The sequence below is a fragment of the Prinia subflava genome, chromosome 2 (assembly GCF_021018805.1).
Source record: "Prinia subflava isolate CZ2003 ecotype Zambia chromosome 2, Cam_Psub_1.2, whole genome shotgun sequence".
NCBI lineage: Eukaryota > Metazoa > Chordata > Aves > Passeriformes > Cisticolidae > Prinia > Prinia subflava.
The window spans coordinates 65,802,736-65,924,631 of NC_086248.1; the positions used below are offsets into that span (position 1 = coordinate 65,802,736).

The 121,896-nt window shown below is 40.1% G+C and overlaps 2 protein-coding genes across 6 annotated transcripts; both read right to left on the minus strand.

The window, feature by feature from the left end:
• Positions 1–1,790: 1,790 nt before the first annotated feature.
• FBXO30 (F-box protein 30) lies at positions 1,791–21,849 on the minus strand. 4 transcript variants are annotated; one of them, XM_063390354.1, is made up of 4 exons: positions 21,640–21,849; positions 17,081–17,185; positions 5,541–7,623; positions 1,791–4,702 (listed from the first exon to the last, which is right to left on the minus strand). In XM_063390354.1, the coding sequence occupies exons 3-4, from the start codon at positions 7,605–7,607 to the stop codon at positions 4,499–4,501; spliced, it is 2,271 nt and encodes a 756-aa protein (XP_063246424.1). In that variant the 5' UTR covers positions 7,608–7,623; positions 17,081–17,185; positions 21,640–21,849; the 3' UTR covers positions 1,791–4,498. The 4 variants fall into 4 exon arrangements, with proteins under 4 accessions (XP_063246424.1, XP_063246426.1, XP_063246427.1 ...); XM_063390356.1 differs by lacking the exon at positions 21,640–21,849 and adding an exon at positions 21,176–21,604; XM_063390357.1 differs by lacking the exon at positions 21,640–21,849 and adding an exon at positions 21,017–21,040.
• A 34,451-nt stretch (positions 21,850–56,300) lies between these two features.
• Positions 56,301–106,326, minus strand: SHPRH (SNF2 histone linker PHD RING helicase). 2 transcript variants are annotated; one of them, XM_063390331.1, is made up of 30 exons: positions 106,188–106,326; positions 103,252–103,921; positions 102,728–102,857; positions 96,531–96,749; positions 96,135–96,213; positions 95,198–95,348; positions 93,783–93,888; positions 93,028–93,284; positions 91,205–91,900; positions 88,464–88,715; positions 87,589–87,667; positions 85,470–85,633; positions 85,131–85,387; positions 82,250–82,371; positions 79,694–79,782; positions 77,811–77,900; positions 75,649–75,756; positions 74,999–75,141; positions 71,958–72,131; positions 71,577–71,639; positions 70,310–70,535; positions 69,286–69,429; positions 67,902–68,003; positions 66,988–67,059; positions 65,041–65,229; positions 61,470–61,562; positions 60,851–60,937; positions 60,225–60,403; positions 58,299–58,379; positions 56,301–57,082 (listed from the first exon to the last, which is right to left on the minus strand). In XM_063390331.1, exons 2-30 carry the CDS (start codon positions 103,888–103,890, stop codon positions 56,986–56,988), a joined length of 5,088 nt encoding a protein of 1,695 aa, XP_063246401.1. In that variant the 5' UTR covers positions 103,891–103,921; positions 106,188–106,326; the 3' UTR covers positions 56,301–56,985. The 2 variants fall into 2 exon arrangements, with proteins under 2 accessions (XP_063246401.1, XP_063246400.1); XM_063390330.1 differs by lacking the exon at positions 106,188–106,326 and adding an exon at positions 105,411–106,148.
• Between the last annotated feature and the right edge of the window lie 15,570 nt (positions 106,327–121,896).

A 121,896-nucleotide genomic window follows, 5' to 3' on the forward strand; every position in this document is an offset into this window, starting at 1 on the left:
TTGTACAAATCTAGCCTTATTGAAATTCTAGCTTTCTTTTATTTTGCAGTTAAACTGTGTACTTTTTTTCCTACTACCTGAGGCTGTAAGGAAGCTGTATACCTACTGCTGCATGTCACAGAATCTGATCTGTCAAAACAGCAGAGGTGTGGACTTTTCCCATCATACTGCATCTAATGATGATTAACAATGTTTTCTTGACTACCAGGTTATTAGTGAGCTATACTGAATGCTATTAGTCTTGCTCCTTGCATTCCCTAACACATTTTTGGTCTCTTTTTCTGGCAAATAGCAATAAAAATCAAGCAGATGAATCCTCTGTCTCAGAAGGACCTTACTTTTCTATTACTCTTACCAAATACTGCCTCTAATACCACCAGCATGTACAGTCTACATCAAATACATACCTTGCATTCAGTCGAGAGGACTGTGTTCAACTTAACTAATATTTGATTCAGGAATGCAAGCAGTGTTTGGAGACAGTTTACAACTAAAGCACATTAAAGCACAAGCAGGATAACTCCTACTATTATGGAAAAACTGATAAATCATCACTGAAACCCAGCTGCAACATGTACAAGTCAAACTCCCAGCATTCTCACAGTCTCTCAGAAGAGTCTGTATATGCTGGGACTCGATGCCTGACTTATTCCATCTCTTCATTCAGTTTCCCTCTCCAGTTCGGATTATTGCTTCAGCATTCACCACATGCCAAAAAGTCACAGTATGACATTCCTATTCTTTAAACTCTGCTTTACATGCTGTAACTTTTTATAAATTCTATCTGAATACTACTTTTTTCCTCAGTGTTATAAACAACTGCTAGGTTCTGCTCTGAAGATGATCAAAGCTGCCTGAACAGACATTCCGACTAAAGGAATTTAAATCTGATATTACAGCAGGCATTGAACTGTCCACTGAACTTAAATCTCATTTTAGAAAATTACATGCAGCACAGAAGAAGTCTCAGCAGTAGTAATCTCAGAAAAACAACCTAAAACATACAGGCAAGCCCCCTACAATACTTTGGGCATCAAGAAAGTTAAAGAAAAATATTTCCTTACACAGCGGAATATCTAATGCAGTTATGGATAAAGAAAACCAAAATGAGGTCCGTCTAAAAAGTGAAATATTCACAAGTTTTTGAGGTTGAACTTAGTATAGTATGGGTACCATTTTTATTTGTAAAGACTATTAGTATGCCAGTACTAGCAAATGTCAGGGCAAAACGCCAATTTCTGAGCAGTCTTCTCTTTTCATCATGCTTTATATTTTGCCATTCCACAAGCAGTCTGAAATACAACCATTATCTAAACACCCTAAATTTTTTGTTTCTGTACTATTTTAACCAACAACCTTCTACAGAAAGCTTTACTCATGAAACAACACAATGAAAATGTTCTTTGCAAACCAGCAGCACATAATGTTGATCACATAATCTTTCCAACTTATTATTCAGAAAAATTAATTAGAACAAACCTACAAGCTACCATACGTGTCTTCAGTGTTGTGTAATCAAGTCTTTAATTGTGGAAGGCAATCTATGCTGCATAACAGAGCAAAGCAATAGAAATGGGTAGACACTCCAAAAATGAACAACCAATCTTCATTTTGAAATGTGTATAAATATTAACCACTTCCAAATTATTCAATGTTCGAATGTTTGTAAATAGTTTCCCGCATGTAACTTTATTTTTGGAGTACTTACTGGAATCCTACAGGCAGACTCTGAGCACCATGCTTGAACACCCAAAGGCTGGGGATGAACTTTAAAGAAAATACCATCATACTAAAAGAGGAACTCCAAAAGTTTTATTAGGATTTCAACAGACATTGAAAAAAAATATTGCATAATGATTGAAAACATAGTATTTTAAACAAAGTAGCAATGTGGTATCAAGTAAAAGAAAGACTGGAACAGCTGTCTATATATGCTGTATGGAACATGTACCAGGAAAGGGATATGACATTTTTAAAATTCAAGGGCAAATGTGAACAAGTCACATTTTGATAAACTGACTATACACCATAGATGTTTTACAAACTGCATAGCAGTGTAAAAAAAAAAAGTTTTATCCTAAGTATACTGTATTCCTGCATTTGGAGCAGTTGACAAGGCAGAGATCTTGTTTACAACATTGATATTTTAATAGCTCTGGATTCTCATAAAAAATAAACTAATTTAACAAAAAAGCCTGTATCTACATTTGAAAATAAAAGTGCATGTACTGAGAAATAGTGTTATTTCTTAAGAAGAGTACTTTAAAAGTTCATTTTAATAGATCAACAACTGATGATACTTTCGATGCAGTTCTGCACTGTGCTACAAGCGAGGTTCTAACACCAGTTCCTCTAACTGAACATCCTCTTTTCCATAAGCACCAAGGCATGTGCCTGCCTACCGTACTCATCAGGGTTCTGGTGAGTTAGAAAGAATGCAGAGTACCAAAATCACCACATTGTTCACTAAAAAATACCAGTAACCCAAAACAGATGTTTTAAAGTAGATTTAGCCGTAAATGTGAGCATTATCTCCTCAACTTCCAGGATCCTCCCAGTCACACAACTGGAGAGCAGCAGCAAGGAGCCATTAGAGCCAAAGGACAAGAACTGATGAAAGTCTGTCTCCTGCCTTGTACTGAAGAATTTGTGAGTAATGAGCATTTCAATGTGTTCAAAGAACCAGGCTGGGGGTGTAAGAGTCCTACCTAAAACCCAGTTGCTATAGTCAGATCTGTACTTGAATCTAGAGTCTCCTTTCCAGATAACTGTAGTAACACCTAAGAATTACTGCAAATGTTGCTAACTTCTGTAGAGGGTTTACTCCTTTCTTCTCTTCACACAACAAAGAAGAGAAGTTTTGGAACGAGAACATGCAGTTTGAAGATCCAGGCAAAGCTTCTATTTGAGTTCTTATAATTTCAACTCATGGCACTGAAGAACTAGTTTTGTTTTGTTTTTTTTTCTGGGCACCTGTAGCACTCTGAGTAGAAAAAAGGCAGTGAATGTTTAGCTGGACTGAATCCAGAATGGGAAATGCACAGATACCTAAGCAATGAATTGCAGCCAGACTAGCCATAAACAAGTGTCCGGTACAGAAATTACAAGTAATAAATTTAGCCATCTTTGTAAACATCTCCTCCTTATTAATCTCTTTTTTTTCCTATAATGGAAATACTCACTGTATTTCATTGTTCCAAGATCTGGTCTGTTTCTGTTTTAGCTTTGTGGCACAGTTGCTAAGTGCAACAGGCTAGAAACACCAACAGTTATATAAACAAGTTGGAAAGTCAGTTCAAGTTATTAAAGTTTTGCTATACCAGGCCATTTTTCATAGCACGTATTCTCTGTTCACCAACACTTTGTAAGATCTTTTCTTATGGAAGACTGGAAGCAAATTGGAGTTATTGGTTTCACAAATGTGGTTTAACATAACATTTCTGATATGCCTTATGCAATTAACAAATCATGTCTCATCTTATGAAGATGATACATTTGCTATACATACCAGTAATTTAAAATGCTCCTTAAAAAAGCAGCATTTTTATAGAGAAATTAACAGAAAAGGAGACAATACATCTCACAACACCACAAAACAAGTAAAGCCCTTTCATTAGCTGCACTATAAATTCATAACTGTTCATCACACACTTTGAATTTCTGACTGCTCAAGCAATTTAACCCTCAGCCAACTGCAGGACAAGGAAAAATTTTCTGAACATTTGACATTGATATAATTGTAGGTGTGAGAGTAAAAACTAGTATTCCATGGTTTTAGCTCTAAAAGTTTTGCTCCCAGAAGTAAAACAACTTAAGAGTAAAATAGCAATTGTTGACATGTCAAAACAAAGTTGTACTAAAAATTAAGCTGCTGTAAATCTGAGTTCACTTAGATCATTTCTAAAAAAACCTTTTTTAAAAAAAAAGCTGATCCTAGATCACTTGTTAACTAGGAAGAGCAATAGAACACTGATTTCATGAGAAAAGATGTGCTTAAAATGCTGTGTTTGAGACATCTATTATAAAGTTTTGAATTCTTCCTCATCTTTCAAATATTTGATTTATAATTAAAAAAAAAACAAAGTCCAGATACACAACGTATGGGATTTGGACAGGACTTTCCTCCCACTACAGTTCAGTGTTTCCTATCCAAATGTGGATACCATTTAGAGGCCATTTTTGAAATGTTATGAGTCAACAGCTACATGGGCACCAGAGAATCAGAAAACACACCTTAGGATTTTGTTCTTAAATTATATAAGTTAGATAAAACTACCCTGTCCAGCAAGTTCCGAATTTTTCAAACGTTAAGGCAACTTTCATTACTTTCCAGCTAAACAGTATTATAAAAAATAAATGTCACTTCAAACCTTATATACACAGTGACAGAGTAGATTTAGCTAGAAAGTATCTTTAGTACATTAATAAAGTGTCTCGTAATATTATGGAGGTTATATCAGGTGCTTGAGTGTATGTGCAATCGGAGTGGCTGCAATGCTTAAAGCACTGGTTTCAGGACGGAGCGCAGTGAGCGTCCCTCCTTGGTGAGCTCTCGCGTCACACACATACATGGCAGCGGCACAGCCTCCTCTCTTCTCTCCACGGCGTTGTAGCTGCACTTCTTCAAGTGGTCAGCCATGCTCACAATGTCAGCAAACTTCCACTCATTCACAGTACAAAAGGCTGTACTGAAGCGCCAAACCTAGAAAATAAGCTGCACTTAGGCTCACAATGTTTTAAGATACCTGAACATCGAGCAAGAAATTACATGCTTGTGCTATAAAACTTTCAGGTAATGTTGTCAATAACTCATACTAAAAATCAACATGACAAAAAAAACTATACAGGATGTAGTATTGCTAGTCCCAGGCTGATTCAGACTCCAAGACAACTCTAAACACTGAGAAGAAACAAAAGGCAATATTTTTTGTGTCCACAAAATAGATACGATCAGAAGGTAAATGACAAGGTATTTTAAGACCAGGCACAACAGTTTGTTTCTTATCAAATTCTGCAGCTACCAATGAGTGCTGCGAATACTCTGCCATTTGGAGTGGGGAGAATGGTAAAAACTGTATAACACAAAGGTCAGCCCAAGGTTTTAAACTATTTCAATATCTAAGGCATTTAGGACCAAGGCAATAGATATGATCTCAACAGGTTGGGAAAAAAAATTGCTGTAAACACTACACAGGCAAGGAAAGCAAACTTTGTAGGCAGCTTTCCCACTTCGATAGAATGTTGGTCTTAAAGCAAATAATGGAGCAATCTTTCAATATTTTAAAATATTGCAAAAAACAGAAGTTCATTTACTTACATTCAGCAAAAAATAGACAGACTCTACTTCTACTTCTCCAAGTGTGGAAAAGATTGAGACAATCTGCAGCATTTTCACTTTTTCTATACAACAATCTCTTTCTTGAAATATTATTATACCAAAATCCAGTAGTAACAGACATAATATTAAGAGAAAAAGCAGAAACAAGACCAATGTAATACTTTCCCTTTCACCTTCAAAATAAAAAAAAATAGTAACTTACCTTTTCTTTTACTTGCCAAGAACTTCCTTCTGGGCACTTTCTCTTCTCCCAAAGCAGTATTACCATTCCACGAGCTTGAAGCAAGCTTCCACACACATCTCTCATTAAACGTGACACTCTTGAAAGCTGACATAAACTAAAGCCATCTAGAAAACTAGCAATGTGCTGCAGCACCTCAAAAGGTAGACTACTCAGATGGTCATTGTGTAGTCCAATTAAGCAGCTTTTTGCTGGTTCTACTAATACTGTGGATATACAAGGCTGAACTCCAAATGACCGTAAGTGGCGGTCATGAATAATTTTTGCCCCTTGTGTGGAAGGGCAAAACCTTCGTTGAGAATACGTACACCCATAATATGCCAAAGGACACCTCTGCTCCATCCAGCCATTAAGGCCAGCATGAATGTCTCCATGCACATTCTTAAAATGCGACGAAAACTCATTCCTTCTAAACAACTGTCCACAAACAAATGTAAACATTGAACGCTGTTTTGTTTGGTATCTAGCCACATATTCCAATACCAAATCCAATCCAAGGGTCTGGAATGGACTTGGATTTGAGAGCTGTGGGTTGGCATGATCACATGCAGAAGCTGAAGCTATTTCCCCCACCATTGTATTAGTGGCCAATATAGCAGATGGGAGAGAAAATGTTTGGGTCCCAAAGTCAACGTGATACACATCGACAGCGCGGCTTTCTGATATCCCCCTACCTCCGGGAGAATCTCCTAGGCAAAACAACAGAGCTGCAGTGATTAGATCAATTCCCTGAAGACCCATAGGATCTTCTGTTATCTCCAAATCTGATGTATCAACAGCTTTGTCTTCTTTTGGTGTTGACCAATAGTGGTTAACAAGGAATCTGTACGATCGATGCCGTAAAAGTGAAAATGCATCTAGGTTTCTCAATCTTTCTTGCTCCACTTGTCTCTCTAACATCTCTTCTTCATTAGCATTATGTAGTACATGATTAGCATTGCCATTGACTAAGTGATCAGCTGGTATTACTTCAACTTGTGCTGTTACAGGGCAGGAGCTGCAAGACTGTGATGCTTCATCATCATGAGACGCAGTACATTCACCATTTGCTACACTGGACGGTTTTGAATTAGATACACCAAGATCTTCACTGTGGTCCAACACCTTTGAACATTCGTTTTCTACATGAAAGCCATTACACAAAAGCGAGGAGTTACTGAGGTTTAGATTTAAGTCATGGTTTTGCACTACATCGTAACAAATATCACAAGAACCATTTTGCTCCATGGGTGAATTTTGACTCAGGCTATCAAAGTTCATTCCCCCAACAGCTCCCACATTATCTTCATCTGGATTTTCAGAGTCAGAGTTTTTATCCTGAATAATGCCACTAGAAGCTTGTTCTTTAATCTTGGGATCTTCCTTCATTTCATGTGGTGAAATGCAGAGGTTTGAACTTAACATACCAATGTCCCTTGTAGCAGTGTTCAGGATATCCAGAGCAGCAGCTAAACTCCTCGTTGTTTCTACAGTAGCTTGATAAAGTGCACCATAGGACTCTTCATCTACAGGCATCAAACCATTGGTATGCACTGTATTGGGGGCACTTGATTTGACAGAGGTTTGCTCTCTGGATTCTGGTATTTGATCACCTGCTTTTGACATCATAGTTGCTACTTTAAGTGATTCTAATAACATACGCTGGTCTTGAAGAGCTAAAGCCATATCTAGCTGCTCCACTTCATCAACATCTTTACTCAGGTTTTCATAAGATTTACGGTCAGCATAACTGACTGGCCATCTATTCCACTCCATGGTACAACACACCACACTTGCAGGACAAACTTCTAGATGATCAGCAATTTTATTTCGGGCTACTATGAAGGGACATCCAAAGCCACTATTCAAACAAGGCACTCTTTCAAGTGGACATAACATGCGATGTTCCTCAGCTTTACATGAGTGAAAAACTGCTCCACAAACCAAGGGGCAGCCAATCAAATCACAGGAAATGCCCGGCTCTGGTCTGGTCATACAACGACGGCTGACACAGTTCACACAGTGTAAGTGCTGCTGATGTTCCTCCATGACTGTAAATCCAATTCTGAGTAAAGAGAAAGGAGACAACAGCATAAACCATTAACTCAATATTGTTAATATTTCCTAGCTACTATTTGCAGTTTTGCATGCTTGATCAGTAGACATTTTAAAAAGCAAGTATGTAACATTTCAAAGAAATGGTGCTTAAAAGTTCAGCTGAAAATTAAAACTACACATTTGTATCAGAGACCAGAACATAGTCTATGCATTCATTTATCAGATCTAATACATGCAACTTAAATAAAAATGTTGTATAATCCTTCACTGTGGAATAGCCTTTTTTCCCTGCCCATTGTAAATAGATCATTCCATGAAAAACAAAGCATGACCTTTGCCTATTATAGCCAACTACCTAAAATTATAAATTATACAATTACATGGAGTACAGAGACAAAAATAAAGGAAGCCAGATTCATCCTCATGTCCAATTCTCTAAATTCAACAGAGGCAACCTGTTCCCCAGTGTCATGGGTTGGCACTGGTCAGATGTTAATGCACCCATGAATATATGTTTTCTCTCTAACAACTCCTGTGGGATGTGATCAGGAACAGAGCAGAGCAGGCTTAAATCTTGAAAACAAAAAAAACCCTACCAAAACTTTATTAATTACATAAGAACAGGGACAGAAATACTCTTAAACACACACAGAGACAGAAATAAAAACTTCTTAGAACATTTCTTCTCCCAGTTTCTACCTCCCCACCCATCACTTTTCACAGACCAACCTTTGGGTTTTAGATCAAACAATCACCACTCAAAAAAACTAATCTTCAATTCAGCAAGGGAGAGAGGAGTCTCTCTCGCACCACAAACTGTTCTTCAGAAAACAGGGGTCCACCCCTTATGTGTTTCCATGTCACCCATAGCACTGCCCGGAGAAGTCTGCTAAGGTGACACTCTCTTTTTCCTATGTCCAGCGCTCTCACCGCTGTCTCATAGGCCAAAACTACATACAGGGCTTTTTAAGGATGCTGCATGCCGAGCTCTCCCCCTTTTTACCCAGGGGCCGGGGTTCCAGGAGCAGGTCTGCCCTGAGGGCAGAGGGCACCACCTCACCCTCTCCCTCTTTTCTCTGCTCGCTCCATTCTTCAAGTGCCAGTCACTGTAGCAAAAGCAAGGGCAGCTGCATCCACCCAAAAAATGCAGTTTATGTTCAAAAGAGACTTAAGTTCAGTCCATGGCTGACATTATGCAAGAGAATTCCAGCTCAGAAGGCTACTCCTCTCATTCTTCCATCGGGTTCCTTCCAATCATGCTTTATCACCTCGGTCCCAGGCCGCTTCCTTCTCCTTATTTTCAAAATCACCAGTCATGAGAATCAATGTCTAAGAAAAGTTTCTTTCTGCCAAGCAAGGGTTAACAGTTTCTTCTCGGCAGGGTGCAGACACAGGCACTCCCAGGCTCCTCAACTCCCACGTGGCTCGGCACCTTCTCCCGGAGTTTGGGAGTAGAGGGGGGTGAGCACACACAGAAGGCACTTCCACAGTTTTCCACCCCTCCATCCTGAACGGGGCAGCTCAGTTCCAGTCCTGTCCACTCTCTTCTCCCCCCAGAGCCCCAGCTTACTTTAGTTCCACCGCGTAGTTGTCCTGAGCCTGGCCACGTGGCTTCCCCCTCCCCCACTCAGCCTAGAGCTGAGCAGGGGAGAGGAGATGTTTCTACTGCTGAAACCGGAACCCAAAAGAGGCCGAACCCCCTAGACTCCTGCTTTTAACTCTTTGTGTCCTCAGAGGCATGTCCAAACCTCTGAGTGACCAATCCAGGTGCTAGCAGAAAAGCTGATCACTGATTAGACTGCCCACATCCCCCTGGAAAAAATTCACTTCCCCCCCAACCACGACACCCAGGCTGTCTGCTACCACCTAAGCTGCTGTCGTGGTTGGGGGGGGGGGAGGTGAATGTTTCCAGGGAGATGTGGGCAGTCCAATCAGTGATCAGCTTTTCTGCTAACACCTGGATTGGTCACTCGGAAGTTTGGACACGCCTCTGAGGACACAAAGAGTTAAAAGCAGGAGTCTGAGGGGCTCGGCCTCTTTTTCGGATCCGGGTTTTCAGCAGAGAGACGTCTCAGGCCTCCTTCCCCTGCCCAGCCACGAGGCTGGGTGGGGGAGGGGAAACACGTGGTCGGCTCAGGTAAGCCGGAGGCCCCGGGGGGGAGAAGAGAGAGGACAAGACTGGAACTGAGCTGCCCCGTCCAGGATGGAGGGGTGGAAAACTGTGGAAGTGCCTTCTGTGTGTGCTCACCCCCCTCCTTCCCCCCCCCAAACTCCGGGAGAAGGTGCTCAGCCACGTGGGGGGTTGCCGAGCCTCGGAATGCCTCCGCCTGCAGCACCCTGCCGAGAAGAAACTGTTAACCCTTGCTTGGCAGAAAGAAACTTTTCTTAGACATTGATTCTCATGACTGGTGGTTTTGGGAGAGAGGGAAGCGGCCTGGGACCAAGATGATAAAGCATGATTGGAAGGAACTCGATGGAAGAATGAGAGGAGTAGCCTTGGAGCTGGACTTTTCTTGCATAATGTCAGCCATGGACTGAACTTGAGTCTCTTTTGAACATAAACTGCATTTTTGGGTGGATACAGCTGCCCCTTGCTTTTGCTACAGTGACTGGCACTTGAAGTGAGTAGCGAGCAGAGAAGAGAGGGGGAGGGTGAGGTGGCACCCTCTGCCCTCAGGGCAGACCTGCTCCTGGAACCCCGGCCCCTGGGTGAAAAGGGGGAGAGCTTGGCATGCAGCATCCTTAAAAAGCCCTGTATGCAGTTTTTTCCTATGAGACAGCGGTGAGAGCGCTGGACATAGGAAAAAGAGAGTGTCACCTTAGCAGACTTCTCCGGGCGGTGCTATGGGTGACATGGAAACACATAAGGGGTGGACCCGTGTTTTCTGAGGAACAGTCTGTGGTGCGAGAGAGACTCCTCTCTCCCTTGCTGAATTGAAGATTTGTTTGTTTTTGAGTGGTGATTGTTTGATCTAAAACCCAAAGGTTGGTCTGTGAAGAGTGATGGGTGGGGAGGTAGAAACTGGGAGAAGAAATGTTCTAAGAAGTTTTTATTTCTGTCTTTGTGTGTGTTTAAGAGTATTTCTGTCCCTGTTCTTATGTAATTAATAAAGTTTTGGTGGGTTTTTTTTGTTTTCAAGATTTAAGCCTGCTCTGCTCTGTTCCTGATCACATCCCACAGGAGTTGTTAGAGAAAAAACATATATTCATGGGTGCACTAACATCTGGCCAGTGTTAACCCATGACAGCTGCTGACACCCTCTTCTTGCAGTTCTGTTTAAGGCCATCTGCAGCTTTCAGGGAGCATCTCAATTCCATGCCATGTCCGATTCTCTCCTCACTCCCTGCTTCTGAAAGACTGAAGTCCTTTACAACAGCTCTTCACTGCTTCTCTTCATCTACAGCCAATAGTCCCTCCCTTTATTTTCTGCAGTACTTATACAAGGGTAGCAGTAATACTACATAATTACACTACATATTAAATAAGTCCTTTTATTTCACTGAAAACATTTACATAAAACATTAGTTGCCAACATGGTCCTATCTATATGTCCACTTCAACTCACAAAACGCAATTTTTTAATGCATCCTATGGCCGTCCTGGTCACCATACCAGCAATTCAAAGTGTAAGGATATCAACAACTCTGCATAACAAGGTCAATCAGCAATAAAAACCAGAATACATATACATCATGGTGCAATCTATAACAACAATTGACAACAAAAAATTCAATTCTTTGTTGGGGCATGGAAAAATAAAAACAAAGAAAAGAAAAAAAAAAAAAAGAGTAAACTTTTGTGGTTTTGTATCATACTTTGAGAAAGTCTGGGACTGCTCTCTAGCTGGAGTGCAGGCCCACACAAGTTACCAAGCTCTCCCCTATGCTCTTACAAACACCCTCTCAAAAGTGATACCAGTAGGGATTAAAGTTCAGAGGTATCAGTGAATGACTTGCATAGAGCCAGATCTCAAAAATACTGTTTGAAAAATGCAAAGCTCAGTTCCATCTTTTCTTTACTCTTATCCCTCTAGCAATTTTCTTGAGAAAGAAAACACTGAAAGAATTTAAGATTAATAAAAATGGTTTCTTATTTTGCTAACAAATGCTCTCATGATTGTCTTTAGACTAAACACTTCAGGTTTAATGCATTAAACCTTCTTAAATTAAAATTACTCTAAATTATAAAAAGAAAACGGCTTCTGTTCAAACTGAAGGTAAAAGGAAACAAAAGTGCATTTTAGACACTCCATTTTAAACCATTTAAAGCATTTAAATAGAAATCTATGTAACACTTCACTCACTTGTATTCTTTTATAATGCTTTGAAATGCATGCCAACTTTAAGTGGCAATCAGTCCTCATATCCCCATGTGTCGTAATTTGGATAACTTAAATATTTTAGCCACCCACTCTCCTGAACACTTTTAACAAAAAAGCATATGTGCTACACTTAGCAGGCAAAACACAGCTGAATTTCCCCCACCATACCTTAGCATTTATATACTGAATAACAGTAAGTTTTGAATAAATTGTCAAGTGTATCAGTCACTGGACTCAGTGACTGACTTGTTCAACATTTTTGCAGACTTCTCTGGCATACAACCTGCTTTTGACTTGCAAATTAAGTCAGATAGCATCTACTACAAAGAGACTAAACATGTTCAGGAAAGAATGAAAAAATTATTTGACTTCTCTGATGATACTTTTAGCTCTTCCAGCAAAGCTCTCTCTGAGTAATTCTTGCCAAATACCGTGGCCTGTTGCTACACCAATGAAAATCTCAGAAATTGCCATCAATACTGAAACCAAACTACTTCTCCTCAAGTCAACAGGTGAACAGAGATCAAAAGAAGCTCGCAGGGTACATGCGTATTTTAAAGTGCATAAGACAAAATGGAAATAGAACTGAAAAAGACAATTGCTAGTTTAGAATTCCAGGGCCCTTAGAGAGCCCAGCCCTTGCTTCATCTATCTAAACAAAGTCCTGCTCCCATAAAGCAACAGCCTGCTCACTTCAAACTGGTCAGAAGTGAGCCACTTGGAGAGCAGCATGCAAATGTGTTAAGTGTGTTCAGAGCAGGACGACCTATGGCTCTCTTAAGATGGGACTGTGTGTTGCTACATGTGCTCAGCTGCACAGGTCACACCTGCCCGTGAGATGACCTCTGCCTCACTGTCGGGGTTATGGATGCTCTCACCCTATGCAGCGGCTTCACCTTCCACTTGACAGCACTCCAGGTGAAGAGAAGGCACTCGTGTCACAAGCTGCCGATGCCCTTTCCCACTGGGTGGAAGAGCTGGGTACAGTCTGACAGCAGGCTGTCGGTAGTGCTGTCAAGACTCACAGGACTCCCACAGGAGCAGGCGTGTTCCTCCACAGCAGCGAGGGGCAGGCCTGGGCTGTCCTGGGCACTGCACTGGTCACATAGAGAGGGTGGAGACACTCGTCCATTCCAGACCCTCACGGCTCCCTGTAGCCCATTCCACACTGATTGTGACACTTGGACTTCAGTGGGAATTTCACATCAACACCATCGAGATGTGTCGCATGACAGCAATCTGGGCCAAAGTTTTACTGATTTCGGGCAAGGCGGACAAGCCACCTTCACTTAACCCAGAAAGGGGACATATACCAATTATGTTGGAAAAATAGCAAACACTGCTAAGCCAGCACTATCCTACTGCTTCTAGGCCAAAGCTGGCCCACATGCAGCATCTCAGAACACAGTCAAACTGAGCTCGTGTTTGCCTGCACCGTTTCTGGAGACATACCCTAAATTAGTCAACCATCATTAAATACTGTCTTTAAATAGCCTGAGCTTACACAGAACATTCTATTAAGACAGTAAAACATCCTCCTCCCCAGCACACTATCTTGGTCTTTACAAGTCAGATCGTGAAACCTGAGTTGCACAATGATATTGGCTTTTCTCAGGCTCCTGAACTCCTTTCACTCATAAGCTAATATTCATCAGAACTCAATTGCTACATATAAGCAAATGACCTTTCAAAGTAAGAAGGAAACAAAATCTGGTGCAAACATCAAATATCACTAACAGAAAGTGTGTGAAAGCCAAAGCTGATGCTAAAATCCCAAGTCTTATCAATAGCTAGATACTAATTTGTTCTACTACAGGTGCTTCAGGTTGGTTTTATCAAGAAACAGTTATGCACAAAATCAATTAAATAACTGAAATAACTTATTTTCTCAGTTTCTACAAATAAGAATTTTCCCAGTCACCAAGTAGCTTGATATTAGTTGCCATTTATCTTAAAATTCAAATCCTTTAGCTCATTTTCTAAAGATATAATTTAAAATATCTTCAGACATCAGTAGATCATCAGCAGAACATTCACTAAAATTTGCGTTCTGCTTATAACCCTTATTTCCTCACCACCTGTTGTAAAACTTCAATTTAGTCAGAATGTTACATTTTATTTCTAAGTTACTATGAAGTCTCTTTAAACATATTAATGTCTTTTTATGCATTTTTAATTTTAATACTTGAGCTTCAAACTCAAGTATTTTAGGCAGTCATGAGTTCCTGGACTGCTTGAACTACTTTAGGCTTCTGATATAATTCAATTCTTAAATTGCAAATTAAGTCCAAAGGAAAAAAACCAAATGACCTTATCAAACTGGTAAAATAAATAGATAAGACCTCAAGAATTAGCACACTGATTAATCAGCAAATGGCCATGACTCACTCTGTTTGTAAGCTAACTTTGTAAACCACAGAACTTAGCACCTCTTTAATTCATAGATTAAGAGCATTCACAAATGAATAATTTCCCATTAAAGAACCACAACCAATATATCATTAGTACTATACTGAGAACAAGAACCACCCTCTTCCCAAATACTGCTTTGTAAAGAAAAATCCTGTTTGGTAAAGGGGAGATAAAGAAAATTCTTGCTGGAGGTAACAAGTCCTTTTATTTCCTCTAATACAGCAAATTGAAACGGCTAACAAAGAATGTCATTGCTGACATAAAGAAATATACCTGTCGTTAAAACAAGTACCAATAATATTTAGAGTATTTATATCCCACTGTGTTCCTTGTCACAATATGGTCAGAAGACAGTGTCAGAACAATGACTACAGCAAGAACGAGCAGCTGTCCTTTTCTGATAGTGTAGTGTCAGCAACCAGCTTCAGTTCCTTCAGCTCAGGGTGCCGCAGTACGTACACTTGACTGTTACTAGCAGAGAAACCTAAAAATACATCCCGTTCCAGCGAGGTGACCACTGCTCTCACAATTTGTACCATCGCTTGATGTTATTGTACCTACTATACAGTCAGCTGACTAAATCAGCCAGAACATGCTTTGAAAATCTGTCATAATTAAAAGGATTAAAATTCCAGCTGCTACAGCCACGTGATTTCCAGTTGCTGTTGTAACACAAACATTAAAATAGCATAATAAGGGTTTCAGACACACACGGTGCTTTGGTTGCAAGGGTGAGCTCTCACTTTCTTCTATACCACAAAAACTGTACTTAGCATTATCAAACCCAAAACCTGCTTGCTCACTCTCTCCTATATCAATTCTTTGGGGCCAATAAGACAAAAAAATCACAGCAACCATTACTGCTATTGGAGCCCTCCATTATACAGCCACCTTTTATTCATCAAACCTATAAAGACTCTTCTATTAAATTCAAATTATTAGACCAACAGGTTTGCAAATAACCGCTTCAAGGAAGTAGAAGGTTAGAGACACACAAGCTGTACTACAGGTTTAAACTCCCAGGAGCACCCAAATCCACCCACAAGCAAATCCATGCAAACCATACTAAAAAATTCCCTTTTGTTTTGGACACTGCAGAAGTGATTCCTTAAGTTTTAGCTTTTCTATTTCTCAGATGCTGTACTGGATTATTGTATAACTCTGAACTTCATATAGAGTGTTGGTAAGCTCTCATCACAGTTTGGCCAGACCAAGCAATCCTTCCAGGCCTGAGAACTAAGGTCATCACCACAGCCTCAGGCCCTGAAAAGTATAAGCAAAAGTTAATTTGGAGGGAGCAAACTGGGGGAATGTGAATTACAGCTACCTGAAGCTGTAATTGGACAATTAACCCCTGATGTAGATAGACCAAACTTGTATCTGCCCAAAAAAACTCGTGGCCATCACCCCCATCTTGGGTGTAGCCTCTGCAAGGCTCCTGCACTGCCCAAGGTGTATCTGCTAAAGACCTTCAATAAATACTCTCTTTATTCTCTAACTCCATCTAGCCTCTCTTCTAGGTAGCCAGTCCAAGGCATCAGAAGAGACAGCTGTACTTCTCAATCTTCCATCTTTTACCCAGGTTTCTGACAGTAGCTCCTCTTTCAGATGCCCAACTTAAATTCTCAACCTTACACAATACCAATTACTGCCCCCAATCCTAAGTTCATCAGGACAACCCTGATTTCTGTTACAACCAGGTAGACCAGGGAAGCTAAAACCATATTCAAAACAGTTGGATGGATGAGTGTTCACTGCATTCTCAAACATAAATTCATCCACAACAAAGATGAGAGCATCTTTCCTGACTGGTAGTGACTACACATACCGAACATACTAGAATGAGTCTACATTAATTTATTGTTAATCACTGAAAACATGAAAAGAGTTCCAATTACTAAAGCTTACTATGTAAGCAGGACACTGCTTCAACTATTACCATTATAGTCTACGGCTATTATTATGTATTCCACAAAAGAGGCAGAAAAAGGTTACACTAAAATATGGCTTTCTAATGCAAGAAAAAAACCCTCAGGGGGACACATACTTCTGGAAAGATTCTAGTTTTATCAGTGGTCTAGCATCAAAGGAATATATATCAGCTGCTTTTTTTAAGCATAAATCAAAGTTATCTATCCACCTCACAAACCAGACCAAAAAAAGAGAAATCTCTAACTACAGCAGAAATAATGAGCACTAGAATTATGGAGTTGCAATCTTTTTTATGCCAACCTTATAAAGAAGACTTTTCTATGTCTGCCCCTGCCCGAAATATCCTTTTTTCCTAGTGGCAAACCATCTTCCTACCATTCAGAGAATACAGTGAAATTATTTCCTCCCAAATCATTGCAGCCAAAACAAAGAAAAATTAGCATTCAAGGGGGAAAAGAACCAAAGCAAAACACTGCTTTGACTGAAGTGGTCCCTCTATATGCCCTGTGTGTCTGGCTTTGTTACATTTAAGAATAAAAGCTCTGATGAAATGACAGAACGTTTTCTTCTATCCCTGTTAAACTCATTTAAAAGAGTGCCCAAAATCAAAATCAATACTACTAGGCTTTTCTTTAGAGTACTTTTGTGACAGATGTGCCATGCATTCTTGCTTCCTTGACACATTCCCCAGAGAAGAAACGCAAAGACCTCAATGTGCCTTTGGCCACACACGGATACAGGACAACCACACGAGGAACAGCTCCACTGCTGCATGGCTCAGGCACAAAAGCACTCTACCTGCTGAGACGGTGACAGGGCAGAGTCAGCTAGAGAGCCAGTAGATCTCATGTGTAAAGCACTTCTGAACTTGAACACAGTGTGACTCCTTGACTGCTGCAGATTCTGCAAGAAATGACATCAGAAATAAGGTTTCATTGCAGATGTAGACATTACTTTCTGTATGTTCAATCCCCTGAAAAGGTCATGCACTTACACTGTCTGGGGCTACAAGTACTGAAATTTTTTAGGCTTTATGGGAATATAAACAAGTTTTCTATAAATTTCCCAAGTACAACCTAAGTTCTGTCATTTTAGCTTATTGCTAGCTGTTAGTCACAGTGGATGGTAACCTAATTACATAGAAGGCTGTAAGAGATTATTAAAAGTTATTATTCTGACCTACTGCACTTAATTCACTGCTCTGACCACTTCAGCGAAAAAAAATAAACTCGTATGAAAGATTGCAACAGCTGGAGAACTGAAAGAAATAAACAACGTTTGATTCTTTTACGAACTGCATTTGAGTCTAGTTAGAATTTCTCCATCTTCAGTCTTTATACATGGGAACTTATTAAGCAGTTACTTATTATTAAAAAGCTTTTTACAGTAGCAAAATGCTTCTTCCATTCCTTCATGCCCAAAGATTACCACTAAAACTTAAGAGAGGTGAAACTGAGGTGATATGCCCAAAGGAACAATGATATTCTTATCCCAATACCAACTCACACAGCCTCCAGAAAATCAGGAAAGAAAATAAGCCATTTCTCAGTAAACAGAACTACTGGAAAAAAACAATGCATTCTGTATTACAGTAGGTAGTTTTAACCACCCAAAAGAAACTAAAAATAAATCCTTCTTATGTAATATTTTAATTCATACATGCTGCTGCCGAAGAATTCCTGACCTCTGCATACTTAGAGAAATCAGGCCAAACATCTCATTACTATACTGTTTCAGGTCTTACTACACAAGCTTATCCAGGTCCCATAGCAAAATAAGGAAACGACTTTAAAGTAAATAGACTGTGAAAGCAACTTCTCTTCAACATCCTACACTGAAGTGCAATGTCATGTAGTCTGTCTGTATCACATCTTTTTTCTGTTAAAAAGATACCCTTGGTAGACAATGGCCTGACTAATATGCAGCAAAATAGACAATACACAAAAGAATTTAACAGACATATCCACAAGGATACCCTACCCATTACACTGGAGTAGAAATGATGGGAGTATGTCTCAAAATATTTAGAAAAATATGAAGTAAAACAAAAAACTGGATATTGTAAGACAGTTTAAAAAACTTTATTCTATTTTCAGGTATTTCCCATTCTTATCAAATGAAAGACACTTTTTGCAGCAACTGCCAGGCTTTTCCCCCTTAGAGCTGCTTGGTTTCAAAATCAACAAAACAGTAGAAAAAAGAGGACAGTTTTAAATAAAATTATTGTGTAAACAAAACTTCACCTACCTCAAACCGTTGATGACAGAAAGCTGGGAATAATCTCATAGTGAGCATGTTATACCACCTTTTTCAGTATGTTTCTAACATGAATGAAGAACTGGAACACACGAGCATCTTAACTACAAGTTTGTACAGGGTTTTAGGACATACGATTATTCATCGATTTGTTATCTCTAGTATCATTTAGACTGCCTTTTCCAAATGCCAACAGGCTTGATGTTCTTTCTTTGTGCCCAAGGACTGCAGCTGAACGATCCTATCCAAACACATTCCTTATCTGGTGACAACAGTGACTCAGACAAAACAAGGTTTTGTAAGAGTATTAAAGCTTTGCCAATAAAGCACACTCCTATAAAGATCCTATTTGCAATGAATCTATCACACCAACAAATTTCTCTGTCAAACAGAACTTTTGGAAAACTACAGTGTTCTAGAGCTGTTTCAAAATTGACAAATAAATATCTAAACTTCATCAAAACACCACCTACCTTCCAGCACCTCTGTAGCTAAGTCTGAACCAGGTATCACAATCAGCCTGAACCACTACCTAAAGTTTTACATGAACAGGTGTAACTACACCACTCAAATTTACCTCACCATGCCTCTCGTTCCCAAGGCTTAAATTTAGACCTATTGTTTTTTCATCAGGATTTCACATTAAGAGCTCAGATCAATGTTGGACATTTGGTAAGAAACAGCACAATCTCCTCAACTGGATGTTCTGCTTACTGACTGTAGGGGTTTGCAGGATCCTGGAGCTTCAAACATCATTAACAGATTACGATAAAATTATAAAAAGACACCAAGTGTTGCATCAGAAACTATTCAAAATAGTAGCTTGCAAAGTAAGTCAGAATCTAGAGCTGCCCTGCCTTTTTAACTCTCTAGGCCTGTTTCAGACCAGTCTCTATTACAAGACTTCTCAGTCTTTTCCCTTCATCCAATATTGAGACTAGACAGTGTCCTGACACTTAGGACAGCTTACACAGATTTCTCTGTAACCATCAATAATGAAAATATGCATTTCTTTGTGGTCTGTTCAGGAATACTTCCCACTCCTTACACAATCTAACCATCTCACCAATAAATACATTATCTTTATTCTTTTTATGTAGATAAGGAAACTGAAGGGAAATTGTCACCAGTACAATGATGATTATACATGATTCCCTGCTCCCATCTTTACTCCACTGGATCTCATTGCCAGAGGCAGACAGCACTTGTCTCTTTTTAGATAGAGCCCACCAAAGAAATAGGTCTATCGATATGAGGTAAATTTAGTTCCTTTTAGTTCAACTGGAATGAAGGCAAAACAGGGTTTTCTTACACAGCTGAAATCTACAGCAGCCACAGGAACTCATTTGAAGACTAATAACCATATGCTCTCTCTTATTCACAGCGTTGCAGACTACACCCTCTGTTGTAGACACTCTTTACAACCTTAAAACCTGGCTGTCCAAAAACATGCAGATATCTTGTCCAGAAACTGGACTGAATACTGCTTGTTAAACACAGCCCATTAGACTTCTAACACTGAAGTAGGAGGCAAGGTAAATATAACCCAAATTCAAGAAGTTAATTGACTAAATGCAGAATTTAGTGCAAAAGAATATTCAGGCAGCAGAGTAAAAACACTGCTTTTGCACAGCCTTTGCCCATTTTGCTGGGATTCTCCTGTTCTCTAACACCTTCTAACTTTGGAAGCAAAAGAGAGGAGACTCCACAAAAAGTCTCAGCTTGAGGTACAATCCCAATTCACTCTGATCTATTTCTTCTCTCGACGAAGCTTTATGGAGAAATTCCACACAGATATTTACATGCGTACAGAGTGGCAGACAGAGTAAAGCTGCCAGTGCATCTTCCGGTATTCCAGGTCCTCGACTTGCTTACCAACAAAGTTCTAAAACTTCTTGTACTTCTGGGAGAGGAGTGCAGAGGGGAAGGCCATCGATAACTGACATCCTCCTCACACGGATGCACGAACCTTAACCTCCCAAATCACAGCACAAGTTAAGGTGTATCACTCATCGTGAAGCAGAAGGCAGCAGGTGTCCAGGTGAAGGACTTAACCATCAAGCACTCCACACCAATTCTAGTGAAAGCCGAGGAGATATCTTGCCTTAAGTGCTAGCACAAACAAGGTAAGGCTGCTACTTCAGGGGCACTGGGTTGGGACCAGTATGCTAACAAACACTTATCTGGCATATTAACAACATAATCAGCGAAAGGGAAACAAGGATTATGAAAAGCTCCTCAGCCAAATCTGCGCAGAGCTTTACAAAACAAAAGAAAGCCAGCTCTCCAGCCCGTGGGTTATTTCCCTTAAGAATTCTGAAGACCTGCTGCAAGCAACAGCGGCACTAGAACTTTTGGAAGTGAGGCCACACAACTGTTCCAACAAGCGAGCCGTTCAACAAGCTGCTGTCATCTCCCTGGATGCTTCTGATTGCCGACCCGCGGGGTTACAGGAGTACAACACACCGCCCTCCTTACCTTCATAAAGGAGGGAAACAAAGGCTCCACCGCACGTCAAAAAACTGCCATTAAAAAAGGGACTAAGAGAAAAGAGAAAACACCACCTCTTGCACGGTCTGAGCACATCTACTCGAAATAACACAAACACGGGGGATTAGAGAAGGATTTCAGCAATACCTCTGGATTATTTGCTCTCTTTCCCCTCCTTTCACGCAGAAAGGCGACCCTCCGACTGCGGTCCCCCAGCACCAGGCAGACCCCGGCCCTACGCCCTCCCCACGTGCTATCGCGACAGCCCGACAGCACGGCGGGGTCAGAGGAAGCGGCCGCGGCACAGCTCGGTCCCGTGGGCCCGGCGGCAGCGGCCACCCTACACGGCCCGGCACGGCCGGCGCACAGCCGGCGCTCCGGGCCCCGCGGGGCGGGCGAGGAGGAAGCGGGCCGGCGGAGCGGCACATCGAGCTCTCCTCGGCCTCTTCCAGCCGCGACCTGTCAGGGGCGGCGGGGAGGCGCCCCGTGCGCTCGGGCCCCCGCCGGGCCGCCATTTGTTTACCGCCCGGCTGCCGGGCAGCGGGCGCGGCCCCGGGCGGGACGCAGGGCCCGGCTCTCCCCGCCAGGCGCGGACAGCAGCGGCGGCTCACCCGTCCCCGTCGCTCCGCCGGTAGGCGAGCAGGCGCGGGAGCCTGCGCTACGCCTGGCGCTTCTCCCCCGCCGGGCTCCGGCCGCCGCCGCCGCCGCGCTCGGTCCGCTTCTCTTCGCTTCGCTCCGCCTCTCCCGGCCCGGCCTCGCCGCCCGCGGCGCTCCCGGCGCGGCCCCGCTCCGGCCGCGCCCCCGCCGGCCGCGCGCGCGCGTGCCAGGCCCAGGGCCGGCGAGCGCGCGGGGCGGGGCGGGGCCGTCGGGGGGCGGGGCCGAGGCCCGGGAGCGCGCGCGCGCCGGCGCTGCCCCGTTGGCCCTCGGCGGAGGGGGCGGGGTGCCCGGATGTCGCGCGCGCGCTCCCCCCTGTCCCCCGCGCGCGTGCGCGGAGGCGGCCGCGGGCCGGGCTGGGACGGGCGTGCGGGACGCGGGGGGCGCCGCGGCCTCGGGGCGCCGGCCCTGCTCTGCCGAGCCTGGAGCCCGTCCCTTGGCCGTGGGGTTGGTGCTCCGGCAGCTCCGCCGGGCTCTCTGGTGCAGGCCGTGGAGCGGCGGAGGGCACGGCGAGCGCGGCTGCTGCCTTGGGTCCAGACAGCCCCGCTCCGCTCGCCTGGGGCCCGATCACCAGCCGTGGTTCCAGCGTAGATCCAGCACCACCACCACAATCCATCCCGTAACCAAAGTCACCTTCTCTGGGCCTCTGCCTTGCTAAAGCTGTTACCTCAACAAAACTTTTATTGCAGTCGTCACAGTGCGCCTTTTGGTGTTAGTGGCAATGCTCCTACCACCTTTCTCAGAGTGTTAGATTCATCGTCCAGAACATTATACCCAGAAACTTGGCCATGCACCCACAAATGCTGGTTGCTGAACCTTCCTATGCAGGTTCTACCCTTCGGCCTAGGGAAGCCAGTCCTTTAAAAGGGTGTAACTAGGCAGGAATTAGTGTTACCTCTGTAAGGGTTCTTGTTCCTCATATGCATGCCATGTTTTAAGGGGCTGCAGCGTGTCTTAAGAGTCATGAGGAAAAAAACCAGTTTAACTTGGACCATTCCCTTTCTTCAGAGGGAAAATATTAAATGTACAGCTAAGTATGTCATGGCCACAGAAGATACAGAGTGAGGAAATTAGTTCATTGACAAGAAAAATTATTTTTTTCTTTAAATTTCCAGGAAAACCTGTTTGCTCTGCACCGTGTTTCTGAAGACCTTTTTTCCTTGCCATTTGTGTAGATTTCTGTTGGAGAGAAGTTATACCTGTTTAAGATCTAGCCAAATAGATCCTCTCAATCTCTCAGCACCTAACCCGGGTGTGGGGAGTAAGTAAAATTTGTGACTGTTTCAAGTTTGACATTTATCATCTTAGAAGAGTCTTACTTTTTGTTACTCTAAGATAGCACAAAGGAAAGGCGTAAGTAATCATTTCCATGTTAGCTATGTAAGACAAAATGTAAGATGACCTTAATATTGAGGCATCGTTGCCAGCACTTCCTATAATAAGCACTCTCAGGTTTGCCCTACCCTTATATGACAGCCTTGATCTTCCTTGATCCTGAGGACAGGCCCTTTTTCCCTCATAGGTCTGATTATAGGGTCAGTATATAATAACCTAGCCAAGTGAGCTCCAGAAGATGGTAGGGATTGGCACCATGACTCAGAGAAGCCAAGCAGAATCGTTTCATCTGCTCATCAGGCAATTATATAAATTGCTGGGCAGAATCCATGCAGACAGTCACTGGTTTTCACAACTGCCTCTTCCTGGCAAAGCCTGCTGTGGGACAGGTGAGGTTACTGTGCTGCTTACTCTCAAAACAGTGGAGTGTGCTCACCGGCTGGCTGAGGTATTAATTACACGGGCTGTTGCAGTGCTTTTGTGGCTGCCTGGCTCTGTGCTGGAACTGAGCTTCTATGACAGAAGCAGGGCTTTTTATTTTAATTGCTTCTTTTGAGTGAGGAGAATGAATTTCTGTGGCTTAGACTTCCTTTCTCATACCTCAGCTGAGACTTGTCTGGTCATTCAGTCATTCAGGGAACAATCTTCTTCTTCTCTAATGCTTTGATGCATATACTTGCTCATGGTCCCAGAGCTATCCCATGGTACCCCACCTGGCAATCATCATCATTCTCATGAACTGCTGTTTAAGGTAAACAGGCAAGTTTGAATCATACCATTTGGCTAGTTCCACTGACCTACAAACCAGGAGCTCTTTGAGGGTTCACTGGGTGAACCACTGGAGGGGTTATTTTCTACTGGCTTAAATCCAAAACGACTGAAGCTTCATTCCAGTTACTCATAAATGGAAAATGAATATCTGTGTCTGGTCCGCTATTGTTCTGTACACAACACTGTCGCTGAAGCCAACAGGAGAGTGAAGTGTAAATTAATTCTTGAGGCAGTGTCATTTGTGTCTTTCCCTTCATCTGAAGTAAAGTCTACATCAAATGCCAAAGCAGTTGTGAGGTGTGCAAACGATTTCCTGTAAGCGAGTGGCTGTATGTGAAATAAACCATGTTCATTCCTAAGGTTGTGGGTAGTGCAATTTGTGTGCTGTCACTTTCTACAAAATGTGAATAATTTAAGCACTTTCTAATTTCAGATTCTGACTATCACAGTCACTTTTCACTGATGGGCATTAATGTCTGAAATTCTTTCAACATGGAGATACAGAGCAGGAAAACAAATTTCAAGTGTTTCCGAAATGCATTAGCAACTAGATTTACTAATGTGAGCGTGCGTATTTAGCAGTGTGTAAAAATAAACAGCTGAGATCTGCCCACAAAGCCACATATGCAATTTGCACTGCACAGCTTTGACAGCAGGATGTTTCCAAACAACAGAGACCTCAAAAGAAGTCTTTTGCAGCTTGTGTTTTCAACCTAGGCCCATCAAGAGGTCTGATACTTACTTTAATGCCTTTATGGTTATATCTCTTCAAGCAAAGCCTTTCCTCTTTAATAAGGTGCTTTGTCATTAAAAAAAAAAAAAGGCTACTAAATAGCCTAGAGACGTGAAGTAGCATAGTAATCATAGTAATACCTTTTCTAAAGCTTTTTGAGTTAATATTTTTGAACATCTGGAACATTAATTATAAAAGAAGCTGCTTGATAAGCTAATGAATTTGGGCATTTTGTGTTGTTTCATCCTGTTCTGTCTTTAGCATAAGAAGGGGTTTTTTGGCAGGAAAATTTACCCTGTGGGGTCAGATGTTTCAATGTCAGCATAGTTGCCCACCTACTTAGTTACAACCATTAAAGCTGCAGTGGGTGGTTGCTCCAGTTGTTTTGCGGGAATTCTTGGTCCTCTGACTCAGGTGCTGGGATATAAATAACTTCAGAATCACAGAATGGTTGGGGTTGGAAGGGTCCTCTGGAGGCCATCTAATCCTGCCCCCTGCCAAAGCAGATTCACCCAGAGTAGGTTACACCAGATTGCATCCAAGCAGGTTTTGAGTATTTCCAGAGAAGGAGATTCCACAACCCAAAAAAGTCAATGAAATTTTAATTCTGCCAAATTAGATTCCCTTGGCTGATTGTAGACCTAGGAGGAAGAGTGTGATTGTCAGAGGAGCTAAGCATCACAGTGGTGATGCTTCTAAACAAAAGAAGCTCAGAATGATTCAGTGCCATACACATGGGCAGGATACGATTTTCTGGGATATGATACTGCCTCTTCAACTCAGGAGTTGCTTCCTTGGGGAAGAGCTGTTTTCAGCTGTGTGGGCCTCTCCTGTGGTTTCCCAGGAGCTTCATCCTGTATGATCCATCCTCTGTGAGAGGATGGATCAGTCTCCAGTCTGAAGGGAAAACAGTCCATGATGTGGAGTTGCATCTTCCATTATGGATGGCAGCTAGGCTAGACAGGACTTTAGGACTTGAATTGTTCCTAAAGTTGTCTAAGTACAGCATAGGCATAGGGAACGTGATGGAGCTGTGTCTGATTTGGAGTCGTGGAAAGAGGGAAGAGATGGGGCCTCTGACACCACTTTTGAGAGGAGCTGTGTGAATGGCTGAGTTTTACATAGCAGCATCAGGAGACCTCGCAGAGCTCATGGCAGGTTTGACTTGGAAGCTCAGGAGGTCAGGAGGATCATTGCATCTCCTGGGCATCATAGCCCAAACCTGGGATTTAGCAGAGGTAGAGTGCCCCATTAAACAAAAAAAATAACAGTGACATAACATCTTCACTGGAAGTAATTCTCTTTGGCACTAGTAAGTTCTTCATATAGCTACACTTCAGTATTTTTTATCTGTTAGCATTTTTATTTTTCCCATATGTTTGGGATTGTTCTAGTTCTTGTTCTTACAACCTTGCCATACTGTGTGACCTCTGGTTTTAGTGATTCCAAGCGACATCATTTGTTTAGAAGTAAAAGCAAAAAGCTAGCTAGCATTGACATGGGTGATTAATTAAGAAGACTTAGATTCAGTCACCCACTAGTGCTTTTCATTTCTTTTCATTTTACCCTTACAAAACTGAACTAGTGGTGTGACAAATGTCACTTCAGTGTTTTATCTGAGGCGGAAAGGAGCTGAAGGTCAGGTCACGGAACTACTGAAATGTTTGAACTTGTCATGCGAGGCCGCCAGGGGAAGCAAGGGTGAAAACATCATATACATGCTACTGCCTGCTGCACAACACCATAGCTTGTGTCTGACTTTGGCAGTATCATGATAGGTGAGAAGAACAGTCAGGACTAACAAGAATGCACTTAGAGCTCCTTCGTCAGCCAGTATATATTTACTTAACATATATTTATAGTTGTAAACCATATGTGCCTCGAAATGTGTGGCTTTAGTTTTTACCAAAGCTTACTGACAGGGAGGCATGGTAGCTCCCAGCCCTTCGGACTGATCAGGAAGCAGTGTGTTCATTAGTCACACAGGAACACCTGGTTGGGCTGTGCACACGTGCTAATCCAAAAGAGTACAGTGGCAAGGAAAGCAAGACACCTCATCGTGTCTGCATGAATATATTTAAGGTTTTTTGGATTACAGGAGGCTTCAGTTTTAATCTCAAGACTGTGATAGGAATTCAGCTTCAAACTAGTGTCACATTTTTTACTTTGAAATCATGATGGTGATTTTCAGTAGGCTATATAGAACTTTCTTGTTTCTAGTGAACCACTTAGTTGGAGTTGCTTCCCTGTTGGCTGTTAGCTTCCGCTTAATAGGACCCTAAGAGCCCATGTGAGTGGGAAACGAAGTTGAATTTATTATTTCTGGTCAATCTGGTCAATACTTAGCAGAATTCTGATTTTAAAAATGGCTAATTAGAAGGTGTGTATATGCTTCTCTAAGATGAAGTCAATTAATGCACAAAACTGCTTGCTCAGGAACAAAAGCTGAAGAAGAAGAGGAAGAAACAGCTCTACCAGCTGTATGAGGCTGTGTATAGGAGCTATCTCCTTTCAAGAGAGGGCTCTGACACCTATATATACAAACCAATATATCATGAATTCCAGGGCACAGGACAGCTTGTCCTGCAGCCAAAGCAGGACTATCTGCTGCTTAGAGGACTTGTCTTGTGGAACACTAGTGTTTTTTGCAGACAGGCTCATTTGAAGTCATTTGAGGTCAACAGTGGCCTGAACCTGCACACGAAGACGTGGAGCTACAGATGGCCCAAGGCAGCTTGCACAAGTGTAGTTACACTGGACCTCATTTTCCACCACTGCAAATCAATGCACTTCTCTCAAAAGCTGTGAGGGGTTTTTTGCAGAAGTATTGCTCACAAAGAGGTACTAACAGTCTCTGAGGATTAATTCCTAATCAAATATGATTTTAGTCATACAAGGGATACACCCAGCAACAAGAACAATGAAAGTAAGTTAGTGGGGCTTTATTGACTCTCCCAGTTGTACACATGCTTCAGAACTGTTATCAGCAATGCTGATCACATCCAAACTGGGGAGATTATTTGTACATATTAGTGTGAATTGCTAGGATGGTAAAGGAAATACTAGAACATATGCTAGGATTTGAGCTCTGATTTGAAAGATACATTTTTACTTAGTGAGCTTGAAAGATTTCTGTATGTTTGCCCCTAGTATTTGCACATTTGACAAGAAAAAATGTCCGTATTTCCTTATATTTCTGTCTGTAATACATAGAATAATATATATTTACATAGAACATCTTTAAACATTGTATTTCTATATATTATATAAAAATAAAATTATTTTCTTTCCAGACCTTACTCTTACATGGAACAAACTTCCATATACATCAGAAAGTCTAAGTTTTGGTGACCAGATGCAAAGACAAGTAACCACTGTGGCTGTTTCAAAGAATGTCTTATACACTCTTCATGACAGAAATGACAGATGTATCACAAGAAGAGAAATCAGGGGCAGTTTTGGCATGACAATGTGGCTGTCAATGTGATCCTAAAATAAAGTTTTCCAGTAGGATATAACCAAGAGAGCAATATTACAATGAATGCTCATATTTAGAAGCATATGGGCAAAATGATATACAGTAACAGTTTATTTTAAAGTTATTTGTACAATTTGCCTTTTACAGTAGTGTCCTTGATTCTGTTTTTTTTTTTCTAAGCAGGCTGGTTCAACTGAGGCTCTCTGCACAGAGAAGATAGGTTATTTCTTCATATTAATTGCTTGTACCTGCAATGACAGGTTAAATCTGGCATCCTGCACACTCCCTTTTCCCAAGGACAAAGCCTTCCCTCTCCCCAGGCCCTATATATAGAGATAAAGTTCTAGCGAATGATGCTGGGGAACTCCAGTGAGCAATGCCAGTGAATCTCTCAGCATCCTGGTTGGAATGGGGAAGGGAATTCCCCAAGTGCTCAAGCATCTGGGGAAAGATCTTGTTATGCATGTCATAGTCTTGATTCAGTTCTGCAAAAATAGTGAATTTCAAAAACAAGGCTGCGAATTAAGAAAGAACTTTCAATATCCATAATAAAACAGATGAGGACTCAGAAATTCTACCCCTTTCACACCCTTGCAACATACCCAGAACTGAACATCCAGGTCAGCTGCACAGACGAAAATAAAAAGTTGCTTCACTGATTGGGCTCTCAGCCCATACCTCCCTCCCATCACAGCTGTGCATAGAAGTTACTGGAGCTGTAGCTAGCTCTGCTCCTTCATAAACACACGTGCTGGAGGCTTGGGAATGTCCCAGTTAAAGATACTTTGCAATGCTGAAGAAAGAGGTCTGCAGAAGGATTAATTAGGCAGAACTTCAGTTTCTTGTCTGGAAGCAGGAGACTGAATCTTGTCAGATTTATGGACCTTAGACCTCATAAATGCTAACAACTGCAAAAGGCTGAGGAAGGCCACTTGCTGTATGAAAGGCTAAGAAATCGTTGTCACTTTGTTCCAAAACCCCCAAAAATTGCATGGCAAAAATCTACCCTATTGCACAAAGAGAAGATGAAGTCAGCTACTGCAAATAGATGCTGATGATATAAGGCTGCACATTTTGAAGAAGATAAGAGGTCAGCAATGCATTTTTAAGGGTTTCTTATCCTCCCCCTTCAGTTTTATTCATATTGTTGAGTAAATGTAAAACACTTACAGTTAATAGACACAAAAGGAAATCCAGGTTCCTTCAAGACAACCACTAGTGGATAAAATGAAATCAAGACCCACTCTGCAGATACATCTTGAGGAGTCTGTTTCTCACATGAGTGATAATCAACATGGAATATGCCCTGCCCCTTATGGTACCATGATCTCCTTTTCTTCGTAATTAGATAAGGCCAGATTAGGTCCTCCTAGGAAAAATAAACCAGATGCAGTGGTAAATTACTTATTTATGCCCATGAAAAGTATTTTATGATGACATTGGTTTGCCAAGGTTTTGAATCACAAGGTGAACTAAGCACTGGTTTAACAGGATCACATGTTCCTAAGGTTTTTGGGGTTTTGTCTTTTTAAAAGAAGCCATGCTGTTGTATGGACAACTTACATAATGAGGTCTGAAGCAATAACTGACATTTATATCTGGAAGCAGAAGCAAACCCTAGTACTGTTTTTCTCAGACTTTGCTGAGTGTGTTTACAATCTTGTGACTTTCAGACTTAGCATCTGTTTTGGAATCTGTTTCTAAAATGTCACAGTGTCTTCTGCTTTGATTTCTTCCTTGTTTAATGTCAGTGTGGTGACTTTCAGATATATCTTTAAAGAGATAAACTAGTTCATAAAACCTTGTTGCCGTGAGGCAGCTGCTGTTAAAGACTAAACCTCTACCACCTGAAACCTATCAAGTAGACATTGTATTTTGTGTCCTGGTATCTCATAAGCACTAGGAATATGATATAATAGTTTCTCCTCTGATCTACAAAGTATTCTCCCTCTGGGCTTTGAATAATAAATCTTCTTGCTATTATCAACACTGTAGGATGCCCCAGCATAAAACAATCTGTTCTTCTGGAATATTATATGTTGTGCTCCCATTAGAGAACTCCTGTTTCAAGACCCCATAATTCATTAGCTGAATGCCTGTAAATGTCACCTAGTTATAACTCCTGTAGAAGCAAGTACTATTGCATGCTTTCTGGCACTTCATACCTTGTCTGATCAGACAGAGACAGATTCTTTGCCGTTTGTTTTCCTTCAGGACTACAAGTGTGTCATCTAAGCTGTAAACTACCATTACTACGGAATTTTTCTTTCTCTGTGCACATCACTGGACAGGCTGCTCTAGAAGTAATATAAAGTATCAGTCCAAATCATGTACAAAAAACACACATTGATTGTAATAGGATTTTTGCCTCTTTAGTCATGGTTAAATAGTTTGCTGTCTAGCTGCAATAGTAAAGCTGAAGTAAAAACCTGTGCTGATTGCTCCTTAGTTTCATTTCTGACAAGTCATTACACAGGCTTGCTGCAAGGAGTATTATTCCTGTAAAGGGGATGCTAAAACCCCGAGGTCGAACACTCTGCTCTGGGCTAAGTATCAGCTAAATGATGGCAGCTGGGATTCAGATACTGCCGTGTAAGGAACCTGCTCCCTTGGCCCAGCAGTAATGTAACTTCATCCTCACATCACACATGCAAAGCTTACGGGCTTGCAGGCAGCTGCTGTGACACATCTGAATTCTGCAACACAGAAAAATGTAATTGTAAGAGACACCACCAAATCTGAACACCTGTGTTGTAAACACCCCATTCATCAGTATAGATGGGGTTTGGTCCTTGGCAACTTTTGGGCAACTGTGTAAAATAAAAGCTATGGTGCAGTTAGATCCACTAAGCTTTTAGACTGTGGGACTCGTTGTATCAGACATTGAAGTGATTTAACTGAACAGCAGAATCCAGTGACTAGACTTGATATTCATGCATCCAACAAAATAACCTAACTGGGAACTGAAGGAACCAAAATCAGACAGAAAAGTAGGGAGAATTTGCTAAATTTCAATAATAAAGTGATTATTTGTTCAGAAGACTCTTTAAAAAAAGGTGCTAACTCCATTTCCCTATTCAAAGTCCCAATTTCTGCTTCATCCTCAAATAAAAAAATTAAATTTTCACACTACTTTTTAAACATTTTTAATTTTTTCAGATTTGCCAGAGGATAGAAAAATTAAAGGACTGCAAGGAAAAAAATAATTTATCTTGTTTTTTTGCCTGGGCTTTCTTCTGTGAGAGTTTAATAAAATCAAAAACCAATAGCAAAATATTCCTGGGGAGGAGTCACAAAATCTTTTTCTAGGAACAAGGAGGTGTCTAAAGAACAGTTTTGGCGTGTGTTGGATGTCATACAACCACTTGTGTCAGGTGTGTTTTTACAACATTTCTTGCCTCCCCATGCCCATGCCTGTTGTTTCCCTGGTGCTCAGAGATCCCTTCCAGGCCTTCCCTTTGAGGCTGGGCAGCCAAGGGGGCTGCCTCAGGGGCTGGAGCAGGCTGCCATTCCTGAGATGGATGGGATTTAATCCTAGGAGTGAACAAAGACCTCAAAAGTATTTTAATGCTTGTTCAAAAAGGTGTTACAGTGAAATGCTGAGTTCGTTTCATCTGCAGTCGGTCTTTGTGTGTGACTTCTTGCAAACATTTGACTGTAGAGTAAGGCATGTTTTGCACCATTGCATATGTTTATTGTATTTTAAAGAAGAATCCAATATTATAAGTTCTCAATATCAATGAAAAAGAGTTTTCTTGTTGGGTCAATTTGATGATCACAAAAGAAAATGGATTCCCAGTGCGAGGTGTAGATCCAGCACCTTATAATCTGGATATTCTGGAGACATTACACATTTTATGATGATCTTCCATATTTAAAAAAATAAAATTTAGAAAAATCTTAGCCAGAAAACTTTTCTGGAGAGGAGAATTGGATCATAAAGTAAGTGAACTCTGACTCCAGGGAACATGGTGCCATCCTGAATCAACACTGTTTGGATTTGAGTTTTTAATGAAATATGCAAACAGGTAGTATGCTTGGAGTAGGACAGGGAAGAGTGATTCTGTTATATTAAATAAATTTGCCTCAATGAAGTTTTTCACTGGCTGAAATGTTCAGTGCCACTTGTTTCTTTTTGTTTATTTCAAGCCTTTACACGTTAGTTTTTTGCACACTGTAAAATTTAAAATTGTCCCTTAGAGGGAAAGCTCTGATGATCATTCTATTGAAAGATTTAACTTGAAACTGCAAGAAAGACTACCCTGAAATTACTGGCATGCCGGTTTTTGGAGTCATTCCAGAAGTATTTTAGCTCTCCCACCGAAAATTGCATGAAGAGTTACGTGCAGCCAGCTGCAGGCCCTGAGGGCAAGGGCACACATTGTAAAGAATCCTGCTGGGGGCACTTCCTGCTAACTTGCCCATTTGGCTCACAGTCAGTAACCTGCCTCTGCAGGAGTCCAAATTAAACCTGATGCTACAAGAAATACTTGCTTCCCTTGTAAGCCAGAGCTCTCGGCCGAGCTGGTAAAGCAGCAGAGATGAGGATTTGGAGAGGAGGATGTGATGGGCAGCTGGGAGACAGCAGTTTAGAGATATCTTAACTGGACCAAGAGCAGGTGGTGGTGTGTCAGACCAAAGCCCACGTACCTGTCCCTGCAGTCTGCAGCACCAGCTATTGCTCATCCCTGGCTTGTCATTCCATTTATTGCTGGCAGATAAACACATTAGCTTGGTGTTTCTGCTCAGATTATCATCAGCAAAATGGTGATATATTTCAATTATTGTCAGACTTCATTTTAGTAATGCACAGAGATGAACTGCAAACTCCTCGCAGAAGGATGTGTTTTGTGCAGGTTTACAGAGGTATGACAATGCAAATCTACATTCACTTAACAAGTTTTCTTTCCCACCTGCATTAGGTAGTGACTATTTTATTGCTTTCTTAAATTCTGGAGTAAAATTACATGGGAGCTTATACAAATATGAAAATAGGTATGACTTTATGGTTAGACTGTACATGTTGTTCAGCTAATGACACTGCAATAGAATTGGTCAATATAGAGAATTTATCCTCTGTGGTAGATTTCTGCTTTGACTTTTCCTTTTGACCTGAATTGAAAGGATAACTTAATATTTTTTTGTTCCCCATGAAAGTAAGAATTCAAGAAAGTATTATTTTAAAATTTCAAGCAGCTCTTTTTCAAGTATTTAATCTCATAAAGCAAAGACCTTTGTTTGGAATAGCTTCAACCTCATTCATAACCAATTACATCCAAATGAAGCACACTGATTTTGTTCAAAGCATTGATTCTTTCCATTATTTTCCTAGAAAAGTCAATATAGTCCTGAGGGAAATTATTCCATTACACAGCATATTTTCTCCAATAAAAATATGCAGTTCAGAAAAATTTCAGGCAACTGTAGATTCAGATTAATGTTTAATTATTGTATAGGAATACAAGCTTTTCTTCTATAAAGGAGTACTGGGCAGCATGGGAAGGTTCTTTCATTGGTGTAGCCCAACAATTTTCAATGGAAGTTATTAAATGTCCCAGAACCTGAAGGAGACAGATACAATTTTGTGATGATTGTAAATCCTTAGCTTCAAAGCTGTTGTTTGTGCCTACATCTAATTGGTGCTGGTGACAAACTCAGATGTGAGAAGTTATTGTTGGGTGAAAAATTTTGTAGTATTAACTGATTCAGACTTTCAATTGAGTTTACATCTTTTAAAATATGACAGTTCTTTATAATAAATTCTCTTCAAATTCACTGTGGAAGGAGCCTTAACGTATCACATTTCAGTTAAGCAACTTGTTTTGTCTAAAAGGGAGAAGGGACTTTGCTGAAATAGTTTTTCAACATTTTTGCCAAGACAAAAGGTGCCAACTCTCAAATTTAAAATAAAAGTTTTTTAGAAATCTAGATTTCACTGAAAGTTAGGATGATTTAATAACCTGCAGCTAACTAAATGTTTTCACTTAAAGCAGATTTTGTGGGCGTTTTTTTGTTTTGTTTTGTGTTTTGTGTTTTTTTGGGTTTTTTTCCCAGTCATTTCATCTTTGAGAAAAAGAAATCCACTGAAATGGATCAGCCTTTGGAAGTCGGATGCCCCAGGTATTATGTCTGGAGACAGGCTGCTGGGAGCAGAAAAGCTGTGGGAGCACAGGGGCTGTGCCAGCAGTCTGTGTCCAGGGAGGGTGGATGAGCGGACCAGAGCAAATACACAGTGAGAAAGTGCCAGGTATGGACACAGGAGAGCCAAGCTCAGGTCTTCTGTGCAATCTCCTTCTCAAAAGTAGGAGAGCCAGGCAGAGAGCTCCAGAGACAAGAGAAAAGACAACCCAGGAGAAAATGAACCACAAAAGTACTGCAGATGCTGTTTGGCCTGACTCTGCTACTGACTCGTGGCAGCAAGGATGCCTGTTCCCTTGGTCAGCTGCAGCAGGTGTGTCACATGAGGCTTTGTGTTTCTCAAGGCTCCCATTCTCTGTGATCTCTCTTGGCCAAAAGCTGTGCATTACGTACCAGCTAGGTGAGGGTAAAACCTTTCTGGTGGCATCCTTTATGTGTAATACCCATGAAATGGATTTTTCTTGTGAGCTGTTTACTTTCCATCCCCATCTGACATTCTGTCATTATGGAGAAACAACAAAGGATGCCTTTCCACCCACTCAGGATAGGAAAGTCAAAGGCTCAAAACCTGATGTGAGCCACATCACTGCATCACTCATTATGTTGACCTAAAGCATGATCTAACTAATGTGTAATGGAACTTTCCTATGAAAAGAGAAAACTAAGAATCAGAGTGAAGCATGAATAGAGGAGAATAAACAGGAGGCAAGAGAAGGACTCAGGGCTTATCCGCTGGGGTAGTCATAGTGGTGGCTGTCACTGTGACAGAAATGGCACAGAACCCCATGGCAGAGCTTTGTGAGTCATAATCTTCTCTGCTATCTATTGCTATTTCAGCACTGTGGCCTCAGAGGAAATGTGGTAGTCATTGTCCTTCCAAAGTTTTTTTTTTATTTAATTTACTCTTAATGAGGATATTTATATTAAAACCTCCCGTGCTTAACAACTGAAATTATTCCTTTGTTATATCATCAAGCCTCTTCCGTGGATTGAGTGTTGATGTTTATGAAGTATCAATGAGAGCTCTCTCTTGTTCACAGTTGGACGTGATGATCTTAAAGGTATTTTCTAACTTAAATGATTCTGTGTTTCTGCGATTGTGAAGCACAGTAATGGTAGTAGCTTTTTGGCATCAGTCTGTCTTCCAGCCTTCACCTCAGATGTATTTAGGAAAAAAAAAAATCCCTTTGATGGATTGACCCTGGCTGACATCAGGTGCCCAACAAAACCACTCTATCACTCCCCTACTCAGGTGGACAGGGAGAGAAAATGGAACACAAGGCTCATGGTTGAGGTAAGGGCAGGCAGAGCTCACTCACCCATTACTATCACAAGCAAAGCAGACTCGCCTTGGGTGAAATTAATTGAATTTATTACCAATCAAACTCAGAGAAGAATAGTGATAAATAAACCCAGTTCTTAAAATCACCTTTCCCCCACCCCTTCTTTCTTTCCATTCTCAACTTCACTTCTGATTCCTCTACCTCCTCCCCTGAGTTGCTCAGGGAAAAGTGGAGTGGGGGTTTGCAGTCAGTTCATCACACATTGTCTCTGCCTCTCCTTCCTGCTCAGGGGAAGGACTCCTGCCACTCTTCTCCTGCTTCAGTGTGAGCTCGCTCCCGTGACAGTGAGTTTTCCATGGACTTCTCCAACCTGAGTCCTTCCCATGGGCTGCACTTCTTCAGCAGCTGTTCCAACATAGGTTCCCATCTCTCTGCACATGGCCACAGATCCTGCCAAAATCCTGTTCCAGCATGGGCTTCCCACAGGGTCACAGCCTCCTTTGGGCATCCACCTGCTCTGGCAATGGGGCTGCTCCATGGGCTGCAGGTGGATCTCTGCTCCTCTATGGACCTCCGTGGGCTTCAGGGGCACAGCTGCTTCACCATGGTCTGCACCACAGGCTGCAGGGGAATCTGAGCTCAGGTGCCTGGAGCACCTCCTGCCCCTCCTTCTGCACTGCCTTGGATGCCTGCAGAGCTGCTCCTCTCCATTTTAATGCCTCTCTCCAGGTATTTTTGTTTAGCAGGGTTTTTTCCCCCTTCTTAAATGCATGATCCCAGAGGCACAGGCACTGTGACCGATGGGCTTGGTCTTGGCTGCTGGTGGGTCTGTCCTGGAGCCAGCTGGCATTGGCTCTGTCAGACATAGAGGAAGCTTCTGGCATCTTCTCACAGAGGCCACCTCTGCAGCCCCCCACACAACCAAAACCTTATCACACAACCAAAATATAAGCATATAACTTAGCAAACTGATTTGAACAAAAATGCTCTCCTTCAGAGTTAAAAATGCTGTAACAGTTAATATATCCTCAAATTTGCATCTGTAGAGAAATTGCCATCTTCTGTATTTGGTGTAATTGTTCTGTGAACTACTCAGATCAATCACATAGTTACAGTGAAGCAATCCATGAACAGTTCATAAAAACCATGTCTGAAATGAAAAATCACTCTTTGCATGCTTTACAGCTATCCATATTTTGGTGCTTTTAGTTTTTATTCGTGTTCTTGTGTCTTTGAATAGCCTCTTATTTTAAGAAACAAAATTACAGCTTTTGAAATAACACAAGCCAGTATATTTTCCAAACTTTGGTAGTGCCAGACACACCGTGCTTCTGATGCCACTCTTTGTCAGATGAGAGATGAAACTGAGTTCAGCAAAGCCAGAAATTAAAAGCCAAATCCTACTCAAGTCACTAGGGCACAGTAACTGCAGTGTGAGCTCAGTGCTCTGCTGAATTGGGATCTGTGGTATGAAAGGCTACACTGAACTTTTTCCAGGAAAGCTGAAGTTGGCCCAGAGCTGCCCATACTCTCAGATCAGCCCTTGGTCCGTGCAGGTGCGTGTCCCCTCCACGTTGTTGGTGCAGGGTGGTTCTGATATTAGTCCAGTGTGGGACCCAGAAATTCCCCACTCAAAACCACAGGACACTAGATTCCCACAAAAAGGAGAAGCGGCCAGTCCTATCAATCTTCTCCCTGTGGGGGAGAAGATGTCTGTAGGTGTTGGTCACGTTCCCTGTGGCAAACTGAGGCATTAGCTCAAGAGCTTTCTGACTCTGAGACTTCTGTGTGTAGGATCCCAGTAAGTGCACTGAAAATCTGTAGGGCTTCGTGGCCTGGGGAGAGGCCACAGCTGCAGTTAGTCATTGTATGTGTGTAAGTTAATCATGAGATCTTACAGTTTGAAGCAGATCAGAGCTCAGTATGCCAGTCTAATCCTTTATTACAGAAGCCATGTGAAAAGGCACTCTTTTAAGGTGAGGAACATCCCTAGACTTTAATTTTTCTCTTTCTGTGTCTTTAAACAGAACAATTTATTAGCTCCAGTTAAGGGGAAAAATAGAATTACCCGATGTCAACACCAATTTTATTCCACCTGTCAGGCCACTGTGACATGTAACTAATAGGATGGGTGTTGGAAAGTAAATACAATACTGATAAAAGTTCTTGCAATTATACTGGAGAAGTTGCTCTGTATTCTGTTTGTGAAGACAGTATGTGCACCAGCAGAAGTCTGAAGGTTAATGAAGAAATATTAGGAGACAAGGAGACTTGCCGGCAGCTGCTGTTTGTACAAACCTTCATAAAGGGAACATTTCCATCTTTATGTACACAGGGCTCCATTAGAAGCAATCATTGTTAAAAGCAATTATGTTTATTTTGTTAGCACTGAGGCATCAGACTGCTCTGCTCCAGAGTCTGGCTTTGGAATGGGGTGGTTGGAGGGGAGCCTTAGGCACGTGCTCCAGGCTTGCTTTTGCTCTCACCCTAATACCACCCTAATATCACTGTAATATCACCCTAATATCACCCCAGTGCCTCTGAGGGGCACTTCAGTGCGTTGCAGTGAGGCACCCAGGGACTGGAGCCGCAGGGAGGTCCTGAAGCACCGCACCATCTGTGCCAGCACGGTCCTGGCAGCTTCCGAGCCTACAGCCCCCACTCAGCCACGTTTGATGGAGGGGGAGTTGCCAGGGACAGTAAGGTTCCACATGTGTCACGTGTAAAGGAATGCCCAGAGGAGAAGGGGAACTTTGTCCATGCTGAGGTGAAGGAGGGCCACCTCTCTCCCTTCCCTTTCCCGGGAAGTGAGCTGCTGGCAGCCCTGTGGACACACTGGCACAATGAACATGTTGCTCACTAGCCCCAGGCCGCCTTCCACCCAGCCACAGACCACTATGGGGTGGGTGGTGAGTGCTTGGAGGTGCTGTGAAGGACCAAAAGGAAGGTGAAGGAGAGCTAGAGGCATTACTGTGCAAATTTCTAGGGGAAGGAACATTCCAGCCTTGGGCTGATGAGATCCTGGATGAACACCAGCTTTCAGAAGAAGCTGGGACCACATGGTCGCCGGGGTCCCTTCCAGCCCAAAGGCTCTGGAACAGATTCTCTGAATGCTTGGCAGAAGGTAGATGCTCTAGAAAATCTAGATGTTGACAGGAAACCAAACTTTGTGGTGCAGGGGTTGGCAGAGGCTGGTGCCATGGCAGCGGGGTGGAGGTGGGAGGTGATATGCAAATTCATAAGGAGACAGGCTTTGTTAGCTCTCAAAGCACAGCAGCTTAAGAGGAGAAAATGAACATTCATTAGTGTAATTTCAAACTAACAGCTGGTGCCAGACATGATTAAACTCACACTGTGTAAGAGGCAGTGAAGCCAAAAGTACACATCACCTTTTCTGAAGAGGTGTCAAAACCTAGAATTCAGGCAGTCTCACTTACATGTTCTCTCCTTCCACATGCAGAGTACCCTGGCTTCTGGAAAACTGTTGTTCTTCTCAGTTCTCCAAAGTGCATATCTATTTGTCAAGATTTTTTGCACATTTTTATAATTCACATTAGGAATTACAATTATGGCTATTAATCCAAGGAATCTAAGAGTAGAAAGCTGCCGTGCCTTGCTGGATTTTTTCCTGTCAAATTATACCTATAGGAAATCTTCTGAATTTGACCTTTCTTTATAGTTTGTAAGATTCTTTCTTTAAGGTATGTTCTGAAACTGCACACATAGCAAGTCTTTGTTCTTGTCTATACAAAGATCTATTGCCATGGACTTTGATCAACATCTACTTCTTGCTTAGTGTCTGTCAGTCTTTGAAGGAAGATTTAAAGTTCTGCAGAATAGGCGTACTTGCTCTCATTGCATAATGCTAGCAATATCTTACTACTGATATTAGTTATTCAAATGGTGCATTAAATTTACGCAAATTCTTCACGGTCATAAAATTCTCTGGAAACATCAGGAGGCCTCACAGATGTTCAAATTAATAAAAAGAAACTAGGACAGGTCAACAGTGTGAAGAAAAGACAGAGAAAGCACAGAACTGTGTGCCTAATCCTCAAAGTGTGCTATTCTGCAGTTTAAGCCATCCCATCTGCAGCACCAAAAGAAATAAACACAGCATTTAGGAAAAAATAGGTTTCTTTCTGAGAGCAGGCCATGGCACATATTGCCACTCTTCTTCCTTATTTGGTGAAACTCTTTTTAATGCTGAACACAAACATTTCCCTTTTCAAAACCATGGCATTTGGGGTAACTCAGGTGTAATCTGGATCTAGAATAAAATAATAACTTTTAGCAGCTTGTTAAGTGTTAACATCAGGTTGTTTTGTAGCTAGATTATCTGCACATATTCTAGGCTTTGAAAGAGAAACATTTAATTTCTAAAGAATAAAATAAATGAGCTGTTAATTATAGCTGTGCTCTACAGCAGAAAGACTACAGGTTCAAAATATCAAAATAGGGGCTTGGGTCTTGTCTTAGAATCAAGCTCTCAGCCATAGCATGGGGAACGCTGAACCACACACCCACAGGATGCACAGTAGATATCTAGGAGCTGCACTGATGGAGGATACTGAGTTGCAAGAGATTTATATCCCCATTGACCCAGAACTTCTGTGGTAGCTGAATAGAGCTCCCATTTTGGCCCCACAGACAGCCCTGAAATAATGCAGGCAGAAGCACTGGGTTTTTCCTTGCAGAGTTTTGATGTTGAATTGGAAGGGGGTGTGTGTCTGATCATCTGCCTGGTTCGTCTGAACTGGAAGGCAGTGATAATAAAATCCTCTGAGCCTGATTTAGGGAGCTCCAGTATAAGCCTTGTTCCACTTTTACTGTTTGATTTTTGCTGCAAAACATTTACCGTGCTGGTTTTGGCTTGGATAGAATTAATTTTCTTCACAGTAGCTGGTGCAGGGCTGTGGTTTGGATTTTTGCTGTAAATGGTGTCGATAACTCAGAGATGTTTTTGTTACTGCTGAGCAGGTCTTACACAGAGTGAAGGCCTTTTCTGCCTCTCACCGGTGACGGGGCTGGGAGTGCACACGGAGTTAGGAGGGGACACAGCTGGGAATGCCCACCCCAAGTGACCACAGGGATATTCCAAACCATATGGGATCATGCTCAGCATACAGAGCTGGAGGAAGAAGGAGCAAGGAGGGGACATCTGAAGTGATGCTGTTTATCTTCCAAAGTAATCTACACACGTGATGGAGCCCTGCTTTCCTGGGATGGCTGCACACCTGCCTGCCTATAGGACGCAGTGAAAGAATTCCTGGTTTTGCTCTGCTCATGCACGCAGCTTTTGTTTTCCCCTTCAACCCAAGCCATGAGTTGTGTCACTGTTCTGATTCTCTCCCCATCCCACCGGTGGGGAGGAAGGGAGCGTCTGCGTGGGGCTTCGTCGGCAGCTGGGTTAAACCACACACACAACAGATGGCATTTCCCATTGCTTAAATCTTAGCACACTTAGACAATTAAACACGTTTTTTGGGTCAATCGCCAAACATAAGAAAGAAAACAACAACAAAAAATTGTCTGGATGGAAAATAAATGGAGGTTTATCTCTGACAAAACAAGCAGGCCAACAAACAGGAACACTTTGAACCAATTTAAATGTTCAGCTTTCCCTGTAGGTTAATTGCAAAATGTGAAATGTTATTTTAAAGCCACCTAAATATACCTCTTTCTGGAGGCATTGAAATAATTTATTTACTTTTCCAATATGAAACAATTAATTAAAATATCAAATATTTCAGTATTTTATATTTCTGTCCTCTTTGGTTTAACTGGAACATATTGTCAAATTCAGCTTCAAACTCTATGTTTCTGCCTCCAACCCCGCCTTCTTACCACACAAAAATTAATTTTTCAACTAGGTTTGATTAATGGTCTGCAAGGATAGTAAATTGCTCAGCATTATGTAAGAAGTCAAAGCACAACAGTAAACACACGTAAGTGCTTCCTATCCAGTTCCAGTAGATGCATGCAAAGAATAGCCGGATTTTCTTGCCTTCATGCTATTTTCCACATTATCTGTTCTTGCACCCTGAAATGCAAGTCACTGTGCACTGTTGACTGTTGGCAGGCAACAAATAGGAATGGAAGTCTCTCACAGCTCACCAAAATACATGGCAAAGTGAGAAAACAGGAGATTTTTAACCACCAACACATTTTCATTTGACTCAAATAGACAGGACAAAAAAAGGATTTTCGCATGACAAACTGAGCCAAATGTAATTTTATGTCACTTGTGATACAGGATATAAAGATTGTTATCTGTTCATGTGAAAGTAAGAGAAATGAGACAGATAAAATATTCCAGGGTGGGAATTGCAAACCTTTACTCTTGTAGAAATATTAATAGAACTATGATGAGGCCAAGGTTTCATTGCAAACTCTCTTGTATTTAAAGACTTCTGATTTTTTTTTTAACATGCTATCCATCAAAATTCACAGTGAATGAGGCAAGATTCCCAGCTACTGCTGGAGGGGACAGTGACAGAGGCCTGATGATTCCTTGTCAATGCCTCAGAAACCCATGACTGAGTGACAGAAATAACTTCCCATCAGTTCAGGAAAGAGCCTTTAGGAAAGATCTTCATCTGACTTCTCTGTGCCTCTGCTGATTTATGGCAGAAACAGGTCTTGTGCCAGGTAAAGTCCTTGCAATGATCAGAAGAGATTTGCAGCTGAACTTGCGAAAGGAATGGGATAGACGTTGTTTTGTCATTTTTTTTCTCCAATGTTCTTTCACCACATTGATGGCCTGGAGTTGTCTCCTTGAACTACCACCACTATTTCCATTTTCAAAAAGAAAAATTCTATTTTCTTTACTACTGAAAGAACTATAAAGAAATAAAGAGAAATGGGTTTATCGTTTCTGCTAGACAAGGATGTCTAGTGAGTCCTCTAAATTCAGATTAAAGTCTAGAGAGCCTACTGTACTGCAGGAACCATTTCTCCATGGCATTCACAGTCTAGAATTATCTGTCTGAATTTGGCAAGTTTTACACTATTCAGTGAGTCTGACTACAAGAATATGTAATTGTCACTGATATCAAATGAAATTATGCAGATTACAAGGGGGAAAAGCCCATCAGATGAAGGCATAAAAATACCCTATTTGTTCATGAATACTTCCTAGAATCTGAAGATTCTTTTCTAAAGGAAGGTACTTGGAATCTCCACCTCAGTCAGGTCCTTGGCACAGAAAAGGTTTTTGTTGATTTCTGTATAAACATTAAAATTAAGCATTTGAGTTCATACAGCTGAGGCCAGTTTGATTCTTCATACTATTAATTCTAATTCAGATTTACCATAACCTTCTTACCTAAAGATCTACAAAAGATTGCTGGATTGAAATTTATGTAGAAATTCAGCTCTTCTGAGGCTCAGTCACAAAAAGTACAATGAAATAAGTACAGCAAAAGCAGAAAAGTCAGAATATCTCTTTCTCATAATTTCAGAATACTTTGAGCATTATGTCCATCCTGAATAGAAAATATCTTCTCCATAAAACAGATTTTTGAAAATGCTGACTCAGAAATGTAAAAAACATTTAAACATTTTGACATTTAAGAATGAATAGTTCTTATTTTAAGTCACTAGGAGATAGAATTGTGAAATTCTTGCTCAAACCCTTCATGCTTCCACTCCATCCTGTAGGCAGTTTTCTTCCCTGTGACATGCCTCTTGCCCCTCACTGCAGCTTTCCCACAAATCCCACGGTGCACCTTGGCCCCTAGGGTATGTGAGGCATTCAGACTAGCAGTCTCAAACGAAAATCGCTCTGGGAAAACTTTCACAGAAACTGAATTTTGTATTTGAGGTGTATTTTGCCTGGAGATCCTAGGTCAGAAGAGTAACCCGAGCAGGGTAACAACTTTGCACTCTACCTACTGGTATTGCCTTGTGAGCCCCTAATGACGTGTGATGCTGTCTGTAGTACAGGACTGGTCCAGCTCATGCACAGGTTTAATTTTTAGGAAAATATTTCCTCTCTTTGACTCATGTTCAGGTCATTCTTTTACAGCAAGCATGGACTTTAATGAAGAGCTCTGCCTTGTTCTGCAAAGGTAAAAGGCAAAGCCTGTGTGTGCCTGGCTCTCAGCAATAGTGCAACACGCAACCCTCAAGGAGAGCACTCAGCAGTTCCTAGGGATGTTTCCTTGGCTCTGCTGGGCTGAGTGCTTGGCAGCCCTTTCCGATAGGCAGTTAATGCAGTGGGGATGCACATCTTGGGAGACAAAACTTTGTGTGGAAACTCTCATCCCTGCTTGTTTGAGGGGGTGACTCAGAGCCCCTTCATGAAATCTCACCCTGCTCTAATCTAATTCAGCAGTTCCCTGACTCAGAGATTGCTGGAACAAGATGTCAGAGAAACAGCAATTACTGCCCCACCTTGTCACACAGGGTGGTTAATGATCACTCAAATTAGGAACCAGCCCAGCACCTTTTCCACTGGTAGCAATAGAGACTCAATAAATCTTTTATGTATGATAGCAAACAACCTCCATCATTAAAACGATCCCGTTACCCTATCTTTTTTCTTTTTCATAGGCCAGCTTTTCAGTTGTGAAATAAATTGTAATCTTGAAAAACTTCCTTGGGGAAATAATTTAAGCAACTATTTGGGCCTGACACCATCTTTTATCACACAAGCCAGCCACCCACAATGTTCCTGAATAAAGGACATCACATTAATTCACAGAAATGCAAACCTTTCCTATGCCAATGTCTTCTTAACAAGAGCAACAAAAGTCTTCTGAGTAAAAACTGGACAAGAAACCAAGCCTACCCTATGCTTCAGTATCAGTAATACCACAGGTTCCTCTTTCTGAGCTTTACCAAGGGGCCTTATAGCCACAGCACAGAGTTAAGGTTGAGACCAGCAGTGGATCAAGGCATGGCTCAGTTGTCATCTGGCTCTGGAATTCAAATGAGGGAACCAGCAACCTCCAAAATGGTGAAGGGATTAAGGGGAAAAAAGGAAAAACCCCAATCTGTTAAATGCAATCTAAGGTGTTTAAGTTTCATTAGTGCTGCTAAACATGGATTCTGGAGAACTGCAGATTGGCTGGTGGAGATCCAGAATATTTATATGTTGTGTGAAAGAGCTGAAGCACCTCTTCCCTCACATCTGTGCCTGGCACACAGTGTCTCCAGAAAAAACAGCAGGAATGGAAAAGAACATCCTTTATTTTTCCCGTCAGATGCAGGACCTTTCTGCTCAGACCTCAGCAATCAGTGCAAGGAACAAATCCTAATGTTTGTAATTAGGGCACGTGCAGCTTGTTTTTCAGGTTCTTGTTTGCAATGACCCTCTTGGTGCTGAAGGCAGCATGCGCCGCTTCCGGAGCCGCTTCCAGAGGCTGAATTGGGTACAAGCAAAGATACCGAGAGACTGGGATGTGCTGACACCTTTGGATGGGGTAGGGAAGAGTGGAATGTTTATCACAGACGGTGTACGCAAGAGGCTTTCCTGCCTCTCAGTGTGAAAAGGGAATTTTGATGAACTGCCCAGTAAGGCTGCTGGAACCAGAAGGCTTTGGAGGTGTCTACTCTGACACCAAATGATGGCTTGACAGGACTCCACACCAGTGTGCAACAGCCCTGAAAGTTCTCTTTTCCCAAGCACAGCTCACTCTGACTTACAGCTGCACTCGCGGCTGTAAGAGAGCAACTCACAGCTGAGTACCAGAGAGGCTGATCTGAAAAACCCCTCCTGAAGCAGCAGACCAGTGACCCACAGACACTTCCACAGAAGACTGTAGTGATCTCTTCCTGCTGGCAGTAGAAAGAGCAGCCCTGAAGCTGAAATATGATAAATATGATCTGATAGAGGAAGGTCTCCCCTTCCTTTAGTGTATATGTGAACTCTCCAGGAAAAGTAGCAAGGAAATACTGAGTACTGCATTAGTAATAGGTAATATTTAGCTTCTCTTTGCTGTAACAGCAAATCCAGTTGGTGATGTGGAAGTGATGATCTGCCATGAAATGTTAACTTGAATGTGACATCCTCTGGGGCTCAGTTCCTGACCAAGTGAAGCCCTGCTGGTAGAGCCGATGAAAACAGCACCAACAAGAAGTACCAAACTTCTCCCCATGGTAAACGAGGGCCAGAACTCCAGCAACAGCTCTGGTTCAAGGCTGGGGCTAAGATCCCAAGAAGGCGATCATGCCAGGGAGCATTTTAATGATATTGGCCAGGGTGAAAAAACCCTGATGTTCTCTACCCAACCTTTGCAATTATTTATACAACCTCTGGTATTTTGCAGAATGAAGGGAAGATTATTTCTTGTGTTTGCAGAGTTTTCACAGGGAGAGCTCCAGCTCTCTGTTTACCTCTGAGTCACCAGCTTAACATCAGCTTGGCCAATCCACATTAAGCTGCAGCCAGTTGCTTCCACCTCGGCGGCAGCAGTTCCTTCCACTGCCAGCCAACCTCTGGCACAGAGTTCTGCTAATGCTCTTCCCACACTGCAGACAGAAAGTTCCTGCTGTCTAGGACCAGTTCTTACTGTAACTGAAGCAGCTTATGATGGTTTTTATGTACTAATTGTCATCCAAATTGTCTCGGTGGCTATTCGTTTTAACTTTACATGCTGGAGTGGCTTGTGAGCTGCAGGATGTAGAAAAATAGGTTAAATCATTTTCTGCTTTGAATGAATGATTTATATTTAAGAAGGGTTTCAACTGAGAAACAGAAATGCAACCATACAGTGTATCTAACTCAGAAACTCTCAAAAATTTAGGCCCAGGAACAAGAGAAGTGCATCTGAAATACAGCTTTCCCTTTCTAAATAATCATCTTCACTGTCAATTTTCATAGTAGTTCACTTACTGTTCTCTTGGAACAGAGGCTGACCCTGTAATTATCAAATGATGCATGCCTTGGCTCAGAGTAGACTGAGGCTGGAACTCCCAAGGGATGGGAGACAATTGCTCAGCACCCGTTACAGTTTCACTGACACTTAGAAGAATTAGTGCAATTAGAAATTGCAAGACACAGGAAATTCTCAAACTGACTCCAGGAATCCATGGAGGCGATTTTTAATCCTCCTGAATGTAGGTTTTCCTGTAGAACAGAAATCTGGGGACAGATGCTGCCCTAGAGAGCTCAAATATTTTTCTTGGAAGAAACCCTATGCTCCTGTGAAATAGTTAGCAGGGGTCTGATCCATCTCTCCTTTCTGTAAACATCCTAGTGTTTACAGCAACATCACAATGTTAAGTATTACTGTACCAAATCCAGATGTCCCAACTCATGAAAAACTTCTATGAAGGCAACAGGAATTCTTCTGTGGATAAGGCAGGCTGCAGCTTGCTGTAGATGGATGTAACCAGAGCCTAAGTTTACTCTCAGTTGCACTGGCACGAGCACAAAACTCCATAAAGCTCCAGATTTACACTGGACTGACTGACAGCAAAACATGTCTCTAGATACTGAAACATTCCCAAAGGAACCAACTTGTTTGAACATCTTGTTGGAAATGGCCAGTAGCACATTTTAACTTTTGATCTTTCACTCCAGTTGTGACTTCTGTTTAGCTTTTAACTGTTGGAAGTCCAGATTTTCCCTTTGCCATATGAATGCCTAACAATTTTTATTCTATTAACACACCATCTTCCTTATTCAGGCTACCATGGATAGCTAAGCAAAGGAAAACCAGATGCAGCAAAAATTTCTTATTGTGTGTGCTAGAAGGAAAAAGTTTCTCCCCCTAGGCATTACCTATGCACTCCCATGTCACTTATTGCAGTTCTACTTCACACATCCCCATTCCCATCCTCCCTGCATGAGGATTACAGGTCCCAGTCATGCACTCACAGCTCCTTAAGCCAGGGGCTCGCTGCAGAGGCTTGTGGAACTGACACAGGGACCACCCTGTGCAGTATCAGCCAGGAGGGAGTCAGGAGCCAGATGTAGACTCAGCCTTCAGTCATATGCCATGGGTAACACACCCTCAGCTGCCCAAAGCCAGAGGGACTTTCTGACTCCTTCCCAGTCAAACCTCAATAAGAATGGATATTTTCTGGGTGACTGCATTGAAACCCCGCCTTTCATTTCTGAGGCTGTACCTCACATTACAGTATTTGGAGCAGAAGGGATCTCTCTCTCTCCAGCAATGTGTCAGTGTACATCATCAGTGCAGGTGCTGGTACAGGTGTTTTTGTAAGGGGCTCTCATCATAACATGTAATGAAAGCCTGCATCTCACTCACACCAGCTACTGAATCAATGAGACTCCACTGTGCACCTTCTGTGCAATCATCTTTTAACAACTGCACCCCAAAGAGCCCTGGCGCCTTCCTCTTACATACTTAACACTTCGCTATTTGTTTGTTCCAAAGTGTAACAGATGTGTAAAACCCTTGATCAATGGGCGCAGTGTTTTTGACTGGTGTACTGCCTTTTGGATAGGAAAACTTTATCTCCTGCCTATTTATGCCATAAGTACTTCAGCATATCAGGTCATAACATGCTCTGGTCTGTTAACAGATGTGGTGTTTTTCCCGAGGTCACACTTTTTTCCACATTGTTGCTAGAACTGACACCTCTTGAGGAAGACTGCCTGGCTGCTCAGTGCACGACGGCTGTTGAAAGCTGTCAGCTGATGCAGGGGACATGGAAGACAATCCTGCTCTGCCTGCACACAACGCTCAGTAGCAGGAGCGTTGCAAGAAACCCAGCACGTCACAGGAGCCTTTGTGGAGCTGCATCAATGTACAATAAATACCACAGTAAGCGCAGGAACAGGATCCCGTCGTGTGCCAGCAGGCACCGTGCGCGGCAGCGGGTGCTGAATGGCTCCAACAGCAGCATGCCAGCAGCCCTGGCCATGCAGGCAGCCCAGGACCAGCACCGTGCCAGGGCTGGCTGCCCCTGGCCCAGGTGGGTGAGCCTGCTCCCTCCCCGGGACAGGGGAGGCTGTGGCTCCATCTCCATTCTGCTGCCATCTGGCTTGGGCAAGTCCCTTCACCACCCTCATGCCCTTTGCAGCTTCTGTGCAGTGTGGTGGCAGGTTATCCCTCCCTCTATAACTGCTCCACAGACCATTTAACTCCACAGAAAATATCCTACTTTGCATTTGTACTTTGGATTGTATCCCACTTGTACAGTGCCAGGAAAAATAAGGGCCTGCTGCAGTGCTGCCTTAAAACTCAGTTGAGACACCTTTTCTCAATATAATGTCTCATGCTTTGTCAAGCAGTTTGGTTTTTTGAAATTATCAGCTATTTTCTTTATTCTTTAGGTTCTATCTAGGTATAACTACGTGCACTTTTTAAATATTTTATTAAATTTTGAAAAACTTAGAAGGAATTATAAACAGTAACACATGAACTGCAATACACCAAAGGGCCAAAGAGGTCTCCTAATTATACCACTCTCTTAAAAATAGTTTGTATATATTGGGATTGACCAGGACTGATTTACAGTTCTAGGAAGGAAAATATGATACAACTGATCCAACAGATAACTTTATCGAGGAGATGCCACAGGCCTGGTCTCCATGGAGCAGGAGACTGTAATGAAGAACTGCTGTAGGGAAGAGTGAGCTGTTTCCAGAAGTCAGCAGTTTTGGAGCTGGCTTCAATCAACCACATTGGAAAGAATAATTATGGACCCCTGTGCTTCTACACATACTGTAATTGCAGTTTTGAATAACAATTATGTACACAAGCAGAGCATTCCTATCAATTGATACTATTTAACAGGTAACATCTATCAGACAATTCAGTTACAGACTGAGGAATAGCAACACAAATGATTAAGCGCTGCCTCTCGGAAGGGCACCCGCTATTTTTGCACAAAACAGGAAGATGGAAAGAAAAGGTAATGAATGTTACATCAGTCAGTATTATTGCAGTAGCATGATCATTTAAGACAAAAATTTATGTTCACGAAGGCTTTGAAAGAGCTGCAAAGCTCAAAAGATACTATCATGTAATTTTGAGAGCAAATTCTGAGTGCAGAAGAAAGGCTATTGATGGGAATGTTAAGTTACTGAGAGACCAAGAGAACAAGGTTGTACATTTATCCATACCTGATAATTTCCAAATAAAAAAATTAGCTTTGCTACTTTCTAAATAATTTCATTGAAATTACAATAGCTATATAAAGCAAGGAAACGCAGATGTAATCAAAATACTCTTTTCTTGGTTTATCACCCAGGAATTTCAGTTTTGGAACACAACTGAACACTGCGCTTTTCTCTCCTGTGGGTTGGTTTCTAAACATCACTAACTTGTTGCTGCAAAAGCTGATTAGTTTCAGTGTTCTGTTACTCGAACAATTAAATTACAGGTCATGAAACTGCTTGCAAATTCCTAGCAAAGCATCTTTCATATGGCATTTATATGAAAGAAAACATTTTCTATCAAAATGTGTGAAATTACAGATTTAAGTCCAGGGCTGTGGCTTTGGACTTTAAAATCTCTCCATAGAATCAAGGGCTCCCCAAAATGGCCAAACAGTGTCCTGTGGCCAACAATAGGATTCTTAAAGTGTGGAGTGAGTGGAAACTTTAAGAGTACTCAGAAAACCTTTCCTCTCTATTTTAGAATCAAATCCCCCAGGACAGGGCTGGACACCCCTCTCACATTTGCCTTCTGTGTTACAGCAGCAGCAGCTGTAAATAAGCAGAAGTAAAACCTCCCTCACTTCATTCACTTTTTCTACCTCTTTGGTGTTCCATGTCCTCTAATTCTATTCTAGAGGCTTTTAATGAGAGCTGTAAATGATTCAGTGTCATTCACCTTTGTTAAGAACAAGTAACAGAAAAGAAATACACGCTCCACAGGGAAAAAAGAAAAGTCCTACTGAACAGTGGCAGCTTGTTGATGAAGGAAGCACATGTTAAGAATTCTAGAAACTTTACAGAAAATCTACGCTTACAAGATGTTTGAAGATTATAGTAGACAAAAGGAGAGATTCCCCAGAAATATCCATGGCATGTCCCTCATTTGACTCAGTTGGCTCAAACCTTTGACAGGATTTCTCAGCACTCATTTCCCTGCACAAGAAGACTGGACTGGCCTTACTGCCTTTCATCCCCACTGCAGATGTTCACAAGGTGCAGAATTTCCCAAGTGGCAATTGCAAAGTCCAGTGTCTTGCCCCTTCAGAGACACTTGCTAATTTATAACAGAAGTGATTAACTACCTTGCCTCTATTAAGCAAAACTTGCCTGTTTGGTTCAGGGAGATTAATCTATAAATCTATATTACAAGTCTGAACCATTATCCTTCACAAATCCACAGCATACGTTTCACTAGGGAATCTATGACTTAGGTGCACGTTAAAACGTATCCCAGGGCTAAAACTTTTCAATATTCCCATTTGTTCAACCACTGCAAAGCTCTGTGTGTCCACAGCCCAAGAACTTTCAGTAAGAAGCTGACTATTATCTCAAATCTGGAACACAAAAATGTGCCACTGCATTGAGATGAACATTTAGCTCCAACGAATAGGCTGTACTTGCAATCTTTCACCCTTTGTGTATTCATTGCTCATATCAGTGACTCATTCCTCCCACAGAAAAATCAGCAGAAGGGCACTCAGAGGAACATTTTACAACTACTCCTCATTTTTCCCCCTCAACCTCCTCCAGCTCCATCTAGTACAGATTCCACCTCTACTGCAGCACATACAACAGCAGTAGGTATGAATGGATCACCTAGTCTCAGAGATATCCCCTCCATCTCTTTTCTGGCTGGTAGTGAAGTGCTCTGGGCTCTCCATCTCCGTGACAGGAATTCTAGGATAGAATGTCTTTTAACCAGATCTGCTTACAAGATCTAACAATGGGGGCAGCAGTTATCTGGTGTATCATGTCCACAACTCCTACACTGCTGCACTAAGATTTTGTAGAAGGTTGGAAGAGAAACCACACATTTCACTAATACTTGGTATAATAAATATAAGTGAGGTTAGACTAAAAGTCTGTAGTTTCCTGGATCTTCCCTCATGTCCTCCTTGTAAACTGGAACAACACCAGCTAGCTTCCAGTCAGCAGGGACCTTCCCAGACCTTTGGTGGATGATCAAGAGGGGTTCTTCCACACCATACACCAGCTCCTTCAGAACGCTGTGATGAATCCCATCAGGCCCCAGGACTGGTGAACATTCAGCCAGTACAGTCAGTCCCTTACAATTTCAGCATTCACAAATGGAAAGTCACTCTTCTCACACTTGCGAAACTCCATCTCAGGAGACTCCGAGTGACAAGGCAAAATTCCATCAAGGCAACAAGAAAGGCAATCTAGATTTTCTTCCTTAAACAAATGACATAGTCAAGAGAAAGTCTGACAAATGAAGATTATATGTCAGCATAAAGAAGCAACAATTCATAGTAACATAATATAAATTCCATTCACTCACTTGCACCCACAGGATAGAAGGAAAAGCAGCATAAAACTCCCCGCAACTATCTAAGCCAGCCTACACCAACAATTCTGAGACACCTTATAAGCAGACCTTACACTTGGTAGAATTTGGAAAGGTAGTTTCTATCTGATGTGAAGGTTGCTATCAAACCAAGAGAGGTTATATCATGGAAACAGTGACAGCTGTTCCTCAACTGATAAAATTTGGTTTGTGTCCAGTTCAATGGATGGGGCTGGGCACTTGCTTGTGTAAGCTCTATAAATACACAAAACAAAAGAACTTGGAACTTAGCCCTGGAAGGCTGCTATCTTGTACACAGAAGAAAATCAAAGGAGAGGTTTACAGGTATCTCACAATTCAATTGTCAAAGAATTATTTTAGTTCTTAGAAACCCCGTGTCATCTATACCAGGTGACTTAATTCCTTAACAACATTTGAAAGCTACAATTTCAACTACCTGTCCTCCACACAGTGTATCACTGTAGACTACAGAGTGCCTACTTGGGACTTGAATCCAATACTTCCAAGAATCAGTAGTTACCTATTCCTTCCTCCTTCTTTAAAGAAGAGAAGTCAGTGGATACACTGTGATTTGTGACAGTGGTTCAGGTGCACTTTATGAGTTCCAAAACTACAGACTTGGCAAGTAAAAACTTGTAAGCCTCGCTGCTTAGTCAGTAAGTGGATTACTGGGGTCCTTTTTTTTGTGTCAGGTGTACAATATAAAAGTTAACAGACTGAAATTCAGTATCTGATTCTACAGTGGTGAAGAATAGAAGCAAACAAAAATATTATCAGTACAAAAAGGAATTTATACCAGGCTACAATTCTCTTTACCTCAGATACTTTTTCTGTGATACAATAAGCTGGTTTTACTGTAGCCATTTTATGGATTGTAACTCTTTTACTCTACTTCCACTGACCAAACACAAACATTCTTTGCAACAAACTGAGCAAGCTGGTGGTGGGTGGAGGGTGGGATGAGATGACCAACACAGAAGAAGAGAAAAACACAGGCAGAGGGACAGACAGATGTCTTGCACCTCTTTTTTTTCTCCATTATGAAATCCATTTAATCTACATTTATAGCATATAATCTTGTAAAGATCTCACTTGTTTCGGGCAATCAAAAAAGGAAGAAAAAAAGCACAGGGCCAGTGGCTTTGTACCTCATCTTTCAGTCTAGAGAAAAGCATAGCATGCAGATTTTAAGGAGTAAATCTTTAGATTAAGCTTCAGAAACAGGCTTTATTTACGGCTAGACAAACCCCTAGATTTCTAGGCTTTCCTTAGAAACTCATTTAATTTCTTTCCTTGGGAGAGCAATACATTTCAAGGTAAATTTTTTCTTACATTGGTCAATGCAAGATTGACCAATACAGACCTTTTTCCTTCCAAATTAAATGAAGCACAGTTTTAACTGAACAAGTAATTCTGTGACTCCTGAAAGAGGTAATATAGCCATAAGGACTGCAAAAATGGATGGAAAGAGGACAGCACTGTGTCAGAAGAGACAGTGGTAGAGAGCTGTTAGCTGGTCCCCAGCTACTCATCCAGACAGAACAGGAGGATTTATGTCTAATTATGGGTTTAACCAGACACAACTATTTTTTACCTCTGTAGGATCCCACTCACAGATAACCCTAATACATCTGCACACACTGGCAGACATGGTTTGGAAGACCCAAAAGCAACTCACAAAAAGCATCATCAACTTTGTCCAGTCCTTAATTTGGAACTTCAATGTGCAAGAGAAGACTGAGGTAAATATTCTTCTGTGGTACCTGACCTGCATGAAAACTGTACTATATCCTGGACTTTCATTAGTATGGTAAAAAGTTACTTAATGGGTTAAGACATAAACCTGTTCCTGGCACAGGCTGATTTAGAGAGGAAGGGGGAATCTTAATTTACAAATTCTCTTAAAGATCCACAGTGACATTCACAGAGCTCAATTTAACACCAGGAGTTTAACACCTCAGTTTCCAAGATGATCATATTGTGTGGTTCAAGGAAGTTCACTATTTGCATCAAGCTTGTACAGATACCAGAATGACAGCTCTGTTCTACAAGGCACTGAACTTTATATACAGTGAGAAAACCAAAATCCTCACCAACTACAATCAAAAAAACTCTTAACGTTCTTTGCCATGGAAATGAAAGAGTCAGCACTGAGGTCTTTGGAAACAGCTGAAGCCTCATTTGTCAAGGGACTGACTTCACTGAATAAGTAATACTGTTAACTTGGATCACATTTACATGTTTTAGCAGGAGAACACACATGAGAATCTGGCACATGACTCTGGTATGTCCACACAAATGTTATGCAGACACTGCAGTCAGTATTTTTAGGTTTCTATCTTCTGTGGAAAATCCCATTTCTATGAGTATACTAGAAGTCTTAGGATAGGGCAGACTTTGTTCTCAGCTAAGATACTGTATTTCAAAAGTGTTTGATACAGAGCAAAACCATGACAGCACCATGAAAACAAGCTTATTGTGCTTTGATAAGAGAAAAGCCCTGCAGGTGTACAAGCCATACCCTTAGTAGGGGAAAAAAAAAGAAAAAAGTATTCATGTCATGAGAAGTCTCTTAAGATGTCTGAAAGAAACACCTTTGTTAAAGATACTAAATATTGCAAAGAATGGAAAAAAGCATTAAATTTGATCTCTGTGTTTGGTATTACGTGCAACTTGAAGAATTGATTTTACTACTAACACTGGCTATATACTCCAATGGTTCAATCCTCCAACTTCAAGAAGTGCTTTAGCATGATGTATGCCCACATTTTAATGTAATACCTCCAGAGCTCCAGGTTGTTGTTGCTCCAGGGCAGTCAGGAGAGCACCTAGAATGCAGATTTTCTGGCATTCCATGCTGCTTTGTGAGCATAAAACAAGGTAAGCCAGGACTACAGACTCATCCAGTGCATGATAAGAAACTATGCTTTTGGTTAGGAATTCAAAAGCCACATATAAATAAACAATGAAACCATCATGTTTATATAAGTAAGCCCGATGCCTTAAGATTTTAGCTTTTATATTTTTCAAATCCTGTACTGTATTAGTGCATAACTCTAAACTCCATAAAGTGTTAACCACTGTCTTCACATTTTGGTCAGACAAAACAATTCCTCTGGGCCTAAAATTCAAGGACATCGTACAGCCTCAGGCCCCAAGAAGTATAAAGAAATGTGAACTGGGGGGGGCAAACTGAGGAATTACGACTTCATTACCTGAAGCTGTAATTGGAGGATTAACCCCTGTTTGCAAATAGGCCAAACTTTTATCTGTCTGGAAAACTTGTGACCATTGTCCATTTTCAGTATAGCTCCTTGGGGAGGCTTTATCTGCCCTTAATGTACCTGAAGGCTCTTCATTAAGTATTTCTGCATTTATCCTTTTAACTTTGTCTGGCCTCTATGTAAGCCTGAAAAAGGCATTAAACCAAAAACATGAAGAGGTTGGGAAACGTCTCATAGCTGACATTTTTCAGTTTGCCTTTCTGCGTTCACTTACATTGACAACTATCCTTCCCACGTCTAGCTAATTAAAATGGGAGCTATGAATGGAAACACTATGCTTCCACAGTTTTTAGCACAGATACATCATTTCTCAGAGTGAATAGCAGCTCCTTGTGCAGTCACATTGTGTCATACAATACCAAAATTATCTGAAGCGGATGAGGAAATTGGAATGTTGCTGCCCTCAGAGTTCCTGGAGTGTCTGTACAGCATGATCTCCAGTACACTGTAAAATAATTCAGGCTGGAAAGGATCCACGGAGGTCATCTGGTCCAACACACCACACACACATAGCAGGACCAACTTCGAAGGTGGATCAGGTTGCTTAGGGTTATTTGAGTTCCCAGTATGTTCAAGGATGGAGATGTCACAGTTTCTGTGTAAACTGCTTGATCAATCTTATCTAAAGAAGAGTCTACTATGTATTCCATTTTTCTTGCTGCAAACTGAGGGAAGTAGCCTGTTGCTTATGCATACACATTTGCCCACTCACTAAACACAAAATTGTGTTTAACACCAACTACACACCTGAGCTTGCTTCTGTAATACCTTTGGAAATTAATGTTATACAAATGCACATCCATACCCAATGCCAAAAGGCTCAAAGTTTATCGTGCCTACCTTCAGCAGTCTACAAGTTAGCCTAGATTTCTTTTCTAAACTATCTACTGTCAACAAAGATGGGATACAGTGTTCTTGCACATCTAAAGATGAAGCTTCATGAAAGTTCCATTTCTCTCCACACTTTTCTAACTTAGACCAGACACCTAATAAGTAGCCCGCCTATCATAATTTCATGGCTTTTCTATATTTAGATTACTGCATCTTTAAGAGGAAGAACTAGACAAAAAGATGAGGATGAGACAATGTACAGAAACACCAAATAGTCACCAAGTGATGAGTAGTGTAGTCAATAATTTTTGAAAATTCTGTAGCAAATGCTTTTCTTGTTTTTTCAAACAGAGCACTAACTTAGTCACAGCTTCAAGTGAAAATATGTACAGAAAGTTCAAATCTTTAACTGATCACCAGACCAACACACATACAAAAAGCATAATTTAATTATCATCTTTTTGCCATAAGCATTAACAATGAAATATTTAACTGTTAAAAGTCTTTAAGAATATCTAAAAGCCTAATACAAATATCCAAACTCTTAGTAAACATTTGTAATTTGAAGTGTTAACAATAAGACATTTAATAACTCTGCATTAAATCTAACAAGCCCTTTCTAAAAGAATATTAATTTACAGTCATTCTTTCTAACAACTCTTTGTACAATTAAAAAATTAGATTTTTCTGCTTCCCTTTCCCACCCAACCACCCACATTGTTTTGCTCTCAGACTGAGCTACTAGCCGATCAAGCCTGATGGTAAAAATCCTCTCAACCAAGGGTCCAAGATCTCAGTTCCAGCATCCAGCTCAAATGCTCTTTGGGAAAAAAAATCTGTGTTTTTGTATAATGTGCAAAGTGCAACTTTTATCCAGTGCCATCAGAAGTGTGTGCTGCTATGAACGTCACCAAAGAATAAATCAGTAAAAATTAAGACGTCTCAATTTCTGATTACTCTCTTATGGACAATATTAGATGATGTCTACAGGAATGAAGATCAAGTGGATTTTATCCTGGTGCTTACTGGGTCAGGTACATATTTTTACTCAAGTTCTTCCGTTTCCTCTGTAAAAAGCTCAGCCAAATCTGCCACTGTCAACACTGAGGCTTCTGACTGCTTCATGGAAGAGCTTGTGTGGCTGTGGGAAAAAATGGCACGTGAGCATCAGAGAAGGAATCAGTGTAAATAACAAGCTGTGTGCACTGAAGACAGAGCACACAGTTCAGAGTCAGCACCTGCTCAGCTTTGAAGCTCAGCAGGAAAACACTCCTTCTGTCTGGGAAAACATAAACTCATCAGCTACTGCTCTTGCATATTCTAAGCAAGATAACAAGTCCATCTACTGTCCCCAACTGTGGTCAACACCAAACACTGCAAAGGCAGCAGAACATGGGATAATCCATTTTGACCTCTTAACATTTTAGGGATTTGCTTGAGCTTCCAAGCATGAGGTTTAATATTACTTTCAAAACATTAGCCCTCATGGGATCATTCAATCACTGTACATTTATCCAAATTTTATGTGCAAAAGTAGTGCTACTTCACAAATAAAGGGAATAAATCATTCTTCAAGAGCTAAAATTGAAATATTTCATAACTACAGCCAAAGATATGCATGTAAATTTTAGTTTAATAATCTGTAACAGGCAAAATTTCTAAACTAAGGCCTCCTCCTCCTAGATTTGTCATGGGTATACTATCTAGTTAAAAGGTACAAACCTCTTACACTGTCTGCATAAGGAATGTAAATAGCATTTTTGGTCCTGCTCCAATCCATCATTGCTTATAGATTTTGGAAAGATAAATTGCAGTGAGAACTGCTTTCTGTGTCTGCACACCAGCCTGATGTATGACTTAGCATCTGGGCAATGCTTGCATGGATTGTGAAACCAGGGAATGTGACACAGCACCACTGGACAGGGTTTGTAGGATTAAAAAAAAAACAACAAAAGAAAGAACGCATGTCCCGTGTTAGAGTTTATAACAGATGCTGTTGCTCTAGTTGCAGGCTTAGTCCATCAACTGCAATGTTATTACACCAATGGAAATAGGCAAACTGAAAAGATAAATCATATCATAATACATAATTTATAACTTGGACTTTGCTGAAATAAAATACACAAAACATAACCAAAATATTTTCCAGAGAATTAAGATACCTTAAGCTGCAAGTTACTGGAACAAGGTTAAAACTTTTGAAGTCTTAAAACTGTTTTGCCGATCAAAACACTTTGAACAACAGTTGAACGGTTTATATATAAGATAGACATTCCTAACCATAATAAAAATATGGTGGAGAACTACCTTATCATTTTCAGTGAAATAATGATGCTTTAAAAAAAATCAACACATACCTTCTATCTACAGTTTTCAGCATAGTCTGCATTCTCTCTTCTATTGTTGCTTTTATCAGGAACCTATGAACAATTGTGGATCTGAATGTGTTTAAAAAAGGAAAATGCCACCATTAGTGAGCAGAAGTACTGTTACTGCCAAAGTTTATAATCCTATTTTTGTCTCATACTAATTCTACTGAAAGTGTTGACAATATGCCTCTGGTTTTTAAGAAATGAATGTTACAAGTGATTAGCAAATTCCATTGACATTTCAGAGTGCTTAGTGCTTCCCTGTAAACACACTTTCATTTTACTGATCACACACTAAATGAATGTAAGCTGTATTAGCTAAAATCCTCATGTAGATACAGGGCAAAGTTCTGTTTTCTGTGTCCTTACTAGAAACATTCCTCCCAAGCCTAAAGAAAAAGGAGTTTTGCCTCTGGTTATATATAATGTTCACTGTCACAAATTCATTGTCACAAATTATTTCAAGAGAGAAGAGCTCAATATGATGGATAATTAGACCTAATACCCAGAGTTTTAATAATATCATTTATAAGACAGCAAAATATTACAATTTTTTTTTAAGAAGTCAGTAAACACTGGTAAAATATAAACCCTAAAATGTCAATAAACATAACACAAAATGAAAATTGCATTTATGATGCATTATGAAGCATTTTGAAATAAAATTTCAAAAAAGAAAGCAGTAATTTAGGAAAGTGCCAGGCAGGAGAAAGTGAAACGGAAAAAAGTCAGATCCAAAGATAAAAATGAAAAAGCACCATGCTCCTCAGTATAAACATTTTTCAATTTAAGAACTCTTGAAAATGCTTAGATGCTTTTCAGATCTAAGGTTGAAACTTTGGCAGGTAACATTTCACAGAAGAATGCAGGGGGAATACTTTCAGATTCACAGGCACGGTCTGCCCAGAAAAAAGAGAAGTAAATAAGAATTGCACTGGTAATAGTTGCACCAGTTTAGTACACTAAACAAAGTATTCCCTAACGCTCAGTGTATTTGGAATACAGACCTTTTCAAAAATAAGCCTTGCTGAAATCTTAATTCTTAAGAAGTACAGTGTATTCTTGGTGATTTTATTGCAAGGTTTTTGCCACACCTTTCATGCCAGCATCAGGTAGAATTGCAGTGTGAGCTATTGCAATCAATCTTTCTTATGCCCTCACAGCTAATTCAAAATCTTTACCAACACACACAAATATCCACCTGTTCATAATCATTCTTTCACATACACCCTCCTTGATGTCCTCCTCTCTCTTTGCTTTCATTTCTGGAACACAATCCCCTCTATTATTATACAGTATTGTAATTCCAGAATTGACTGCAGCTATTTTTCTTCTTCATGAACTGAGCTTTAATTTTTTTTTCCCTAAAGTCACAAGACCTTAGGAAAAATGCATACATCTCATATGTTGAGGACAAACTTTTTAAAACCTTTTTTAAGTGTTCAGTGTACCTATGTCAGAGCAACAACACTGAAACAACCAAGAGACATGCAAACCCATGACGTCTTCAAAAAGGGGTGAGGGCAGAACTGTGATTTAAAAACTTATCGGTTCAAACAATAGTGTGCTATAACTTTCTTTCTGAAAAAAAACCCCAACCAAAAAAAGCCCCAAAACAAGAAAAAATGCCAACAATTTATGCAGCTCCTAATCTGGAGCTGAGAATGACCAGCCAGAAAGAGCCTCTCAAGGAAACTCAGAAAGGCCACGCCTGAACTTAGCCATGTATGACATAAATGATGAGTTGCTCAGACCTGCAGAGCTAAGACATTTCTGGATATTTTTGCAAGCAGAACTCCAAAGTTAAAAACTGAAGCATCAATGGCATACATAAAATGAGGCAACAGCTGAACAAGGTTTTTCAGATCTGTTCTGGACCATACCTAAACCATTGAAGACCATTGCAAATCTTACTTTGTCTGGCCAATACGATGTACCCTGCCAATAGCCTGCAGCTCATGTGCCGGATTCAGGATGGGCTCCACGAGCAGAACGTGCGTTGCTTCGATGATGTTCAGTCCATTGGAACCCGTGTGAAGAGGCAGCAGCAAAATATTGATGTTGGGATCGTATTTAAATGCAGACAGGTTTTCCTAAAAGGCAAACATCACAGCAGTGTGACAGAAGTTCCTCAGTGAAGAGTGTGGGGGACAGGACTATATTATATATATTACAATAAATTGTATGAGCTCATAGAGGCTCCAGAGTGACAATCTTGCAGGTCTGTCATCCCAGAACAGATACACCACAGCTGCAGGAAGGCATGAATTTCTTGCAACACCAATCAGTGTGTCTCGTGCTTAACTTCCATGCATCTTTCTCAAAATAAATGTAACGTTTATCTCCAAATGCTTTAAAATAGGACTTTTTGAGATTATAATTTTTAGAATTATTAAGTTAGAGACCAAAGCTTCTGCCATATAAATTTGCTGTTTTTTTAGTTTCTGAAACGAAGCAATGAAGTAAAAAGGATCACATTAACTTCTATGAACTATGATTTCCCCACTGAAAGTAATTTAAGAAAAATATCCTTTATGTACCTGAAATTTACTAATTCCATTGATCTGAGAAAAAACCATGTTGTTGTCATACAAAGCTTTTGAAATTATATCCAACACATCTTGCCACTGTAAAAAAACAAAACAAAACCACACAACACAATAAAAGTAACTCAACATTACAAACAGCAATGACAACTAAAAATAATTAACTTCCCTGACAAAAAGTAGATTTAAAAGCTTTTCAAAATGCTAGCATTTGCAACTCTTTAAAAAATTGCGTGCTAGAAACCAAATCTTTGGTAACACTAAGTAAGACAGGTAATTAGAAAGATCAGCTTGAATAAAAGAGATTGGTAGCCATTGCAAAAAGAGTTTTACAATGTATCAAAAACATCTGGATATTACATTTAAAAATATCTACAATTTCTACTGCTTTCATACAAATCCTTGCCCTTTAAAGAGACAAGCCTTCATCTTCTGACTAAGATCATTATTTTTGTTCCACTTACAGGACTTGCTCTACAAATCCTCAAAACAATCAAGTGGTTGTACAGAGTGATTCAACATTTTGGTAGCTAAACTAGTTCCTGAAAATATTACGAACGCTTTAAACTCAAAACACACATGCAAAGACAAGACAGGAAATGGTGATTAATACCGTTGAGAAAACTAAGGACTTAGCCCCTGGATCTTTAAATTGAATTCTCTTCAGTGTTCGGACCACAGCTTCCACTTTGGTGGAGTGACTTCCCTTTGAAAAGTCAAAGAAGAGCATTAGTAGAGTAGGACAGTAAAAAACTCCTTCCACATTCATACTTTATTCAGTGATGTTATATGAGGTCTCTTACACATGTCACACAAAGTTAAAAATGATCACCCTTGAGGAAGGGCAAGTTAAGTAGCACTGAACTACTTTACCTCTCCCTTATAATACACTGCATTAGGATCAGCAGTGTGTAACAGCACGTGCAGCACATGGAAGAATGAAGTGCCATGCAGACACATCCTCTAGCTCTGCATGAGGCAAAAGAGATGGTTTTGGTGCCAAGCAGTGCAGTGGCACCAAACATGCCCATCAGGCCTCCTGCAGTTTGACTTTGTGGCACAGTCTTTAGAGAATCTTTCAAAAGCACATTAAAGTTTCCCTACCTCTTGAAAATGGACCAGGAAAGAAACCTACCTGACTGCTATTTGTGTTGCTTTTGTTTCTCATTCTGGCAGCATCAAACTTATGTACAGTACTATGAAGCTTGTTAATTATATTTAAAACACTAAGAAAATTGTAAATATAATTAATTTTTGAATGATGGTGAGCTGCGATGAAAACATCTTTCTGTTCTGCATTCAGAAGTATTTCAGTGCTTCACGAATCCAATACTTTATTCTACTTCTTGTCAGTTTTGATTTATGCACTTTTCCCTTTCCCCTTAGGTCAGCAAGAGGATACAATGAGATGCAATTCTCTTTTCATCTCCTTCAATATGTACTTTATATTACACCAATTTTACTTAATGTATTTTTTAAAGAAGCATTTACTTTCTTACTAGTTCCTACACACACAGTAATTTCAAGCTGTGCTAGATTGAGCAGGACAAATACTGTTTTATTTCTGTCTGCACCTGTCTTTTGAACATTGAATTAACTATGCTGGCTCACTACAATGACAGATCAAATTTACTGAAGTCATGCCGTTTGCAGAATTGGCTGGGAAGGATGTCAGCAGTCTCAGCACAATCTGGGAACCACTGCTGGGCTGCTTGTTCACTCACACATTAGGCAGCTAACATGTAAAAGACTTTCTGCAGACTGTTTTACCAAAGGCTGCAGTAAGCAGTGCCATTTTATTGCCCAGGGTCCTCCACTGTGATTCCAACTCTGCAGTGTCACAGACACAGAAATTACCCAGCTGTCTTCCAGGTCATTTCTGTTGCACCTGGTAGACACTGACTGTCCATCTGACTGTTTGCAAAGTCAGACGGACAATTAGAAATGCTTGTGTTGGTTCTGCTCTGAAAGGATGACACATTTGCAGCCCGATGGCTGCTGCCTGCCAATCATAAACACCTACAGCTAGGAGATCCAAGACCAGCTTTTAAGACATGCTACATAATTGCAGGGCCATTTATTTGCTTTTCCAATACCATTCATCTCTGATTCAGTGATGACAATCCTGGCTAATCTGTTCTAATTGTCTTTTCCTCAGAAACTGTTTTTAGACCTTATCATAGGTTCTATTTTTCCCAGCTATAACAGATAGCAGCTTTGGCCACTGTTGTTGATTTTTCCACCCTTCAGATTCCTGTGACTCAGGTGTCACAAAGATGACTTCGTACAACATCAGTAAGGGGAACTATGGTGCAGAAAAGAACAGCACAATGCTCAAAGTGGTCAGAGTCTTTTTGCTGTATTTTTTAAACAAGATAACTGTGTAAAGTTCTTCATTCCTTTGTCTACATTATGTTAAACTATACTAGACTTATTGAACTTACAAGTGACTAAAACTATGCTTCACAGCACACACAGATTTCAATTTTGTTCTCTATGGAGAGATAAAACTGACAGAAGTACCCTTGGTTTTCTGTCGGTCTTAAAAAATGTACCCTACTCCTTACCCCTACAGCATGTGTCTGTCATTTTGTTGAATATTCAGATGACTAGTTATAAAGAAATTGGCTAGTTCAAATGAATAATGGAACAGTTAACATTAGAACCAAAACTATCCCCTAACAAACAACTTCTGTTTCACATGACAGGCTGGCAACACCCACTGTAATACTGACCAGACACAGGAAGTTTTCCAAAACCAAAACATGCAGGGATGCCAGTAACCTCTCTCTCTGTATAAAATGCTCACATTTACAGTAGTCCTTTTGCATCTAAGGCTTTACCTTAAGATGGTTAGTGTTGGTACAATAAAGAGTAGGATAAAAAGAAAGAGAGGTAGTGAATAATTTAAGAGGTTGGAAGGATTGAGAAAGATCAGATTAAAATATAAACACTGAATAAATCACACAATTTTCATATCTATCCTGAAAGATACTGATCGTAACCTCAGTATTCTATAGAAACCATAGTAAGTTCGTTATTCGTTGTTAACTGTCTGTTACAGAAATATGAAGTAGCAATTTTTATTTTTAACAATGTTGCTTATTTAGAGAGTAAATTCAGTGAAGCTACAGTGTAAATTTTTAGATTTGCATGAATGGAGAATGAGCTTTGCTCAAGAAAATTCACACAAAATTCATAATTTTTGCTTTATTTTTACTTTGTTCAAAGTTTTTGATGCAGAAATATTCAAGAAAAGAGTAAGCTCTTTACACAGGACAGAAGATGACATGTTCTTTCACTGTCTTATTTATGAAATCTGGTTATTCTAGATATTTTTAATGTAATTTATGAAACATATTTGAAATTTTCTTAGAAACAGGGTGCTATCTCTAAACTGTATATGGAATTAATATGTAAAAAGCCCTGCATGAATTGATGTTCTAAGAAGTAGCACTTGAAAAACACAGCCTATTTACTCCCCCTGGTGCCACATACTGTCAACTACTTTAATAATTCGACTTAGGAATCGTGTACTCATAAAATGGAATTCCATTTGTCCAGGGAGGTTAACATAACTAGTGTGAATGTGGTAGCATTGTCTTCAATGCAGCAACCCTAAAAACTGTGTAAGGTTCCAGGAGACTTGCACAGATATCATAGAGGTCTGTCAGCACAACTAGTTATTTTTAACTATATTAATCTGATTAAAATTATGCCAAGTTATGTCCAGCTGTATTGTAATCATATTTTAATGAAAGATAACAGTATCATCTAAACCAAAGTATTATCAATGTAATTTACCTTTGTATTTTAGCCCAGAATCCTCTATTTTTTTCCACAACTGCAACAAACTCAGGTCTTTTTCTTTCTACAACATTCTACAAGAGATTCATGCAGAGCAAACATGTAGCTATGCACTACATATATGTCAGTAGTGCTAAAGACTCATGGAGATGCTGTCTCTTCAACCCAATGAAAAGCCTCCATTGGTAAAAAAAGCAGATACAACAGTGCAATCAGGACTGGATTCCTACACATTTGTGTCTAGAGGTTTCGTCATTAGGACAAACTATTTATAAAACTATACAGTACACTTGTCCGCCTAAATGCAGTATGCTACAAAACACAACAAATATGCACTGCTGAAAGTTTGGGCCACAGAGCTCCTGCAAACAACTCACCTTTACAGGAATATCATCCTCCTGATTTGCAGCTTCTGCAGTGAAGACGTAAGATATTTCTTTATGAGAAGTTGTCTGCCTGCAAATGGCACATTTAATGGAGCTCCGGCGGGTGCCAACGCTGTACTGCTGGATGATGATCGCTATGCACTCATTACAGAAACAGTGTCCACACGTCAGCACTGCCCACTGTGCAGGAAACAAACCCAGACACAACACAGTTTCAGTTTTGGACCTGTGCAAAAGGAAAACAGTCTACTAATCTATGACAAATTATGTGTTCCTAGAGAAATTATGTTGTTTTCATGATACTCATCAGAATAAAGAAGAATTTTACAATTGTTGCATTCCAGCTGCTAAAAAGCCTGAATTTCAAAGTTTTCCAGCAGAGAGACATTAATGATCTAAAGGAAGTCTCTGCATTTATTGCTCATTGTTTGCATTATCTCAGTTGTGAACTTCAGGAAAGACATTACAATCTTTCACTTCTATGAAAGATGATTCTTAATGCCTTATATGTAAACACAGGTTAAGTACTTACATAATTTTTTTTAAATTACAAAAATGTTCTTATTTGCCTTCTATAAAATTCTTTACCTGTGCATTCATACTAGATTGGTCTTATTTAATAAGTGATAGGAAAAAAGCTTTAGTTTTTCCTTACTGGTAAGTCCTAGACAACATCTTTGGACTTGAGAAGAAGGATTTTGTACACAGTGTCTTAATCTCTTTTTGACAGAATGTAAGTGAAACAGAAGATTGCATTGCAGAAGCTGTTCTTCCCTTGTGAGCCTAGAGCATCTACACATCAGCCAGAATCTTACATAATAAAGAAGCAATTTGTAGACCAGTAGTTTTGAAATTCAAAATAATATCTTTTGCTGTACTGGTCTGCTCTTAAGACCATTGCAAGAGGAAAAACTGAAAGTTTTCACAAGACCAAGTAGCAAAGGAATTGACTGAACCACTGATTATCAAGCAGAAGGTCTTTTAGGCTTTGTAAGGTTTTTTTAATTGTCCAGAAACAGGATGCAAAGTATTTTAAAAGTTCTTTGCAACGTGAAAGCTGTTATCATCTAAAGCAACAGTCTCGCCGTGAAGAAAAGATAAAGAAAGTGAAGAGATTATTTCTCTTTCAGTGAGCTCCTCCAGCTCTGAGATAAAGAATAATAGCAGTTAACAGGACTAAAAGCCGGTCTCTGTAAAAACCTGTATTACCCTTGGAAGAAGAGAACAGAGGGGATTTTGAACATATGGCAGGACAGCAGTTTATGGTTACATGTCTATAATGCAAGGAGAAGCTAAACCTCCTTCAAATAGCTACCCTTAAGGAAAGAGACAATTTAGTTTGTCCATATAAGAGTCCTTTCATGTTTTTCCCTAATGCATGATAAGTCAAGTTTAAACTATAGCTTTGTACTTTATGATATAGATTAAGTCTCAGTTGAATTTCAACTCCTGCAGTTCAGCAGGGAAGTGGTGGAAAAAGAAATCCACATTGCCAGTGTTTATTCTATTGGATTTTGCTACTGTTTGCATATGTAATATCCATTTCTCTAGAAGTAAAAAATACCACCAACAAGAGAAAATACAGTAAAATACAATAGTAGAAATAGAACTTTACCTACTTGTTCTTTCTGTTACCTTTTAAATGGAAAATAAATCTTTCTGCCAAAAGCGTAACTTCAGAGTTATAAAACAATCATGAACACACATTTTGGAACACTTAAGCACGGATGTCAAAAGCTAAAAGAAGTAGAGGTGCTTGCATCTGAGAAAGATGTTATTTCAGAGGAGAGGCTGGTTGGTACATTACAGGAAACAGCTCATTTTCCCTACTTCATGACAATATTCATTTAAAAAGAGATGTTCACAATTTGACACACAATTGGCTCAGCTCTAGTTAAAGATGTTCTAAAACTAAAACCTGCTGAATAAGTATCTTACCTGTCTTCCCAGCTGACGTGCACAGATTGGACATGGTTCCGGGTTAACTCCTCCAGTAGTTTTATCCTGAGACTACAAATTAGAAAAAAATATAAGCTTTGTGTTTTGTTATTCTATATTTAAAACAAGCTTGTAGAAAAAAATGAAGAATGAAGCCCTTAAAAGAAACCAAATCAAACCAAAACACCATGTGAGCAAAATAAAAACATATTCCTGTACTCAAGTCCACCTTCAGTAGTTAAAAAAATATATAACTTATGGTAAGCAAAAGGAGCACTTTTCATTTTGCAGTCTTTCAGATGGCATCTGCAGCTCTATATCAGCTCTGAAAAATCCTGGTAAAATACAAGCTTCAAACAAGAAACTCCACATATTTTCTATCAGCTTCACATTGTTGCAAAAACACTTAAATTTTGCTTAACTATGCTTACCTGAACATAAATGAACTTTCTCAAACACTATGATTAAAATAACAATTTATGGAGGTTGTCTGTTTTGGTTTGGTTTTGGCTTTTTTTTTTTTGAACATTTAAACTCCAGACGTGATTATCCTTCTGTTTCAGGTAAGTTCTTTGTAAAATATTAAAGGTATGGCAGAAGCATACATAATTTCATAAGGCTTCTACTAAACATGGCCCAGTTTGTTTTAATGAAATCTTTAAGCATTAAAACTAGTTCACAGTTTAATAAGCATGTAATTAAGCAAGTAACTAAAATATATAATGCAATAAATAATTTTATGAGCACACAGTAACACAGAACAGCACATGGAATTTCAAAATGTAATGAATCTTCACAGAAAATACAATTTCTTTAAGATAGAAGCTTTAATTAAAAATAATGGTAGGTTTCTTCCTTTCCACAGGTAAACAAAGTAATCACTTATGTAAAGAACAAGGAACTATTAATCTTACTTTCTCCAGATTAGTGAGGTACAGAAGTTGTCCTAATTTCTTTTGAAGCTGTGATTTAGCAACTGCCTTGTCATTCAGAAGTTTCACTCGATTTTGCTCTACCTATGAAAACAACATTACATATGTGTTAAAAAAAGGGAAAAAAAAGTTAAGTTTTACAATAACACTTAATTTTTTTTTTTTTTTGTGAAATTCAGGTGAGTAATTTACTGGCAACAGATAGAAAACCAGCTTATGCTGGAAATTTAAGATGTGCTTCTCCCCAGGCAAAACTTATTATCTGTTCCTTTCCTGTACCCAGTATGAACATAGCACTATGAATGGGCTGAGACACAGAAGGTACCCCAAATTGCTTTTCATTGTTTTATTTACATTATTGGTTCTTTACAAGAACAAATTGAAATAACCTAAATTTTTAGAAGTTTCTTTTGAACTTCATTCAATTTCTCACCTATTTTCTTATAATTGTGTAAACATATACTAGAATCAAGTTCTGACTCCAAAAACAATGTGTAAGAGACAATTATTTTCTTTATATTTCTTAGAAATTTCCACTTTTGATTTAACCTATACAAAGACAGAAACATCAAGCTGACCTTTTTTTTTAGATTAATTACAGCTGATAGTGGAGAAGTGTAATACTGCAGAAGAGGCAGGCACCTGAAGGATGAAGGCCAAAGTAATGGGTGTTTCTTTTATGGTTGCATATACATGCACAAATCTTAAGACTTTATTAGGCATTCATTAAGCAAAGTGCTCCTCTTTAAGAATTGTTTTAATACAGAGATGAAATTTATTTCCTTACAGAAAGAAGCACTTATATCTAACTCTATCTCACAGAAAAAAAGCACAAAACATGTCTATAGAAAATACACTTCTATTGGTGCAAAAAATAAAATTAAGAGGTTAAATCAACCCAGCCTTTTCTCTACCATCATAAACAGAGCCAAGGGTACCTCAGAAATTTCAAAATACTGAAAAGAAAGATTATTCTTTGAGGTGATCACTTTTGTTTTATATAGGTGTTTGTGGAAAGTATCAATACAGGTAAGGAATCAAGTCAACTTAATTTTCCACCCGCTTGGAAAAGTCAGCAATTGCAGAGAAAGGAAGGAAGCTGCTGCTGCTGAAAGTACAGCATCTTTGGTGAACATGGCACTCTGTCAGAAGGCTAACAAAAATATACTAAAGTAACAGTTGCAAGCTCAAAATGGCCCATGTACTTAATGCAGAAATACGCAAGAATTCTATACTCCCCAAGCCTGTCTGAAATGAAACCAGAGACATGTTATAGACATTATACATAGATCCAGATGCAGATTTTATTTTTGTAGGAGGTAGGTTCCTTCAAAAAGAAACCATTCTTTGCTGCCCAGTAGTCTACCTCATGTGGTTCTATAATGTGGAGCACTGGTGGATTTGGTTTTGGCTCATCAGGGTGACGCACTCTCAGCCGCTCTGTGGCCATTGCCAGCTCATCGATAGCAGACACGTGATCCCGAAGGACCATCCAGTACTCGTGAAGCAACTGTAAGAAAACCCCAAGCAAATGAATGAACAGCCGAACTGAGTGGAGTTACACTTACGTGACTCTGCCATACAATGTAAAATAAAATGTGAGAATATTTTTAGGGGAAGAGATGGTATTTCTCCACAGCATTCAGCCACATCAACTAATTATAAAGGAAAACAAGCAGCATAAGACATCATTTTGCCTGCTCTCTTCTCCAGTCTCTCTGTATAAGCAACTATAAATAGCTGTCTCTCATTTCTCCTACAACTACTAGTATTACAATAATTAATGCAACTAAAAATTCAGAAACAAAATGCCTTGCAAAACAAAAAAACCCCTCTGCTGAATAAAAAACTAGTTTTTTCACAAAGCATCATCTTTGTAACTCAGTGTTTATTAGAGTAGTACAGAACACTGAATCGGTGTTTCCAAGTCACAAGGGACAGAATCGTAACACTGTCTTCATTCTCACTGGCATATTAACCCCATCTTTTGTTTCCTAATACAAATGCACATAAAAAAACTGTGTTCCTTCTTCACCAGACTTAAGGTAAATTGAATTACAGAATGGACTAGTGTTGGATTTGCTGAGTCTTGCTACATTCTGATTCAAGTAAACAGATGAACACATTTCATTATATCTTTATACTGTCTTAATAGATACAATTACATTGCTTAGTAATTTAATTAGTAGCCACTATAGCTTTTATAAACTCTTAAATCATATATAAATAATTTAAAATCAAATCCTGTAATAAGCACTGTGGAAAAGGTTGGTGTAGGCAAAGCCTAATTCCAGGAATTTGACTTAGATGTGCTAATATTCAGCTGCAATTTGCTTATAATAAATTAAATGGGCCACAAAACTGTTTGATCACCTTGTAATTTACTGTACCTTATATTCCTTTTTCCATGCTTCAAAGAGTTCCAGGAATACGCTCCCTTCCTCAGTTAGCCTAGCATCCATTCGGTGAGCTTTGGCAAAGGAGAGGAGAGCTTTCAAAGCACGCTCAGTTTCACTGGTTGCCCAGAGCCCTCTGCTTGTGGTGGGCAAACGGTCGTCGACGAGCCCTTCTTGGTCTTCTATCATCTCCTCAAATATTGCCATTTGGCCTTTAACACTTCAAAACAAACCAAACACAGCACTTAGCACTGATTTGGTACTTCCACATCCATCTGTACTTACACATCATCTATTTCAGCCTTCATATATATGATTAAAGGATAATGCAAACCGAGCAAATACAAACAGCTGTTTTATTACCTAATCAAAACCTTGCTTTGAACACAGTGACTTCAGTACCAATCCTCAGGCCATTTTGTCAGCTCAAAATCACCAATAGCTTTTGGAAAGGCTTACACATCAAAATCATCTTTCAGTAGTTATTAAAAGTCACATTCATAAAAAAAAAATCAATTCTGACTTTTTATAAGCAAGAATTACCATTCAACTCTGATGCAAAATTTGCTGTGTATTGCACTGTGAAAGAACAGTACGGCTTCCCAGTTCTCTCCTTGACAAATAATGCTGATTAAGAAATACATCAATTCTTCCTGATTCCAGCAGTCATGCGGCAACAGAACTCCCAGTGCTAAAGACTTCTCAAAATGTTTTCCCAGTAACACCAAAACTTTTCAATCCAATTTTGACATTGTGAGGGATATGAGAGGGAGAAGTCCAAGAGAAAGCATGCAGACAGCTGTAATCTGTCCCTCAGTACTGCCCACTATGCTTACTTCTCTGACATCCCATGCTGGTGTCACGCTTCTTTCAGCTTCATCCTGAGATCTCTCATCGTAACATTGAATGAGGGTGGTATTATACCACTTGCAGCTGGGCTGCAAGTAAATATTTGCACAAACAGGAACATGTGTTAAATTAGCACATTTGTGTTTACACACACACTTTCTGAACATGCCACCACTTCATTTCAAATGTATGGTCATATTACAGTGGCTTGAGAGAAAGTGGCATGTATTCATTCCTTGGACACCATTTCTTTAAATGAAATTTGCATAGAAAATTAAACCTAATAGAACTGCTATCAAAGTCATCAGCAAGAAGTTGATGTCATTTGGTCATAAACTTATTTCAGAAAACATAAACCAATCCAACTTTCACTTTTTCTAACAGTGAGAAATTTATAAAGCTATGAACTTACCTATGCATAAAGAGCTTTGACTCATATTCTGTGAACAATTCATCTGCCTTACAAAAGACACAGCTGCAATACAGAAAATTGAAAATAGATGCACTCAGAATTTCATCAAAAACCAAATTATCATAAGCCTTTATTCCAACATATAAAACTACACAAAATTCTTAAAAAAGAACAAAATAACAATCACACGTACACTAATATAGCTGACACTAGAACATTTTGTAAAAATAAAACCAAAGATCATGATTCTTATGAATGGATCTGTGATATCTGTGTGCATGCAGCTCCTGAGTACATAATAAACACTTTAGTGTGTTATTTCAAATAAAGGAAAATATAGGAATATACATCTAAGGTGTATTTTCTGTGTTCAAGACTTACTTGTTAAGTGGCAGTCTAACAGGTCGCAAATGGCAGATAGTGGCAGCCTCAATAACCTGCTTGGAAGGAGGCCCCTCTAAGTTTTTCACTGCTTCCCTTACAATCTTCTGGAACTTCTTCACTTCATCCAGCTGGGTTGTGAGTAGGTATTGAAGGCCTCTGCAGTCACGGAATCTGATTTAAAGAAAAAGGGAAATTATTGTACAACAAAGACACCAAATCCAAACTTGATTCAGTATTTTAAAGTAGACGAGAAGTAGCTAAACAGCAATCTAGGACAACATACAAAGTTGGTACCACAAGCAAATGCTTATCACTACTTCATGCAATGCTGTTAGAAATCACTCCAGTGTATCCTCAAAGCTGATGCCTGTAGTTTTGGAACAGACAGACTCTTTCCAAGACTTGACAGGTGTGGCCAAATACTAGTAGTGAACACCAACCTGCAATATTTTGGACCACAACGCAGATCTACTGAAGGTAAACCATTGCTCATGCTTACAGTCTTACTTGTGTCTGCTGGCCAACAAAATGATTTTCAATGCACCCGTGCAATTCCCAGCAGACACATGCATCCCTCACAAAAATACACTTCATTCAGCAAGTTAGCTTTCCAAGTTAAATTTATTAAATGGACATAACAGTGAACTATTTTTCTAAAACCTAGCTGTCTTTTGTGATTGGAGGGGTGTCGTGGTAATGAACACAAACGTGAACACAAGTTAAGCACTTCCCACATTGTGTTTTTCCTGAGAGCAGAAGTCTCTTGCTGAAACCAAGTGCATCATTCCTACAAAGTCTAACATGGATGTACAAGACTGTGGTTCTACACCACACAGAAAGTTTCATCCAAAACATCTGATTTGTACAGCACAGAGACCAAAGCACAGGTTTAACACTACTAAAGCCTGGCATTCAATATGACCTACTTCAGTAATGTGCATTTTAAAATAACATAGACAAAGTTTGCCTAACCAGGTAGTCTGAAAATAAATGTAAATTGCAACCACAAGTCTGCTGTTAATATCATCAGTTGCCAAACAACACCAGCTTTATAAAAATCTCCCTCACTATATCATGGATTAATCATATCCAGTATCATTTAAGAGTACTTGTTGCTTCCACCACTGACCAGTAGCACTTGGTAAGACACTGTTTTTTAAGTTTTATCTCATATGCTGAAATAAATTGAAAAGCAAGTAAGTTTTATCCCTGTGTTATAAAAGAAAGTTTAGTCACAGAAAGTTTTTCCAAAGTTATACAATCTATAAGCAGCAATTTAAGAAGACACTTTCTAAATACCCAATATCAATCAAGGAAAAAAGAAATCAGTGTGACACAAGCTAACATACAGATGGATGTACAGGCATAAAAGTTTTGCATGAACATGCAAACAATCCTTTCCTCATATTCATTTTGACCAGAATGTGATGCTATCATTCTCAAATAACCATGAAATGTTCATATCCAGACTCACAGACTGGCTGAGGTTGGAAGGGGCCTCGGGGTGGGTGTTGTCTTGTTCATATGCTCTCCTCAAACAGGGTCACCTAGAGCTGGTTGCCCAGGACCATGTCCAGACAACTTTTGAGTATCTCAAGGATGGAGACCCCACAACCTCTCTGGGCTACCTGTTCCAGTGCCCAGTCACCCTCACAGAAAAAAAGCATTCCCTGATGTTCAGAGGGAACATCTTGTGTTTGAGTTTGTGCCCATTGCCTCTTGTGCTGAAGAAAAAAGAGGTTAAATTTTGTATCTTTATTTAGATTATTCAATAGAATTATGTTATGTACTGGAAATAAATGACACATTTACTTCCATCAAGAAATTTCAACCTTTCAGAATCATGACGGCAGAGTAGTCAGAGTGAAGGATACATATTTACATATGGAATTAAAATACATGTATCTTAAGTATTTAAATTTATACACACATTTTATAAACTTGTACACGGATGTATATACATTTATATACATATTTTTATATATATTATAAATATAATAAAAATGTATTTGACTAAAAGATTCAGAAAGACTGTATTTAAGAGCATAAGTTCATGGATCTGAGAAAATTGCCTGAGGTTAAACTATGAGAGCACTGTCCTTCCTATGTCTCCCTTTTCTGTGATGAACTTACAGACCTTTATCCAGAATGTACAAGAGGGGATTAGGGGAAAAGGGTCTATTCAATCCTAAAATTTAGGGGAGACCTTATTGCTTTCTATATTTATCTAACTGGAAAGTACAGAGAAGACTGAGTCAAATTTTTGTCAAAGGCACCTGGCAAAAGAACAAGAGACAATGTACACAAGATGCAATACAGGAAATATTAACTAGGTAAAAGAATTTTAATGTCTTTTTTTTTTTCCACCACGTGGGCCAAATACTGGAACAGGCTTCACACAGAGACATTTGAATCTCCTTCCTTGGAGATACTTAACAGGTCAAATCCCTGTGCCACTTTACTGGATCGAACGAGCATGGCCTGGATCTTAAGATGGCAGCTGATTTTAAGTGACCTCTGAATGTCCCTTCTGAATTCATTACTCTGTAACTGAACCCAAAAAGGAAATGGTATACTGCTGTCTTGAACATGAAACTAATCTCAAATTCTTTGCTCAGAAAAACAGTGATGCTATTTTATGGTGGATTTAGATGTCTCCAAGGTTTTTCTGATATTGTCTGACTACTTTCCATTTAAGCAAGCCAATTTCTTTTACAGGTCACTCAATTTTGATGTAATAAACTTTGAATTCTTCTTACTCAGCAGTTTCGTGAGTATAGAAGACTGTAAAACCACAGTAGATAATACAGAAGAACATTTCAAAGAATGTTTATCTATGAGAAAAAAATTTCCTGCTTTTCTTTCCAAATCTTCTGTCTAGTTGCACTTTTTCAGAGACTGATTTTGAAATGTAATTGCAGTCCAGATGCTCTGAAGCAGAAATGTCTGCTAACTAATTGCAACTGCTAGCACAAAGTAGTAAGAAGAGCTGAGTAGATTTAACTGTATTTAAGAGCCCATTTCAGTTTTTCCCTTACTTCTCTGCCATGGAGAGTTTACTCGTCTGCTGTTTGTAGTTGCAGGTTATTTCGTTCTGCACACGTTGAACAAGCTCCTCATCGATGGCATACTGGATTGCTGTCTGGATGACATCCAGCCACCAAGGAGAACCTGAATGTATCTGTATGAAAAACAACAGATTTATCCTTGAATGTTCAACAGAAAACAAATCTACTCATTGCAGCAGAGGCATATACTGCTCTTCAGGCCATGGTCAAACACACACTGGCTAATTCCATGAAAAGCGGAGGATGAGAGTGTGATTAAACAAAATCCCATCTTCTGTTGATGTGTAAACACATGACTAAGAAACTGTTTACATTCTCCACACCTTAATATCCCTTCAGCAGAATCAGATTTACCAAGGCTATCTACACAGAACAGCCACACAGAGATACTGTGATATCAAGGTTTCCGCCTTCTCTCTCACTCTCTCAAAAGGAGATGAAAAGATCATTTAATCAGGGAAGGTAAAGTTCCCTGTGAAATTCCTAGTGTAACACTGAAGTGACCTTGTAATTTTAACAGGTGAAAAAAGACAAACAGCTAGAGTTCTGGGTAAACAGATGAAAATAACATTCTTTAAAAATGCCAAAAGTCAGTGACAAAACATTTAAGAGGTACCTGCCTTTCTTTGAAGTTCCCGAATAGTTTGAAGAACTGGCTGTAAGGCCTGATGGGCTTCTGCAACTTCTGCATTGGATTTACTCATATAATGCTGTCGAAGTTGTTCTGCCTGTATGGAAATAAGAGTTCCAACTACATACAAATTGTATCTGTGAGGAATACTGCAAACGTGAAAACTCCCCAGCCACCATAATATTTTTAAATGGTTAGCTATGTGCTACCCACCTTCATTTGCAAGCAATATTTAGCAATACTTTTTTTCCTGCTAGAATCCAGCATTTATTAGTAAGTAAAAAAAAAAAAAAAAAACCAACCCAAAAACATTTGAGAAGATGAATTACTATAAGGATGTTAACTGTGCAACTTTGCTTTTGGGTAAGCCCAAACACCACACTAGTGCATTACAAAAGGGAACCAGAATATAACTCAGCGTTCTTACTTATCTGTCTTAAATAAGCAAACAATAAAAAGATCCCAGAACAGTCTGAGAACAGGGCGATTGGACTTACCTACATATAAAACTCACTCATAAAATAATAAGTCTTAAATTTCATTAAATGCACCAGGTAAAATTTTTTCAGAGAAAATACTTCTAACAGTGAAACCCCTCTTGGCATGCAAGTGCCACTACAAAAGCAGTGCCAGCTTATTTTACATTTTAAAAGCTGAGGAACCAACAACTTAGAAGTAATGTATCTTGAACCATTACACACTGATTTCACAACATACATTTATTTTGTGCATTTTAGTGTATGTTTCAATCTTTTTTGTTTGCTGCTACTAAGATAGCACATTGCTGTTACAGAGCCCAGTTTACCTGGAGTGGACAGGACTCTCAGGTACTTAGAAGAGCTACTGGCAAAAGGTAGCTATGAAAACTACCTCTGCATCACATTTATAAATAAAACAGAATTTCTAATAGCTTTATTTATAATCATGCCAGGATAATGGAGTATTTAAAAATTGCTAGAATAACAAGCCAATAAAAACCAGGCAGTACTTCTATAGAACTTCTATAACGCAGGTACAAACTTCATATATTTAGGAAAACAAGGCTCATTAAAACAGAAAAAACCTGCTACACTTATATAAAATTTGCATCAAAATGCTAGAATATCAGAAGATAGCCGAATAGTAAGACAGATACTCATCACCAGCAAAAACAGGAGGGGCTGGAAGAACTGGGCCTGTGCAGCTTGAAGGAGAGGCGCTTAGATATTACTAAAGAACAGCTTCCCAGCAGGCAGAAGGAAATCGCCAAGGCTGGCAGCCCAGGCATTCCACTGCAGTACATGGCAAGTGAACAAGGGACAATGGCTATAAATTGAAACAGGAAAAAAAAAATCACACAGAACTTCCCTACTGTGAGATACATGAAGTAATGGAACAGGCTACTCAGTTAAGTTGTGAAATCTCTGTCCTTGGAGGTTTTAAAAGGCCAGTTGGATAAAGCCCTGGGATACCTGGACAGAAATCCATGCTGACCTTGCTCTGAGGGGGAAGTTCAGGTAGAGACATTCTAAGGTCCCTTTCAACCCAAACAGTGACACAATAATGACACTCTCTTTTGCAAATGTCCCTGTGTCCACTGCAAGGAACCACTGGGGAAGAGTAATCCCAGCTATTTTGCCAGATACTTCCCCAGTTACAATTAAGGATATAGTTAAACTTATGCATACACAAAGTGATATACAGTGATTTGCTCATCTGGCCAAAGAAAAATAAACGTCACCTACAGAAAACTCTGACTATCTGAAGTTCAAAATGAGGAAAGCTAAAGAAAATGTGAGGAAATAAACGACTGAAATGAATTCATGATGACACATTCTTTATCAGTAACATCTATGTAAGTTATTCCCACAGGAACATGGGTGTGGGGAAACAGCATTTTAGGGGTAAAAATTACTAATATTTCCGTAAAACACAACATAACAGAGGCCACCAGCATTGAGAACAGCAATATTGTATTGGACATTTCTGCTCTCATCACACAGTAAACAACTCTTGGTTTTACTAAGTTTAAGGGAAATGTATGTAGTTAACTCAAAAGCTGTTTCTTTTGAAATGAAAAGAATTGTTGTTTCTTTAGTTAGAAAAAATGCTGAGTAGACAAAAAATAAAAATGTGCTCTTCAATATTTATGTAAAACCAAAATATGTTTACCTCTTCTGCAAGTCGGCTATCACGTAAAGTTGGAGGAATTCCTGGGTGCTTTGCCAACAATTCCATCAAATTATGCGTAGAATGAAGTCTCTAAATATACACAAAGTCAAGAGGAATCATGAAAAAAATTCATTGCAACATCCGTGACAGGAAAAACCTGAACTGCAACAATAGCTTACAGCAAGAAATTAGCATGCATTTAAAATCAGTTTTGTCTTTCTCTGCTGATCTGGAAGCATCTTAAAATGAAAAGAAAGATTCCTTTCCACATTTTACTGTGATAGGAAATGATAGGAAATGAAATATTAAAAAGACCTTCTTTAACATCTCAAAAGCAAATCAGCAGGCAAGTGTAATACCAGGTCATCAGATCCTATACCACACTCACCCTACTAATTAAAACAGCCCTTGACTATTATGAAAAACAAATTATTTATCTCTGGGTTTTTCTTTGGTAAATGTCTTTTAGAATATTCTGAGGAAACAATTAATTTAGCCAATCTAAAGCAAAATAAAACGTAAGGAAAAGACCAGATACCAAGAGCTATTTGTCTGAAATAAAAGATATTGAAAAACACATGACCTTTTGGTATAATTTCATGGAAAATAAATTTTATTATTAATATAAGAACACTCTGCTCTTATATTTCTGGTTTCACCCTTTGTTTCTCAAAACAGACCAATACTATTATGCTTCTTGCACAGCTCCCAGAAACTCATAATAATCTAATAATTGACTAATCTAATAAATAACTAATAATCTCCACTATCATAAACTTCTGCCCTTCTCACATCCTGGATTCTCTTCACGTCTGCCCTATTTCTATCTCAGCCACTTAAGAGGACTGGCCAGCAGTAATTTGCCTGTATCCCATAAGATCTAATCCTAAAGAATTGACAAGACCTAACAGAAATAAAATTTTATGACACTAAGGCAATATTAGGCAGCGCATGTTTCGAGGCAAAAAAACCCCCACTTTATTGGACTGCATAATTCAGTAGAACAATTTAATTAACAACCTGTGAGCAGTTTAACAAGTTTAAGCTAACACTTCTATGCTAAGCGAAAAAACCACCAGGAAGTCACAAAGGAAAAGGAAAAATCAAAGAAGCACAACAGAGACATCAGGTGACCATATGCAACACAAGCAAACAATAGTTTGCTCAGAGAAGCAAATAAAGAAACAGACAACTGATCACTTCACATCTATGTGTCACTAACATTTTAAATCTCTTACTATGGTGAAGAAAATTTTGGTCAATTTAGAACTGATAGTTCTTGAAGAACTATAAATGTGTTACTTAGAGAACCACGATTTTTTTACCAGGAAAATATATTCATATTTTTAAACAGCATTCAAAAGGCACGAAGTAAATGCCCAAAGAGAAAAGGCACTTCAATTCTTCTCCATGTTTTGATGCCCTTTTATCTTCTGCAGTGCAAACATTTTATTATTCTCTATCATTTGGCATCTTAATATCACTCTCAGTGCAAGCCCTGCATTCTGTAATTGCAGGATGTAATAAAACACTGCTAACGTGAGCAGTCACAGTCACATGCACCAGACTAGGAATTCAGCTTGTTGACTGTACTGCAGAACAGCAGGTGGAGATCATACACTGCTTCAGGGACATCACAAAAACTCATAAGCAGGTGTTTAGAAATACAGTAGCTTCTTCTTTCTTTTTTTTTTTGTCAAAAAAGGAAAAAGAGAAACATGAAGGTCACAGGACAGATTGCTATCTAAAGATTGTGATCATTACAGCAGGCTGAAAGAGTAATTCAGCACACCACTGGCAGGAAGAAAAGACTGACCTGTTAAATTAAATCTAAAGTATTCCAGTTCTTAACTACTTCTTTTTACGTTTCAATGCTCACTCACTTGCAAGGAATCTGTTTTGAGCTTTTCTTTGTGCTCTTCAGATGATCTTAGCACTTCTCTGTACAGCTCCGCAGCCAATTCATATTCTCCTGAATTAAAAAAGAGCAGCAAAACCACAGACATATTGTGTTGGTTTTTAAATATACAAGCAGGCACGACCTCAACAAGTGTTACATTTCTTGTATCATACTAAGATGTTCTCAGAGCCTATATAGTAAGTGCCTGTCTTCAAGCAATCCTTTCCTAGTCATTCCATGCCTCCCCCCAACAAAATTGGTAAAGACAGAATATGATATTCTACAAAGACTAATGCAGTTTCAAAATTAAATCTTTTGTGACTGTAAGATCTGTAAACCTCTTCATCTTAAAATATGTATTCATGGTTGCATAAATCCAAAAAAACTTCATGTTGCACTTAAAAAAATCATCTACAACTCACTGCAGTGATGCATTGCTAAATTTGCACTGCAAATGCATTATTCACTCTCCCAGTGAAAACCATGAAAGTTGTGTCATACCTCATAAATGCAGAAATGATTAGGTACATGCAGGGAGCATAACTACTGATGTAAGCTGCCAGCATCACAATCACTTCTCAGAAAATAGCTTATATCAATTAAAAAGAAATACAAAATTGAAGTTTTATATGGAAAAGCACTGAAAAAATCCATTTTAATTTTCTTTTCTCAACTGACAGAAATTTACTTAGCCAGTAATACTCTTAGAGACTCTAAAAACATGGAGAAGTGCAGGGACAAGAAATGCATCAAGATAGGTAACAGAGTAAAACAAAAAACATCATCCTATCTATATGGAAGTGTAACAATTCTATGTCAACAAGATTTGCTGCTTCTTACATTGAAAGACTTGCATTTGGAAGAATGTAGTCCTGCAATATAGTATTCCAATTACTAGTAACCAGCCAAAAGCTATGTGCTAAATTTGCTAGCTTGAAGCTTGTCAGACATCCCTTGAATTTTTCTTGACCTGCCTGAACCTTTCACTTGGCTTAGCTGTGATAGTAGTTTCTGTAATTCACTAGGTGTCTATGGGTAATTTTTAGTATATTTTTAAACTTTTGTTTATCTTTGTGTGGTACAAACACAGCTTTATATAGACAGCAGTAACAAGCAGTTATTCCATGTAGAATGAGAGATTTACAACTACCACAATGATGTAGTGTAGGGAAATACAGGCCTAGTAACAGCAGCAGAGGCTATTGACAAGTAAAGATATAGGATGCAGTGTAGAGTACAGCCATGGAATGCTGAGACATGGTGCACAGGCTTGGCAGTGAATAAGAAAGCCATGGCTATAAACAACTCACCCACAGTCAAAGAAATGCAGACTTAGAGCTGGACAAAACTGGTTTTAGGGGCAACAAAGAGAACAAAGAAAGAGTATGTAACATTCATAAAAGGCATCACGTACACTAAATTTGGCGTTTTCATGGAGCTGCAGACCAATGAAGAAAGAGAAAGATGCAAATGTGCTAGCAAACATAAAAATGACCCTCACTGGATTCTTGTGTGAGGAAGAAACCATCAATATAAACATGATGAAGGTAGTCACAACTGGCCATTGCACTCTCACCACATCTAAGAAACCATTGACCTCAGGGTCCAGATGGGCCTAAACAGAAAGGTGAGCATAAAAGCAGGACAAGAAGTAGATACAAGTAAGTGTGATTGTTACAGTTTTCTTTGCCTGTAGCAATTAAATTTGGACTAACAATAACTAGACCTATAAGTTTTCAATTATACTGAGACTAAACTCATGGCCTCACTTTTATGTAAGGTGTGCTTCCCCCTTCCAAAGAAGACTGAGTGTAAGGTCAATACTGCGGGAGGACTTAACAGACCAGAACTCTGCCTCTTTTGTCCTGCTTTTGTTTCTCATCAGACGAATTCTTTATCGATCTGGTTTTCAAAACACACCAAAAAATTTTGCTACTTGTGTATTTCATCTGTATGTAACCCCTTTTAAGCACTTAACTCTTATCAGAAACACTTACCTCCATCCTGAAATCATAACAAAGTATTTCAAATCTACTAACTACAGATTAAAGAATCTGAATATAGTCTTTCTGTGGGGCAAGTAAGAGAAAAGGCAGTTTGCCTGTTCTCTTTGAAGGAAGACTTTGGCATGAGCTGGAAAAATTCAAACAGTATGTCAACTTTGGAAGAACATGGAAAGAGGCATTTTTACACATTCATGGAGGAGTAATTTTAATTTATTTTTATTTTGTGGACATTCAAGTTGAATGTAATTATTTTGTTTCTCATTCAAAGCTTTTTTTTCCTTATAATTCAGACAAAATCACAAAATTGACAGAGCTGTCTAGCAGGAGCAGCAAAAGGAATCCACAGTCAGCGTAGCAGTTTGCATGGCTGCAGGCACAAGGGAAGCCCAGAAAGCAGTTCTGATACAACAAAAGCAGGTTAAGTACAGTTACACAAGTGACTTCTTTTAACCTCCCAGTACACAAGGATGGAGCATATTCTTTACTCCTGTACTGAAAGGAGTAAAGAATATGCTACAGCCCTTTGGTCTTACCTTTAATGATATGGATACCAGCTAAGCCATTAAGGGCACACACCAGCTGTCGGTGAGCTTCTTCACACTCCGTCCGACACTTCTTTTGCAGAGATGCCAACAGTTCCTCCATGGTCATGGTGCTGAAAAGGAGACCACATGGCTTGAATTTGAAACCAAATCGAAGTATTAGAAAAGAGGGGCATGCTGAGCAGCATAGCAGAGCATTACATGCATCCAACACATTGCAAATGTGGTTTTTTGAGATTTCTTTATTTATTAATAAACCTCTAGCTGTCAGATTTTCTTTCTGATAGAGCTTTACCCTAACTTGAGGGTATCCAGACGTTGACATGTCCTGGAACACAATAAAATAAGAAGAAGCAAGAAGAAAATTTGAACTTGGTAAAATAATCCCTCATGGGGCAAAATATTTTTCTCCTTCTGTTGGTGGTAAACTGGAAACAAGCAAAATAGAACTCATTTTGTCAAAAGCTGTTCAGATGAACACAGCTATGACAGACTACACTTCTACCCTCTGCTACCAATCTCTAAACACAAAACACATGAAGTGTCAATGAAGAAGAAAATGTGTGAAATGAGAACAGAGAAGACTAGCAAAATATCATTCCAAACTTCCTCTTCTACATTTTTCATATCTGCAGATTATGAGAGGAATTTCACCAGAAGAGAATTAGCTCAACATAAAAATACTAGAAATGGAGAGAAAAGAGAGAAGCAGGAACAGAAATGCGGAGGACTCAAGAAGGAAGCTTGAAGGATACCTTGGAGTAAGGCAACAGGTTAAAGAATCAGAGGACTGACATGAAGAGACAGGAGAGTAAGCAATAGCAACAGCCTACAACAGCTGCTGTTAGACCAGACACCACCCCCCTCCACTGAAACCCTGCTCCTCAGCCTCATTCACCTCCAGGAGCAGCATTCACCATTTGGTGTTCCGTGCTGTGGAACAGAGTAAGAGGTGACATAACTCTTGCACAGAATGGACTCAAATTATGCTGCAAGGATACCCTTGCCGAGGCCTTGCTTTTACCTTCCTTGTAACATTGTTCCAGTTGCAGAAACTGATTCTTGGTTTTATAGTACAGTGTTACACCAGAGTCAGCTTTGAATCATTATAATCACTATTCATAATTACTGAATTCTGCAAAGGCAATGGTAAATACACATAACACTTGCATATACTGATAATTCCACCATTGCTACTTACCTTTTACTTTCAAAACCATCAGCAGTTCCAAGAAAAATTACTACAGCAAAAGGATGTACATATAAAATATGCAATTTGATACACAGCTGGAGACTACCAATTAGGGCAAAAAGAAGGGGATTTTACTCAGTTACACTAGGAGAACCTAGAAAAATCTCTTTTAAGAGCTTTGGTTTTTTTTCTTTCTCTGAGTAGATCTCATTTACTGCCTCCACTACATAGGTGGGGAAAAAAGTCATCTATCATAGAACAGAATATGCTCCAAACTCAGGTTTTTATTCCAGGCCCATGTCTCTTATGTATATGCTCCAGCATCAACTTTCTTGTTTCAGTAAATTAAAGGTCCTAGCAGAGAATGTCTTCATTATTCTCCTACATATAGCCAAAGACAGGAACCAAATATTCTCTCTATTCTGGGAATGTTCACTGCTGCAGTTAAGTTTGGTTCACAAAAAATTATGTAAACAGTGCTGGGAATTGACTTTTCTTTGTACATGAGATTTCAGGAAAGATTTAATTTTCATTGCTGTTTTTTCCATCAGTTATTATGCAGCTGTCTCTGTGCAACCATTCCACCAAAACCAACACAGTACGAAGCTGCTCCCACCATACTCTGCTCAGTTTATGTCTATTATATTTACACTACACTGGTTCATTTTAATGCAAATAATCTTGTGTGATGGGTGGGAATATTGATTTCTCCTATGTTTGAGTCCTTGCTTCCACATTAGCAGACAGCCACAGTAAGGGCTACAGCACAGTGTCTAACTATTGGTCTCTGCTCAAGTACGTGCAAAGTCAGCTTCAGCTGCTTAGGCACTGCAGGTGTCCTGTATAACAAAGAGCAAGGAGGAGGACACAAAACTTTTTACAAGGACTGAAAGAGACCAAATAGAATGGATGAACTAGGAAACAGTAGCAGTAACACCAGCAGTGCTGAAAGTTGAAACTCTTCCCTACCTGTAGCTTAAAAAAGAAACGTAAACAGTGCTCTGAGTCCGCAATGGAAACAGCCTGTTCTTTCACAACCTCCTTCCAACTGACTGGAAAAGTAGCAGCTACATTTCACAATAAGAATGGCAACATAATTTTTTTTTCGGTCTATCAAAAACTGAGACCAAAGTGGTACTCGCAGAGCACTTGTGGGCGAAGATGATATTGAAAGCATGCAAATAAAAGAGCATTTCAACAGCTTTCAAGTCTGGATCTACATTTACAAATTGTGCAACCTCACAAGAACATTTTCTTTGAACTAAAGAATTATTCCATTCTGTTGATTCAGTTCTTTCACTCTTCTCATTCATGAACGTGAATTTTGTACAAGACAAAAGAAAAAAAAGCAGTGGGCTTATTTAAAAAAAAAAAAAAGAATTTGGTTTGTTTCACACTCAATCTGTTACCTGCAACACCCCAGTCGTAGTAAGGTTAGAATGCCACTGGAGAATCAAATGCCTTCAGTATTATGTTCTTTAATACAAGAATTACATTAATGACTCCACTGTGCCGTGTTCAGCTTCTGAGGTCAGATTACCTTGGTGTGCCATAGTCGCACATTTAACTAAAGAAGCTTAAACTAGGCTTAATTGAGGGCTGTACAAGAACTTGCACTGCTGGAGACAATCAGTTTTGCTTTGGATAAAGTAGGCCATTTAAGAAATGACAGAAATTCACCTTTTCTGTAGTGGCAAGAACTCTCCCCGAACAGCTTGTGGGTGACAGCAGGCCTGTCTCAGCCGTAGCAAAGGGTACAGAATAGAAGTCACAGTCCTTCTATCCAGGCTGCTAAGCTTTAGAGTCCAGTCTGAAATCTTCCTGAGTTTTGCCAATGCATCCTGGCAGCACACCTCGTGCTGGCGATGATAGAAGTGTCTCTCCACAGGAGAGAAGTGAAGCCAGTGTATATTTTCTGTCTGAGGGGGGATTTGAATCTGAAATTAAAAAATAAAGTAAGTAATTTGCAAATAAAACTATTGATGTTCAGGAACTCTAAAATTCAAAACTTTTATTTACTTGGTCAATCACGTCCTTCTTTGCTGATCGCCACATTATCTTCGCAATTAGACTGTAGAGAGGCCGGGGATTTTTCCGACAATAAGGTCGATATAGTAGTTGGTCCCACCAATGTTTGACCCAGTAGGGATCAACTCCAAGAAAAAGGACTAATCCATACAAATCTGCCAAGAAAAAGAAGTGTTTCTGTTTTAATACTTTGCAATATGCCTCAAAAAATTAACTGTCATACAAATGCTATCAGGCATAAACCATCTCCATTCTGCCCTTTATCTCTTGCACTTGTTTTCCAGTCACTCCCTCAGCAAAATATTGAATTTGATGCAGGGGACTGGGTGGTGGAAGGTGGGGGTTCTCTCCTTCAGCTCATTTTTGATTTCCACACAATTTGAGAGAACATTTGTGAGACACCTTCCTAATTTCAAGTTTAGCAGGAGTGAGGAATTTAAACCTATTCAGAGCAGAGGCAAGAGGCAGAAATTACATGACTGCATATGGTTAACTGGGTTTGCCAGGTTTTTCTAAACCAATATTGCTCAGCATCATTACTTCAGAGCCTGCTGTGCACCAACTGTCTGCTGCCCACAATCCTAGAAGGGGCTGCAATTCAGGAGGATTTTCACTTCTCTACTAATGCACAAGAAATTAACAAAAGACACTTCAATTGTTTTCTTGCTAATTGAGAGACTACATCTTGCTAATTCTGCCTAATTCAGAAACCTGTCACTTTTTAGAATTAAATTTAAGGACATATTGACTTTAAATTTCTGTCTAAATCCTACTGGAAAAATACAGAAGCACACACTTAAATGCTGCATGTGGGTTCTGCAGAAACAGAGATATGTGATGATATCTTATAGCTCTTGAAAATCTGGTGGCTACATTCCTTATTCTGTTAGCTTTATCGTAATTCAGTACTCAGCTGGAAGCATAAAGACATTCACCAAACATACAGACCAGAGGAATAAAAATCCTTGGAATCATTTCTATGCAAGAAGCAATTGTTTACCCAGAGGTCCTATCCCACTGCATTACAGCAGCAGTGGCACAGATCGAAATGAGTCAGCAGTTTTCATCCTTGACTTGATGGGGGCTGCCTGAGTAGAGCCTGAGAGTCTGTCAACATGTATTATGAACTGTATGACATTTCAGATATGTATTAAATCAACACCATCAGACACAGGGCCTTGAAGGAGTTCATCACGACACCAAAATCAATCACTGCTTTCCACAGCTTTGCTTTATTAACAATGTATTCTTGCAACTATTACATGTACTTATACATTTAATTCACAATTCCACAATGAACTAATCTAAAATATTGATTTTTACAACTTAATATCCAAACAAAAGTCCACAACTGCTTACACTGAATTATCTACTTTCAAACACATTGCCCCAATGCGCCCCATATACTCCAAAAATCCATCAGAGAACACAGGGAGACAAAGCAGTTAGCCAGCTCCCTTTCTTTTGTTCTATCTCTGTCTGGAGCCTGTCTACAGAAACGGAGGAACGCACAAAAAAAAAGACAAGATAAATGTCACCTGCTAACATACAGCTACCTACTCCACAAATCTCACTTCATTAAGTCTTTACATAAAGGACTTGAGACAGTTTGATAATCTTTAGCACCATTTTTAGAATTTATATCCATGGCAGTGGATGCCTGTGGCAGTTCATACAGAGCTATGCAAAAGGATGCCTGTGGCAGTTCATACAGAGCTATGCAAAAAGCAAATACAGCTTTGCTTGCTGTATTGGACAGTTCACAGGATTCTGTAGCCAGAGCAGACTATCTGCAATAACAAAAGGTTAGTACTAATCCACTCCACTAAGTGAAAACTGAGGAACAGACTTGAGTCAGCTACTAGACATACAGCTTCTCTGCTCCCCAAAGTATTTGTCTGACATAGGCAGACAAAAGATTTCAGCTCTTCGATTTTTATATTGATACATGTATTGATGGCTTTATTATCATGCTTAAAGTTTATAGTTTACAGAGTTAGAGTACCTAATGAATTCAGAACAAAACTAGCAGACATTTTAACTGCTTCAAAGCCCCACCTAATTATCAGCATAAGGAAATCCCAGATTACACTGCTCCATAAAATCTCACCTTCTAGTCCTCGCTGCACAGGAGTGCCACTGACACACCAGCGATTGATTCCACTCAAACGGAGGGCCATTTCAGCAGCCTAATGAAAGGACATAAAGCCAATGGTTGGAAAGGAAAAACAGAGTGGGACACAGTCTGACAACACCTTCTTTTTGAGAAGTCTGAACATCTTTTCAGAATATACCCTTAGACCTAGAAGCAGCATTGGTGCAATATATTATAAAAATATATAGAGAATTTTTCATCTTTTTAGAAGGTAACTGAAAGCTGATAAAAGCAACGTCTTCTTCCAAGTAATCAAGTTCAATTAAGGGTTCACAGAAGGCAAACAAATAGCAAAATAAACTGTATGTTAAGAAGAATTTAAACACTAAAGCCTGTAAGGCATTATATAAGTAGCATTTTTGTCTTCCTGTCTTGGGCAAAAAGACTGGACAAACACTAATTAAAATAATCCCCCCTGCAGACTGTATCCCTTGAATTTGCAGACAGACTGCTGACAATTGTAGCTTCTAGACCCAAAGGACATATCTACGCCTCTGAACCACATCACAGAACAGGCTAGTGTCTTGTTTGAAACTATCAAACACCGTACACAACGTGATGACCTAGTTCTTTAAATTGCCAGTATAGGTTATGTTAAGTATTTTTTGAGCTGCATATACTTCAAAATCTGCCAAAATTCCAACAGGAGAACCATTTAATAGTAAGTATCTGCAAGAGAAAATTCACTTCTGAAGAACAAGGGACAGGGACAAATTACATGAGTGTACTCTGAGCACTAAGATGAGGAGAAGAAAGATTACCATATTATTTACAATAAACTTGTCCAAACATTTTCAAGTTAAATGAATGCATGACCAGGAACGTCCTACCTTTGCAGTAGTGCACTCAACCATTTGTGCTTCGTCGAGGCAGATCCTCCACCACTCCACGGCTACCAGGGGGCTGGGGATGGCCATGTAGCGCTTCTGGTTCCTGAAGCGGCGCCCATCCTCGCTGTTGCTGTGCGGAATGTCCACGTAGTTCAGCTCGGTGCGCAGCACGTCGTACGTGGTGATCACCACCTCCTGCTCTGCCAGCATGTGTGGCTGCAAAAAGCCATGCTTCTTCACACCTTGATACACCTGCAGAGATTTGCACAACAGCAAAGAAGAGACACTTTGATAAAAATGCTAAAATATTGGTACAGCTTAATATGTGCAAGCTTTTACCAGTGTTGCTCATGTAAAAAAATTATTCATAAAATCTGTATTCATATAATAATATGGTGGGAGATTCATCTAAGTAACCTAATAATAAATACAGTAGAGTCGTAGATGCAAAATTTTTAACTTTTTATGACTTTGTAAAACATTTATTTCCTCGTTTGAAGGAGAGAGGACTTCATTATTTTCTACAACAGTTATTTGTTGTAACAAACTGTTGTTTGAAGATTCTGTTTTTGTGTTGGAAGACTGAAGATATGTATTCTGTAATGCTGCATAGAACATTATGTAAGTCACTGTTACATGTTCAATCTTCTCCTCTCCTTAACTCTAGATGTATTACCTTTCTCCCGAAAACTTTCCTCACTAAAATTTAATGGATCATTAGGCAAAGACAGAAATATGTATGAAAATGCATTAAAAATCAGAAATGACAGTCTGAGTAAAGTTTTATCTACATAGATTTAGGAGACAAACAGAAAATACCCTAGGTAAAAAACAATCCCTGTGCACCAGCAGAAAACTTTCATATTGACATTTGTTCTACTATCAGAAGTACTTTTCTTATCTCTCTCAAAATATTAAGCCAAATCCCTTTAGAAACATAGAGAAGTTAAAATAACTGCTCTTTACCCCTTGATGATCAGCACGTAATTTCACTGTTAATTTCACTCTTAACCCTACTTTTGCTCCCAGTAGTAATCTTCCTCTACATTTGTGCATATGGCAACAGTGTTTCTGTCAACTGAAAGAAACACCTGCAGATAATTTCTTTCTGTTCAGCCTCACAGTGGGACAACAGAGCAACCCAGGTCCTTGCACATGAAATAGAGAGAAGGGGAGCTTGGAAGGGGAAGAAAAAAGAAACAAATTAACCAAAAAGAGCATGCTCTCTGAAGCAACCAAGAAGAAATAAACAGCTGCCAAAGTCCAATGATTTCTTCAAGTATTTATGAATAGATTTTCTGGAGATTTATAACTTGGCCAAGTTTTGGTTGTTTTCAAAGCAGCAGGAAAATACAATCTGCCACAAAGCAAGACCTACTGATAAATTTTAATTTCTTGTTCTATTACATAAAACCATTAGAATTTCCCATGGGTTGTAAGCAGTTGAAGAGTAAAAAACACTTCATATGCAATGCAAAATTTGTTAACATGGGAAACTGATTCTTTGAAACATCTCCACTACTTTCATTTTACCTTAACAGAAAATAAACCACCAAATTTTCATTTTGAAGCAACACTGAACATAAGTCTCACAGCTGGCAGTTAAAAGAAAATGAAAACAATCTTGAAGAAAGGAAAGTGTTGCACAGTTTAAAGTACTGACATTCAGTATTTAAACTATTTTATTGTTACCATTTAAATTTATTTCAAGTAATTTTCATCAAAGATGGTATTAAACTTGGACTGTGCCCTAGGCAAACCATTCAAGTTTTACACATTTGTTAGTTTCTCATTAAATCTAATTGGACTGCTCACACAAATAGCACTGGAGGCCTAGAATTCATTTATATATTGGGCAACTATGCGTAATAGACGAAGGTACCAGATATATCCCTGAATACAAAGTTATAACAATCTGCAACTACTTTGTTCAAAATACAAGTGATTGATTGTTTTCAAAGCTCTTGATCATTCCAACAGCTCTTGACTACTACAAATATGAGAGACAAAACTTGCCTGCATCGGTAATAAAAGACTTTTGAATACTGTGATAACTGTATTTCAAAAAGGTCTGTATAGCCATTTTTACTCTAAGTATAATTAGGTTTATTCTAGTGACAGGGTCACTAGAAATCAAGTGAAAGGGCAATACATGAATAAGTAACATCCTAATAAATTTGGCAGATGTTATAGAGACAATGTCCAAGTTGTAACAGTATTGTTTTCAGTAAACACCAATGCCCAAGACTTCTTTTATAAAGCTTGAGAATCAGAAATGCAAAACAACAAGCTTTACCTACAGAAACATTTTTTATCTAGAACAAAAGGATGAGCAACAGTCAGAGTTGCTTAAGTGCAAGTGTACAGCGACACAACACTTAGAACATCCATAGGACTTTTAAAGTTCCTTGGCAGTCTTTCAAACAGCCTTCCCTCTCAGAAATCATGTGTTGCTGCAACTGCTCAAAAATCTGCTTTCAGTTGCTATACAATCTAGTCCACTGATTTATCTCCCAGTGAACAACTAAAAGAGAAAAAAAAAATTAAGAACTAATTGCAGGCTGTCTTTCTGGGACACCGATGCACCACAAAATGCCAAAGCATTGGTCTAGCAGCAAGAAATGTACAACTCTGACACAGAAAACAAAGACCTCTGAACTTTATGTGATGCAGAATACCATACAGGAAGCCTCAAGCCTTGATGAAGTAACTCTCCAGAACGTGAAGCTATAAAACCTTACCAGAACTCGAAGCGATGACGATCGTACATGCCTGTTGATCTCGTCTACCCACTGGTGACAAATAGAGCTCGGAGAAATGATGAGAGTTGCTCCTGTGGGAACTGGCTTCATTGCCACGAGGCAGTGAGGGCAGTAGAAGGGCCTGCTCTTCAGGTTTTCCTCTTTGTAGTTTACACATTCTGCGTGCTGCCACAGGTAACATTTCAGGCACTGCACACGAGCTTTGTAGTCAGCCAATCCGAGCTCACCACAGATGCATTCAAAACGATATTCAGAGGTATTAAATGGGAATACTGAACTGGTATGTTGTATGCTACTGCCAGCACGTTCTTGAGAAAGTGAGGACTGGACCTTTGGGATTTCCTGCTGGACAACAGCTGTAGTTTTAGAATCATCAACATCAGGATGACTGCTCATGTCACCAGAGACAAGGAGGCTGCCATGAAAATCAGGAGACTTTGGGACCACAGTTTCTTCCTTAACATTTTTCTCTTCTATAGAGTTCTCATGATCTGCTTCAGATTTCCTGCTGTTTTTACTAGTTGTACAATAATCATGTTCTTCCATGGCGATATTCTCACGTGAAGCAGTTTTAAGGACATTTTCAGATGTTACATCACTGTTTCTTGATTCTTTGGTTTGAGTTTTAGCATCAATCAATTGCTTCTTCTGAGTGATTTCTGAAGTCCTTGCTACCTACAAAGTAAAAGTAACGAAGAATTCAGACTTGCCCAGTGATGAACAGATTGAATCCTTCTCACCCCTGCTGAGAAGGATTTGTGGGTGCTGGTGGGTGAGAGGCTGGACATGACCCAGCAATGTGCCCTTGCAGCCCAGAAAGCCAATCGTGTCCTGGATGGTATCCAAAGCAGCATGGGCAGCAGGGCCAGGGAGGGGATCTTGCCTATCTATGCACTCTTGTGAGGCCCCACCTGGAGTACTGCAATCCAGCTCTGGGACTCCCAACATAAGGAGGATGTGGACCTACTGGAGGAAGTCCAGAGGAGGGCCACGAAGATGATCAGAGGGCTGGAGCACCTCTCCTATGAGGAAAGGCTGAGAGAGCTGGGATTATTCAGCACGGAGAAGAGAAGACTTCAGGCTAAATTATGGCCTTCCAGTACCAGAGGGAAGACTACGAGAACCTGTAAAGGGACTATCTACAAGAGCACGTAGTGACAAAGGGGAGACGTTTCTAATGAAAGAAAATAGGTTTAGATGAGATATTAGGGAGAAATTCTTCACTGTGGGGTGGTGAGACACTGGAACAGGTTGACCAAAGACAATGATGCCCCAGCCCTGGAGGTGTTCAAGGCCAGGTTGGATGGCGCTTTGAGCAACCTGGTCTAGTGGAAGGTGTCCCCTCAGCAAGGGGATTTGGAACTAGATGAGTTTTAAAGTCCCTTCCAACCCAAGCAACTTTCTCAACTTTTTTTTTTTTTTTTAATGAACATATAAACACATCAGTACATAGGTATTAAGGGTTTATATCAATTTCCAGTTTGAGGATTTGGTTAATGTTTACCAATGTTTAAAAAACAACTTCACAGTAAGAACAATATAACTCTCAGTGACACTATTTTAAGACTTATGACAGATGTAGTTAATATTGTAGCCACAAATTTTATCTACTTATGATTTCTGCTTATTTATTTGTAAGTGTCAAAGCAATTGACAAAGCAAAGTTTTCTTAATTTTTACCACTAAACCAGTGTCACTAAACTAGTGCATGCAGACAGTACAGCTGACAGTAGCATGCAATTGGCAGAAAAAAGAACACTCTTTCCAACATTCGTTGAAGTAACTACAGCAGCATGTTTTACCTGCTCTTTGGTTCTTTCTCGCTTCTTCTGTTCCTTGTAATTCTTTCCCAGCTTGAAAGACCCAGCCAGACCATGTCCTTTAACTTGTTCTACCACCTGTTCTGCAATTAGTTTTTCTAGAGTTCTTTTGAGAAGCCGTCTATTTCTCTGTGTGTCGTATCTATATATAGAACTGATGTACTTAAATATTGCAATAATGGATGCTCCTTTCTTCACATTCATTTCCTTTACAGCTGCTAGTATCATTACTCGTAAGCCTGTATGAAGAATCAAAACAAAACAACTTACAGCTTTAGATAAAATGAAATTACCTCACAGAATGTGTATTAAGGGAACTCTAAACATAACATTCATCTAACAAATGCAGATAGGCAGCAGTTTTGACAAGCTTCTACTTGACGCAGCTCTACAGATTGTTGTTCTGAAGTGATTCTAAAACAATGCTGGATAGCAATAGAAATAAATCACTCAATTTTCTTACTGAGGCATAAAAAAAGCTTATTTCATTTAAATGCATTAACTCTATACAAAGACCTCTAGTTACATGGAGCTCTGAAGCACAGAGTTCTGAGTTAGTAACTTTACTTTGCACTGTGGATCACTTGTTTGTAGCATGTAATCCTACATGACAGTACTCAGCAAAAGAACAACTTCATGCTGAAGAAGTCAAGAGTAGCCTTGAATTCATAGTCAGTAACCAATACAAGACAACGCTAAAAGCAAAATGTATTTTAAAAGTCACCAGAAATACTTACTGGGATACTGTATTTTTTCCTTTAATTTAGGCTCCATTTCCTTTGGTTTTATCTTTTTATTTCCCTCTAAAGGTTGAGGTGGAACAAAGAAGTTCACAAGCTTACCCTAATGCAGACAACATTAAATAGTTATTAGCTCATGTCTCTTCACAGTCACTCTGACCTTCATTAATCTCCTCACATTTGAAAGTAAACATCAGCTGCTACAAATGTCTGTTCTGATCTCACTAATTTGCTCAGATAGCTCATTTTAAATTACAGAGTGGCACATCATCCAGTTCAGTTTCCTGGCAGTGTTCTATGTTCATTCTAACTGAAACACAAAGAGCAGCTCTGAAAGGCTCCTGAGTCCTCCACTGCTTTAGCATTAAGTTGCAGGAATTTACAACTGTAAGTGATCTAGGTTCCTGATAGGGGAGAAAAATATATACTTCATATATAGCTAGATACACAAAAGGAGGTAAGCAATATAGAGGAAGAGCCCTAGTCCACTGTATAAAAAGTAGGTTTCTCCTTTTAGGGACTGCCTCCCAAAATTTTACTCTATTATTGAGTAATATATTACCTGAGATGTCTGTCCCAACTACGTACATCATGAAACAGTCTCAGTAATTCCAGCCCTCCAAAAGCTCTGGTCTCTAGCTATTGTTGTCAGTCAGTGTCCAGGCACCTTAGTGCTTATAATCCTCTCTTTGCACTACTCAGTCCTCTCTTATATCTTTAAGAATCATCTTACTCTCTCTAAGAATTGAGACCTTTTAACTGATAAAATTACAAGCAAGCAGGAGATCACCATATGATAAATGTACAATGAAACTGGCTGTCATGATTTCCAAGGGATGGAACTCATAAAGTGGTAAGAGTTTACTTTAGAATAATGGTTCTTTCCCTTCAGAAAGAATTATTTGGTTTAGTGGATGTGTCAAGTTTTCACAGTATGCATGATGAAGAAAGTGAAAAGATGGACAACTGTTGCTAAATAATAAACTCATTTATTATATGAAATGGAGAGCAGAAATCTTTATTCAGAACGTAAACTGTCCTTATTCTAGCACAGAAAATGTATCAAACAGATGTGTGACACTCAACAATACAATGAAGTGAAGGTGAATGGCTCCAACATAGTAAACTAAATTATGTATTTAACAGTCCTGAAGCCTGTTCTAATAATATTAACAGCACAGTTGCCTGATAAAACCATTGAACAATGGCAAAGGATCCACAGTTTCTTATGCAAACCATTCCACCATTTATGCTGCCAAGTATCATGTCCTACTACAGGAGAAACTTTCACAGCAATACAGCTTTAAATATGGACTTCTATAAACCAGAAAGCAATAAGCTCAAGAGACGTGCACTTGCATTCATTCTGAAAAACATTTTCTTCATAATAATTCTCAACCTGGTTTCCTTACCTCAGGTAATGTCAGATCATCTTGTTTAATGTCTGGTCCGGTATGATTCAGAATAAGAGCCAACACTTCTACTGTTTTTCCAAGACCCATCTCATCTGCCAAAATACCTCCAGGCCACTGGGGTCCAGCAGTTGGATACTCACGGATAATACTGAAATTCAAGTACATTCCCAGTGAAAGTCAGTAACTATAGAATGTTGTGACAGAAAAGCGTGAGTTCAGGGACATACACAGCATAGCTGCAGCAAGGCAAAGTTTGTCAGGTGAGGCATTCATTATCTTTTATTAGTTAAGCTGAGATTAACAAAAACTAGCAAGCTTTTTGGGTGTATGAACCTGACCAAGACAAGTATGCATGTCAGAATTTTCAGAATTTTTTCACCTCCTAATAGGCCTTGTCCTGCTAATCTTAGCATGTCATAGCATTAGTGTCAAAAATTTTGAAATATTTTTATATTTACATGTGAAGAAGATCTGAAAGTTACACAGGGAAAAATAAAAAGCAAACTAGCAATCAGAAGGTTCTATTCTCACCAAGTTAATAGAAAAGAGAAACAGATTTAGTAATGCAACACCTAGCATTAATGAAAAGCATTATACTGCAGCCTTCCTTTGGGCTTTAAAAACATTGGATCAGATGATCAAGGCCTCCAATACTATATGTTAAAAATGTTAATATTAAACTAAATTATTGACTTTTTTTAAGAAAAGCTTCAATAATTACATCTTCAACTTGGGATCTACATATTTATCTGTGCATTACATACTGCAGTTTGTGCTTTTTTTCCAATTAAAGATATAACTGTTCTAATTCTTTAGTTGCTAACGGAAAAAAAAGTTATGGAATATATTATATCCTGCAGGATAAATTTACCAATATGGTTTTCACGAAGTACAACCCTGAGGTGTCCCAGAAAGAGTAACTATAAAAACATACCAGCCAGTAAATGGATTATAGTAGATTTTGATTCCATCCAGAGTGATCACCTCCCGCCATAAGAAGTGCAGCGCGTTTTCTATGGAGAAAGTGATGAAACTATGATGAAGTTTCTCTATTAACAGCACGCTCCTTAGAATTATTCAGCCTTTTTGTGATATGAAGAGACAAAAAGCTGAAGACCACCTCTACAGACCTTCACGACCCACACGATACATCCCCTACTGTTCAGCAAGACCTAGCTTACTATTTAGTGTACTACCCAAACAACAGCTTTATGAAAACATCAATGAAATAATTCACAAAACTTCAAATCGAACAGCAAGGAAACATTACCGCAGACAATAAAATGACACTTTCCTCAACTATGCAACTTTTTCGGACCCATATACTTGCCACTACTTGGAGTACTTGTGTTGTTCTCTCGGTGAAGCATCCAGTTCACAGCCTCACTTTGGTATGGCCTCAGAATGGGAATCAATGCAGGATGCTGCACATCCTTTCTCAGTAATTGGATATCCTGCTGATGCGTGTGCCTTACAAAGTCATAAAGCTCTTCAATATTTTGTCGCTCTAGTTCCGTGTCAGATTCTTCCTCATCTTCCTCCAGCTCGTCTGCATAGCCGAAATAATTCAAGACACCAACATTATCAACCAACTTGGGACAACATTTCAGTAAATTTTGCAGCAACATATTTAGTTTACACATATGAAAACAAGCAAAGCGTCATTTAAACATATGCCATGACTGCACTTGACTTAGCTAGCAGCAGTAGTAAACAATGTGCAGTTTAATAACTGAAATAAAGGAAAACATTGCAACAATAACAACAGTAATAATAATAGTAATAGCAATGAAAAGGAAAAAAGAGAGAGATTAAAAGAACCCAAGAAACAAGTGATGCACAATACAATTGCTCACCTCTCACTGATCAATTCCCAGCCCATCCCCAAGTGGCAACTCCCACCAATTTATAAACTGAGGATGTTGTTCTCTGGTGTGAAATATCCCTTTGGCTGTCCTGGCCATGCTCCCTCCCTTCCTGTGCACCTGCAGAGTAAGGACTGAAAAGTCCTTGACTTGGGGCAAGCATCACTCAGCAAGAAGTAACAAAGCATTGCATTACAAGCATTATTGTCTCAGTGAACCCAAACACATGGCACTGATCAGCTACTAAGAAGAAAACTGTATCCCAGCTGGAGCCAGGACACCTAAAAGTTCACATGCTATTGTGATTACATGTATACATGACCAGCAAAGCTTTCTTTAGAATTTAGGTATAGAATGACCAGAACTTATTTATTTAATAACGACCTTCCACTAAAAAATTCTAATTGATACAGAATCACAAGTATCTCATGCTTCTGATTTAAATATTAATAAATGACCTTATAGAAAGGAGAAAAGTTAACCTTAATTTATTCATCTGGTTAAGAAGATTGTAGCAGCAGGACGACATGTAATTCTCACCACTTGCATCACTGCAAAAATTCCAACAAGGTATACCTTCAAAATTAAAAACCCACCTCAAGAGAAGCAAGCACTCTTTCAGACAGAAGGCCTACTCTTCTTTTCTACCCTCTAGGAAAGAAGGCCTTGTGCTTACGTATTTTTCACATAATTTGGATATATGGGCATACACAGAATTTAAACAACGTAGAACAAAAATTTATGCAAAATTCAACGGTTGGCATTCTAGAAAACAGATATGAGAGAATGAAAGACTTGGAGGCCAAGTTTTAACAGTATTTTAGGCCTAAAATTAAAACATCGGTATCAAAAAATACAGACCGATTCTAACCCTAGCTAGCATTAGAGATAAATTCACCCTGCAAAATTTTTATTAAAAAACAAACAAACAAACAAACCCCAAAAAACCCCACAAAACCAAACAAACAAAAAACCCCTCAAAAAAAACAACAACAAAAAAACCCACAAAACCCAAAAACAAAACAAAACAAAAAAAACCAAAACACAAACCCAAACAACAAAGAAAAACCCACCAAAATTGGAAGCAGGTCAAAGCTATCATTTTCAGCACAGAGTGACCTTAAAGGATATTTAACACCCTAATAAAACAGCTAACAGCTGGCACACTTAAATAAAATTTTAATTCTGACGCCTCGGGCTAACAAGGAAGAGATATGGCAAAAAGAGACTTGACAAAAAACAGAAAGCCCAATCTTAAAATAAGGTTCAGGAGTTGGTGTTAGGACTCTCTTTCATGAAAAGCAAAAGCTTTCCTTCATTCAAATGGGTGGTGAAGGTGAAGAATTATTTCCAAAACAAAAGGAGAAAATTATATGCCTATATAGGGCAGGCATCAGCGCCTTCTCCTAATCCTTCTAAATCAAAGGAACAATCCCAGTGCTTCACAAGGGAAATGAGAATACTGAACATTAGGTTTCTACATATTCATGAAAACTATATGTATGACTTGTAATGTCAAGAAGGCAATTAAGAGTGCACATGTGGTTATAAATGATTCAGCCAAATGCAAAAGCACCAAGAAAGCACTCAGCTTTATATATTAAAGAAACCATCCAAAGGGATCCTCTAGCACATACCCCTCACTCTAGGAAAAGAACAGAAAATTAGAGTGTTTGTAAAGTACGGCTTTGATCAATGAATTTGATATATAATGACACCTATCATTATACTTGCTAAAATAACAGTCTTCAAATCTCACATTTTTAAGCATAATAAATCGACTTCTACGTAAACTAAGTCTATCTAGAATTTTATAAGAGAGTAAAAACTACAATACAATTAAAAGCAATTTTTTTAAAATACAATTGGATTTTTTTGTACATACCTTTCTTGTTTTGTTCATTCTTTCAGAGATTTCTTTTTCATGATTAAATAGTTCTACGTACCACAGGGATTTTGAAAAGGATGTTAGGGAAGCTTATCCCTCTCTCAGTAACTTATTAAACAGTGAATATTTAATTATACTTTCAACCATTTCAAAATGTAATTCAGTTACAGAGGTCTCATCTTAATCTATTTTTATGTTTGAGACAGGGATGGCATTGTACTATCTAAAAATTCAGTTTCTCTGATGCTTTTCAGGTACTCTATTTAATTCCTTCAATGACTGAACTATAGTTCTGCTACTGCATCTGAAGTAGGATCTTTCCTTTTCCAGACTGCAGTATAACAATATCTGCATTAATGAAAACAGCCTAGATTAATGGAAAACTTGTTGCCTCATATATGGTAGTAAATAAACAAATACCAAATGCATCTTTGTACAAAGAATTTATTCTTCTTAAGAAAACTGAAGGCAAATAGTGTATGATAAAAACACAAGATGACAAAGATCATCCGGCTGAACAGGCAGATTTGGCTGACACTCAGGGAAAACAGATAGTTCATGACCTGTGGAAGAAAGGGCTGGCAGTTCAGAAGACTGCAAGGAAGTTGTGAGGTTACTGTATTCAATTTTTGCTCCCTCACTACAAGAAAGACATGGAAATGCTGGAGCAGATCCAGAGCAGAGCAATGAAGCTGGTAATGGATCTGGAACACAACTCTTATGAGGAGCAGCTGAAGGAGTTGGGGTTGTTTGGACAAAAAGTAGATGAGGGGGAGACCTTAGTCCTCTCCACAACGACCTGAAAGGAGGCTGGAGTGAGGCAGGGGTCAGTCTCCTCTCCCAAGTAACTGAACAAGAAGAAATGGCCTCAAGTTGCACCAGGGGAAGGTGAGATTGGGTAACAGGGAAAATTTCTTCCCATAAAGGGTTGTCAAGCATAAGAACAGGCTGCCCAGGATAGTGGTTGAGTCGCCATCACTGGAAATATTTAAAAGATATGTAAATGCAGCACTTAAGGACATAGTTGAGTGATTGACTTGGCAGTGCTGGGTTAAAACCTAAATGATTCAATGATTCCATATTAAATATTTTATCACTTCTTTTTTCAGATTACTTAATGCATCTATGCTATGCTTGCCACAACATAGATGAACGTCCTGCCACAAAATCTCGAAACCATCTAGAAGGATATTACCAGAATTAAGTGAGAACAGTGAGGAAGAATATATTAAAATTAAATGTAGTAGTAGAGAGGTCACATCCTTTATTTATATAAATCCTTGTGCACAACCCCATCAGCATGAGTATTTGCTCATCAGTGTGGGGAACAAGAAGCCTCATCTTGGAATGTTATTGTATAGATTTCAGTTAAGACAGATATTGATAAGTGTTAAAATATATACTTAGGTGTAATTTTACAAAACCTCAACTAATTCTGTTTAAAAAATGGTGGAATTTAAACAGAAAGTAAGTTGTTAGAAACATTTAAGAAGAATGCATTCATCAGCACAGAATCAAGGCTGCAGTATTTTATGCTACATCAGTAAGTTCATGCTCAAAAACTGTTATAAAATGAAACTAGTTTCACAGTGCATAATCACCTGTAGTCTTCCCTCACAAACATTTCTCATTTCTGTGACATGCTTCTTCTGAATTCAGAGCAGAGCACAATGCACACTATGGACTTACACAGTGGTTTAGTGTTCATGTTTTGCTCTCTAACACTTTCAGGATAATTCTTTGCTTTTGATTTGGTTTCCCTAACACCGAACATTAAGTGGATGCATTTACTGAGCTATACGCCTACCTACTGAACTGCAACCCTGCTTGCAACAGCTAGCAAAGAGGCCATAATTTTTTTCTTCTGCATTATTTTCTATTCATCTATTGAATTTCTACTGAAACTCCATTGCCTAGTCTGCTTGCAAGCTTTCAGTTGTTCTTCATCTCTGTTATGCTGAATAATACATTTAAACGTTGTTGATACCATTTCACCGATCATTCTTTTCTCAAAGCGTTAGTAACACATTAAGCTGCACATGCCTTTGTAGGACTTGAGTGGTGATTTGCAATCATTATTTCTGTTCTCTGTCAGCTATTTTACTTCATCATTTACATGGCATTCATTGGTGTGAAATCAAGACTCTATTATTTTACTTTACAGCAATAAAAATGTACATGCTGAAAAGCGGTCAGAATTTTTACCAGCTGGCAGCACGGCTCCTTTATAAACCTGAGCTGCTTGCACGGCTTCTGAAAAGTTAAGGCATGACAACCCAACTGCTTAGATCCATAATTCTTGCCTCACTAACTTTGAGGGGCATGTCTTCCCTTTCAGAAAGTGCCTCTTCACCTGTAAGCTACACTGAACCAGGTACTCCATATAAACACATCCTTTAGTGTACTGAAGACAAATGCCCTACTCCAGCAGAAAATTACTCTGGATCTTAAAGTAAGTCACCAGTCATTTTCTTCACAACCTCTTTCCCCAACTCCTCCATAATGAGAAAATACGCAGAGAAGAAAACTCTGCTTTCTGCTTTGCATTACTTTTATTTCAGCACTCTATCATAGGCCTTAGACATCTCAAGTCTGCGAATTCTCTAGGCAACGATTTTCCTTCTAATGCATTTACGAGCATGTATTTTTCCTAGAGGATTTAAAAACACTACTATTCATTTCTAGACCTTAAACTATTTATTCTTCAGAGCTTTTCTTGGATCTGATTTATTGTGCTTTCAAACCAAAACTGGCATGTTTGTGACAGTCAGACTTCAGTTTTTGGAAGGATGATTTCTTATGTGCAGTAAGTTCCCCACTTCCTCAGTTATACTGGCCCATTCCTTGGTACATCTCAAGCTTTCCTCACAGTTGCACATTTGTTCTTCGCAGTAGGTAAGGATGTTCAGAAATTTTTCTGTTAGCTCTTCCTTTTAGCTTCTCTTTAGCAAAGTTGCCTGATTTTTGTATACAACTGTGCCTTTTCTAATTAAATGCAGTCCTATTTGGGGTAGGTGCTAGGCTTCAGTCACAAGAACACGAACTCCGTATACTACAGTCACTGAACCAGTCTTCAGCCAAAATTTTGAATCAATTTTCAATCATTCAGGAATGAGACAAAGGTTGGTTGGGTTGGTTGGTTTTTCCACAAGTTTCCTAAGACATTACAACATAAAGCCATTGTTTATCACCCTATAAATCTGTATTACTATTAAGTATAATCTGGCAAACATATCTTTAATTCTAAAATGACAGCAAGGCCCACGTTTCTCAATCTGCAATGGTAAATTCTCGAAACTGTCATAAAGCTGCATTTTGCAGTATTTTACATCGTAACTGCTTTACAATATAAACCAAACAGAAATCTATTGCTGCAGTTGTGTAATAGGCCCCAACCTGGGAACAAGTTTTCCAAATTTGATTCCTGGTTCTTTTACACTGTTCCTGTATAATTTGGACAAGACACTCTTGATCTGTTCAAACAACACCCATGAACAGGTGAAAACTGTATTTACTCCCAAAAAAGTAAGGACTCAAAACATGTCTATGCTTCAGTACCTGTAGAGTAGAATTATCACCTCTAATTTCAGCATAAACGAATTAGCATATGATTAATGGCCAGATAATAGTATTGAGTCAATTACCTAATAACACTGCCTGGAAAATAAAAGTTGCTCTAGATGGCAGGAATAACTACTATTTTCCCTTACATTTACAACTACTACACAAGACAAAACTGTTTCTGTTCATCAACAATCAACTTTATTGCATTACCTGGAATTAAAAAACTGTAGAACTTTTCCATGAGTTTTTGAATCATCTGATTAGCTTTTTTGGGTCTTCCACCTCCATCACTGAGAAATTCTGGTTTACTTAGCCCAGCTTCAAGAAGGTAAATTCCAACCTGTGAAAAGGTTACACAGTTAACAACTTAATTAACTGTTAAATTGACAAGAATATTATAAACAGAAGAGCCTTTAAAAAATAACAGTGATTTGAAAATTTGCAAGTACAGACACTTGTAATAAATCTACTAAAAACACCATGTAGAGGAAATACAGTTAAAAGCTTCTGTGATTCTCCCAGGTAATACATTGCTAATGGCAAAAAAAATATATATTTCTAGAAAAAAAACATACTGAAAACATTACAAAAGCATGTAGAGACTATACATTTTCATCACATTATAAATACACGGTAGCTGTCGGACTTCATTGTTCAAATGTTTTTATTTTATATTTCAAACAAAAAAAAAAAGATAACTTTCAAAATGCAAAACAAGTATAATGAATGCATACCTTTAAAGCCTGAGCCTCTCCAGGTCTTTGATAAAGTCCAATTATCTTTTTCTTTTGCAACCATCTCAAGCCTTCCAATATTTCACCACTTAAAGTTGCTTCCACCAGAAAACGTTGCTCGTAAGTGCCCAGGTATTCTTTTGTTTCATTACTGTACTCTTCCTCACTTCTTTCATGAACACAGACCTGCAGCTCATCATCAGAGTCTCCTCTCATTAAAGTAAAGCTCCTGTCACGGAATTCGTCAGTTAGAATTTCCTCAGAAGGCAGACGAAGAGCAAATTCTCCCAACAAAGCCTTCCAGGACCTATCTGCACGGTATGGCAAGACTATAATATTTAGCTGTACAGACACAGGAGTCAAGGTGGAGTAAGTGTCGTCTTCATCGTTAACTGTCAAAAACTTAACAGATTTTGAGCCACTGCCTTCTTTCTGTACAAGGTCTTCATCAGTGCTATCATCGTTTAAATCAATGAAGGATGCAGAAGTGCTTGGAACTGGAATCTGGTCCTCTTTAGTTACTTCATCATCTAATGCCACCACCTCATTTCTCCGGTCTTCATGCATATTCCAGCAGAGCTTTTTCTTCTTCTCCTCATCCACTTTGGACGGGGGTGCACGTTTTCTACGACTACTCATTTTGCCCTTTTCTCAACGGTACTTTCAGTATCTGCAAGGTGAAGTAAATCACTCAGCAACAGGCATGACAAAATCAAATGCTCACACTAGCATTTCCCTGTGCATAACTCTGGGACACACATATACGCACTAGGCACTCCAGCTAAAAATTAGTATTTTGCAAGACAGCTACAGATGAAGATCAAGAAAAGAGCTTCATTTCAAAGCTGTTACTGAAAGAAACTTGTGGGACAAATATAAATCAAGAAACAGTGGAATTCTTCAAAGATGGGGGTGAAGAAAGACAGCAAAAAAAAACCCCAAAACCAAAACAAACCTCCGCAAACAAAAGTGCGGGAAGTACAGGAGATTTGGGAGTGGGTGTGAGGTAAATACACATAAAATTCCTCTTTCCTTTCAAAGCCTACATAGAGTTGAAACTTAAGGCAAACTTGACACAGGACTAGTCTGAAGCTGCCACTACATAAAATATGGTTTAGATCCCAAGCCACCACCTTCTGTCCCCAGAGCAAAGTCCCCAGTGACCTTGCTACTAGTACTGAATAATTTTTCCCAGGAAACTGTTCATCCTGGGCTCTGGATATACAAACTGCTTGCAGAAGAGCCCTTAGTTAGTTATTGTGCACTCCAGGAGGACCAGTCAGCAAACTAAACGCAGAGTCTTACTGATACTAAGTGCAAACCTAAGTCAAGATGAACATCCAGCTCCTTAACTGAACCTGGGCACAGATCAGATTTTGTGGATAAAATACAAGAAAATAAAGTACAGCTGCTAAATGTTATATATGAATAAGCAAATTATAGAATATTAGGCCCATCTGGGAAATTAATAACATCATAGCCAAAACCACATGCTCATAACTAAATACTCAAGCAAGTAGGAACTTTCTATCAAGAAAAGTTTTAAAAGGAGCCTGAACACATCAATAGATCTGTGACCTCATATTACACTTTGTCAGTATAGATACTTGTGTCAACTCAGCTTCTGCAACTTTTAAAGGAGTGTAGGAAGACAAGATGCAAGTATTCCAAACTACTAAATCCAGTACACCATATCCTAATGGGGCTTATGCTGGAAAGCAACAGAATTCCTGTTACTGAATAATTTTAGAAGAATCTTGGAAAAACAACCAAACAAAAAAAACCATAAACACTAACTAATAATTCATGCAATCTTGAAGAATTATTGTGGAGTATACAAATCTTGCTGTGTTTGAAATTTAAACACAGAATCACATAATCAATTAGGTTGGAAAAGGCCTCTGAGATCATTGGGTCCAATCTGTGACGGAACACCGCGTTCTCAAATAGACCATGGCACTCAATGCCACGTTCAATCTTGCGTTAAACACCTTCAGGGATGGCGACGCTATCACCTCCCCGGGCAGCCCATTCCAATGTCTAATCACCCTTTCTGTGAAGAAATTCCTGCAAAGGTTCAATCTAAACATTCCCTGGCGCAGCTTAAGGCCATTTCTTCTCATCCTGTCAGCTGTTCGGGAGTAGAGGGCGAACCCCACCTGGCTACAGCCTCCTTTCAGGCAGTGTAGAGAAGGATGGTCTCACACTATTACACAACAGACTTAAGGAAGGGCGAGTTCTTCACAACAATGCTCATGCACACGGAGCGATGCTGACAGCACTCGGAGCAAACCCCGACGGCGAGCACACACTGCACGTAACCCCGAGGCAGAAGGGTCCCTGCGGCATCCCGGCCTGCCCGTGCACGCCGCCTTGGGCACCGCACTCTAAGGGACAGGAGGGAGAGAACCGCTCTGTGGGAGTGCGGTCTGCTCACACTCCAGCGGCCACAAGACCCCCGTGCCTATGAGGGGAAGCAGCAGCAGCACACGGGGCAGAGGAAGCGGCCGGCGTTGTCTGTAGAGGCAGTCCCGGGGCTCCAGCGCCGCACCGAGCGCCCAGGGCCAGGGCCGGGGCCTCCCGCGCCGCGCTCCGCCGCAGGGGCACGGACAGCTCTCGTTGTCTCGAACGAGCAAAGTGACTGGAAGCTCGGGAAGGCGAGCCCAGCAGCGGGATGCGATACCCTCGGCAGCCGACGCCTGCCACCGGCGGGCTCTGCGCGGCCTTGGTGACCCGCCGCCGCCCCCGGGCACCGCGCACCCGGCCCCCGGTATCCACCGCTACCCGCGGCCACTCGCACAGGCCTCGGGCTGCCCGGCCCCGCCGCTGCAGGACTAGCGAGGTGGCAGGAGCGGCCGCTCACGGCCGTAGCGGAGGGCGGGGGCGGCCCCGGGGGCGCAGGGTGAGGGGAGCGGGCCGTGGAACCGCGGACGTACCGGAGCGCTGGCGCTGCCGCCCCGGCGGCCGCGGCTCTTCCCGGCTCGGGCGGGGCCCCCGCGCGCCCGCGGCGGGGGGGGGCGGGTCCGGGGGCGCGAGACCGCACCGCCCCTGGCAGTGCCGGACGGAGCCCCCGGGCAGGGGGTGGAAGGGGAGGCGGGGACGGGGGCGCGCGCGCACACGCGCTGGTCCGACGGCAGCCAATGGGCTCCGGGAATGGTGGCATTGGCCCCGCCTCCTCGTGACGTAAGCGGAAAAAAGAAACGGGAAGGCCTGGAAGCAGCGCAGACGCAGTTGTGTGCACCCTGGGTGAGGGGGCGGGGCTAAAGCGGAGGTGCCCTGAGTGGGGCGTGGCCGAGGGCGGGGCGATAGTTGCGCTGTGACGTCACGCTGGAGGGCGTGGCCACGCGGCGCGCGGGCAGGGCGGCCCTGAGGGGCGGGCCCTGGGGTGGGGGCGTGGGAAGCTGGTGCGATCCAGGGAACGCGCGGGGAGTTCCACCCGAACCCGGGAAGACGTTCATTATGCAGGTGGCCGAGCGAGGCTGAGGAGTCTCCCTCGCTGGAGATACTCAAGAACCGTCTGCCCATAATCCCGTGCAGTGTGCTCTGGGATGATCCCGTCTGAGCAGGGAGGTGGGATCAGATGATCCACTGTGGTCCCTTCCATTGTGACCCACTCTGATTTTATGCGTGGAACACTTGGCAGAAGAAAGAAGACTGTTCAGGCGTCTGACAAGAGCGATTGAAAGAGTGCATTTCTGGGCTGTTAGGACTGCGAAAAGGCAAAATCAGGCCAATTAATTTTTAACAAATCACTTCCATAAAAACTATGGAAGGAAGCTGGTGAAGTTGCTGAAGTGTCTGAAGCGCAAGCCCTACGAGGAGTGGCTGGGGGAGCTGGGGGTGTGAGCCCTGAAGGAAAGGAGGGACCTTACCTGAGAGGAGACTGTAGCCAGGTAGGGTTTGGCCTCTTCTATCGGGCAACCAGCGACAGGATGAGAGAACATGGCATCGAGCTGTGCCAAGGGGCGTTTGTTTGAACATTAGCAGGAATTTCATTGTAGAAAGAGCAGTTCAACACTGGAATGGGCTGCCCAGAGGGGTGGTGGAGTCACCGTCCCTGGAGATGTTCAAGAAAAGACGGGATGTGGCACTTAGTGCTGTGGTATAGCTGACAAGGTATTCAGTCCAGGGTAGGACTCAATGATCTCAGAGGTGTTTTCCAACCTAAGTGATCCCGTGATTCTGTGAAAGGCACAGGTTGACAACTGGAGGCAGCTGTAAATACACAAATAGAAAGCCCTTTACAGCAAGGTGGTGGGGTTCTCTTATATAACAGTACCTTCGACCATTTTTTAGGATTAGTTTTTACAGATTAATTCCTTGCTTGCCTGTGTTGGTTTTCTGCCATTTTCAGCCTTTCTGAAAGGGTGGGTTCAGAAGAGCTGCTCAAAAACATGGTGTGCAGTAGGTCTGGAGTGTTGCCTCTTATGCCATGGTAGTTTGGCTGTTTTAATTCACAGTGTTTAATTTCATATTCCTAGATTAAAATTAGCATCACTTGGTCCTATGTTACAACAGGAAATTGCTGCAGAACAGAGATGAAAGGGAAGACAAAATCACATAGAACCATTTAGGTTGAAAAAGACCTCTGGGATCAAGTCCAGCCTCTGACTGATCACCTTGTCAACTAGATCATGGCACCAAGTGCCACATCCAGTCTTTCCTTTAAACACCTCCAGGGACAGTGATTCCACCACCTGCTTGTAAGCAGTCCATTTCAATGTTTAATCACCCTTTCTGTGAAGAAATTGCTCCTAATGTCCAACCTGAACCTCCCCTGGCACAGCTTGAGGCCCTTTCCTCTCATTCTGTTCCTGGTTGCCAGGAGAAGAGGCTGACTTCCACCTGGCTACAATCTTCTTCCAGGGAGATGTAGAGAGCAGTAAGATCCTCCCTAAGCTTCATTTTCTCCAGGCTAAGGACCCCCACCCATAAGATTTGTGCTCCAGACCCTTCCCCAGCTCCATTGCCCTTCTCTGGACATCCCCTAACACCTCAGTGTCCTTTATTTCATGTGAGGGGCCCAAAACTGAACACAGAACTCGAGGTGTGGCCTCGCAAGTACAGGGAGAGAATCACTTCCCTGCTCCTGCTGGTCACACTATTGCTGATACAGGCCAGGATTCCTGTTGATTAAATCTGTGAGACAGTGAGCAGCTGAAGTGGTGTGCTTTGCTAGGAATTTGTGAAGCTACCTTGTTTCACTCCTGTGACTGGTATGCATCCATATACACATGGATAGGTAGGGTAGGCAGCTACCTTTAAAGGAGTGATAGCCAGGTTTGTGTTGCAAGATGTGACTATCAAATTTTCTCATTCTAAAGTGGCTCTCTCGATAGCAGGAGTGAGGGCAGCCAGAGGACAATTTCCATCACATTTACTGAGTTGAGGGGCCATGCTGTCAGTCTGTGACAACGTAGAGTCCCCTCACATTGGACCTCAGAGGTGTGACTCCTCATGTGAGTGTCCTGCACCTGCTGCTGATGACTTGATGCTGTGAGAATGTCCCACATGTGACTGCTGCTCACTCTCCTCCACTTGGTGGACTCCACCAGAAATGGGAAACAGGAAAGAAAATCATACACTTCCAGAACTCTTATAGAAATAGCGGACAACAATTCATGCCTCAGTGAGATCTGTTCACAGTCTCATTTACAGGGCTGTTTGCAGGGCCATGAATCTCTTAATGAGTCTTGCCCTTTAGTTAGCTCTTCTATTTCTGTATTGTCCATGTCTTCTATTAATGACTTCCTCTCCTGGGTTGGGATTTTTGCTTTCTTTGTAGTGATGATGGTCTTTAAAGACTTATAAAGCATTTGTGAAACTGAACTTTATTTTCTCATCTGAATATCATGAAAATTCATAAGCAAGAGAGGAACATTTCTGCTTTCAGAAGAGGGGGAAAACACAATGGCCCCAAGAGAATGCCTGCTCTACATCTCCTTTTCTCTCACCCTCATTGGTTCTCAGGATAAACAACCTTGTCATGATCCTTCTGCCAAGGGAAGGAGGAGATAACTGCAAACAGGGTAACAGTCACGCTCTAGCCTTTCCCAGGTAGCCGTTGTCTTGGCTCTGCTCAAACCTCTCCTGGCTTAAAGCTGAGAAGTCACTACCCAGCTCTCCCTGCCCACTTGGTTCAAGACTCAGTACCCCTTAGGACTTTTCAACACAAGGAGGGGAAATGACTCAGATTTGAAAATACCCTTGGGTAGAGGTGCAGTGAAACAACACTAGAGGTCTTTTAACAAGTAACAATTTTGTTTGAAGAAAAATTCACATTTGTTAAAGCAAAGATGATGGCATACAGTTAGTGGAAGATTATATTGATAAATCTTGCAGTATCATGTGAGAAAGAGGAGAGTGGGAAAGAAGTAGAGAGACAAAAGCAAGAAGAGGGGGAAGAAAGAGAGATCATCTGTCTTAGAGCATAGAGAAAGCAAGTGGAGATCTTTGGAGTGTCAGGAGCACTAGTATTGAAGTAGTTTTTGAGTATACTCTGACACAGTCAGAGGCACAAATCTTACCAAAGAGCTGTCCCTGCTTTGGGGAAGGAAGAAGAGCAGGCCTGTTGATTTGTCTGTAAGGTAGTTGTATTCTAAGCCTCTGTGATGAAGGATTTCAAATGCCAGTTTTTACTTTTGAAAGACATGGAGGTGAGACCGTGCTGCCATCCTAAATGGGGGCAGGGCAGCCAATTTATATGTAGAGGGACAAAGAGAGGGATTACAAAAACTGTGGGTCTAGTGAAAGGGCAGAGCCGAGCCATGACACCTTAGCATCACTCCCTCTTCCAGCTGACTGCAGGGAAAAGGGTCATCTTCCCCTCAGCACAGCATTCACACATCTCATGGAAATCTCTTAGCTGCATATCTCATGGCATATCTCACAGAATCACTAGGCTGGAAGAGACCTCCAAGACCATAGAGTCCAACCCAGCCCTAACACCTCAACTAAACCATGGCACCGAGGGCCTCATCCAGGGGTTTTTTTTAACACATTCAGGGATGGTGACTCCACCACCTCCCTGGGTGGATCATTCCAATCTCATGGAACACTTGACTGTTATCTTGCCTGTTGTGGCTCCACAGGAGTGTTTGAGGCATTTCTTGGAAGGATACAAAGGGGTCTCCACCTACAGTGTCTGTCCTTTGTCTGAAGGAGTTTTGTTTTTCTGTCTAGCCACTTACAAACCTTACTTTTGAAATAAGGATTGAGAACAGGTGGAAAAATCCCCATTTCTATTCAGCAGCTAATGACTAAGGATCCTAGTGATTTGCACCCAGTAGTTTTTCTCCTATTCTAAAGAACTTCAATGCATGAGTGAAGATAATTGCCATTTAATCTAACAAAATAAAAAGAAACAATATAAAGATAAGAGAATATGACATAAAATAAGACCGTGTGATTTTTTTGACCACACTTGAGAACATAGCCTCCCTTGCCCATGAATAAAAATTCCCATATGCTTTCAGTAGCAGCTCTTAAAGCCCAGAAAGAGTAAGCAAATAAAATCACGAGACCTGCTACTTTGCAAAGGGTTTCTCTTTTGAGGGAAGATGGAGAAAACAGCATGCTAGTTGTGGTATTTTAAAGTTCTTTTTTAGTTGCAAAGGCAAGCAGAAATCTTCTAAAGAAAATCAGAATTGTATTTGTCTCCAAATTGGTTCTGGCAGGAAATGTGAATGTTTGCAGCAAATGAATAAAACTGAGGGCAGATAGACTCTGTTCCCTGCCCTACAATGACTGCATGTTATGCTGTGCCTTAGCAAGCTCACGTGTTACCCGGGTAGTTAACTAGCAGGAAAAATCTATTCAGCTCCTTTGATAAAAATCACCATGTGACAGAAATGGAAAGACAGACCCCAGTGGAGGCATAATATCGTTCCAGTCTATTCCAGATTAATAAAATCATGAGCAGTTTTCTGTGCCTTAGTAGGAAATTATTTTCGTAGGTTGAGCTCTACCCAACTTCCATAGTGTTTGGTATATGTAATAGAAAATAATATAACTATCATAATGGGACTTTGAAAGTGTTATCATATAATTGCTACCATCCACGGTGCACAATGCTGCTTTGGGCAAAAGAGTGGAGGATTTAGATATTTTTTGGAGAGCTACAAAGAGCAGAGTGATATTGTGTGCCAGAAGCAATCCTGTAAGCCAGTGAGCTAAGAACCCAGCATGTGAAGAACACCATGGAGCTATGATGGCAGCCTCCCCGTTCAGCTTCTTCAGGGCTTCCACTCTTTCCTGTTTCCTCAAAACAGAGAAGTTCAACATATCATTCATGCCCTTCTGCATCTCCTGGGGAAATCTACCTGCACCCCACAGAATAACACACTGCAGGCCATCTGTCTCAGCTCACGTGTGTGCTCAGTTCTTGTACACCCTTGTCCATCTGCCACTCAGCTCAGCTACGTGCTGGTTTTGTGAAAACCAGGTGATACACCTGACCTCAGGACTGACAGCACCAGCTGATCTGTCACTGGTGGGAGTTAAGCCCATCTCTCTTTTTCCGAGAGAAAAGGACAGTTAAAAAGACTATCTAAATATAGAGCAGGAAAAAAAATAACCATGTCATTGCATCTAGGACATCATCTAGAGTTACTATGTAGGATTTGGAATCCAGTTCTTGGAGTTATTTAAATATATACCTAAATAAGGTGTTTTCATTGCTTCAATATTCCTTTTATAAGCCTTTTTTTAAATGTAACAAAAATGCATAAAGGAAAAGTTTTCAGTTCCTGAAAAAGAACAAACCTTCTAATAAAACCGGAATTAAATAAATAAAATGTTTATAATAAAATCAGTAAAAGCATTTGGAAATTTAGGCTCAAAATATAGATGTTTGTAACACAATACAGGGCACAGTGGTTTGAAAGAGATCTGAAGGGTGCTCACAACAAAGAGATATTTCAGACATTATCTATTAGAGATATATTTCTTGGCAGTGAAAAATGCTGATTTTCACACTCTGGCAAGCGAAGATTTGAATTCATAACTTGCTCTGTAATATAAAAAACAAGCAAACCAAAACTGCTTGCAAAATTCTTACCTATATTTTATACTATGGAAAAAAGGCAAATCAAATCAAATTTGAAACAAAAATGTGCAGTATTCTGGAACTATTTTATTTTGGACCCTTTCCTCATAAAGAAGTGATAAGCAGTCTTGGTAGTTTCCGTCAAAGAAAATATGAACTTTATCAGGATTGTTATTTCTTTGATTTATCCACTTAGGAGTATAGAAAGATCTGCAGTTCTCGAGCCAGAAATCAATGTATTTATTTAACACCAATGAAAATCTGCCTCCACAGATGTTTTCTTTGAGTTTAACCAGGTTTGATATTAAGTATATAAAGATTGATATAGCCTCATTGCAGAGGGTTAATAATCAGTCTCTTCAGAGTAGTATTATATTAAATTACCTATCCAAAATTCACCTTTGAGCCTGCTTGGGTGACTACCTGAGTCAGAAAAAGCAGCGGATTTCAGAGGGGGCAGGCTGTGCACCGCCCAGCATTTGCTCTGGCTCTGGGCTGCAGGAGCAGACCGCACGGGGCATGGGAGAGCCGAGGAGATGCCAAAGCTGTCAGCAAACCGCCGGTGCTTCGGGGGACATACACCTTACCTGGGTGTTGTTAGTGCCAGGCAGCATCTCTGGTGGGAGACAGGGATATTTCTCTCTGCAGTATCTGAGGGAGGTGGACACGATGCGACACTGAGCCCCAGGGGAGTTACAGTGAGGCAGATCTCAGCTGGGCAGCAGAACTGGCTGCTTTCTGCTGCTCCTGGCACCTGGTCCCTTATATACCCTGAAAGGTGCAGTAAATCTGGAACAGGAGAGGCCCGAGTGTGGTGGCACTCACTTGATGCTGCTGTTCAGGGAGAAGTGTTAAGAAAACAGAAGCCTTTAGACCCCCTGTCATGTGGGGCACTGTGGGTCCTGGAGCAAGTCTGTAGTTGAAAGGCGACTGAATCACCCCTGAGCTGAGATTTTACTTTGGCCTGAGACATTAACTCACTAAGGCAACAGCCTTGACTAATGAGAAAGGATGTTTTCTCTGGATATAAATGTCACTGTATTTCTAAATAGGCATACACTAAAGCTTATTAATCAAACTGTATTTTTGCCGGTCTTTGGCCTAAAATTTAGAAATGCAATGAGAAGTGAGCAATGTGAAGTTAGTCTGGGGCTCCAAATGTGTGGTTTGTTTTCCTATACAAGGAGCCCAGCCTAATGGGGACTGATGGAATGGCCCACATAAATGAGCAGCTCTGGTTTGTGGTTTATCACCAGTACAAATGGTGCAAGCAATTTAATGTGTTTTGGTACTTCTATACATATTTGCCCCTTCAAATCGCAGAAACTTTAATCAAATTTTAATATTTTTCTTCAATCTCCAGAAACTGTAGATATTTTCTCGATATTACTCTCTATTTTGCCTTTTCCCATCTAGCCAAACCCAGATATATGGATTTTGTTCTAGCTGTAAAATAAAAAATAATTCTGTGTCTACTGTGGTCTCACTAGGGTAGCTACATAACCTGTTATGCAGCTCTACGGATCCAGAGTTTGTACACAAATGTCAATGACAAACCATGCTTCAGTCCAATCTCCTTCTTGCTTTCAGAGCTCTGAGGGATTTTCTTTGTGACTGGTTTTGTTCCAAGGCATTGTCCTACATGGTGCCCCATCTGTGTATCATGGAACTGTTCATGCCTCCTAGCTGGGCTGGGCAGGATCCACATCCTCTGACTGGGGAAATGAGTCAGCAGAAATAACTGTACATCACTGAGCACAGTCTCAGGGGAAAAAAACCCCACCTTGTCACACCATGAAACAATGAAATATTACATCTCATGACCCTGCTTGAGTAAAAATAAACCTTTTTAATTGAGGAGGTAATTGGAAGCTATTGAGAGATGAGAGAACAGGCTTTTATTTGAAAAATGATTGTCAGAGAAAGTAATGAGGTCAGAACAAAATAAATATTTTTCCTTTTTTTCCAACAAAGTATTAGTTTTCATTAGCTATGGTTTGTTTCTCTAGGCAATAGGAACATAATATAAAAATTTTGCAAAAATATTCTCCTGGGATGCTTATGAACATGCAGATGTTCCTAGCTGATGAAATCCTGGGTCTGCAGCACAGATGGAAAGTGATAAATGATTAAGATGTTATAGGATATAAATAACAATACTACAATGTTGTGTGTAGAGATATCAGCAAAACAAGGAATGCTTATCTGCTGGCTTGGTAAGCATCTTGTTTACAGCTGATCAATTTTGCAACAGTTCTGGCTCCTGCCCAAAGCATAAGTTGGAATGCTGCTGCCAGGGCCCCGGGGCCACCACCAGCCCAGACTGACCCTTCCTGGTCATCCCTGCTGGGCTGGGGAGGTGGGAGGGGCCCTGGCTGCCAGGCTCTGCCCTGAGACAGAAACCTGCTGGGGTCTCCCACCACCACCAGCCCCCCGGGAGCCCTGTAATATCTGATCCACACGGAAACCAATGAGCGTGCCAGGGCCAAGGGTGGTTTTTCCTTTCACCCCTACTTGGAAATCACATTTGTCAGGAAGCCTTCCAGAAAAGATTAACCTGTTGGGAAATATCTGCATTATCCAGTTTTAACCCAAGTGATTAGAAGTATGGCAGTGCCACATGCTGCTGCTGATGGGATCCTAGAAAGGAGAAGAGCCAGGTGAGCTCCCTGCACCTGCTGCTGCCCTGGAGTTGGTCCTGCTCTGGGCACAGAGCAGGGCATTTTTGAGGAGTATGATGTCAGAAAAGCTGAAGAGACATGTCTGGTAGTGCAGAAATGTTAGATTCTTTGCAGAGAACCAGCCACTCACCATTATTTATGTGTTATCCACCAAAAGTAACCCTGGATGCCAAGTTTTGTTTTGCTACCCTGGTAACTCCAGAAGAATTATTGCAGCTGCTGGTCTTTTTTCAAAATTTTTGCTCCTTGCTCTCAAGCCAAAACCCCAGCATCATTTGAGAAGGGAAATAGAGGTAGCATCTACACCAAGTAAACCCTTACAGATTTTTTGTTTCAGCTTCTTGTGACTTGAGAGCTTGTGGAGTTTGGTCTGATTGGACTCAGCCAAAATTTTTCTTTGGGCTGGGTTTGCCTGATGAGAGTTTGGTGTGGTTCAATGTTTTGGTGCCACCTTTCCCAGGGAATATGATTTTTGTACATCTGCTTCTGCACGGGCAAGGTGGTTTCTGGAGGAGCCAAGCTGGTTGTTCCCCATACGTGCCTTGTATTTCTGAGGGGTTCTGGGTGAAGTTAGTTTTGTTTGGAGCAAGAAAACTTCAGTTTGAGTGATCATTAAGATACATATAAAGTGTAGTAACATAACAACAACCCTCCCAAGTAGTTTTATTGTTTGTCCTTCAACTGCATATACCTCCCTATCTATGCCAAACAAATAGCTTTCTCCTGAATAGCTGACTTCCAATGCACAATTACCATGGTTATTGAAGGTATTGTACACTTCTGTCCACAGAGTAAGAACTGCATCTAATCAAAATTATCACATAAACTGTGTAAAGATTTGATACTCTATACCAGAATTGAATGCAGATTGCCTTCAAAGCAAAGGTTTCTGAATACATTATCTACACTATGAAATTAAAAATGTCACCCAACCGAATAACATCTTCCTCTCACCTACATTTCATATCTTCAACCAAGATAGTTAAATCGGAAAAAGAGATCAAGCAGCTTTATCTCAGCATTCTAAAAAGCACAATTTACAACTGTAAAATGTTAAGAGACTTTTTCTAACCCTCTTTAGATATCTTCCACACTCTCACACGTACCCTGCGGCCTCAAGGAGCCACTGTGAGCTCTGGTCTTGCAGCATCAGATCTTCTTTTGACACCTAATGGGCCAAGATTTCTGTCTCTTCAGCTGTGAGGGTTTTGAACTAGAAAGCATATGCAGAGGTGGAAAGCATAGCTGAGATGGAGGGAAAACAGGTGTGGTCCTCACTTCATAGACTAGTACTTCCTCTGAATTTTTACTGGGTAGACTTTTTTTTTTTTTTTTTTTTTTTTTTTTTTTTTTTTTTTTTTTTTTAGTTTCACTATAATTTTCAATTTTACTGTATTAGAAATGAATGAACAAAATTAAAATGGACTACATGATCAAAACTGAAGGCAATTTTCTCACCACATATCCCTGGATTCCTCTCCTTACCCTCCTCCTCAATTTCTAAAAAGAAAAATGAGAGCGTAAGCTCAAAAGCTGTGTTAAATGAGAGTGGAGTTAAGGATATGTTCAATTATTCTTTGGGATTAAGTCCTATACGTGTGTCATCAGTCTGTTTATGTGTAGTCACAAAATGAAAGCACACAAAGGCTTTTCATGTGGGTTTGGGCTGAAGAATCAAATTTTAGGATGATTTAGAAAATGAATTGAAAATGTTGAATAAATTGAGTGGTGCATGTTACATTGGTAAAGGAGAGCAAGAAGAAACAATGATGTACAGATTTGCATCCCCTGTTGACAGTGGTTGAAATTTAGAGAAAAATAAAAGCCAGCTAAAGAAAACACAAACTAAGTGCCAGTAGAATTTAGAAATCAGAAACACAATAGGAATTGAGATGCTTATATGCAGCACAAGCAAGTATTAGCTGAATTTAAATAAAGGCATGGAAATCAATAGCTGTCTTACTGTAGTGACAGCAGCTGCCAAATTGGTTGAGCTGGTTTGGGTTAAATTATTGGGGGCTTATGGTTTGCAGCTAAATAAAAAGTGCAGTGGTGATGAAAAGAGTCTTTTTAGAAGCTGTTGCTAAGAAAAGAGGAAACAAAAACAAGCATATGCTATGAAAACAAACACATACTATATTTATTGAGAAAACATCCTCTAGAATTAAGACTATGCCACGAAATTAATATGTGCTTTCACAACATATTTGTACAGAAATTTGAAAACCACAAGGTTCACATAGAATCATCATGTATATGTGAACATTCTCTAAACAATGCAATTAACTGCTATTTAGACATTTTCTCTTTAGTGAGTTCTCTTAATTTATTGAAGCAAATGTCGATTACATATGACCATTATTTACAGTATGAGAATGCAGATACTCAGGTATGTATTCTTTCTGTCCTTTCATCTGCTCATTGCTAAACAAGCTTCAGGAATGGCCTTGTAAGTTACAATTAATAATCTACACATGATTTACACACATGAGGGGAATGGGGGTTTTGTGAGGATCCCACTTTCCTGCACAAACCTAGTAATCAGGCACGTATCATCAGCCTGCCTAATGATTGCTCCATCCTCCACCCCTGAAAGTCATCTCTCATGAGGACTCAGTTGTACCTCCCCAAGACAGAGACAGCCCATTCTGCAGAATCATAGTATGATTTGGGTTGGAAGAAACCCTAAAGACCATCTAGTTCCAAGACCCCTTGCCCTAGCCCGGGACATCTTCCATTGGACCAGGTTGCTGACCCCATTCAACTTAGTCTTAAACAATTCCTGGGGTGGAGCATCCACGGCTTTTCTGGACAATCTATATCTGTGCCTCACTTCCCTCAGAGTGAAGAATTTTACCTGTCTTTCTCAGTGTGAGTACTTTTGTTGGTCTACTTTTTCTAGTTGAACTACTGACACTCAAAAATTCACACAAATGTATTTACCTTTGAGACCTTTCCAAATTTCAGTGAATTTTTTTCCACAATTACATACTGAATATTTTTGGTGTTTTGTCAGGAAGGGCTGTGGAGGCAATAGTCCAGTAAACACGCTGGTTTTATTTCCTTAGACAAAGGTGATAAAAGTATTCTTTAACTGGGTGAAGCTCTTCTCTTTGACTTTTCTTCACTGCTCCTGGCCTTCCTTTTTGATCATTTTCAATTCAGCCCCATGGCTACAAATAGTAAGTAAGATTTTTTAAAGAAACTAATGGTTTTAGGCACATTCCTAATGTCAAAGTGTATGAGAGGCTCTGGTATTTCAGAACACTGTTACTTCAATATTTATAGAAAATCAGATCCTGCTAATGCCTTGTAAGCATGTTTTGCTCAGGTAGAGACAAAAAATATATAATAGTGGTTAAGGAAGATAATCAGGAAAGCAAACATCCAAATATGATGTTTGGAGCTCTGTGATCTAATCCATGAACCAAACGTGAGCCGTTAATCATAAGTGGACTAGAGATATAAATGAAATATTGCCTGCTTTGAGAAAGGATGACAAAAGGCAACTGGCAGATGGAAATTTACGATAAAAAGCATTTGAATGTAGTTACTGAGGATAGGCATTCACAGTCAATGAACTCAAGATGCTGGACCAGCTGGACTTCAGCCATTTTATCACACATGGTCGTGTTACACTTGATGTTTGTTTTCCTGCCTTAATAAAGGCAATTTTTGTGATAAATCCAATGTTAGGTCAAGTAGAGTTGCATTGGTGGACAAGACTGAGAATGTCTGATATTGGAGGAACAGGGACGCTGGGATTTGAAGCACCCCAAGGACCAACCAATTATAGCAACTAGCTGAAGATCCAGGCAACCCAGTGAGGATCAAGGTCTTGACATCCCTGCAGTGGCAGGTGGCCAGTGAGACAGTGCAGCCACTTCACCAGAAGGAAGTCACAGAGAAAAAGCAATTAATGTGTCATCAAAGCCACAGCAACATACTGTCAGGGAAATGAGGGGAAAGAGAGCTATAACAATGATTCTAATAGATTCTGAAATAATAAAATGCTTCCAGAAATGCATTGCTTGGACAGAAAGTCAAAATGATAAAGTCTGTGCAATTTCTGTTTTCAAGGCAACTCCTTATGATGACTATAAGTAAGTATTTAAAGAAACATATGTCATCTGATACTCTTCTTTTTTTTATTATACCACAGAAGATGTCAGAAAATTTGTAAGCACTTAGAGAGAGCTATTTTTTATAATGCTGTGAACTATCCTCTCATTTTGTAGGAACAGTGCTTTTCTGCATCAACTTTGTGAACAAAATTATCAAGCAATTTGCAAATAGTTGGAAAAGCGTAGTTTGTACACCATATCTTCATTCCATTTCTGGGTATCAGATTCTTGTTGTGTATGTCTTGCTTTACATAATAGCTATACATTACAAATAAATACAGTATTACTTGGTATTTTATGAGCAAACCTGTGGGTTAAGATGAAGACAATTTAACAGGGAGAGCAAAAGTCATTCACAGAAGCCAAGCAAAACAAGGAATTCATTCCCTCCTTCCCATGGGCAGAGAGGTGTTCAGCCATCCTTGGGAAAGCTGGGCTCTATCACAGCTAGTGGTCACTTGTGAAGAAAAACACCATTGCTCCAAATGTCCCCTCCTTCCTCCTTCTTCCTCCTGCTCTATATGCTGAGCATGATGTTGTATGGTTTGAATTATCCCTTTGGTCACTTGGGGCTGGCTGTCCCAGCTGTGTCCCCTACAAAATCCTTGTGCACTCCCAGTGTCCTCGCTGGTGGAATCCAACTCCTCGCTGGAGTGAGTGACAGAAAAGGCCTTGGCTCTGTGTAAGCCCTGCCCAGCAGTAGCAAAGACATCTCTGTGTTGTCTCTGTTATCTCTGTGTTATCTCTGCGTTATCTCTGCTTTACCTCTGCATTGTTTCCAGCACAAATCCAAACCACAGCTCTGCACCAGCTACTGTGAAGAAAATTAACTCTATCCCAGCCAAAAAACCCACATATTTACATTATTTTATTGAATTACTACACACTGATGTGCTATTCTGTCACATTACCTACATTTAAAAAATAATGCAAATAATGATTGTGAAAATAGAACAATAAGCTGGAAGTTCCCCTGGCTGAAATCTCTGAGTTCATTTAAAACCAGGTATAGCAACAAAAAAGTGAATAAACCTGACCAGCCTTCTGACAGTGATTTTAAGGCACCCTTTCCACCCATTCTGAACAATTGCAAATGCATAAAGGACATGCAGTGTAGAAAATGAGATAATTTCAGTTAAAAGTCACCACAAAATCCTACTAATCTTTAAGGCATTCCATTTCTCCTTATTTTATTTGCTATTTCAGACTTCAAGAATAGGTATTTGGGGAAGCTGACAAAGTATCTTGCATACGGTGTTACATAAACAGCGACAGACTGCAAATGGAAAAATTAACAGTCAGAGGTATTCAGCATGTTAATTTGGGCTTTTTTTCCTTTTCTTTTTTCTTTTTTTTTAAGCACTGGAAAAGTTCCTTATGTATGTCAGGTATTTGTCACACATTGTTTAATCACTAAACTGATATTTGTAAAGCTTCCTCTGATTCTTTAGTCATGTGTAAAGGATTCTCATTTTGAAAAGACTGGTAGCTTTTTCCATCTCTGATATTTGTGATCTTTAATTTTATTTTTCTTCTTTTTGTTTTATAAGATGTCTTTAAGGGTTCTGTGCAGAGAAATGAAGGACACAAATAACAGCCAGTAAACACAGAGCTGTTTTCTTCACTGCTTACTGTAGTCATGGGGAAAATTTCAGAAATTACTAGCTGCGTGCAGTTTCTCTCCGAGCAGTGCAGAGATGTGTCGTTACATTGTACAGTTTGAGTAAACTTTCTATCTTCACAAGTTACTGGTTCCTTTTGTAACTGCAATCTGCAGCATAAGGTCTTTCTCACCCTCGGCTGCAGCCTGAAAGCCGAGGTGGCAGGACAGAGCAGGAACACCTTTCCACCTTTCCCTCATCTCCACAGCAAGGACTTCCTTTCCATATGTAGGTGTTTCCAGTTTTCACTGGTACCAGACTGAATTCCTGCAGATGGCTTTACATGGAGCTGTCCTTGAAAATCACTGGAAAATTTGGCTAGCTGATGCTTCAGCTGCCACATTTCCCACAGAGTACCAAATCTGTCTCCATAAGGGATGGTGACTTCTTGTTGAATTCCTTGTCCTGTTAGTTACAATCTAATTAAGTAGACCTGTCTCGTTAATCTGTATTAAATCCCATATATCCAAGGTACTGTCTCTCCTTTCACACTTATATAAGTCCCTGTCTGGTGAGTTCAGCCAGAATGATTCAGACTGACATTTCCAAATTAAATTAGAAGTCTGTGGATTTTAAATTGAGAGTCTGAAGCTCAGGAACTGTGGACCTTTGACTTTGAAATACACTTTTCTTTTTGGCCTGGTGTAGCGTAAGCTTGTTGGTATGCAAGTCCCAGCAGAGATTTTTCTATTTACTCATGTTGTTTCTTAGGGGAAAATTTCAGGGAAATCAGAGGATTTCAGGGCAAGGGAGTTTTATCAAAATTAATGAAACTGGATAGAATTGATGTAAGGGGATGTTGTAAACATTGTGTAGTATTTTGGCCTAGGGGGCACCCTAAGTACATTTTTGCAGTTAGAAATAAATACAGGAATGATTTAAAACATTATCCAGGACTGAACTTGTTGTTTAGCAGAGAAGACATTCAGCTGACTTCTCATTCACTATTTGGGAGCATCCCCATTGCCATGAGGCCAATATTTGTCACTGGGTTTCACAAGAGCAGATGCCCAGAAAACCTTCAAGGTTTGAGACATGTGCCCTCTCTGTAAGGAATGGAAACCAGCTGCCTTTGACTGCTGAATGCCATTGCTTGGAGGGCACAGGCTTGTGGCAAGGGAACCATTGTGAGA

Bases quoted from the DNA above. Each gene is read 5' to 3' on its own strand.
- FBXO30 (XM_063390354.1), bottom strand. From the start codon at position 7,607: ATGGAGGAACATCAGCAGCACTTACACTGTGTGAACTGTGTCAGCCGT. The intron at 4,703-5,540 runs GTAAGTTACTAT...CTTATTTTCTAG, and splicing joins CTTGGCAAGTAAAAGAAAAG to GTTTGGCGCTTCAGTACAGC.
- SHPRH (XM_063390331.1), bottom strand. From the start codon at position 103,890: ATGAGTAGTCGTAGAAAACGTGCACCCCCGTCCAAAGTGGATGAGGAG. The intron at 93,285-93,782 runs GTAAGTATTTCT...TTCTTCATACAG, and splicing joins GGAAAAAATACAGTATCCCA to GCTTACGAGTAATGATACTA. The intron at 87,668-88,463 runs GTAGGACGTTCC...TCCTTTCATTAG, and splicing joins TTGAGTGCACTACTGCAAAG to GCTGCTGAAATGGCCCTCCG.